Here is a 144179-nt window from a genome sequence, read left to right as displayed (position 1 = left end):
GAGGCCGTAGTCAGGGCCTGAAGGTCACTCACCCTCCTCAGAGAGGTGATAGCCAATAAGAAAATGGTCTTGATAGTGAGGAGTTTCTCAGTTATCTCCTGAATGGGCTCGAAAGGTGCATTGCACAGAGCCTCCAGAACCACAGCCAGATCCCACGTAGGGACGAGATCGTACCGGAGGCCTCAGCCTCAGCGCACCGCGGAGGAAACGTGTAACCAGGGGGTGTCTACCCACTGACTGGCCACCGGTAAGGGCGTGGTATGACGAAATAGCTGCCACGTAGACCTTAACAGTGTAATGGGTTACCCCTGCGGAGAAACGGGCCTGCACCAGTACTGCACCAACGGGGCAGTTGACTGGGTCGAGCTGGCGGTCCCCGCACCAAGAAGTGAAGAGCCTCCACTTCAAGGCGTACAGTTTCCTCGTAGAGGGAGCTCTGGATTGGAGGATGGTCTCGACAACCTCGGTTGACAGACCGGAAGCTATGAGCTGTGCCCCCTCAGGAGTCACACCAACAGCTTCCATCACTCCGGGCGAAGGTGCACCTCGGTGCCCCCGGCCTGTGAGAGGAGGTCCCTCCTGACGGGCACTTCCCACGGAGTGCCGTCGAGGAGAGATATCAGGTCCGAGAACCATACTCGGCCCTGCCAGAACGGTGCTACTAACAGTAGACTGACCTCGTCCCGGCGCACTCTCGCCAGAACTCCAGGGAGCAGAGCGATCGGGGGGAAGGCGTACAGACGGAGCCTCGGCCACGTCTGTACCATAGCGTCCAGTCCCAGAGGAGCTGGAGGGGTCAGCGAGAACCAGAAAGGACATTGTGCTGACTCTTGAGTCGCAAAGAGGTCCACCTGGGCCTGGCCGAAAATACCCCAAATCTGCTTCACCACCTCGGGGTGAAGCCTCCATTCCCCGGGCCTCAGCCCCTGCCTCGACAGGATGTCTGCTCCCACATTGAGATGCCCAGGTATGTGCATAGCTCTCAGAGATAAGAGCTTGCCCTGGGACCACACAAGGATCTGGTGTGCCAGCTTGTACAAGGGGCGCGACCGCAGACCTCCTTGGTGGTTGATGTAAGAGACCACTGCCGTGCTGTCGGTGCGCACCAGCACGTGGTGATCTCTCAGGTCTAGGAGGAAGTGCTTGAGTGCACGGAACACCGCTAACATCTCTAGCCGATTGATATGCCACGTCAGGTGGCAACCTCTCCACAGACCGCGGGCAGGGTGGCCACTCATGACCGCACCCCAACCGGTGAGGGAAGCGTCCGTCGCTAGCGAGACGCGGCGACAAGGAGCTCCCAACACCGGGCCCTGGGACAAGAACCAAGGATTCCTCCACATGTCGAAGGCACGGACACAACGGCGTGACACTTTGACAGCGCGGAGTGAGTTTCCCCTCAGGGAGAACCCCCTTGGTCTTGAGCCACCACTGTAGGGGTCTCATGTACAGCAGGCCAGAAGGTATCACGCTGGACGCAGCTGCCATGAGCCCCAGCAGTCTCTGAAACTGCTTGACAGTGAGTGACTGGCCTTCTCGCACTCTCCTGACTGTAGTAAGGATCGACTCGATCCGAGCAGGGGACAATTGTGCCTGCATCGTGGTCGAATCCCACACCACGCCTAGATAAGTGATTCTCAGAACCGGAGAAAGCACACTTTTCTTGACGTTCAGTCTCAACCCCAGTTCTTTCATGTGGGCGAGAACGACATCTCGATGCCAAACCGCCAACCGCTCTGATTGAGCGAGGATCAACCAATCGTCGATATAATTGAGTATGCGGATGCCCTGAAGCCGCAACGGGGCCAGTGCCGCATCCACACACTTGGTGAAAGTGCGGGGTGAAAGTGCTAGGCCGAAGGGAAGAACCCGATATTGGTACGCTTTGCCCCCAAAGGCGAACCTCAGGAACTTCCTGTGAGAAGGAAGGATGGAAACATGGAAATATGCGTCTTCGAGATCTATCGTGACAAACCAGTCCTCGGACCTGATTTGAGTCACGACCTGCTTGATAGTAGGCATCCTGAACTTCAGCTTTCTGACTGAGCGGTTCAGTAGACGCAGATCCAGTATGGGCCTCAGCCCTCCATCCTTCTTCGGAACAATGAAGTACCGGCTGTAGAAACCGGACTGGGTCTCGTGAGGAGGAACCAACTCGATGGCTTCCTTCCTCAGCAGAGTACCAACTTCCTGTTCTAAAACCAGAGCCTGCCCGGGGCGGACCGCAGTCATAACAACCCAGCAGAACGGCGGGGGTGGCCCGCTGAACTGAATACGATAGCCTCTCGCTACGGTCTGCAGGACCCAAGGAGACACATTCGGCAGCCGCTGCCAGGCTGTCAAATGCTCTACTAAGGGAATCAGTCTCTCGAGACTGACCTCTGGTGCAGCCAGACCGCTGTCTCGAAGCGGCGCACCGGAAGGAGGCACGTGGCCTGGCTGCTGGGGCGAGTTTCTCGGCTCCGCGCTGCCGGGCGGACAAACCTGAGAAATATACTCGCTGGGACCGGCTGTGCCCTGGAACAGCGGCAGGGTCAGCAGACAAGTCCCTGGAGGGCACCGAGGTGAAGTGATCACCGAGTGCCGCGGTGCAAGCCACTCCACCCCAGTAGGGGTCGCCCTCCGCGGTCCTGGGGCTCGCCCGTCAGGACCTTTTGCGCGAGGAGCTGGTATGCAGAGGAGGCTGCGCCCGCCCAGCAGCCACCTGAGTTTAGAGAGCGCGCATACCCTCTGCCCACCAAAGATGTTGTAAGCAGAGCAGGAGCCTTCAAAGGCGATGCCATAGAGGGAGACAGATAGCTCGCAAGCGTCTGTTCAACCCGCGGCATCGCCGCATACCCGCGCTCTTTCAGTTCCCGCGGGAACGAATGGCCGGGACGAAAAGATTTCACCCGCGATCTCGACACCTCGGTGAGGAGATCGGGGAAAACGGAAGGCTCCTGTGTAGAAGTAGCTCTCTGGGGCGAGAGAGGCGGCGAAACCTCGTCAACGCTCGTCACATCAACCTCCTCGGAGGACGCAGCGTCAAGCCCTCGTCTCGGGGGAAGAGACCGCTTCCGAACCGAGAGACGGGGCGCCAGATCAGGCGCGGGAGGAGATAGGGACATGCCCGTCTGACTCTCGCCAGCCAGATCAGCCTTTTTCTCTTTTTTTTTCTCTCTCCGCAAGCCCCGCGAGCGCAGCCGCCGCTCTGCCTTTTTTTTCTGATTTAAAGGCAGAAGCGGGACCGGCTTTATTCATTTTATGCTTGTGCAAACACTGCAGCTTACAAAGCTTTCATAGTTATATCATATTGGGGTGACAGAGGCGGCGAAGCCCTCGTCTCGGGGGAAGAGACAGCTTCCACACCGAGAGACGGGGCGCCAGATCTGGCTGATACGGGAGGAGATAGGGACATGCCCGTCTCACACTCGCCAGCCAGATCAGCCTGCGAGCCCCACGAGTGCAGCCGCCGCTCTGCCTCGGCAGCAGCGGGACCGGCACCGCGTGGGGAGCTCGCGAAGGCTCCCTTCTCGAAGAGAGCCCTCCGGGTGCGGAGACCGATTTTGCGTGCTCCGCACCCAGGCAGACCACGTGCAAATCGTGTGTGTCCTCGCTCATGATATAGCGAGGGCAAGGATGCACACACGACTCAAAACATGGTCTGAAAGCTTCACCCCTGAGCTTGCCCTTGGCTTTGGTATGATACTGAATGCTTTCCACTTAAAACTAGGACAAACAACAGTAAATAAGACTGACACACACAGAGCGCTTCGCTGAATGACAAAAAGCTAAAGCCGGCTCCGCCGCACGTGCTTATATGCTTCCTGGTCGTGACGTCACCCCGCCCGTGACGCCTCGCCCTTGTTTGACTGATTACACATTATATTCAGAGCCTGGTCACGCTGAAGGCGTTCCCATATGCGTTTTCGACGCAGCTCGAAGTTCCTGGAAGGAAACTGAATTGAGAAATAATTGAAATCTTGAATTTCTCTTTTCTTTTCATTTATATTTTCTTTAAAGTTTACAACAGCATCCTGAGGCTACACATCTTTATTTACCAAACATTTAGAGACAGTAATTTTGTGAATCAGTGTTTTCTCTTTCTGCAATATTTTAACCCTATAAAGCCTATTGTATCATATTTGATACACAAATATGATTTTAAAAAAAAAGCTGTTGTACACAATCTACTAAACGTCTTCTGTCATCTAATTGATTGAATCATTTTTTAGCAAGTAAAAGACTTTTCTGTGAAATCTTCACAGATTTTTATGAAGTAAACACAAGAATAACTTTTCGTGTTAGTAATAATTCAAGATGAACACTGGACTGACAAAACATAGATTTACTTGATTATCCATATTTTTTTCATGAGGAACATTTATTGGTCCCTCAAATTGATCTCTCATTCATCGTTGTATTGCATTACATGTTTTTCTGTTTTTCCTTTGATCAGAAATCTAAACATTTAGATATCATCTTAAGACATATAATTGGAAGATATGTACAGTGGGTACGGAAAGTATTCAGACCCCCTTAAATTTGTCACTCTCTGTTATATTGCAGCCATTTGCTAAAAGCATTTAAGTTCATTTTTTTTCCTCATAAATGTACACACAGCACCCCATATTGACAGAAAAACACAGAATTGTTGACATTTTTGCAGATTTATTAAAAAAGAAACACTGAAATATCACATGATCCTAAGTATTCAGACCCTTTGCTGTGACACTCATATATTTAACTCAGGCGCTGTCCATTTCTTCGGATCATCCTTGAGATGGTTCTACACCTTCATTTGAGTCCAGCTGTGTTTGATTATACTGACTGGACTTGATTAGGAAAGCCACACACCTGTCTATATAAGACCTTACAGCTCACAGTGCATATCAGAGCAAATGAGAATCATGAGGTCAAAGGAACTGCCTGAAGAGCTCAGAGACTGAATTGTGGCAAGGCAAAGATCTGGCCAAGGTTACAAAAAAAAATTCTGCTGCACTTAAGGTTCCTAAGAGCACAGTGGCCTCCATAATCCTTAAATGGATGACGTTTGGGACGACCAGAACCCTTCTTACAGCTGGCCGTCCGGCCAAACTAAGCTGTCGGGGGAGAAGAGCCCAAAGATCGCTGTGGCTGACCTCCAGAGATGCAGTCGGGAGATGGGAGAAAGTTGTAGAAAGTCAACCATCACTGCAGCCCTCCACCAGTCAGGGCTGTATGGCAGAGTGGCCCGATGGAAGCCTCTCCTCAGTGCAAGACACAAAAAAACACCTGAAGGACCACAAGATGGTGAGAAATAAGATTCTCTGGTCTGATGAGACCAAGATAGAACTTTTTGGCCTTAATTCTAAGCGGTATGTGTGGAGAAAACCAGGCACTGCTCATCACCTGTCCAATACAGTCCCAACAGTGAAGCATGGTGGTGGCAGCATCATGCTGTGGGGGTGTTTTTCAGCTGCAGGGACAGGACGACTGGTTGCAATCGAGGGAAAGATGAATGCGGCCAAGTACAGGGATATCCTGGACGAAAACCTTCTCCAGAGTGCTCAGGACCTCAGACTGGGCCGAAGGTTTACCTTCCAACAAGACAATGACCCTAAGCACACAGCTAAAATAACGAAGGAGTGGCTTCACAACAACTCCGTGACTGTTCTTGAATGGCCCAGCCAGAGCCCTGACTTAAACCCAATTGAGCATCTCTGGAGAGACCTAAAAATGGCTGTCCACCAACGTTTACCATCCAACCTGACAGAACTGGAGAGGATCTGCAAGGAGGAATGGCAGAGGATCCCCAAATCCAGGTGTGAAAAACTTGTTGCATCTTTCCCAAAAAGACTCATGGCTGTATTAGATTGAAAGGATGCTTCTACTAAATACTGAGCAAAGGGTCTGAATACTTAGGACCATGTGATATTTCAGTTTTTCTTTTTTAATAAATTTGCAAAAATGTCAACAATTCTGTGTTTTTCTGTCAATATGGGGTGCTGTGTGTACATTAATGAGGAAAAAAAAATGAACTTAAATGATTTTAGCAAATGGCTGCAATATCACAAAGAGTGAAAAATTGAAGGGGGTCTGAATACTTTCCGTACCCACTGTATATGCATTTACATTACAAGCTTTCATCTCAATTTCATTTTACTTTTTGACCATATAAACATCCCCGACTGCACCAAATTGCATATTTGCTCAGTTTGGGCCTCTGAATGTGAGTAGGAACTCCATATTCTCTTCTCCTATATTATACTATATGAGCCATAGATGTACCAAATATGACACTAAAAAAAATTTTATCTAAAAGTTCAATTAACTGTTCAATTTATAAAAAAAAAAAAAAAAAAAAAAAAGATTTTTCTGACTATAATTTTATATGTCAGGCTTTAGGGTTAAAACAATTGTTAAAACATTTTGCTGTTAAAACCACACATGCATGGTTTTCCTTTTTACTGTGGACATGAAAGACATAAATTTGTCACATTAAGCTGTCACAAGTATTTTAACATCCAGACAACTGCAAGCTTCTGTTTTAAAGTTGCATTCCTTAAAATAAAAATTAAAAAGGCATTGCAAACTGTATGCTATATATACTACAGGTCTATTTTTTGTTAAGATATTTTAAAAAATGGTCTTCCTTGCAACATTGTTGAGAGAAAGATGACTAAAGCGCCAGACCTGAATATATACAAATCACAACAGGTTTCCATATATTAATTTCTCTTCCTCACATTCTTTCTGTCCCGCTGTGTTTGCAGGTGTACGTATGTACGTACATGTAATCCAGGAGTCCTGTACAGTGCTGAGGTCCTGGGTGAGGAATGCTGGGAGAGTTCACATCACACTGAAGCCAGCCTGGACAGAGAGAGCCCAGCCTCGCCTCACTGCAGATCTGCAATGAGTTATAACCCGACTCTGGACAACACTGTGTTTCCTGGGTTCATGCAAATGACAAAAACATGTTCTCCGATCTCTCGCACTCACTCTCTCTCTATCTGTCTTTTTTCCCTCAAACAGGCATCAGGGATTTCAGAAAGAAGCTTGTCTCTGAGTACGAATATGATTTTTGGCATAGACTCGTGGAAAATTGTCAAATGCCTAACGAAAAAGACCCCCTTACTCAGGAAGTTCATCATGTTTAATGACAGACTGACAATGAGCAGTGCAGGAAGCAGGGCTTATTTAACCCTTCTCACACTTAAAATAGAGATTTACCTTTAACATAATTCCATATAACGTATATAAATATATAAATATAACATGGGAAGTTGTGGCCTAATGGTTAGAGAGTCGGACTTGTAATCCAAAGGTTGCGGGTTCGAGTCCCCGGCCGGCAGGAATTGTAGGTGGGGGAAGTGAATGTCCAGCGCTCTCTCCACCCTCAATACCACGACTGAGGTGCCCTTGAGCAAGGCACCGAACCCCCAACTGCTCCCCGGGCGCCGCAGCATAAATGGCTGTCCACTTCTCCGGGTGTGTGTTCACGGTGTGTGTGTGTTCACTGCTGTGTGTGTGCACGTTGGATGGGTTAAATGCAGAGCACGAATTCCGAGTATGGGTCACCATACTTGGCTGAATGTCACTTCACATCACATCACATAAATAAATAACCACACAAAAAACTACAGAAAAAAAAATGCATTCTTAAAAATAAAGGTTCTTTATTGGCATTGATGTTCCATAAAAAAACTTCATCTATGGAACATTTCAAAATCCACTAAAAATATAGTGGAAAAGGTTCTTTAGATTATTAAAGGGATAGTTCACCCAAAAATCAGAATACTGTTTACGCATCCTCAAGTTGCTCCAAACAGCTGTCAAACACAAAAGAAAATATTTTGAAAAATGTTGGAAACCAAACAGGTGACGATAGCCCTTGACTTCCATAGTACGGGGAAAATATTATGGAAGTCAATGTAAACTTTTTTTATTGGAATTGTTGATTTCATTAAGAAACTTTAGGTTCTTTATATTGCAAAAGGTTCTTAAGATTATTAAAATGTTGTTTTTTTTTTGTTATTATTTTCATTAGAGGGTTCTGTGGGGATCCCAAAATGGTTCTTCTACAACATTGCTTCAAAAACCTTCTTATTATTTTGAAGAGTGCAACACAATGTTTGTATTTACAGCATATGAACAACATGACAAACTCTCTGAGATGTTCGCACAGTGACATCCGGATGCATCTGGTGATGGATTGAATTCAAAGCGTTGCCTAGTGAGCAAATCAAACAACATTCGCAACAACAAGTAAATACACTAAACTAAAATTTCTCATAACTCAACGCACAGTGCTTTTGACAGACGATACCACAGTTATTCCATTCAAACTCATTCCCAACTGTGACAGTGACCTCAGATCCTTCTGTAAGTGGTTTCATGAGTGCAGTATTAATATGGCCATTGTAATATTTCTCATTTGTTGATTTTAGAGAAAGCTAACTGAAGGTGACAGCGTGCAGCCTTCACTCTCAATTGAATAATAACAGTAATGTGCTGTCTATATACATTACTCCATTAACACACTCCAACTCAAGTGGCCCAATTAAAAAGGACAGAGAGATGTAGATATTTATAATGCAATTTACCTTTAATAAACCTCTCATAGACCCTGAGCACTCATAGATGTAATGCAGTTCCTTTGGCAATTAACATTACATTGTAATGTCAGATGAGATCTAATCCAACTCAATTGTGTTCTTGTATCGAAAGTTCATCTGCTTCCCACTGAAAGCGTTATTGCTAAAAGATCTAAATATAATTTTATAATGGGAAGCAAGAGGGAATATCCACAATTTGACTTTGGCTGCAGCAAGGTCATGGGCAGGATTTCAAGTACAAAACTGCCTGCTTAATGTTTATTTAACCATTTCAAATGGAACATAATTGAGAGGAAACATTATGAGAAAAAACAGATACAGAGCTTAATGTGGGACTTTTATATCTGATCTTAAGAATAAATGAGATTAAATAAGCAAATGTGAAGGATTTATCTGGATATAATTAAATTGTATCAAAAAATATAAAGAACTGAAAAGATTTTGGCATCATATGTTAAACTGGTGCATTTAACATGAGAATTATATGAATTTGAGGTTAAGGCTTCACTCTAATTCACTTCATTATAAATGAAAGATCTGCTTGTTCTCCTTCCAGCTGACTTATTCAGATTTATGCACACAAAATGGCAAAACACACACCTGCACACACATCCAAACATATCAGTTTTAGTCTTCAGCCAGCAGAGGTTGCTGTGTTGCCCTATGTCGGACACACACTCACAAACACTGATTTGCATCAGGAATAAAACACATGCACAGTTTGAATTAGCAACTACCAAGCCTTTCTGTCAGAGCAAAGGCACTAAAATTGAAAAGAAAGCCTTTTTCAGTACCACAAAGACAAAATATGACATACGTTTTCATTTAGTCCAATTGCCCTTAACAACCCTGAATGAAAACAAAAGTTGTAATACTGCTAATATTGCTGAGCCATTAAAATAATCATTATTGTACATGCAAAGTCAAATGTTTAATATTTACACATTACATTCCAGTTTTACTAATGCATTTTAATGTGAAGGTAAAATATATAGCTGAACTTTAGTTAAGTTAATGTAATATTGAATATTTATTCAAAATCTATTATATTTTTGAATGAATATATCTATTCTTTATTCAAATTTGTTGGCACATTTATTTATATAGTGCTTTATACAAGACAGATTGTTTCAAAGCAGCTTCACAGTAAGTAAACAGGGAAAACAGTGTTAATGTTAATGTAAAATTAATTAATTGTGAAACAAATTCAATTTGAGGTATAAAACAGCTCTACAGAATATACAGTAATAGGATCCTTTTTAATTCAGTGTTGTTTTAATTCAGTTCAATAACTGTCAACACTAAAAAAATAATAATTTTCTGCCAGGACTTTGTTCATTTTATCAACATTTCAATTAACTCTAAAACACAATGCAATGCAGTGCAAAATTCAAAATACAGGTAAAATAACTGTAAAAACAATAATATTAATACAGTACATTATTCTCAAATTTTACAGATGTTTATGTTGCAAAATTCAGCAAATACAAGCTCAATTCAGTTTTAAGCAGCTCTACAGAAGATAACAGTGTCGTTAATCATCTTAAGTCTGTTCAGTGTTGATTCAATTCAATGCCGTGTCGATGTTGCCATGTTAGTGTTGTTATCCGGCTCAATTCAGTTCAAATTTTGTTCTCATTTGATAGTCTAAATGCAGTTAAATCAATAATATTTCTAAATATAAATTGTCTTTTAATCATTTAACAGCAAACAATAATTCCCTGCAGTACTGCTGCAGACCTCTTGTTGAAGACCCTAGCTTCAAACTAAATAAAACATACATCCCATATAGCTTTTGAGTGAATTATAAGTCTTCTTTCCTCAATCACATTGCCTAAACAAATTACAAAATCCTGTGTTTTTTTTTCTGTCTTAGAGGTTATTTTGATACAAGCCCATTCGCGCTAATGAAGAGCCATGGATTAGTTCTCTGCCACATTCTCAAGGTTTTGTAGCCTGGCGCTTGTAGGCTGGCAGGTGGCTGGTTGGTTCTGACAGGCCCCACAAGCATCCAGCAGTAAGCTCGGCTGTGCGTCTCATGGGCCGAGCGTCTGTATCTCTCTCGCTCATCGCTCCTCCATTCTGCAGCCATAATGCGAAGCGTGCCAGGCATTCCATCAGAACGAAGGACATGAAGAGGCGGGGCGATGGCCACGGTGGTACATTTTGGCAGGGCTCAGCCTCTCCCCCGAGCCCTTGTCTCTTTATTAGATGCTAACACAGCCACATAAACTTTCCTTTTGTTTAGTTCTTTGCTTGTTTTGTTCGTTTTGTTGTTTAGACAGAATTTAATTGCCCTCAGAGTAAGCTTGGGACAATTCTTTAAAGACCTGGATATATTTTTCTCATACATTAGCGCCTCTGTCTCTGTCGGTCTACCCACAGTGTGCATATTAGAGGAGTGTAATACGAGGATGCCATCAGAATTATAGTATATGACAATGTGCTCACTAAGACCTCTTTTAATCATGTTGATTTGGGACATTCAATTACTTTAGGTTAAACACACTCCTAACATACCAGAAAAGAAGAAAAAATAATTGGTCCCACTTTATATTAGGTGGCCTTAAGTACTATGTACTTACATTTAAATTAATCATTTAGTACAATGCAATGATTGTGTGCATACATGCTTTTACATTGTACTTATATTCTTAAAAATACCTATATGCAATTGCATCTGCAATTAATTTCTGTAATTACATTTATAATTACACTGTTGACCCCGTACACTTTAACCTACCCATACCACCAAACCCGTCCCTAACCTTACCCATATCCCACCTCAATAGCAGCAAAAGTGTTTTGCAATACAATATGAAAACAATAAGTACATTGTACTTATTTTTTGATGTAGGTACATAGTAGTTAAGGCCACCTAATATAAAGTGTGACCAAATAATTTTCTGGTCAAAAGCAAAATTGCAGGGCTCATCCAGGTGTCCGGCCTCCACCGACGATCAGGGCCACATACATCATCTCCCGGTGCCGATCCACCATCTGATCTGGACACGGACTGAGAAACAGAATAGAAACAGACAAATATTAGAGTAGATGCCATTCGTCTTATGATGTAACGAGTACATCATGTGTTATTTGGAGTGTTCCCGGTTACTAAATAATACTAAATACTAAAGTTATCTAAATACTTATTTCAGATAAATCTCGGATCCCATTCTAATATGTTCCTTTATAGAGTGCCAATCTAGTTTATTTTCTAAAGACATAAAGTTATAAAGACATAAAGACATAAAGTCAATCATAAAGTTATGATTTGATAGTACTTGGAGAGTGCAGAGACTACTTTGCCTCCAAAGTTTAGTGCCAAACAAACTGGAGGTGTCAAGGCATCTCATTTGAGTTCCAGTGAATATGTAACTAACTCTGATCTCTTGTGTTCTGCCCACCCAGGCTTGAACGACCGCCAGAGTACTGAACAGCCGTATTTAGAAAAGGTCACAGAACCAGCCTCGGCGTCTGTCTAACACACACATCTCTAATTCACTGAGGAAAATGCAAAATCTGTCAAATCTGACAGACGAGTACTTTGAGCTTCTCAACTCTCTCTGTTTCGTTTTCCTCACTGCGACACCTGTTTGAATAGATTCCTACACTCGAACACACATGCATGCGACGGCCATGAAGAGAAGTAGTACCAGAAAACCAAAACTTGGGTCGATCCTATCAATTAATACCAATAAAGACCTTAAGTGACAACACAGAGACACATTAGGCCCAACAAAGCACGGCAGCTTTGTTACAGCGAGGCGCCAGCTGCCGGCCACGGGCCCGGAGGAGCCAGCGGGGAGCCGGCGGTTCTGCACCAGCGGGCTGCGGGACCGGGAGGAGTGTGGGAGGGGGGCGGCGGTGGATGGCGGGTGCAGGCCGGCCCCGTTCCCTGTGCGAGTGCAGTATTAATGAGGCGACAGCACGGCCCTGCTTCCGTATTCATTAGGCATCTGGGCCAGCAGATGTGAAGTGCTGCCTCAAGACGAATAAAAAATGACTTCCCATCTGGACTCCCTAAACTGGAAAAGACAAGAGCGCGTGGTTCTCTTTTTCACTCTCGCTAACTCGCTTGCTCGCTCACTCCCCCTTCCCTGGCACCCTGTCTTTCAGTGCCGAGGCCTTCAGAGGTATGGCTTTTGTTGAAGTTGGGGGAACTGAGATCAGACACTGATCACGGTTTATAAACCAGAATAAAGGTCATTGTTTGACTAATGCACGCGGGCATTCTCGCTGCCAGATTAATGTGGGTGAACTTCAGAATATCACAGTTGATATTAAAACTTTCTGTGGATGCATTAGAATCCACACACGGCAATGTGCTTTTATTAAGGTTATAGAAAAGGGCTCATACTGTATGCAAAATACAGCAAATTCAGCTTGTAAGATGACACTGTCTGGCCGTGTTAGATCATTTACATAAAATCATGAAAACATCTTTCACATATCCAGTCACCTATACATAAGAATGATGTATATGACAGATGATGGATTTCATCAGCCTGTTTTAGTAGCACACTCTGTGACACTGTCAAAGTTATTAAAAACACCTATCACATTAAATTAAATTATGCACATTTAAAATAAATGTTTCTAAAAGTTTCCAGGTTCTTAATTTTATGCTAATTATTCAAGGACACTAAACGTGATTTATTTTATGGTAACACTTTACAATAAGCATTAACTACAAAATGAGCAGTACATTTGTTAAAATATTTATTCATGTTAGCTCAGGTCCATAAAATAATATTAATACAACTTTGGATTTTAATAATGTAAATTAACATTAACCAAGATTAAGAAATGCTTTTGAAATATTTTTTATTGTTAGTTCATATAAACTTAAAAGAGACCATATTGTAAAGTGTTTCCCATTTTATATATAAGCAATAAAGTATGAATAAATGAAAGTTTAAAATCATATACTTTATTGACCAATCAGCATCCTGGATCTGAAACCTCAATTTCAAACAATTTCTAAAATCCTTTGCATATTTTATTCTCTTCCATAACTTTATATTTATAACAGGCATACTGCAATTCAGCTCTGCTACAAACTATATTTCACACTTCTAATTTAAGCCACAGACGGGGTTTGAAATCCCACTAAACTCATCTAAATAAGACTTTGAGTGATTGAGTTTCTCTCACATTTTTTCCTGTTTTATAAGGCTCTCTATTAAAGGGCTCATTTCCCCTCATCTGCTTCCATTGTGTTTTTATCTGCTGAGTCTAAATGGACATCAAATGGACATGGTTCAAGCTCCCGGGCCGTATTGAGGGTTAGTGGCTGGAGTGTGTGTGACTGTGAAGGTCAATGACAGACGCCAACAAATGTTCACAGAAATTTGCCCGCACTGCTCTCTCTTTCTCTTACACATACATGTATAAACGTATGTAATATAATTTTTTAACAATGACAATAGAATTATCTCTTGAGATATTTACTCTTGAGAAATATTTCTTGAGCACTAAATCAGCATGTTAGAATTATTTCTATAGGATCATGTGGCACTGAAGACTGGAGTAATGATGCTGACAATTCAGCTTTGCATCACAGGAATAAATTAAAATTTTGAATATATTAAATTAGAAAATCGTTATTTTAAAACGTAATAATATTTCACAATATTACTATTTTTACTGTATTTTTTATCAAATAAGTGCAGCCTTGGTGAGCATAAGATGTGTAAAAAACATATTTAATAATCTTACCAACCCCAAAATATTGAATAAGGCAACATAATAAATACATGTCACATCAACTAAAAATGTAATTTGGGGAAAAAATACTAACTGACAAACCAAAAATATTATTTTTGTTAACACTTCAATCGTATACATCTTGAAAATATATTATTTGCATGTAGACACTATAACAGACCTCAACACTTCAAATAAAAATCACAATAATCCTAGCAACCAACGAGTTTTCAAAGCTCTAGCAAAGAAGTAACTGCATAATTTATTGATGCTGCAATGCTTGCTGGGAGCTTAACAAATTGCAACATTGCTCAATAGCTCAAATGAACAGTTTGTTCAGCTCTGTTAGGCTAGTATAGACACATTTGGGGGGAATTTAGTCGGTATAACTTGATTTTTAGTTTATCTTCGTCTCAGAAAGCTGGATAAAATGTAATTCCTTGTTTTATATTATAGCAAGAACCAGCTGAAGCGGCAAAGAGTCCCAATACACTAAACCTCACCAAATAATAAAAAAGATTGTGCAGGGTTATGTATCTTTTTCTGAAGAGATTTTGTTTCAAACACACACACACACACACACCAAAAAAAAAAAAAACATTCAAAGTATCTGTAAAATACATTTCAGTTTGAGACTGCACTAGATATACACCAACAAAACCCTTCAGTTTACAATAGCGGTCAGTCCTATTCAGCTATTCTGCTCAACATCCATCATCGCTGCATCCCCAGGAGGTGCAATTAAAAATAGAGGCCCGGCGATGGCTGAACAAAAACTTAATAATAGAGCAAATAAAAACAGACATCAGGGCTAATAATCGGCGTGGGTTGATTTGGGGTGTGTGCGTGGGGGTATCTGCACGGGGGCTTTAGAGCAGGTGTGAGATGGCCTGATTGGTGAGGACCCACGAAAACTATTTGTTTCACTCAGACGCCCAGTGTTGCATCTCCCCAGGCCGGACGAAACCTCAGGCATAGCGGCAGGCCTCCCAGCCGCTGTCATGCTCTTTATATGAAGAGTAATGGAGGAACGTGGTGGCCAAGCCTTACAGACAAGGGCCAAACCGAGGAGACATTGGCGTTTTCTGCTGTGTGAAGATTCAAAAGTGCCAAGTTATTGCATGGTGAAAGCTGATTCAGCATAATGGCTCACATGAGAAACTCAAGGAACATGTGTACTGTTAATATATACTTATATTTAATTGAGATGAGCAGCTGCAGAAGGCATACAAGTAAAACAGGCGAGGAAATATAATTGCTTAATTAATTAATTAAATTACAAATACACACAGCCACATATAAGCAATATTATTTTTTCACAGTTTTTTTTTAATAGTATTTTTATTAATATTTACATAATATTTCATCATGTCATGTTCATTAACTTTCCAGTTTTACTCTTTTTAATTAAAAAAAATGGTTGTGGAAAAAATTACTGTAAACCAAAAATTTTAAAATTTTACAAACATTAGGATTATATACAAAAATTCAATTATCATATTTTCTTCATGAGTATGGTTAAATCAGAATCGTTCAATTATTGTCATGATGTGCATTTTCGGATTTGACAGCACTGAGAAAAGCAAAACGCAAAACATTTTTGTCTATTATTAACACTGCTTGTAATTTGATATTAAAAATAAGATCATATGGATGAATGAATGGATAAACAAACAAACAAATGCATTTATTTATTTATTATTTATTTATTTATTAATGAAATAATTCACATTGCTAAATGCCGCTACCAATTAACAAAAATATGTTCTCAGAATGTTTTGCTAAGGTTCTGATTATGAAAATGTTATTTCTGAATGTTGTCTTCATGTTGTCTTCAAATGTTTAAAATGTCCCGTTTTAAAATGTGTGTGTGTGTGTGTGTGTGTGTGTGTGTGTGTGTGTGTGTGTGTGTGTGTGTGTTTTTAAATTGGATATGCAAACAGTAATGGAACATTCCATTTTTATCATTTTGAAAACATTATGACAATGTTACTTTAGAATGTTCTCTAAACATTCTGAAACAAGTAGCTGTCATTTAGAAAAGGTTAAATCCAACTAAACATCCAGCTAAAACGTTCCATGAACAATTTATAAATAATTTTTTGTGCTAACGTTTTAAGAACATTATTAATGACCAAATAACTCTGAACGAACATGCTATTAACGTCACTTGAATAACGTTTGTTCATAACATTGAGAGAACCTTGCCAAAACGTTATTCAAAGCTCTGAAATGTTCCCTGTTAGCTGGAGAGGCTTGGTCATTTTAAAAACTGATACAGTAACAGTTGTTGCATTGCTACATTTAGCTACTTTCCAACACTTTTTTTAAAGAAAGAAAATCACTGCAAAATGGCAAAGTTAGAGATTAAAACACATAGTGTACAGATGGACGGGAGCAATTTTTCCATTATCTATAACAAAACGCTGATCAAGAGGCGCTGGGCTCATAGAGGACTGACAGCGCCTGCAGTCACCACCTCTCATTAACCAGCAGGAGTTAAAGAACCCAAAGCCACATAAATCGGTGCGATATAAAGTTTCGCAGGGCATATAGAGGGACAGACAGAGGGGGAGAGAAGCCCTTTCACCGGGAACATCTGGAACTTTCCAGCCTCTCCAGATAGAGACACACCATTTTGAGGATATGAAAGCTGTCACATCTTTTATATGGTGGCACTCTCATTAAAGACTGGGAGGGCGTGCGCCACGGTAATTGTTTTAATTTATTTGTTTATGGCAAAGACAGAGGGGGACGGGCACATGGCACTCAGTTTTTTTTTTTTTTTTTTATTGGGAACATATGGAACGCATTTATCACCATTTGCAGTGATCGGCCTAAATGATTTTATTAACTAATTTGTAACTTTACACTTTTTTAATCAAACACATGCTGCGCACCGTAATGTTTTGATAATGCTCCCGGGCTTTGTAAAGGGAGCCGCGGCAGAAGCCAAAGGGAAATAAAAAGTGAGAGAGAGTGAAACGAAATGAAAATGCGGCGAGAGGTGAGGGCTGCCGGGGATGGGAGAGGCCTCTGTCTCGCTCCTCGCAGGCATTAGAAGGCGGCCTCGGTAATATATGGCGGTGATGATGAAGATTATTATGGCGTTCTGCATCGATGGGAAGTCGCAGAGGGCTCGAAGGTATTTAGGATGTCATAGAGCACGATTGTTTACCTAAACTAAGTGAAGCGATACAGGCGCTATGACAGAAAAAGCAGGTATTGTTCTCTAGTGAAGTGCAAAAGGCGCGACGCCGCTTCATTGCCTGGGTAATACGCGCTCCGTGGCTGGGTAATACGCGCTCCGTGGGGAGCCACAGCTACTGTGGGAAGTTATGTCGGGAGTTGGGGTAATGTTATTTGAGACTACACTCCGAGGGCATGGGTAATGCTAACTAGTTGCGGGGTCCTTCTATGAAGTGTGCAGGGGTCTCGAGAGATGTTAATAAGGCTGACAGCACAACTAAACCGGCTTACTTAGCAATGTATTAACGGGGTTCTACCATAGTAGAGAGAGAAAAGACATTGCCAGACATAACAATAAGTAGGCTAAGAAACAAAAACGTCTCACCCCATTAACAAATTGATTGTTCTGTTTCTAAGCATAAATGTAACAAAATATTGTGAGATTAATGTTTAAAAAATACTTACACTGACTATACCTCTTTGTGTTCAGAATCCTTTATTCAGCAAGGACACATACAATTGATGAAAGCGACAAATACATTTATAATGTTACAAAATATAATGTTATAATGTTATAATGTTCTATATTTCATATAAATGCTGTTCTTTTAAACTGTCTTTTATTCAAAGTCAACACAATAAGAAATGTTTCTTAAGCACAAAATCAGCGTATTAGAATGGTGTCTGAAGGATCATGTGACACTGCTGAAAATTTATATTTTCTGTCACAGAAATATATTGTGTATTAAAATACATTTAAAAAGCAGTTATTTTAAATTTTAAATGACTGCAGTCTTAACTAGAGACTTCTTTCAAAAACATTTAAAAAACATTCCAACCCCAAACGTTCGAACGGTAGTGTAATGCAAAATATAATCTCTAAAATAAGTCTTATCTTACACAGTTTTTCTTCTCAATTTATCTTGTTTTAATGATGTTTGACTATTTTCACCTGGAAGCAAGACAAAGATAGGCTACAAAGTTGCTGTTTTTGCCAAATGTATCTGCTCAAGCCATCACAGAATTTCATTTAGTCTGCCGATGATCATAATCTGATGAATTCTGGGACTGCAAAGCCAAAACGTTCCCAAAGGGCCTCCAAAAGCTCACAAGGGCCCTGTAGTGTGATACTGTAACTGCCTCTTACATCAGCTATGAACTTCACTCAATTTTAATAAATCAAAGTTTTATGAAGAGCCATTTCAAAGAGAAATTTCAAAGAAAACTTATTTTTGAAATTTGATCCAAAATTACTACATAAACAGCTAAGTTAACTTAGCCTGTTAGATAACACTATCATATTATTTGATTGGATGCATGCAAAGATCATATTTAATAGCAAAATAATCATGATTTGTTCTGATAAAATCAAAATGAATCATGCCACTAAAAAGCACAGCAGCTATCGCTTGGCTATAGCAACACACAGGAAGCATAACGCAGATGCCGTAACCCCAATCATTAAAAAAACATGTTCAAACTGGCTCGTAAAGGACCGGCGTGTTGTGTGGCACAAGCGTCACGTGCCAACAGCTCCATTATGAAGGTGGCAAAGTCAATTTTGCAGTTTCGCTGTGTTAGGATCCAACGCTTCCCAGCATTTAGACACAGAAGCGCAGAGGGTTGCTGAAGTGGGGGGCCAAGAAAACAATGTCAGCCTGGATGATGTCACCTGTCACCCATGGAAGCTTGACCAAAGGCGACTCAAACTACTCTGTCTCACTTTGTTCAACAATTAGAGCCAGGAGTCTGGCAGAGCGAGGAGAGAGAGACGGGGCTCTCGCACATACGCTACAGCTAGTGCCTGGGTAATTGAGCCCCATTTGTAGATCGACAGCTGGACAGAATTCACTATTGCAATTTGGGCACAAGACAACAGCAAAGAAGCCACATGTTCTATTAAAATATGATGATGTGTGGCCCTCCCGAGGTTGAGTCTGCTCCCCAGATTGTTTGATGTCCTCCTCTTTAGGGTTCTAATGGGAAGTGCTCCGTCCTGCCACTCCGCGGGCCACAGCTCTTTGCGGGCACGACACGTAATGGAGAGTGTCAGTTGGCACACTCCGGTGAGCCGTTGGGTGGGATTTGATGTACTTGTTTGGGGCCAGATGCTGGTGGAATTGAGAACATGTCAACGACAGCTTCTCTTCCGAGATCTGCAGGAAAGACGGGCGCTCCGAGTTGCTTGAGACATGGCATTACAGAGAAAATGTGAAGTGAAAGTATGTTTAGGTGCAAAGGATCAAAACTAATTAATTTCAAGACGTTTAGTGGTCCTAAAAGGAACTTTAACACGTTATGTATATGTATTCGCTCCACTTTTCTATAATGGAAGGAAGCGGAGACGCGTCGTCCATCTTTTTTTACAGTCTATGATCTAAACACTCATCATTACTACATGCAAAGTGTATAACGCGCAATATGCTTACATGTTCTCTTTTCCCTAATCAAAGAGAAAACAAACCATAAATCAAATACACAACCAAGTGTTAAACACATCACATCAAAGAATAAGATACAAAGACTTAATTTCAGCAAAACAAAGCGTGCACAGACGCACAGCACACCAATCAAGCACAAACGAGCTTCCTTCCCAAGTTCGCAGGAGGACCTTTAAACCAGCAGGGCGAAAGCAGATTGGACGAAGAGGACGACGTCACACTGATGATAAGCGGGCAACACGTCCAATCAGGAACCTAAGAGCAAGCAGCAGAGCAATAGCAAAAGAGGGAGGGACGAGAAAGAAAACACGCACACACACCTATGCGCATAGCACGTGACAATATATGTATATATATATATATATATATATATATATATATATATATATATATATGTATATGTATATTTTATTTTTTTTAAGGACAGCAAAAAATAAATAAATATATATATATATACATATATATATATGATATTGAGTGTGATGCGGATTATTTAAATGAAATAAAATAAATAAAATTTTACATGGAAATATAAAGTGCACAGTTATAATAATTAACTATTATTTAAAATAAATATTTAATCAATTATTAAAAATATTTTAAAGTAACCCAATTTTAAAATTTCATCCCTCTATCTGATGTGAGCATAAGTATTGGAACAGTTGCCTCACAGGTCTTTCTAAGTGATCAGCTGTGTCCTGTTGCATTATTTCTTCAGGTATTAAAAGCAGGGAATGTGTCGTATCAGTTATATCCATTACTTCTGTATTCTGAATCTTGCATTCGATGATGAAACACACAAACCAGGATGAAGATGAGGGAGCTGACTCTGAGAGAAAAGCAAGCAATTTGGACGCTAAAAGAAAAGAGGAAGTCAATTAGAGCTCTAGCAAAAACAAAGGGCATGGAGAAATCAAGAGTTTGGAAACCACCAGCAACCAACAATGGCCTGATCGACTGAGAAAACAACAGTAGTTGATGACAGACAAATCATAAAAGCTGTGAAAATGAACCCTAAAAGAAGTGTCTGTAAAATCTCCAACAACTTCCAGAAAGCTGGGGTGATGCTCTGACAATCTACTGTCCTCAGGAGACTTTGACACAGAATTACAGATGCTACACAGCAAGATGCAAACCTCTGACCAGCACCAAAAATAGAAAGGCAAGATTAGAGTTTCCAAAAAAGCACAAAAGTGAGCCAGAAGAGTTTTGGAACTGTGTTTATGGACCGATGAGACAAACATGAACCTTTAATAACCTTTAAGTGATGGGAAAGCAAAAATGTGGAGAAAAAAAGGGAACTGCAATGATCCCAAGCATACAGCCTCATCTGTAAAGCATGGTGGAGGTGGTGTCATGGCATGGGCATGCATGGCTGCCTCTGGAACAGGCTCTCTCAACTTTACTGATGACAATGTATGATGACAGTAGCAGAATGAATTTAGAAGGATAAAAAACCATCTAGCCTACCAATATTCAAGATAATGACACCAGATTCATTGGGAAGTGCTTCATATTGCATCAGGACAATGACCCAAAACACCCTGCCAGTTCAGTCAAGGAATTTATAAGGGCAAAGAAATGGAAAGTCTTAGATTACGCATGTCAATCTCCAGATTTATATCCGATTGAACATGAATTTCACCAGCTGAAGAGGAGAGTAAAGGCAGAAACTCCCCAAAACAAGCAACAATTGGGATTGGCTGCATTAAAGGCTGGGAAAAGTATTTCAAAGGATGAGACCAAGAGTCTGGTGATGTCTATGGGTCACAGACTCACTGCTGTTATTTTTATTTGGTAAAACATATGTGTTGAAACGGCTAATAATAAAATGTGACATTCTGTAGATTTGTCTCATATTCATCTTTTAATCATATTTGTAAATGTCTTGACTCCACAGCCAACAGAGCAAATTTGTCTTTACTGTTCCAATACTTATGGAGGGGACTGTATATTTAAATTTAAAAACCTAAAAAAAATGTGTACCTTTAATGCAATGTCACTTTGGTTAAGTGCATAAAAATGTAAATGTTAAAAAAAAATCTGTTACATAGAAATACAAATGAAGTTAATACAAGTGTGCAGTTAAAATTATTTAAATCAATAAAATGAATGAGGACAAATTCAATAAAAGAAGATTTTGTTCATCATATTTTGTCATTTAATTTTTAATCTTAGTTTCCTACCTTTACTCTAATCAAGTCTATTAATTGTGAAGGCTGTGTTATGTTGAAGACTAAGTGTGTAGTCTGCGTGTTATTGGCTGCTCCTCCTCTCCCTGAGCACAGGTCCCAGGCGCCTGGTCCTGAGACGGTTTCCTGGGCGACACCTGGCCGTGGTGTTGTGATGAGAGAGCCCATGTGTTAATTAAAGCCCCATCTGCGAGGGGGAGTCCATCTTCACAGACTAAGACACAAGGGACAAGAGCACACACACACAACACAACACAGCACAATACACATCACTCACACTCTCTGATACCTGCGGTGCCATGAGAGAAACACACACACACACACACAGCCCCAAGCCCTCTGTGTTTTTCCCATTACATATAACGAGTGAGTGGATGGTGAGAAAGAGAGGAAGGATCCATCTCTGTTTGTTTTCTCATCAGTCTGATGTGTGAGAAATTGTGGTCACCAGATAAAAACACCCCGATGGACATGATGGCAAAACATACAGAGTCACCCTCACTGTGACCACAGGCACAGCAACACCCTGCCATTCATCCATGTCAAAGCTAAATTCATAATTGTGTAACAAAGAACTATTTAACTTATTCTAAAATATTTGTTTTGTATTTCCGATTTTGGTTTTCTTACAGAAATTCTCTGGATCCAGTACTACAATTTATTTACTTCTGATAACAAAGAGTAATAAAACCTATAATTTTATTAATAAAGAAAATAATAAAAATTGAATAAGAAATAAAAAAGACAAATAAATCATAAAAAATAAATAATGGTTACAGAATACATACAATAAAACAGGGAAATAATGGATTTATTTGAGCTGTAAAATAATCTTCACAAATGTATATATTTTTAAGCCTAAATGTTATCAATATTATCAATAAAAATATGTTAGACACCTAAGGCTAACATGCGCAAGTTATGTCCTCATCAAAACACTGAATTTTGTGCAGTACACTCTAAAAAATAAAACTGTAAAAATAGGGCACAATATACTGTATAATTTGAAGGAATTTTTCCGTGTTTATTTTTTACAGGTGTTTTACCATTATTTTGAATTTCACAGTTAACAGAAATGTCCGTATAATTAATGGATAATGTTGTGTGTATGAGCTGCCAGTACTTTTTCTGTTATTTTACGAATGTATTTTTTTACAGTGTAATGTTAAAATGGCTATGGATGTTTGTAAAGTTATTTTCTATTCAAACACTGACAATGTTCAAAAACAAGTCAAAATGATTTTCTTTGGTAGTCGACATCACACAACTAATGCTGTCAGTAGAGCCTCAGTTCCGTCAAACCTAGAACATTCCTTTAAAACAAGTTAGCTGCATTTTAAATACTCTTTCCAAACACCTGCCTACAGTATCTTAATGGATAAACAGCAGGTTTTCCACATCACTCAAACAAATACATAACATTTCAGAATTAAGAGTGCTTTAAATCCATTTCATAGCAGCGGTAACAGCCTGAGTACATGAAAATACGATTATCTGACAGGAGGCCAAACAAACATTTCTATACAGGCTTTGGCAGGAAGCAGACAGAACACCTCTCTCCAGCCTGCCAGAAACTCCAGCACTGAGTAATTGGAGTTTCTCCCGTAATGAATGGCTCTCCGCAGGAGAACGGCTGTGACTCGCTTTAAAACTCTCCTACATGTTCTTGGACAAGGCCTCTGCGTCTTTTGACAGCTCGCTATTGTGCTGCAGGAGTTATGCCTCTAAACATATGACGGTTCATTTGGTCCCAGTTGATTGTGCAATCAAATCTAATTACATGTGAGAGCACTGGTGCAGTGCCAGCGGTGGGTAATATGTTAGTTTTTAATAGTGCACGTCAAAAGAACTATATATGAACGGTCCTAAAAGTCACCATATGGAGTAAGGTACACCAATTTATTTCCTTATTTCCAGAAAAATGGAGCAACTCATTTCATCATGGAGAGTCTTTCAGCAAGAACTCGGTCTCATGGTTTCCCAAGAAATTTGACATTAGGGATTCTCATTCAGGGGTTTGGTAGAGGTTTTTTTTTTTTTTTTTAGGGGGAACTAGTGACACAACATTAACCAAAGGAAAAAACTTTTAAAAACTAATAGGCTACATAATAATTATTAAATAATACATTTATATTTATTAATTTATTTATAATAGTAGTAATAATAAAGTATTTAATAATTATATTTATTTATTAATAATAATAAAAAAATGTAATAATAAAATATATACAGTATATATAATGTATATACAGTTAAGTCCATACATATTTGGACATTGACACAATTTTCATAATTTCGGCTCTATATACCACCAGAATAGAATTAAAATGAAACAATCAAGATTAAATTTTGGTGCAGACTTTGAGTTTTAATTCAAGGGGTTGAACAAAAATATAACAAAAAAAGCTTAGAAATTACATCCATTTTTATATACAGTCCCCCATTATCAGGGTCTCAAATGTAATTGGACAAATAATGAAATGATGATAATTAAAATGCTCATTTTTAATGTCTTGTTGAGAATCCTTTGCAGGAAATGACTGCCTTAATTTTGACTGATCTTAATTTCAGCTGTACAAATAATGCTTTTCCAGAAGTGGTCTGGCTTTTTTTAGATGATTTTTGGCAAAGTCTAATCTGTCCTTGTTTGCACCTAGTGGTGAACCCTCTGTATTTGATCTTGAGAAGTCTTCTCTTGATTGTAGACTTGACAGTGACACGCTTATCTCCTGGGGAGTGTTCTTCACTTGGCTGGATGTTGTGAAAGGGTTTTTCTTTACCATTGAGATGATTCTCTGATCATCCACCACTGTTGTCCTCTGTGGACGTCCAGGCCTTTTTATGTTGCTGAGCTCACTAGTGTAATTTCTTTCTCAGAATGAACCAAACTGTTGATTTGATCACACCTAATGTTCCTGCTATCTCTCTGATGGGTTTGTTTTGGGTTTTTGTTTTGATGGGTTTTTGGTTCACTTGTATGGAGAGATCCTTTGACAGCATGATGTGGGTTCATAGCAACAGCTTCCAAATGCAAATGGCACACTTAGAATTAACTCCAGAACTTTTTCCTGCTTAATTGATGTAGAAATAACACAAGAATACCCCACGTCTGTATTTGAAAGAGCTTTTGAGTCAATTGTCCAATTACTTATGGTCCCTTGAAAAAGGGGTGAGATGCATATTAAAGAGCTGTAATTCCTTAACCTTTCCTCCAATTTTGATGAGAATATGCTCAAGTTAAAGCCCAGAGTGTGCACTTTAAGCCCATATTCATTTTATAACTGTAACCTGAATATGTTTTGGTCAGCAGCTAAAATAATAAAAAATTGTGCCTGTGTCCAAATATATATGGACCTGACTGTATGTATGCATAAAAAACTATGTCAATGTATGTATATGGTATTGAATGGATAGGCTGTGACCTCTAGGTGTGTAAAGGTTGACCTGTTGTCTTAACCATCTGTTTCCTATTATCATTCTTGCTACTTTCTCTTCTGTCTATCCCTGTTTTAAATGGGAGAGTTAATCGCTGTTCATATGGTATGCATTTAAGAAGCCACAAAATGAGTGAATGGTTGCTATGGATGCTGGTCCTGTGGGATTGGGTCAGGAGTTGAAGCAAGAGTCAGACTCTCGTTGGGCCCAGATGGAGGGCTGAAACACTTCCTCTCCTTCTCACTCGTCCTCTCTATTTCTCTCTCCCACCCTTCTAGGACGTACGGTCCACTCCCACATTCCTCTGACAGATGGGAGATTCACCCCAGGGACTGGCCATTACAAGTTTTAACATCTGAGGTTTGGGTTTTCATTAGTGCACTTGTCTGTGCATGTTTCCACATAGCAATGCATGCTTATATGCATATGTTCATTAACCAAAACAAAATAAAAAATTGAAATCTGAAACCGTTGCTACCTAACGGATAGTAAAAAACAAAAAAAAAACCTTTAATATATAATATATTTTAACTACAATAATTTACAAAAATCACAGTTAATTTTTCAACTCACAGTTAAAAAGTAAAGATATACAGTCACATTTTGAATGAATGAATGATGCATTTATATAGCGCTTTATTGTGTATTGCTGTACACCCAAAGCGCTTTACAATCATGTGGGGGGGAGGTCTTTCCTCAAGATATTTTGAGATACAATGTTGCAACTTTAAGAGATAATGTCACTTTGTGAGATACACAAAGTCACAATTATGAGAAATAAAGTTGCAATTATGAGATACAATTGCGAGATATAAAGTCACATTGTGAGATATGGAATCATAATTACAGGAAAAAAGTCACAATTATGAAAAATAAAGACAGATTGTAAGATATAAAGTAACAATTACGAGGAATAAAGCTGCAATTGTTAGATATTAAGTCATATTGTAATATATAAAGTCACAATTGTGCAAAATAAAGTGTAATTATAACAAAGATGCAATTGTGCAATATAAAGTCATAATTATGAGAAACAGTCACCATCATAATTGGAAATAAAATCACAACTTTGAATTGTAAAATAGCAATTTCTACAAATACAGAATAATTGTGAAATACAAGCATAATTGTGATATATAAGAATGTTTTTTTCTTATATGTAGAATTGCTGGTGCACAATGGTGTACTTGTTACATGTACTCACTATTATTGTAAAAATTATGCATAATTACACGCAAGTAACCCTAATCCATACCATATAGTAAGTACATGTATTTCATTAGTTACTCAGTACTTAAATGTATAATTACACTGTAATAATGATGATTTATGATGTTTATCATATATTTTTTCTCACACTGATTGTGGATATGAGGCGGCTTTTTATCAGTCATTTTGGGGCTTGTAAAGAATGGGTTGTGATGTGCTATCATTAAGAAGATAAACAGAACACTCGCAGATATAAAATGCTAGCGTACTTGTTCTCCTAATTTAGTTGTCCATCACCTTGAACAGACAACATGATTACTTCAACAGGAGAATTAGTTTAATATTATATTCCTCTCCTCTGGGGAAATGACAGCTAATCGCTGTTCTGCTATCATTTGCTTTGCCACGCAGCAGTTATGGTTGCATCTAGACGCCCCCAACACAAATTAATCATGGCAAAATAATGTGAGATGTCACTAATTCTGTGAAAACCATGTGCGGCGATGACAGAGGAAATAATGTGCGCGAATTAGCGCCATGATTATGTTTAGCATGATTCCGCTGCTTTCGCTCGTGGTCATTCACCATGCAAACTTCATTTCGACGGTCTGACAAGATTTTTCAAAATAGCACTCATGAGATTTAGGTGTAACAAAACATGATGAAAAATAAAGGCCTTTTGGTAGAACTGCGCACGTTCCACACATTCAAGCCGCCATGTGCGTTTACACATTAATGTATTGATTAATTTTTACTATGTTACTGTTTACACTGCTTCAAAGATATTTCCCGAGCGTGAGAGTGGGTTTTTGTGTTTGTTTTTGGGGTCATCTCCTCATATTGATCACTTGTATCACCAGCACTGGGAGCCACCTGACTAATTTCTATTCAGCAGAGCTTCCGAGCTCCACAACAGCGTGTTTGGTCCGATACGGCATCCGCAATCCCTATATCTCAACAAGCAAGCACATATAACAAGCATGCATGACTCTAGGACAAAAAAAAACTGCATTGTGGGGCACAGATTCAGACTTTCAAGTGCTTCGGGGAGTTCAAATGAAAACAAATGTGTGACGGGGAATCAGGCTAATTAATTTTGAACAATGCCAGCGACTGTCTGACCTGCACTTGTAATAAGTGGCTACATTTCAGTGTAGCACAGCTATGCAAATGAAACCTCGTTCTTCTCTTCTTTCCTATATGCACCTACCCTTCTAGCCGCGATATCAAAAAACAATGACCCCAGGCTAATTATTAGCGAGCAAGTGCCAGGCGCGGGGGAAGGAGCCTTTGTTTGTGGCTTGATTTGGACATTAATGATGGACTGGAGAACAAACAGAGAGTGTGTGCGTGCGTGCGTGTGTGTGTGTGTGTGTGTGTGTGTGTGTGTAAATGAGTGACTCGCTGTGGTGATATGGGACACGGCCTCTAACCACCAGTCTAGCAGAAATAAACACGCTCAGCCTGGACTGAACAAACAGGCCCTTCAGCACTCTATAGTAGAGAGAAGTACTGAAGTACATTGTTAAAAGTCAAATATAGGCAATTCAGCTGTCATATGAATAGACCAAAGTCTACAATGTGTTGCCCATAAGGAAATTGGATATGTAATTACAACAATATTTAATTGCATGTAAAACAGGTTTTTTCAAAAGAAGTAATACTTTTATTTGGCAAGGACACATTAAATTGAACAAAATTGATAGTCAAGACATTTATAATGTTACAAAATGGTTTTCTTTTGAATGTTCTATTCATCGAAGAATGGGTTTCCACAAAAATATTAAGTGGCACAACTGTTTCTTGGCCATCAAATCAGCATATTAGAATGATTTCTGAAGGATCATGTGACACTGAATGCTGAAAATTCAGCTTTGCATCACAGGAATAAATTACATTTGAAAATATATTAAAATAGAAAATAGTTATTTTAAATTGTAATAATATTTACTCAATATTACTGTTTTTAAATGCTGTTTTAAGAATCTTACCAAATCCATGTTTTGAATGGTACAGTGTATTTTCTTTTTCTTATAGCAGTAGCCTAATGTACAAAATATAGTAATATTATATACAGTATTTTGTACTTGTTAAGTGAACAATGGAATCATCTTGCATAATGGAATCTACCAATATAACAATTATGAAACACAGCATGAAAGCATGAAAAAATGTTTACTGTATATAATATAAATCTTGCCTGAGAAATATTCTCTGGAGTAAAATTGTGGCAACTAACCCTGTGCAAGTAGATATAATAACGATTGCAAAAGCAATTTTTAAATCACAGGACCTTACAAATTTCAGTCGCTATCACAAAGTGACTTTCCATTGAGAAGTGATCATATTTTAATGTCAATTAACTGTATAGTTTCTAATAACTTACTGAATTGAGTCAAGTGATTCACAAATTTGTGAATCAATTCAAGTCAATGTTTTAAAAGAATGTCTCTCAAAAACAAACTATTTGTGAAACAGACATCACAAGAAAGAAAGTGAGAGAAAAAGCATAAAAAGTGAGCCAAAGAAGGTTGTGAAGAGGAACAGAGGAAAAGAAATTCAAGTTTGAAGGTCTCCAGCAGGTTACAGCAGAAGGGCAGAGAGCATGAAATCATATGTTATGCTGATAGGGCTCAGATTCTCTCTCAGGCCAGGCCACACAGCTCAGCTGGGACACTAGAGGAAAAAACACAATCAAAATAATTGAGCCTGAGACCTCAGGTCGGCAAAAGATTATTTACATGCTCATTAATAATAAATAGGATAGACTGGCATGAAATATGGAGCTGTGTGAGGGGGTGTGTGGTGTCTAAAATCATACTGATGATATGTGTGTTAACCTCTAAGCCCCACTTATGTGTGTGTGTTTGTTAACAGCAGGTGTTTACTCAGACTGACAGACAAGTGTGTGTTAAAGTGTCATCTAAATATATAAAGGTTTTTGCAGATTGTCAGACACAAAAGCTGATTTCTAGTTACTGTTTGTAGAAAGCTCATTTGCATATGCAATTCTCAGTCGTTGATACTTTTAAATAATAAAATATGCTGTTGAAACATTTGACACTTTTGATTAATAAATAAATATATATACAAGAGTGTTTCTTCAACTATTTTTTTTTTTGTCTTTTTTTTAGTATCGCATTGTATAGTTTCATAGTTTTAAATGTAATTAATATTTTTACAATGGATTTAAAACTGAGGTCTGAAGGTCTGAGAGAAGCGTGAAGCAATTTTATAAGTATGAATGCATGATGAAAGTTTTACATTTGATCTTCATTTAACTAAAAAAAAATCAGTATGTCTATTTCAATTATAATCGACCCCTGGGACAAGAAACTGAAGAAACACCCGTAAATATACATATTAAAAACATATCACATCAACATACGAAAACAACTAATTATCATTGAAAATGGCTATATTTCAATAGCTTATTGTATCTCGTTACTCAGCCACATGTTTTGTCAAAGTTATTCTCTATCACTTTAAAACCTAATGTAATTATGGACATATAATCTAATAAAAAACCCTGGACTCATTTAAGTTGTCTGATGCAAATTCTGTTTAGCCCTGCTCCTCCCCTAATTTAGTTGGACATCGTGGGCAAACATCGACAGAGTATTTTTAGATCCTGTCTGGACCCTTTTGACAGATTAAGAAGGAAAAGCTGCCCTGATGCTTATCTGATGGAGAAACATATCCCAGAGACGTTAGAGCGAAACTGGCAAGGCCGTCTGGGCAGCGTTCAGAGGAACCCTTTGGTTAGCGGTAGGGCAGCCCTCTCTCCATCTCCCCTTGACCCAATAAAGCAGCTTTATCAGACATCAGCGGTGACCGTGTGAAAGTTGGCCTGGATAAAGCAAAGGAACGAAACCCTGGAGCCCCTGATTGATGGACTGGACGCTTGTCAACGCTTGAGATTATAGAAACCCTGGCTCTCATCACGGGACGCCCCTTTTGGGCCGCAAACAGAAACATCTAGAAGCCTCTATGCCAATCCTCCTTCTCCTGTGAATTCCCCCCCGCTCCACACAGGAATTCCAGACTGTGGGGAAATTAATGTTCGGATTTGGCGTAGAGGAGGGTAAGGCAAAGCACTGCCAAGTCATCTGAGATCTGCCTTTTTTTTATTTTGTTTGCTCCGTCCGTGAAATGGACGATTCCCAGCTTCGCGTTTTCGGCTCCCAGTCAAATCCCCGCCGTCTTTATGGATTCTCCAGATCTCATTACAGTCAATGAGCCTGCAAAGACTTTCAGATCAAAGTGAAAGACTTTTAGCACTGGTGAGAGAGAGTGAGAGTAAGCCAAATCAAGTAATTATAACCAAGGAAAAGCATATCAGGAATACCTGATAAATAAATACTGGTCAACAAAGTTTAGCCAAGGGAAAAAAACAGCGCCATGCAAACAATTTCAGGGTCCTAAATCTATAGAGGCTTCATCTGAACAACATTTATTATTCACAGCCAGACACAAATTTCCAAGTTGCAGAAGCCTGCGAGCCATTATACGATAAGATAAACGAACATGCGGGCCTGACCTTGAATAAATCGGTAGGGCTGGAGGAGCTTTGGGCGAGCGTTCGCCGCACGAGTGTCACATCTCGGTGTCGGAATTGAAATGAGGGTTTGTTTATAGACTGAAGCTGTCGGGGTTACAGATGAACCCGAGGAGTCATCCGTCAGATTGCATGTGCAAGGCCGAGCAGGAAGAACTGTAGCTTTTTACTGATTCATTGCATTTTACCATGGGCTTAATCCTCTGATCTAAAATGTATGGCTCGTATCTGTTGGAGATTAGCCCGACGGGACGTGTTTCGAGATGCAAAGCAGAGCGTAGGTCAGAAGGGATCTTGTAAAGCAGAGGGCACAGCCAAACGCACAGATACGTTGAGCACCTGAAAGAAAAAAAAAGAGCCAAATCTACCTTGTTTATCTCAACAGCCTGATAAAATGTACTTACATGGATCCGCTGGCGTTGTTCCTGAGAGCAGAGATGTTAGTCAGCGTCAAAACCCAGACCTTCCGCCGTGTTGCCGTCAAATATTTGGATGCGAGAATGAAAAGCATTCTCTCATTACGTGTCAAGCACCTTGTAAATTTGTTTAAAAAGGTCTGCCAGACTGTTCTAGTGATTTTACCGAGCCAAGACAAACTCGAAATGTTCTGTGTAGACTGTTGAGTGATCGCTGAAAATAATAGACGTTTGGCTCGAAGGTCCAGAGATATATTTTCCTTAAGCTATAGAGCATTTCCTCCTTTCAAAACAGATGAGTTAACGTTACGTGTCGAAGTGTGTATTTTAGTGCTATTAAAGTTGGATCTCTACCTTTGGATTCAAGATGCACTTTAGGGTCACAACACAGTGCTGTCATTCCTGTTATGCAGTACATTTTCATGCTCTGGCTTTATATTGTGGATAAAATATTCAACTCATATTAGTTTGTTTTATTTTAAATTATTTTACTAATTTGGTTTGAGCAAACATTAACATGAAAAAATGCCTATTTATTTGGAAAGTGTTTCTTTATTTCTCTAATCAAATTGATGTTTTATTGGTAATTTTGTTTTAATTAATTCACTTTTTTTTTCTTTTTTTTCTGTTACCTCAATATCACTATAACCTGTTACCTCAATATTTAAACTATAACCAATCTCAACCTCACCTACTAACTCAAACGTAACAGCAATTACCTTGCAACAGTCCTGGAAAGAGTCTTGTAAACTAAGCATGGGTAGTAAAGCCCATAGGTGACCAATCACAAGTTACACACACAACCTCATGGGCAGAATTACTGTACTGCACAAGCTCATCTCATTGCTTTGTTTGGGCCTTTTCTTGCGGAGAAAAATAAAATAAAACAAAATTTCTGCACCAGCACACTAATAACAACCCACACACATACTGCAGTCCTCTCCCTCACTGCCTTCATCTCTCAGATCCCCTTGCTTGCTTCATCTCCAAGTCCCTCCATCCAAACCCCCAATGCACTCAGCATCTGCTTGCAGGATGAATAAATCATTGCTTCTTCCTGGCTGCGGTTCCCTGACTGACAGAGGCCCGTCTTAATTGTAGCTGAAAGCCGGCTTTCTCTGTGCTAATTAGCAGAATGCACTGCTAAATGATTTAAAAACTCGGGGCTTATACGAGCCCTGCCGATCATCACTTATTCACATGGAGCGCAGCACTTTGTGAGAACATGGCGCCCGAGGTAAATTAATTTACTCCAATTAGGAGGCCCTGTCAGCGCGCATCACTGTCTCATACTAGACATGCCTCTGAAAAAATAATAACTTGTTTTGTCCTCTGCTTTGGTTACATCTGGTGTGCAGTGGAGGGGAATCGGTTGAAGCAACCGCAGGAAAACAGACAGCCCTCGTCTCGGACGACTAAATACCTCCATACTGCTGTCCGAGATGAAGCGGAACAGGAAGTGGTCACTCTAGAGGTGGGACGTTTAATCACATGCATGAGGAAAACAGAACAAATTTGAATTTTATTACCTGTAAAAATGGGCAGAAAGCAAATTGAGTCTTTGAGACATCTTCAAAATTAGTTCAGTTAGGGGTCGTTCACACAGAACGGGCTCTTGCATAGATGGGGTGCAACAGAACTGAAAGCAGGGGTGTCAAGATGCAAATCGGAAAACATGACATAACATGTAAAAGCTAAAAATTTAGGAGGAGAGGAAAATTAACAAACATACACAGCTACAGCAACTAGCACCCATCTATTATTATTTTTCTGATTATGATTGTATTGTGTTTGGGCACGTATACAACTTACATTTGCGGTAACACTTTAGTAGTGACCAATTCTCACTATTAACTAGTTGCTTATTAGCATGCCTTTTATTAGCCTAATGGTTGTTTATTAGTACTTACAAAGCATATCTTCTGCATGACCATATTCTACATCCCTAATCCTACCCATATTAATAATCAGCTAATTAGGAGTTTGAGGCAAAAGTCGTAGTTAATGGTTTGTTTATAGCCTTAAAATAAAGTGTGGCCACATTTTCATATATAATCATTCTAAAACATTCTTAAGTTATTTATTAAAAAATAAATAAATAAAAAATGTAGATGGTATAAAATTGATAGAAAATAACAGGATATATTTCATATAAAATGTGTATATTTATAATATTAGTAATAATAATAACAAAAACATTTTCTCTTAGCTTTACTGGGAAAGATCCTGGGGGAAAAAATCATGGTTTCAGCCAAAAACACAACAATTAAAAAAAACAATGTTTATACTGAAAATAATTTGAAATGTTTTGAGCATCAAATCAGCATAGTAAAATGATTTCTGAAGGATCATGTGATACTGAAGGCTGGAGTAATAACTGCTGAAAATTCAGATCTGTATCACAGGAATAAATTACATTTTATATTACATTAAATTATAACCAGCTATTTTAAATAGTATTATGGTATTATGTATTTTTCATCCTTGGCGTGTCTTCTTTCAAAAACAGGGGTAAGTAAAAAAAAAAAAAAAAAAGTCCTGACCCTAAACTTATGAACATTAGTGTACATATATACAGCAACCCTAAATAAGATGTGCAGTTTTGAAAATGGATGGATATACTGTATATAGAATCTTTTTAATTGGAATTCAATAAGGCAGGAAAAATATTCAAAGTATCGTGTCTATTATGTAATAATAATTGTATTGAACTGGAAGACAAAGAATAAAAAAAAGCATTATGTAACAGCCCAAAAAAAGAAAAGAAAGTAAAAAATAGCACAGACAAAACATAAGTCCTGTGTGATTGCCCCCTTTGCCAACAGTTGTTCTGCCAACAGTTGAAGAGTTACAAAAAGTACTGCCACACAGAATTTGTACTAACTTATTGCTGTTATTACATAAAATACTCAAAAGGCAAAAAAAAAAAACTTTCCATAACCATTTATCATGAGGAAAAGAATAAGATTTGTTCCTTTTTTTTTTTTTTGCCTGGCAGCATACAATCCTTATATCCCAGTTACAGTCTAGTCTCAAGAGACCATAATGCTGCTCACTTCCTGTACCTATTTTAATTTCTGCAAATGCATTGCGTAGGGCAAATTCCTCTTCCTTACACATGGATTTGACATGTCACTGACAGCTGAAGCAGCAGAGATTAATCTAGAACAAGCAGACTGTTGAAAGCTGCCTTTGCCTGCTAATGATCGAACCGACTACAGGTAAGGAGAAGGAGATGGAAAACACTACAAGGGCTCATCTTTCTCTTGTCCTCCACTACTACTGAAAGAAAGTTGATGTTCTGATCCATCTTCTGCTCTTAAGAGAGAAGCCAGTGTGCAACACAGAGGCAAGAGCCAAAAAACGGCTTCATCCGGCAGGATTCAGGCAAATGCAACGACACGGGACAGGTTTGCTTGGAATGCCTTCCAGATGATGTCAGACTTGAGCACAGGCAAACGAACAAATCCAGCCCAGGCGTTTTAGAGTTATTTATGATTTCACTACGATGAATCTTGCAAGTGGTGATTCTTTACGTGGCCCCAGGGATCTCAAAGCATTGTGGGAAGCCCACATTATATATTGCATCCTTGTTTTACGTGAAAATTATGTTTCAACAAATGTGGCGCCTGGCCCTATATGAATAAGGACCCAGTTGTATAGGCACAGTGTGTCTCAAATTGTTTTTCTACAGTAAAGTACAGAAGTAGTAAGAACACAGCAGTCAGAAGAACACAGCTGAAGGAGATATAAGGGAGGAATCACTTTTAAATTAGGCTGATATTTCACACCCCACTAGCTTCCTGATCCTGCTGCTAGGTGTGGATGGTGTGAATAAAACTGACATTGATCATATGTTCTCTTCAAATAGGAGTGACTGCATCTTTAAAATGATTTTTTGAAGTTGTAAATAAAACAAAAAAAAATGTAAGTACAATTTACAAGAAAATACTATTTCAAATGTTCTACTTCAAAGTTCAGTGTTTAATTCAGTGTGTTACTTGCTATTTCTATGTAATTGTTTGTGAAATTTACTAGCAATTTCTAAATTAAAATTGTTTCTATACCAAATATTAATATCGGATATCATTATTAAATTTCAGATAGATAAAATAGCACTAAAAACAAGCACCAAAAGCATAGTCATACAGCAAGTGTGTAACGACACAAAACAGTTCAAAATCTACTGTGTAACACCAAACAAAAGCTTGAATTAAATGAATATTTCTCAAATTAATTGATGTATTTATATACTTGGAACTAAAAACTTAAGTTGAGTGAAGGACTATCATGGGTTCTTTATTATTATTTATGCTTACAACAATATTTGAACGCATAAAAACTGGTTTTAAACCTTCTTCACTGCTGTCATTTCTTCTTGCTTTTTCCATAGAAAATTCCCAGGAATATTTTTGTCTGGAGAAACAAATGATAATTGGGTTATTTGTGCGTAAATGCAAATATATCATGACAAACACCTCCAAATAAATTGATAAATGGGTAACACTTTACAAGTTTAATTTGATCGCATTAATTAACTAGTTGAAATGAACAATAATAATAGCATTTATTAATGTTATTTAATGTTAAATTCAAAACTTACTAATGCATTATTAAAATGTAAAGTTGTATCTGGGAACTGACATGAACACAAACACTTTTATTAACTAACATTAACAAAGATTAATAATTGCTGTCAAAATATACATTGTTCATTGTCAGTTCATGTTAGTTAATGCATTAACTAATGTTAACAAATGAGACCTTACTGTAAACCGTGTTACCGATAAATGTACTAATATAGCTTATCTAATATAATCTGTTAGGTGAGGTTGATCAGTTGACAGCAATGTCTAATTGAGCTATCAACAACAATCATGATGCAGAAAAAACATACTGTTTAGAAATTTGTGGAGCAGTTTTGAAGAGAACATCATGTATCTTAAAAACAGCAAATCATTGGTTACTTTAAAGACTGTCCTTTCATTAACAACAATTTAGAAGGTGCAACAATCTGGTACCACTGTACTCTAACCTTTGCTCAAAATGTCAATGTCCTAAATGCAAAATCATCTTTTGCTGATGCATCTTCCACAGAAATGGTGGCTGACTCTTAGTTTTGATGATCATCTGAGCAGAGATTAAATCATAGCTTGCTTTTGGCCAGCTAATCTCTGAGAAAATAAGGATCCAAACATCTGCATTAGCATTTGGCAACCGTGGAGTCACTGTTTTGTAACCATGATCCTCTTCTGGCCCAGGTGTCTTTGTTGTTAAGAAGTTTTGGCTTTATTCTGAGGGCTACACCTTTCGTATGCTCTCATCTTCAACATGTTTGCAGATTTAGGGGTCTTTGGAGGAGCTGGTTGATGCGGTTAGCAGCATGTGTGTCCGTCTGAGCGCTCGTTGAATATTGATGGAGGAAGAGATATGACACACTGACAGAGGAGGACAAACGTATTAGTTGAGGGTGGGAAAACTGACTTATGACCTCCAAAATTAAATTATACGAATCAAAAAGACATAAAACATTATGAGGCACAGTCCAGTCCACAGCCCAGATTCTTTGTTCTAGTGCCACCCAAACGGAGTTGGCTAGACAGACTTTATTTCCCATTTACAATAGCAAGTCTAAAATGGTTGTGCAAAATTTAGAATATAAAAATGATTTTCCGTTTCTAATTTCAGTTAGAATTGATTAGTCACACCCCATAGAATGTTGAATTGGAATTTTAAATATAAGAACAGTAAGAGGAATTTACTACATTGTAATTCAACACTACTGTTTTTCAACACCTTAAATTCTGCAACAAATTACCAAAACAAAATTATAATTTGGAATAATTACTATTTATTCCCTGATATATACAAGTCACATTCAGGTCATATTATAAGCATTTTGGGAAATTATGTGTTCTTGATTAAAGTGTTGCACCATAATACATAATTTTTTAATAAAATTATATATATTATTTTTCATTTTATGTATACAGTACATTTGATTAATTAAATAAATGCAGCCTTGGTATAAGAAACTTCATTTGAACAACTTTTGAATGGTAGTGCATGTACTCATTTATGAAGTACTCAAAGTAAAATTATAACATATCAAATTTATAAAAAAAACTGCAGTCAAACTTACCTATACAGACAAACTATAAGATATTTAAAAAATCATAATTGTGAGAAATAAATACACAATTGTGAAACATTAAGTCATAATTATTCTGAAAAAAAAATATTTTTATTTCCCAAAATGCTCTAATTTACCGCAAATGTTGGTGATGATACAACTATTATTGATATGATATGATATGATATGATACTATTATTGAAATGTTGATATGATATTACTGAGATACAACTATTTGAAAATATGGAATCTGAGGGAGCAAAAAAATATATATATATTGAGAAAATCAAGTTATCCAAATTAAGTTCTTAGCAATGCATATTGCTGATCAAAAACAAAGTTTTGATACATTAGAAAATTTACAAAATATCTTCATGGAACATGATCTTTATTTAATATCCTAATGATTTTTGGCATGAAAGAATAATCAATCATTGTTGTTGGCTATTGTTACAAACATACCACACATATAATGTTTCTGGAAATGGCTTCTGGTACCTTCTGAAAACTATGCTTAAAATTCAAATTCGAATTACAATTCTGCATGTTAGTTCAAACTGTTCAAGCTCCAAATTCAGGAGCTCAACTGAAACTCAACTGAATGCATTCTCAACTGGATTCTGAATGCGGCACAACTCTGATGTGTCCAGCATAACCATCACTCACGGCCTTCATCAAAGCTGCAGTGGTTTCAAGAGCTCTCCAAGGTGCTGAAAAAGCCACTTCCTTTTACCTGCGAGGCTCACTGACTCCTTGTCAGGCCGTCACAGCACTGCAGAACTTTGAGCTGCCTCTTTTGCACTCACTCTTCGTCTCCTCCATCCTGAGCAGAGGACGAGCGGAGGGAGTCGCGAAAGACTCCGGGGTGTCTTTGTTTAGATTAATGACTTTTGAAAATGCAGCAGTCTCATGGATTCATGGCCAGTGCCCTACGTTGAGCTCTTGAGGGGCTGCTGCAGGAAGAGGCAGACTGACAGTTGGGCTGTCAGCATCATTATCTGGCTTGAGTCCTGCCATTAAGGTGGCAAAGAGCTGAAGGGTGTCACCCTCCGGAGCAGAGATTTAGCCTAAAGCTCTCATCTGTGCAGACAGCAGGCGAAGAGGACCCTCCCAGGTGAGAGCACAGAGGTGAACCCTGTTTCATTACCTTTCTGCACTAGTACATCGACCTGTTAGTAACCTTACCATGACAGGGAAAGAGACTCTGTTAATGCCTCTCAGCTCTTTTGTCTCTGTCTGACAGGTTAAACTGAAATGAATATGGGACAGTCTGTTCACAAGTGTCCAAACACGCGCTTAAATTATGGTTTCTAGCTGTATTAAAGGAAACTTTTCATGGCAACGGACAAATAGCTATAAATGAAGAGAATGTCTCCGTTTCCCTTATAACATGCATTATATAAATATACTCTGCTCAGATCATCCAGCTGCAATCTAATTGTATCTACAACAACAAAATTTGTGAATCAGCCTTTAGTCACCGTTTCCATGCTGTCGATCATTTCAAATAGCACATATCTTTCAATATTTGATCACTTTACTCTGGCAATTTTATTTATTTACTCATTACTTAGTTTTTTATTTTACTATTACTTTGCACAACCGTTCAAAAGTTTGGAGTCAGTAAAACAAGAAATGACTTAGGGCTTTTTAAAAATTAAATTTAAAAAGAAATTATAAAAATATTTTTATAATGGTGCAAAATATATTTCCATTTCAAATAAATTGTTCTTTGAACCTTTCCATGGTATCATGCTTCAAAAAAAATATTAAGCAGCCTAACTGTTTTGATCATTGATAATAAGAAACGTTTCTTGAGCAGAAAATATTAGCAAGATTTCTGCAGGATCATGACACTGAAAATTCAGCTTTCAGGAATAAATTACATTTTAAAATATATCACAATAGATAGAGATGATAGTTTAATACAGACAATGTTTCACACTATTACTGTTTTTATTGTATTTTGATTAAATAAATCAGGCCTTTGTCAGTACAAATTACACAAAACATTAAAGAACAGAAGTTTTATGTACTCATTTATGAATTTCCATCTCAAATAAAAAAAAAATGTATACAGATCAATTTTATAAAGTACACAAATGGTTACATAACTTTTTTTTGAAGATATAAAGAAGTTGCATCTGTGAGAAATAAATTCACAACTATGAAACATTACATATTGGTAGCTATGAAGCCAACAGTTATTTTTAATTCTAAGGTTGAACTGGACTTATATACTTCAAGTGGCATTGTAACAAATGCAGTCGCAACTCAGACAATTGTAATTGTAAACTATGCAGTCAGATTATTAAATATCATGTTGCAATTACAGGACATAAAGGTTTAGTGTTGAAACATTGTAAGCCTACTATGGTCAAACCATAAGTTCCTTGTTAGTATGACATGTGGACTTGAGTAGATAATGCTCTTTAACAAAATAAGTAAGCTAAAATGCAGTGCATTTTGTATCTTTCAATCAAACCGTAAATCACGTGAACTGTGGTTTGTTGTTTTATATATCAGTCAGACAGTCTCTTATTCTGGGTGGTTCTTGGCCAGAACAAAATGCAATATGGATTAGAAATGTGTATGGATTAGTCTTTATGGGCTTTTTTGTATTTTGTTTTAAATTTTGTCAAATAAAACAAAACAAAAAAACTTACTTTTACAGGTGTACTGTTATTGTAAACAAAACTTTTTAATAAGTTTTGGGTGAATCCAGAGTGGCAAGTTTCTTTGTTGAGAGAATGCAAATCTGTAAAAGAACGAAAGAGACAGTGCAGTGGTCTAACAGATATTGCACATAATCACATAATGAGAGATCAAATCCAGTTTGTGGAATTTCCAGACCCACTTCCCATTTCTAAGCATAATTTCTAGTCAACTCATTTGTTGATTAAAAAGAGGAAGCGATATGAAAGGTTTAGGTTGTGGAGAAAGCTACTTTCCAATCTTATTGACAAACACAAAATTAAGCATGCTCAAATGTATCAATGTTTTCGATTTGACAATTAAAATGAGTTCACAAGAGCAGCCAAACTATAATTTCAGTCCATTCTCGTAAATGATCTTTCCAACTTGCACAGTCTTCTTGTCAGAGAAAAGCAGAGCTGATGTTTGCCACAAGTCACGACTGTGTTGAAAATCAACACATTGTCATACACTCCATAAACAAGTCATTTCTGATTAATCATCTCCCTGTAATACACAAACACATTTATGGTAAGACTTTAAATGGTTCGGCTCAGCTCTACCGCCCAAAGCAGTTTGAGGTGGTTGGTGGTGGGAGTCACAGCTATGTAAATCAGTGGCTCTGTGGTTTATTTTTTTTGGCGAGACCTCAGGGAGGAACGGCGTATCCGAGTGGGGCTTTACAGTTGGAAGCGGTCTCGATGAAGGCCTCTGTGAAAACCTACTCACCAGGAGTGGTCAGAATTAAGTGAAGAAAATGACACAAGCTAGTTAGCTTTTCCACAGCCACATATGGCAGCTGTTCAGATGTGAGACCGCCGCCACTGCCACCGCCGCTCAGGAACGGCCGATCCAGAGCAGCTGGGCCACACTGTTTAGATTAATAAGCTCAACGTGGAAGACATTAAGCACTAAGCGCTGACCATGCCAACTCCGGAGAGGACCGTAATGGCTTCAGTATTACTGGGGCATGTATGAAAGAAACCTTACATTAATTCATTTAAACGGCCATTTACATCCTGTGGAGAGGGAGGTGGGTGCGAGTGCAGGCCACGAGAGGGATCTAGTCTCGCTGTCATTGTAATAGGGTCACTTTAATGCACTGGCCCAGGTCCAGTTTCTCTGATAGCAGTCGCAGGATGAAAGCATGGAGCGGACTGCGCCTGGAAAACTTAACAACAATCAAAAGTGACATAAGAGCGAGTAGCACAAACTAAAAAGTGTTTTTCATAAAACCACACCTTCTGAATATTCAGTAGCACCTGCTTTTCCTTGGACAGAAGAACTTTAGAAGCCAAAAATCTGGCTGCGTGAGACACCAATGAGAAAGCAGTGGCGAACGTAACAGGTTGCAAGACTAAACTCTTTGTAGACTAATTTTCTTTGTAGCCGCCACCAAAAAACACGCATTGTGTCGCAGTCGGCTTTGCACCGTTCTCTTGAAGGCGTCCCTTGCGTAATTGTCAAGATGTCCTTCAGCAGCGATCAATGGGGCACCCAGGCATAAATGGAAGGCAGTTTCGGAGTTTTGCGATGATATGAATTCTCCTCAACGTCCCATCTATCAAGATAAAACAAATGCTGCTCATTACTGGGAAAAAATACACCAGCGTTCCAGCAAGGGCAATTTTGCCTCCCCAAAAACGTGTGGGAGTTTTTAATATTGTGGAGTGGAGCGTGTGTCACCCAGGGACCCACTTCAGCTCTTCATCAATCTGCCGTTTCCCCCCCATCCCTCTTCCTCCCACCCCCACGGACCTCGCCGGAGATCTACAGACGAATCTGTGCCTTATCGTTTTAGAACAATGCTCCTTACTGCTCACCAGAGAAATGTCCTATTTGATTTCAGGAGAAGTAAATGATCTTTCATCTGCGGTATAAAATTGGAAAGTTTTAGTGCCAATTGACTACTCTTGAAGAAAGAGAAAAAGAACATCTCAGATTTTAAAAAGACTATGATTTTGAGAGTTTGATTGATGTTTCCATCAAACAAAACCCACCGTTTTCATTTTAGATGCGCAGGGTGTTACTGTATTTATCAAAGGTAGCACAGAATGCAAAGTGGGTAACCAAAAAATGAGCATGTGAGAGCATTAAAATGAATAATTTCACCTCTTATATTACCTAGGCCTAGACTATCAAAACCCACCACTGAAACAGAAAAAAATGTCTTTGGTGCATTTTGATTGTATACAATTGTTCTTTCTGTTTTGATATTTTCAATATCTTCGTTTTCTCAGAATCTGAGCATAGTTGAGCAAAACCCTTTTGTCAAGATCACAGACTAAAACGGCTTTTCAAGAGTGTCCACAAGGGGTGCTAGAGAGGCTGTGTAAAAGTTCAGAAAATAGTTATAAATTAAATTTATAGAGCATGCATATATATCAAATTAAATATAAACAAAACTATTTTATAATAATAGTAATGTTTTTCAATTACTCTTATGTAAAATTTTATTGTATAAAAACAAATAAAATTTACTGAATTTATATTATTGCTGTTCATTTAGTTTTCAAACACTGGTCAGAAATCATGAAAAATAATGAAAAGAAATCAATTTTAAAAAATTATTATTATTAGTGCATAAAAATAAAAGTGTTACCTCAATAGAAAGTAAAAACAGAAAAGTAAACAGAAAAAAATACAATTTTACACATTTATATGAATCAGCATTTTTTAACAGTATAAAACGGATCTTTATAAATGCCTTTATATTATAGACAAGGGTGCCTCACAAAAGAAGGATCATATTTTGGAGTCTGTGATGTCATCAGAAAGTTTGAAAATCCCTCGTCTCAGAAACCTCATTTAAGTCATTGCTCAAAAAGTGCTAGTTACTGCATTTCACAGAGTACCTGAACTCAATTTGATTAATTAAAATTAGTTCCTTTAACCACCCCAATCCCTTATTATTTTGCTCAGACAGTTTCCTTATTACGTGTATCTGCTGCTGAAGTCTAGGTACACTGATTTAGCTTAGTCCGGAACTATGCCTCACTCCCCTGGGGTTTTGGGATCTAAGCCATCTGGTTAGCGTTCTCACAGTCCATTTCCCCATGCTGCGCTCTCCACAACACTGGCTGAGAGGAACTAATGTGAAAGTGAGGGAGAACCATTGAGCACAAAAGCTCATTATACATCTACACCAGGCCGAGTGGCTTTCGCTGGGTCACACACCAAGAAAAAAAAAAAAAAAAGAAGATGCACATAGTTTTTATTTAACAACCAGAGGAAGGGATTGTTTCCCGATGACAAGACTTGGCCTTAACCCTGCACCTTTCTCTTCGGCTCGTCGTAAGTTTCCTATCATAATGTGGTGGAAAATAGCCCAGGAAAGAAAAGGATTAGAAAGCCTTACAAAAAAAAATAAAAAATCATTTCCATCTGGACAAAGAGAGGTGGGGGTGGTGGGAGGGAAGCATTGGGAGGGGTGGGGGATTTCTTCCCAAAAAAACATCTGGAGAAGCAATCTGGTGTAAATAAGGAGACAGCGACTCACTGCCCACCCAATAAATAACACACCGGGAAGAAGCTAGTTCACAATCTGGGCTTCCCCGGAACATGACACTGAATTAGACTCAGCCAGCAAGTAAGGAAAGCTGGGAACGGGGTGGATGCAAGTGCGCATAGGGCGTTTGCTTGCATGCATGTGTCTGATTTGCCCCATCCTGGTTTCGTCTTTTGGCTGCGCGACAGTCACTGGCAGGTAACGCACAATCTCCTGTCCACACGGAAAAGTATCCTGCCTTCTTGGGTGACTGCGTTTGCCAACACTCTCGAGCAGAGTTTGGTGCAGAGGTACGGTGCTGGAGAGAACACAGCTCCAGTCTGCGCCCATGGGACTTTCACAGCCTCTCTCAACTAGAAATATTTGTTTTCTCTGCTCAGATAGTGGTTTAGGTAAACAGCATATTGCCTGCTCGAGTTGGCACAAACATGGTTTGTTAATTACATTTTCCATGCCAGACAAACATTCAAAGTAAGGCGCACATTTTGTGTACTATTTGTGAACAAAAACAAATATTTTTGTATCACAACAGCCGTTTTTAATAATTTATTACTGCTAAATGTTAAAATACTTCCTAGTGTACTAGTGTAATATGCAAGACAACTATACATAAGCCATCTGTAAGTTGTTTTACCTGAAAAGTATTTGTGCTGCTGTTAAAACATGTTTGCTTTCCGACCAGCAGGACAAAGCAACACTGGCTCAACCAATGGTGCGGGTTGGGGGCGTTGCTATTTGTTCATCCAACCAATGGTAGATTTAGTTTAGAAAGCCTGGGGAAATTCAGCTTTATATTGTTAATTTTCACATATTAAAAAATTTATATATATATATTCTAATGTGCTGATTTGCTGTTCAAGAAACATTTCTTATGATCAATGTTGAAAAATTTGAACTGCTTAATATTTTAGTGTATACTGTGATATTTTTTTACTTCAGAATTATTTGATGAATAGAAAGTTCAAAACTTATGGACTGAACAAACATGGCACACTTTATTCCTTCACTGTCAATTCTGGAATGTTTTTTGACTCAAGATTATATGGCCTATAATTGTTTTTTTTTTTTGTTGTTTTTGTTGTTGTTGTTTTTTTTATGCCGTGAAAAAAATACTGAAAAAAATAGTTCAAAAGAGCAGAATTTATTTAAAACATCTTATATAACAATGCACTTTTGGTCAATTTAATCCATCATCTGTGAATAAGAGTATTATTTTTTATTTAAAAATAAAAAATCTTGCTGACCCCAAACTTTTAAATGATAGTGTATATTTACATATAGTAGCTAATAAAACAATCACAGTACAGAACGAAAAAAATTCAGTATGGACTAAACTGCACAAAAAAACATACCAGAGAGACAAAAAATATTTAAATTCATGCCTCTCCTGTTTAAACTTAATATTGTTTAATAAAACTTTTAGTCACATAAAAGTAAACTTCCAGTATACCTACCAGCTGAAAAGCTGCAGCAGCCACAGCATGTGTTGATTTCTTGCAGCAGAAGAGGGCTGCCTCATGCACACTGACTCCCAGTGCCAAGCGGTGGCAGTGACAGAGGCAGATGGCACAGGCCCTGGTCTAAGGAGAGGAACACAGGGTGCCAGGGCTGCACGGGACAGCCGGAAGAGCCTCTCAAGGAGCAGTAGGCCACTTCTCTACATCTATCAGGGCCAGGGTGTTAATGAGAACGATGGAAGGAGGAACGCAAAGGAGGGAGGAGAAGAAGGACGCATTGATAAAAATGACAAAAGAACAGATGCAGGTCAACAGGTAGAGGGAGCGTAGGAGGAGGAGAAGAAGAAAAGTTGAATGACATTAATGATGGTTGTGAGATTACTCAAAGTGCAGGGGTGGGGAACGTCAGGTGTACAATGGAGGAAAAAAATTCCAGACTTGGAACTGAAATCAGGGAAAACCTGTATTGTTTTTTAAGCTTAGAAAACTCAGAGCTGGTTTTAGCACAGGAGATCATGCTTACATATCCCATCATTCTTTGCTCCTGCAGCTAGGTGTGTGTTTTTGTGCGAGCGGCCCAGCAGAACATCACCCATGCATTATGGGATGCTGAGGGGGCGGGTGCAGGAAGGGGACAAGGATCATGAATATTTTATAGAACATGAGAGGGACCAAACTGGGGTCGTCAGGAGATCATCAGCTGAGCCCATCAATATTACATGACACTTCCACATTTATTGTTCATGGAACAGGGAATGTCTCGGGAGGGGGTTTCATCCATGTATTCTTTTCGGATGAATCAGTAGAAGTCAAGGGAGGAAAGTTTTATGGAAGGATAAACTTTTTTTCTTGTGGAATTTTACACATACATGGCTGACATTTAGCAGAAAAGCTCTGCTATAAGAATACAACTTTTTAATTCTCAAAGCTGAAACTGAAGCATGTTGATGCTATTACGGGATGTCTTGGGAAGCTTTTGCCACCTGCTGATCACAGTTTCCGTTTCACTAAAACACACCAGATGTATTTCCTCTATTAATCTCCATTGCGCAATACAAAATCTAGCAAGATTTTACTTCAAATGCTTTACATGGGAATTACACCAAATATAAAATTAGCATAAATACACACATGCACAATCCTGCAATATTTTGTCTGAGAAATATCTATCTATCAATCTATCTATCTATAAATCAATATATAAAACAGCATAAAAAAAATTTAATATTAGATTGTTAATATTATAGAATTGTTATAATAAAATAATTTTAAATAACCACTGTAAATTATGGTAATTATGGTGATATTGTAATTCAAATACAAGACATTTTATAGAATTTACTCACCAGTTGTTCTCCAAATTCTTCTGAACAATCCAGAGTTTCGATACTTTTATAAGCCTGCTGGAAATCAATAATTGAGCAGTGAGGTATAGCATGCTGTTAGATTTTCGAGTGAGGGGAAGAATGAATATTTATAATTCTGAAGTCCTGTAGTGTTCAGGTAGTACACCTTGGTAATGAGAGGACACACCGAGCGGAGCTCAAAAAAAATAATCAAGCTGTACAAGAACATGAAAGAAACATCCGAAGGCACTTTACTCACAGAGTATATCCTGTGTTTTATTTGCTGTTGTTCACATCTCTGGTTTTAGCTCAGGACATTGCGGTTTTCATTGGGAGGCTAAGTTTCTCAGGCTGTGGAGGGCTATGACGAACTCCTGTGAATTGATGCAGCTCTCCTGCTGTATGAGCGATATTGTGGTTTATTTGAGTGAGCTTAAAACAAGAGCACAGAGTCAGTGTGTTACCTTAAAATCTCTTTCTCTTCATTTACAGTGTGTAGTTTTATTAGACAAAACACAGAATTTTCCATTCACATGTAACTATGTTTAGAAACATTAAGCACACAGAAATTAATAGGACGTCTTTGGGAAACAAACCCACATATAGTGAATCATAAAATGTACAAGAACTGATTAAAGAGTAGCATACCAAGCTATCAATAATTCAAACAACTATCGTGCCATAAAACTCCCCATACACACACACACTCAAAGTCTTGTCCCCAGCTCTCTCTCTCTCTGTCTCGCAGAAGTGTGGGCCCCTCACCTGGCTTAGATCAACAGAAGTTGCTCAGCAGGTTCTCAGGTTCCCCGTGTATGGCCTGGGTCCACAGCTCTCATAGGTCATTAAAGGAGCGGCATGCTGCTAGCTCTCATAGCACTGCTGCTGGGTCACTGTACAGGACACACACACACACACACACACACACTACTTAGACCTGCTCCTAATGAAACTCTCATGACTTCAGAACTTACAAAACAGACCAGCTGAAGAATGCAGGGAACCAGACATCATTTTGAAAATTATGTGTGTGTGTGTGTGTGTGTGTGTGTGTGTGTGTGTGTGTGTGTGTGTGTGTGTGTAGTGGCTGACAGAAAGACTAAATCTAATTCTATATTCTAGATAAATTACATAACATATTGTAAACAAACGCACACACACAGTCATATTATATACACACACATATATACATACATATTTTTAAACTGATATATATTAAAGTTGATATATATTAAAGCATTTTACATTAAATGTATATGTACCTATTCTATCAAATAATTTTTATCATTTTTATTTAACTATCATTATTTAATCATTTAAGTCATTTTATTAAGTAATAATGTTACATGTATGAAAGTATCTATATATTATTTATTTCTCTATAAAGTGCAATAATATTATCTCTATTATTTATTTATTATTTATAGTTATATATATTTCTGTATTTATTTATTTATTTAATGGGTCCCACTGTGTGCAGTGTGAGAACCAAACCAAATCTCCAGGTTCTCTTATGAGAACCAGGCTGAAAGACTTATGTGCACCTCTGTCTATAACACATGCACAAAGGAGCCACATGTTCAACCTTTTCATTGAACACAAAGAAATTAAGTTCACTGAACTTAATTGCAATGCTTTAAGTAACAGAAAGTAATAAAAATCACATGCATAATTTTTTCAGTATACATATAGTTTTTATAAATTAATCAATAATAAATAATTTTAACACCTGTTGTCTTTTTCCTTGCCATATGTACACTTGTAAGAATATATGTATATGAATATAATATTTTACAGTTTGTTTATATACAGAAAGGGAGCTCTGAATAATTGCTTAGACCCCTAAACTTGTTTACAATCTGATATAAAAATCAAGAGGCTATATTTAATTGATCTGTACAATCAAAGTCTAATTAGTTACTCAATTTATAGAGCTATAATCATAACAACTATTATGCCCAAGCAGACCGCTGGGAGCAATAAGCATGTTTTCTTCTAGTTTCATTGCAGTTCCTAGCACCAGTCCCAACAATTTCATATGCTATATGACAGCATCAGCCACCTGACAAATTATTCACTTATGGTTTGACATGCATAGTCAGTAGTCATTTAGTACTCCAGGAAAGATGACCGTAGACGGTGTACAATAAAGTCATGCTAACACCTATACAGACAACGGTGCAACAGTCTCTATATAGTACATAAATAGAGCAGGTTATGAATATTTTGCAGTGTTAAGTTTCCTATTAAGCGTTGACATTTCACTCCTCACTGTAGGTGGTACTGGGAGAAGCTGACAGGTTGAGGAAAGGAATTTCCATGCAAACTTCATGATTTTTTTTCTCGCATCCGGTGTGTGCATGTGTTAGAAAGAGAAAGAGAGGGGGGCGAGAGAAAGGAGTAAATTGAATTTTTCAGGAAACTACACCCTCCAGCACAAAGATCTTAAATATTAAGTTTACTTCACTTAGCTTTGTTCTTATACAGACGCTAATAAATGTGTTCAGAATTAAAAAGACTTACAAGCACCCTTGTATCATTTAAATAATCAAATAATACACCTGAGGTTTACCTGCATTAACATTCAATGCATAATGGCACTAAACTAATTTATGATGTCAAAAGACACTCTGAAATATGTATACGAGAAAGAGAAACTAGACCAAACATTACTTAAGAACAATAAGAAGAAGAAAACACCACTCATTCAATAATTGATAGTACATAAATTGATAAATCGCTTTAAATGCTCAGAATTGTTTGTCTGTTTTTCACATTTCTGAAATGGTTGTATGAAGTTTATTGATGCGCGTAATGCATTAATAATTGATGTTGATGTGGTCTCTAACCTCCTTACTATAGTAAAGCTCAGCAGGAGCTCAGATTGGACATGAAAGACAGTCAGCAGTGCAAAAAAACAACATTTCAAGTCCATCTTTCCACACATAAACAATATCTTATTTAATTTATTTGATCAGAACTGTCTGAGCGTTTTAGTCTACTACTAATAATGAACTCATCCACAGGAGCCTTTGTGTTTGAAACGCTCAAACTTCTATATGCTACCAAATTATATCATATTAAAAAATACACAGTGTTTTGTCGCCATCTAGTGGAATGTTCTTATTAACAAATGATAAGTGTGGATTCAAAGTTGGATTTGGATTTGCTTCTCATTGCTTTTATACTCATGATAAACACACACACACGACGACAACACTGTTCTCATTCCTGACAATGAATTTTCTATATGGAAGTTTTCATATGGGGGTTTGCAGCAAAACATCAAAATATATAAATGTATATTAAAATAATATAATTCCCTCCTGCTACAAAAAGGGTTCAAGTGATGTTATTCTTTGATGTTTTAAAATCACTCTTTAACAAGGTGGTATGCAAAATGTGGGTTGCAGCCACATACTACGTTGTTGGTAATGAAAATTAGCTAATTAAAAATAGTTACTAGAATAAACTGAATATTAATGCAATGGATTATGGTTATTAATGATAATTTTGTCAATGTGATTTTGTTGAAGACAACCAAGAAAGTCAGAAGATTGGTAAGAACCAACTTGAACAGCAACAAACAATAAGAGAGAAATAATAAATTAACTGCGATGATCTAGCCCTTTATTAAACATTAAAAAAAATATTTCATCATACCTTTAGCTTACTCAATAGAGCTGCATTCTTAGTTGCCCAGGAAGTTTGTGTGTCACTGTGAAATGTAACAATTAAAATGTGACTTTGTGAAAAGGACTGTCCTAAATTGTTTCTATAGAAGCATAATATTAATACTAAAAAGCCTATGCACTTGACACCGGCCCTGGAGTTAGAATAGGCCAAAACAACCATTTAAGCAGGATTTGAGCAGACATTTAAACAGACATATGTTGTACTTTAAATATACTAGATTAATTGTATGTTAGATAATAGCACTTAATATACCTAACAGGTCTTAAACAACAAATCGCATGAGTTTTGCCCATTGTTAATCAACTATTCCAGTCTGGCCTGTTATCGCCACTAGATGGCGCGCTAATCCTATTAATTGGGACTAAAAATATTCAACTTTTTTGAGAGGAAAATAATTAATATCATGATGCTCAAAATAGTGTATTTTTAACAAAAACACAGGAACAGAAAACCCAAGAAGAAAAAATTAGAAATGTGCAAAGAAAAGTGTATGGCACTCATTTTCCCCTCAAACTCTCTCTCCCTCTATTCACAGTAATATGGTCTCACATTCGCTTTGCAACACTAGTGGCGCGTGATTTTGCAACATTACGGGGTTTATGTGTTCAGACAGAGCTAAATATCTGGGCTCAGATTTATAGTAGGCACTAAATAGGGAACCATGGCACCAAGCGTTATACTTTTATCTTTGCTAACTATTATTGTTGTTTTAGTTGGAGGAGTAACTACTTCACCTTCTCTTAAAAAATCAGCAATAACTGCATCATATAATTTTAATTACACTCAAACATCATCTGCAACTGGAAGCGGGAGAGCCCGTATTAAATACAGGACCACCAGCACTTATGGAAACATCTCACCTACTAAGGTAAGCACCAAACCTCAGAGAGCCACGACATTTAAACCCACTCCGGCCACCAGAGCTCCCAAACGCACAACAGTGAAGCCATTCGAGTCAACTAAGGGTACCTCAAAAACTCTGAAGCCCACTGTGAAATGGACTGAGGCGAGCACCTTGAAACCAACAAGGCCAGTAAAGCCAACACTACCAGCCACAAAAACGACGACCACCCCAGTGCGCTTCAACACAGAGGACCTGAATGAGAACATGGATAAAAACGTGGATCGGAGAGTTTGGAACACAAAAGAAAGTGAAGAACCACCGGTATTTGGTAAGTAAATGTGACACTCTTGTTTCCATTTTTGTAAATGAACGGATAAAATTATACTTTTAAATAAAATATTATAATATAGAAACTATTACTTTATAATGATGATATTTATACAATTACAGTTGCATTACATTGTGAATGCATTTGTATTTTAAAAAATTACTGCAATAAAATGGACAGTTAGAATTCTAACAATTTACAAATAAATCATTTTTAAGAGTCGAATGAAGAGTTTAGAAGACAAAGTGAAGAACCACAGGTTTTGGTAGTAATGCTATTAATGTAACATATAATTGTACTAATATAATATAATGTCTGTCTATACGTGTATCTATACTTCCATTCATCTATATATTTTTGCATGCATCATCTGTCCATCCATCCATGCTAAAAAGAAAACTGCATAAATATGCAAGCAAGCATTGTTACATAATTCCAGCCATATTCAAACACTGCACTTAATAGTCCACTTCCTGTTTCAAAGGCCAATTGGGTCACATGTCAGTGAACTAGTTTTCTCCACTAACCAAACAAACCACAGAGCTGAAAAGCATGATTTTCCATAGATTATATTCAACTGCAGGAATTCTATGGTCAGGATTATGGGAACTTTTTTTTGTTTCCGTCATGTATCTTGTAGCAAGTGAACTAAAATAAGGACATATACAGGAGATTTGCTAGGATTATAAAGCTAGTTGACGTCTTCATTATGAAAGAACCCATTCAAGAACCCACTTTAAACAAAGCAGTCGTCGGAATGAAACTTCACAAGCAACAGCTCTTGTTCTCTTCAACTTCTCTGTTAAGCTCAGAAATCGGGGTGTTTTAGCAGATTTATAGGGGGTGGTGATTGCATAACAAGCCCAATTACATCCAGACCTCTCCAAACACCTCTTAAAGACGAGCCCAGCGGCATCTCAGCCCTGCTGTCTATCAACTTGGAGCATAAAACAGTTTAAAGGACAGCAAGACAATAGTCCTGGTCACAGTAATTGGGTCATCTAAACATCAGCATTGCCAGGAAATCTCCTCATTTTCAGATGAATTGGTGAGGAATGCTGACTCCACAAACCATCAGACTTACTCACCCACAAGAGCCAGATGTGCTCGTCTCTCACTGAGTCTCATCACTTTTACATGATGTCCATATACAAAAGTTCAAAAGCAATAGGCTCTGTCAGCTACAATAATGCTAACCAGTAACAAACAAGATATTTCTGATAAGATGAAATGTTTTGTTTATCTGCATATCATGCAACCATTAACTGACATCAGAAAAAATTGAAAATGTGAAAGTGTTGTTAATTTATTGAAAAATTCACTTGAAGTAACTATTTTAGGTCAAATGGGTTCAGCTGACAGAAAACGTTTGGGTGTTCCTGCAATAGTGAATAGGAGTTTTTCCACAGTGGTATCTGTGTTTCCAGAATGGATCCTGAAGGCTTCAAAAACAGGAACACTACAAAACAGCCTGGTAGAGAAGGGAGAAAGTATTTGAAAAGCGGATGCGCCACACTGGACTCCTCAAACAACAGTTTCCTGTCTGTGCTGCAGCTGCACCGAATGTGAAATCTTATGCACTGATTACTAAACAGTTCTTTTAGAAATAGCATTCAAAATTCACTTGGCTCAAAACTCTAAGGAGCACACAATGTTTCTTTTTCTCTATTTCCCTCCTCCACTTTAAATCATCTCTTTTGTTTTCTCAGAGTGTCCTCCTTTGGGTCTGGAGTCTCTGAAAGTTAAAGACTCGCAGATTCAGGCCTCTTCTTACAAGCGTATGGGCTTGGGGCCACACAGGGGCCGACTCAACATACAGGTGGGCCACACTACAGAATAAACCTTAAATATATGTATACACACTGACGTCCTATAAAGTTCTGGGTCAGGAAGTCATTATTTAGCAATGAGTCAGGTACACATTAAATTGAACAAAAGTGAAAGTAAACACATTTATAATGTTAAGATTTCTATTTCAAATAAATTCTGTTCTTTTCACTGTTTCAGTGTGTATGTCTCCATAAATATAGTATCCATTATCATCAGCATATTTGCCCATTTGTGGTTTTCAGATAAACATAAACCACTGTTTCATTGTTTTTTGTTTTGTTTCTGCAGTCTGGTGTGGAGGATGGCGATATCTATGATGGAGCTTGGTGTGCCCAGTATAAAGACCAGAACCAGTGGTTACAGATAGATGCCAAGAAGCTCACACGGTTCACAGCAGTTATACTACAGGGTCGCAGCTCTATATGGAGGTACTTCATATTATAATATATTTCTTTACCATAATGCCATAATTAAAACAAATAGTAAATTCCAATTAATAACAATATGCCCCTTTTATTCTGCAGCCTGGACTTTGTAGAAACCTTTAAGGTTCAAATTAGCAATGACACCATTAAATGGAAGCCATGCATGAATGGAACAGAAGAGGTGGTATGTTGGTCTCTGTTATCAAGTGTAAAAAGAAATTGTCTTTTTTGTACTTTCCACACGACCAGTAAAAAGTAATAAATGTGAAATAATAAAGATTTTTTTATGTTTTGGAAAGAGATCTCACCAATGCTTTATTTGATGAAAAATACTGTAAAACAGTAATATTATGAAATATTATTCCAATTTAGTAATATTTAACTGTTATTTTAATATATTTCAAAATGTATTTTTTTTTCCTGTAATGCAGTTGAATTGTCAAAAGCCCTTCTCCAGTCTTCAGAAATCTTCAAAAATTTTAATTGTTACTTTTTTTTTTAACCAGTATACTTAAACAGTAAGTTTATAAGTAAAATGACGTAGAAATCACTTTTTAAGGTAACAATTGCAGGTTGCCAAGTTCTTTTGTCAAAAAAAAAGAATCATGAATAACAGTATTTCTCATTATATGACCCTACTCAGCATAATTTTGAGGCTGAATTACAGTTTTCCTTCCATTTAACAGAGATAATCTAAAATAAGCTCTGTTTTCCAGACAGTAGGTTGTGCCATTGACTGCTGCTGGTGTATATTAGCCTCAGTATCTTTGTGACATCATTATATCCATTCAGCGTTTCCAGCTGGCACAGGGTGGTTTGTACTAACAGAGGTTGGAGGCAGGCGCTGGCAGTAGTTGGCAGGGTTAAGCGGCTCTTTTGAAAAGAATAGCCTGCCCACTGCGGACTGCGCTGTGCCAGCCTCTCGTGTGCCCTCCTTGGGCATAGACTAGAATGTGGTGCAGTGCCAGCTGCCACTGGCAAATGTCATTTGGATCGTATCAATAGGATCAGGATCACTCACCAGAAGTGCTATTTTATGCTAACAGGTGTTTGAGGGGAACAAGGACAGTGAAACACCAGTCTTGGCCATTTTGCCCGAGCCGGCAGTGGCACAATACATACGGATTAACCCTCAGACCTGGTTTAAGAATGGGACCATCTGTCTGAGAGCAGAAATTATGGGCTGTGAGCTGCCAGGTATGCCAAACACAAACCTTTCATTCATCTCACATATGGAAGATCTTTCTTTGACATATCATGGAGATCACAGGTCTAAGGAAAACAATGCATTATTCAAACTGATAAGAACATAAGTAACAATATACTACTGTGAATTAAATGTGGGCACAGTAATATTTATGAACTGTGCAATGTGTTTTAAGATCCAAACAATATCTACCCATGGCAAGCTGAGGAAGGCACCAAGGACAAACTGGACTTCAGACATCATAACTACAAAGAGATGAAGAAGGTGAGAAAGACGGAACATTTTCTTACCTTGTTTTGTTGTTGCTTTTGTCAATCTGAAATGATGAAACCCACTGACATACTGCAGATTAAAAATGATATATCAGGCTCTATAGAATTCCCACATATGTATAATGGAGTATATTGTTTTGCTTATTGAAGATAGGTGAATCATAAAAAAAAACAATTGCTACTTAAAGCCAGCAGCCCTACATGCTAGTACATTGCACTTCAGATTGATAGAGATGGTCTTTCAGTCAGACCGCATGATCTAATAACCAACCCTGGCGAGAAAACCAACAATTTTCCAGATTGTCACGTCAGGATGTAAGCACTGCCTTGCGGATCACTTGTGGTCAATCTGACCACTATTATGCAACAGTGTCTACATTAACACATCCCTGCGGGCAGGTAACAAAAACCACATTTATATACACATACAGAAAGATAATCTGAAGGAAAATATGCACTTTGTCATACACTACTGTCCAAAAGTTTGGGGTCAGTATGATTTTTAAAGTGTTTTAAATAAATGTCTTATGCTCACCAAGGCTGCTTTTATTTAATCAAAAATACAGTGAAAACAGTAATATTGTGAGAAACTATTACAATTTAAAGTAAACATTTTCTATTTTAATATAGTTCGAAATGTAAATTATCATTATGACATGCTGCTCAAGAAACATTTGTTATTATTATCATCTCATTACTATAAAACTGTTGTGTTGCTTCATTTTTTTTAAAGAAACCATGTTTGATCAATTCACTTTTGTCACTTTTACTGTCACTTTAATGTGATGTGTCCTTAGAGTACATTAAGTGAGAATAAGTTATTAAAAAAAAGAGCATAATCATTTGTCTTTCAGCTCATGAAGTCTGTGAACGAGATGTGTCCTGATATCACCCGCATTTACAGCATTGGCAAAAGCTACATGGGCCTTAAACTGTACGTGATGGAAATCTCAGACAATCCAGGAAAACATGAGCTGGGTGAGTTTGAGTCCCAACACAAGTTAACCCACCACTAACAATATTCTGTGTAATCATGTATAAACCTGACAAATATAATTTTATGCAAGCACAATTTTAGACCAAAAAGTGTTTCTTTAACTTGCTTTCAACATGTGTTTGAATTATACGCCAAGTCTTACTGATATATAAACACTCAGTAAATTTGTTTATTTGAATTTGATTTTGAATTTGTTTAAATTTAAGGCCAAGCTATAGGATATTGATGTGGCAAATCTCTGTGACTAAAGATAACCAGGCAGAATATGAAGACCTTTGAATTTTCAACGCAAATTTTGGAGAGAAAATGTGTGGAACTTTGAAATTCAAACAGGGTAAATTGTGTTAATCTAAAGAAACATAAGGACCAAGGGTGTGTAGAATTTTGTAAATAACTGGAGTTCAAATTCTGTGGAAATCAGTAGAGTTTTCTGGCACAAATTCCATGTGAGTGCAGTTATAAGTTTTTATGCTGGAATGAGAACAATTGGAACATAGCCCAAAAACCCTCTGCCCCTCTCTCTCACTCGCTCTCATTCACTCTGATTTGCCCTGTCCATTTACACTGGGCAACTCTAGTGTTTACATTGGCCTGTGGGTTAGAGATTGGTTTCTCAGTGAGAGAGGTTGCCAGCTCTGGCAGTGGTTTTCTCATCTCCTGCCAGCTCTCATAATGCAAGCTGGAGCCAGGGATGCAATCGCAGAAAGCCATGGTGGCAGACCTCAGAAAGTGTCTAGAGAATGAAAGTGGGAAGAAATAGCCTCACCCGGTGTGTTAGAAAATCATAGAGCATTTCACAAGTGGATCAAAGCATGTGGCAATTCTGTTTAGGAGGAAATTTGACCCAATTAATGTGAGAAATACCAGGCACAGTGGAGAAATGCCAGCCTACAAGACTCCACAAGTTATGGCCTCTTTGGAAATAGATTAGCTTTATGTCAGCTGTGTTCATGAAATGAAAAGAGTATGAAAGTACATTTATGTGTTCTAGCATTACAAGTCACATGCATCATGTCTGAGGCCAAATAGCATACCTAAACATCATTATTGCCTAAACCGCTTTTTCTTAACACATAAACAGTCCTTTCATATTCAGTTTCTACTTCCAGAACACTGGATATAAAAATCCCACACTGCTGCGCTCTACACAGGAGAGTATTTCGTGGCCTGTCTGATGGGTATATCATAGGGCTATAACAGTACACTTATTCGTACTGAAAATTTTCGGTACGGGTCTTTCAGTTTGGTACGCATGTGTACCGCACAAATACATCATTGTTTTAACCACTGAGTGGAACTTAATTGGAAATTTCCAGTTTTATATATTGTTACTTTTGATCAGAAACAAAGTCTCTTCTTTCAAATTATGTCAATTTTTTCAGGAAATTCAAACAATAAATGACCGCTGTATAAACGCCTCATTTCAAACGCCTCAGCTTCCTCTTTACTATTAGTTTTAACGTGAAATAAACATGAATGAACATCCCATGCCTCATGTAATCGGTTAATCAGTGTTTCAACCGTGGAAAGATGTCAATAAAACAGCTTGTAAACAAAATGTTTAACAAAAGCATTTCATTTACCTCAGACAAGTCTTCAGTGTCAACATCACATTAGTTCGCTAGAGAAATTAAGTCTAGAGAAGAGCATTTTGTAAAATATTAGACTATATACTTATATTTTACTTTACCTGTTAGTGATATCTTATTTAATGTATGTTTAAATAAATCTGTTATGAAACAAGTTATGCCAGCCGCTGTCAGTGGGGGAAAAAATACAGTGGGGAAAAAAATAATTTGATCCCCTGCTGATTTTGTACATTTTCCCACTGACAAAGAAATGATCAGTCTATAATTTTAATGTTAGGTTTATTTGAACAGTGATAGACAGAATAACAACAACAAAAATCGAGAAAAATGCATTTTAAAAAAGTTAGAAATTGTTTTTCATTTTAATGAGTGATATAATTATTTGACCCTTTCGCAAAACATGACTTAGTACTTGGTGGAAAAACCCTTGTTGGCAATCACAGAGGTCAGATGTTTCTTGTAGTTGGCCACCAGGTTTGCACACATCTCAGGAGGGATTTTGTCGCACTCCTCTTTGCAGATCCTCTCCAAGTCAGTAAGGTTTCGAGGCTGACGTTTGGCAACTCAAACCTTCAGCTCCCTCCACAGATTTTCTATGGGATTAAGGTCTGGAGACTGGCTAGGCCAGTCCAGGACCTTAATGTGCTTCTTGAGCCACTCCTTTGCTGCCATGGCTGTGTTTTGGGTCATTGTCATGCTGCAATACCCATCCACGACCCATTTTCAATGCCCTGGCCCTGACGGTACATGGCCCCGTCCATCATCCCTTTGATGCGGTGCAGTTGTCCTGTCCTCTTAGCAGAAAAATACCCCCAAAGCATAATGTTTCCACCTCCATGTTTGAAGGTGGGGATGGTGATCTTGGGGTCATGGGCAGCATTCCTCCTCCAAACACGGAGAGTTGAGTTGATGCCAAAGAGCTGGATTTTGATCTCTACTGACCACAACACTTTCACCCAGTTCTCCTCTGAATCATTGGCAAACTTCAGATGGGCCTGTACATGTGCTTTCTTGAGCAGGGGGACCTTGCGGGTGCTGCAGGATTTCAGTCCTTCACGGCGTGGTGTGTTACCAATTGTTTTCTTGGTGACTATGGTCCCAGCTGCCTTGAGATCATTGACAAGATCCTCCCATGTAGTTCTGGGCTGATTCCTCACCGTTCTCATGATCATTGAAACTCCACGAGGTGAGATCTTGCATGGAGCCTCAGTCCGAGGGAGATTGACAGTTATTTTGTGTTTCTTTCATTTGCGAATAATTGCATCAACTGTTGTCACCTTCTCACCAAGCTGCTTGGCAATGGTCTTTGTGCCCATTCCAGTCTTGTGTAGGTCTACAATCTTGTCCCTGACATCCTCGGACAGCTCTTTGGTCTTGGCCATGGTGGAGAGTTTGGAATCTGATTGATTGGTTGCTTCTGTGGACAGGTGTCTTTTATACAGGTAACAAACTGAGATTAGGAGCACTCCCTTTAAGAGAGTGCTCCTAAACTCAGCTCCTTACCTGTGTAAAAGACACCTGGGAGCCAGAAATCTTGCTGATTGATAGGGGATCAAATACTTATTTCACTCATTAAAATACAAATCAATTTATAACTTTTTTTAAATGCGTTTTTATGGATTTTTGTTGTTATTCTGTCTCTCACTGTTCAAATAAACCGATCATTAAAATTATAGACTGATCATTTCAGTGGGCAAACATACAAAATCAGCAGGGGATCTAATTATTTTTCCCCCACTGTATTTCAACAACAAACTGAAATTTTATCATTTAATAGTTAAATTAAAAACTGCATTATGTGCAATTTACTTGTTTGTGTACAATTTTTTTTGAGTGTTGATTATTATACTCAAATAATAATTTAAAGTTTGGACTCTCTTGTTAATTGTAACCTTATAGTAATATAAAAGGGCTCGCTATAGTTTAGAGCTTAAGCTGAGGTAGATTTTTAAGAAAGTTTTAATAATAATTGAATGTATTTAAATAAAGAGAAATTTCTTAAGTAAAGATCACTTCTTCGCTGTTTAAAAAAAAATATATATATATATATATATATATATATATATATATATATGCATACAGTGGTGTGAAAAAGTGTTGGCCCTTTTTTTGCATGTTTGTCACACTTTAACGTTTCAGATCAAACAAATTGAAATATTAATCAAAGATAACACAAGTAAACACAACATGCAGTTTTTGAATGAAGTTTTTTATTATGAAGGGAAAACAAAATCCAAACCCACATGGCCCTGTGTGAAAAAGTGCTTGCCCCCTAAACCTAATAACTGGTTGGGCCACCCTTAGCAGCAACAACTGCAATCAAGCGTTTGCGATAACTTGCAATGAGTCTGTTACAGCGCTGTGGAGGAAGTTTGGCCCACTCATCTTGGCAGAATTGTTGTAATTCAGCCACACTGGAGGGTTTTCGAGCCTGAACCGCCTTTTAAGGTCATGCCACAGCATCTCAATAGGATTCAGGTCAGGACTTTGACTAGGCCACTCCAAAGTCTTCATTTTGTTTTTCTTCAGCCATTATCATTGATTATTACGCCGGAATGAGAGTATAGTTCCTAGCCATATCGGACTAGAAAATCAAAGCTTTTCATTTTCCGTCGGTCTTAGTACACAATGTAACTACAGGAGAGTCAAGCTTTAAATAGGAAAAATATCGAAACTCTTTGGTCATTTTTTAGCGAGATGCTAATGGACTAATACGATTCAATGATCTATGCTAAGCTACGCTAAAAGTGCTACCGCCAGACCCGGAAATCGGCTGAATGGATTCAAAAACGGTAAAACTCAACTGTTTAACTCTAGGGGAGTTTTAAAATGAGCCTATTTCCAAATAAGTGGAGTGTTCCTTTAAAAATAAATTCAATATTGGCTTCTATGGTTCCATGAATAACCTTTAACATCCACAGCACCTTTCTATTGCACAAAAGGTTCATTACAATGGAAAAATGATATTTAGATCATTAAATCGTCTTCACACTAAAAAAATAAATAAATGTCTCTTTTGAGAACTGTTTACTGAAAGGTTCTTTGGGGAACCAAATATGGTTCATCGCTGCAAAAACCACCTTTTGGAACCTTAACTTTTAAGAGCGTTGTTGTTTCAGGGATTTTCCAGACTCATGCATTTCCTGTCTGCATTTAAATCAATGGCATATCAGTTATGTGGTCTGCATGTGGGGGTCAAAGTTCAGTTAGTTACTCCTCTGGAAATTCCTCCTCTCTGGTGGGGTGGATGATGTTTTTTCAGCAAGGCTAACGAGAGCCAGATTGCTGAGACTGAATAAGTCAACTGTTAGCCAAATAGTGCAGAAAGAGAGGAGGGGGAATTTAACCTTGCACAGGACCTGAACCTAATGACGCCCAGTTTCACTGTCAAAACAGACGCAACTTGGCTGATAAAGAGGCAGCAAGCTGCAAGCCGAATCAATATTTATAGAAATAAATCAGCCAAGCTTGGTCAGATATGCACAGATGCAGCTCAGTTGCACATATTTCCTGTTTTTGCTTAAAAATTCAGAGCCAATATTAAATGTACCTGTTTTTATTGGGAATAAATCATTGTATTCTAAATTTCATGATATTATAATGGGAAAAGGCCATTTTATATAATGGATGAATGGCGTTTCTGAGACAGAAACTGTCAACTACAGATGAATTTAAATATAATAAATAATTTTTTTATTAACCTTCTAATTTATTAACATTCTCCAAAATATATACACAACATAATGTTTTACAGCATTTTCCCCTCATTTCCAATTTTACACTAAAAATAAATTGATACAAATGTTTATTATAGTGGTCTAAACCCACATGAGATCAGGATTCCAGTCATATTAATGATTTTAAAAAGTTGTTTTAATTTTACACAATGGTGGCCATGTTGAGATCACATGAATGAATCAGTTGCAACAAGGGTATTTCTACAATATGATCCGAAACTGTAAACATCCATGCCAACTGGACAAAAGTCCAAGACAACTACCAATAAAGAAAATACAAAAGTGCACCTGCAATCACAAGCTAAAAGAGTACAATTTAATGTCTATTGGTTGCACTTATGTAAAGGGCAATATTTAAATCTTGACACTTTCCTAACATTTAAGATGTTCTTCATTGTGCCTATTTTGTTTTTCCCACCAGAGAGCACTAATTTAAAAAAAGGCCCACATTAGGGATTAAATTATGATTAAAAAAAACTTTGAACTTCAAAACAAAACAGACAAGCAGCTTCTGAACATTTCAGACTTCTCTGTTAGCACACTCTATAGGAGAGGTGGAGAGGCATTTGTGCAAAGCATGGAGTCACTTCTCAAAACAGAGCCCCCAATCTGTACATCTGTATACCATAACACTTCTAAAAGCTGCACACACTTAATCTATTTTCTGTGAAGGAGCATGACAATCTAAAGGCATTTTGTCTCCCCCTGCAGGTGAACCTGAGTTTCGCTATGTGGCCGGAATGCATGGAAACGAAGTGCTCGGGAGGGAACTACTGCTCAACCTGATGGAGTACATATGCCAGGAGTACAAACGTGGAAATCAGCGCATTGTTCACCTAGTCAAAGAGACACGCATCCATCTACTGCCATCGATGAACCCTGATGGCTATGAAATGGCTTACAAGAAGGTAGAGTGGAGAAAGCCATGGATATTCAGATGTTTCCAAAATTATTCTCCACTAACACATTACCGTTTAAAGGTTTTTTAAATGTTTTTGAAGGAACCATTCTCTTATGCTCACCAAGGCTGCATTTATTTGATCTTAATCTTGTGTTTTACATTTTATACCAAGCACAAACAAGCTAACACCTGTGTTTTGTGAACATGCTGTGTTTTACAGGGTTCAGAGCTATCTGGGTGGGCACTGGGTCGCTATAGTTATGAGGGCATTGACATGAATCACAACTTTGCAGATCTGAACACAGTGATGTGGGATGCCATCGAGCTGGAAACAGACAAATCTAAACTAATTAATCACTACTTTCCCATTCCAGAGCACTATACTTCAGAAGATGCTATGGTATGAGGTCTCACTGATTAAAACAAGCACCCCTCTCATCTTTAAATGACTTCAAATGATCATTCTCCTAAGATTTTAAATACACCATTATTTTGGTCTTATATTTAAGGTGGCTCCAGAAACGAGAGCCGTCATCAGTTGGATGCAAACTATACCTTTTGTTCTCAGCGCTAACCTCCATGGAGGAGAGCTGGTTGTCACATACCCGTTTGATATGACCAAAGACTGGGCTCCCAAAGAGCACACTCCCACCCCCGATGAAAGCTTCTTCCGCTGGCTGGCCACGGTTTATGCAAGCACCAACCATGTGATGTCCAACCCAGACCGAAGGCCCTGTCACAATGAGGACTTCCTTCGTTACAATAACATTATCAACGGAGCAAACTGGCATACGGTGCCAGGCAGTAAGTGTTTTAAAGGTCTTAAACTCTTATATATGTATACAGGTCCTTTTCAAAAAAATTGCATATTGTGATAAAGTTCATTATTTTCTGTAATGTACTGATAAACATTAGACTTTCATATATTTTAGATTCATTACAACACAACTGAAGTAGTTCAAGCCTTTTATTGTTTTAATATTGATGATTTTGGCATACAGCTCATGAAAACCCAAAATTCCTATCTCAAAAAATTAGCATATCATGAAAAGGTTCTCTAAACGAGCTATTAACCTAATCATCTGAATCAACTAATTAACTCTAAACACCTGAAAAAGATTCCTGAGGCTTTTAAAAACTCCCAGCCTGGTTCATTACTCAAAACCGCAATCATGGGTAAGACTGCCGACCTGACTGCTGTCCAGAAGGCCATCATTGACACCCTCAAGCAAGAGGCTAAGACACAGAAAGAAATTTCTGAACGAATAGGCTGTTCCCAGAGTGCTGTATCAAGGCACCTCAGTGGGAAGTCTGTGGGAAGGAAAAAGTGTGGCAGAAAACGCAGCACAACGAGAAGAGGTGACCGGACCCTGAGGAAGATTGTGGAGAAGGACCGATTCCAGACCTTGGGGGACCTGCGGAAGCAGTGGACTGAGTCTGGAGTAGAAACATCCAGAGCCACCGTGTACAGGCGTGTGCAGGAAATGGGCTACAGGTGCCGCATTCCCCAGGTCAAGCCACTTTTGAACCAGAAACAGCGGCAGAAGCGCCTGACCTGGGCTACAGAGAAGCAGCACTGGACTGTTGCTCAGTGGTCCAAAGTACTTTTTTCGGATGAAAGCAAATTTTGCATGTCATTCGGAAATCAAGGTGCCAGAGTCTGGAGGAAGACTGGGGAGAGGGAAATGCCAAAATGCCTGAAGTCCAGTGTCAAGTACCCACAGTCAGTGATGCTGGTGTTGGTCCACTGTGTTTTATCAAGGGCAGGGTCAATGCAGCTAGCTATCAGGAGATTTTGGAGCACTTCATGCTTCCATCTGCTGAAAAGCTTTATGGAGATGAAGATTTCATTTTTCAGCACGACCTGGCACCTGCTCACAGTGCCAAAACCACTGGTAAATGGTTTACTGACTATGGTATTACTGTGCTCAATTGGCCTGCCAACTCTCCTGACCTGAAGCCCATAGAGAATCTGTGGGATATTGTGAAGAGAAAGTTGAGAGACGCAAGACCCAACACTCTGGATGAGCTTAAGGCCGCTATCGAAGCATCCTGGGCCTCCATAACACCTCAGCAGTGCCACAGGCTGATTGCCTCCATGCCACGCCGCATTGAAGCAGTCATTTCTGCAAAAGGATTCCCGACCAAGTATTGAGTGCATAACTGAACATAATTATTTGAAGGTTGACTTTTTTTGTATTAAAAACACTTTTCTTTTATTGGTCGGATGAAATATGCTAATTTTTTGAGATAGGAATTTTGGGTTTTCATGAGCTGTATGCCAAAATCATCAATATTAAAACAATAAAAGGCTTGAACTACTTCAGTTGTGTTGTAATGAATCTAAAATATATGAAAGTCTAATGTTTATCAGTACATTACAGAAAATAATGAACTTTATCACAATATGCTAATTTTTTGAAAAGGACCTGTATATACAGTGCCCTCCAAAAGTATTGGAACAGTAAAGACAAAATTGCTCTGTTTGCTGTGGAGTCAAGACATTTACAAATATGATTAAAAGATGAATATGAGACAAAATTACAGAATGTCACATTTTATTATTGGGTGATTCAACACATAGATGTTTTACCAGCTAAGAAGATCAGCAAGTTTCATCCCTCTATCATATTCAGATTAATTGGGAAGTGCTTCATATTGCATCAGGACAATGACCCAAAACACTCTGCCAGTTCAGTTAAGGAATTTATAAGGGCAAAGAAATGGAAAGTCTTAGATTTCCCAAGTCAATCTCCTGATTTAAATCTGATTGAACATGAATTTCACCAGCTGGAGAGGAGAGTAAACTCCCCAAAACAAGCAACAATTGGGATTGGCTGCATTAAAGGCTGGGAAAGTATTTCAAAGGATGAGACCAAGAGTCTGGTGATGTCTACGGGTCTCAGACTCACTGCTGTGATTGTGCGCAAGGGATCTGCAACTAAATAATAGCTTTTAATCTTTTATATCTGCCTTATGTTCAACTGTCCCAATACTTATGCTCACATCAATGAGTGGGATGAACTCTAAAAGTGCTGTTCTTTTTATTTGGTAAAACATGTATGCGTTGAAACGGCTAATAATAAAATGTGACATTCTGTAGTTTTGTCTCATATTCATCTTTTAATCATATTTGCAAATGTCTTGACTCCACAGCCAACAGAGCAATTTTGTCTTTACTGTTCCAATACTTATGGAGGGCACTGTGTGAGTGTATATATATATATATATATACACACACACACACACACATATATATATATATGGGATAAAAGCGTCTGCTAAATGACTAAATATATATATATATATATACACACACACACACACACATATATATATATATATGGGATAAAAGCGTCTGCTAAATGACTAAATATATATATATATATATATATACACACACACACATATATATATATGGGATAAAAGCGTCTGCTAAATGACTATATATATATATATATATATATATATATATATATATATATATATATATATATTAGTGCTGTCAAATGATTAATCGCATCCAAAATAAAAGATTTGTTTACATTATATATGTGTGTGAACTGTGTATATTTATTATGTACATATAAATACAAGAAAATGCATGGATATATTTAAGAAAAATTTTATATTTGTATATTAAATGTATCTATATATATAATATAAATTATATAAATATATACATGTAAATATTTTAAAAATATATACTGTATTTGTGTGTTTTTTATATATGTGACCATGGACCACAAAACCAGTCTTAAATGTCAATTTTTTTAAATTGAGATTTCTGCATCATCTGAAAGCTGTATAAAAATTCAGGGTTCAAAATATATATAAATATTTTCACCAATACACACTACCAAAGATTTAGGGTCAGTAAGGTTTCTTAAAATGCATCAAATGTGACAGTAAAGACATACATAATGTTACAAAATAATTTGGTTTCAGATAAATGTTATTCTTTTGAACATTCTAACAATCTTGAAAAAAAATTGGCATCACAGTTTAAAAAAATATTGAACAGCACACCTTTTTTCAACATTGATAAAAATTAGAAATGTTTCTTGAGGACTAAATCAGCATATTAGAAAGATTTCTGAAGGATCATATGTCACCAAAGACTGGAGTAATGATGCTGAAAATTCAGCTTTGCATCACAGGAATAAATCACATTTTAAAATATAATAAAACAGAAAACAGTTACTTCAGTTTGTAATAATAGTTCACAATATTACTGCTTTCATTGTGTTAATATAAATGCAGCATAGATCACAGATACTTCTTTGAAACATTTAAAAATCTTACCGACTCCAAACTTTTGAAAGGTAGTGTCTGAGAATATTAACCCTGATTGCTTCACTCTGCCTGTGACTTCATCTGTAGGTATGAATGACTTTAGTTACCTGCACACCAACTGTTTTGAGGTGACGGTGGAGCTGTCCTGTGATAAGTTCCCTCATGCCAGTGAACTGCCCATAGAATGGGAGAGCAATAAAGAATCTCTCCTTGTCTATATGGAACAGGTACAACATATTACATACAAAATGTCATTAACCACGTCTAAACACCTGAATGTGTCAGATGCAATGCAAACACTGATTTGTCCATATGACAGGTGCACAGAGGAATCAAAGGAGTGGTTAAGGACAAAGACACTGAAGCCGGCATCGCTGATGCCATCATCAAAGTAGACGACATCGACCACCACATAAGATCAGGTAACGCTATTCAGAATGATTAAAACAATCATTCAAATACTTTCAGGCAGCTACAAAATAAGCAAAAATGTTCTCCTATCCTATTTCAGCTTTTGATGGGGATTTCTGGCGTCTGTTGAACCCAGGCGACTATGATATCACAGTGACCGCAGAGGGATATCTCCCAACTACACGAAGTTGCAGGGTCGAGTACGAGCATTACCCAACTATATGTGACTTCCACCTCACCAAGACACCAAAACAGCGTCTGAGAGAGATCCTGGCCAAGGGAGGCAAGATTCCCAAAGACCTACAGCTCCGACTGAGGCAGCTGCGCATACGGAAACTGCGTGCCAGCACTAAGCTTATTAATCAACGCAGGGCGTCACAGCAGCGCAGGGCTAGGGAGGCCCGCAACTAGACTGACCTTTAACCTTTGACCTGTTTTGCCGGCCAAGTACAGGATTAATCTATCAATGTCACAGGCAAATGCAGTTTAGAGGGCCTGTAAGTTGCCCTTTCCTGTGGTAACATACATTGTGCATTATACATTTACAGCAGATACATTTTGCAGTGTACTGTAAATTTTACACAAAAAATGTTTCAAACTAAACGTTTATTGATAAAATGGACTATTAAAAATAACCCCATCGTTGGAAATGTGCTCATATTTGTGCATAGAAGAGCAAATACAACATCTCAGTCTGGAACTGATGTTTTGTCAAATGGTTTCATTAAATGTTTATATATTGTCTGCTATATTTCCAACTGTGAAAAGAGCTCATATCTATGGAAGCCCGTTTCCGCCAATGAATAAAAAATAAAACAAGGTAATTGCGACTTTTTATCTCACAATTCGGACTTTTTTTCTCGCAATTCTGACTTTATAACTCGCAATTCTGACTTTATAACTCGCAATTCTGAGATATAAACTCGCAATTCGGAGATATAAACTCGCAATTCTGACTTTATAACTCGCAATTCGGAGATATAAACTCGCAATTCTGACTTTATAACTCGCAATTCTGAGATATAAACTCGCAATTCGGAGATATAAACTCGCAATTCTGACTTTATAACTCGCAATTCTGACTTTATAACTCGCAATTCTGAGATATAAACTCGCAATTCGGAGATATAAACTCGCAATTCTGACTTTATAACTCGCAATTCGGAGATATAAACTCGCAATTCTGACTTTATAACTCGCAATTCTGAGATATAAACTCGCAATTCTGAGATATAAACTCGCAATTCGGAGATATAAACTCGCAATTCTGACTTTATAACTCGCAATTCTGACTTTATAACTCGCAATTCTGAGATATAAACTCGCAATTCTGACTTTATAACTCGCAATTCTGAGATATAAACTCGCAATTCGGAGATATAAACTCGCAATTCTGACTTTATAACTCGCAATTCTGAGATATAAACTCGCAATTCGGAGATATAAACTCGCAATTCTGACTTTATAACTCGCAATTCTGAGATATAAACTCGCAATTCTGACTTTATAACTCGCAATTCTGACTTTATAACTCGCAATTCTGAGATATAAACTCGCAATTCTGACTTTATAACTCGCAATTCTGAGATATAAACTCGCAATTCGGAGATATAAACTCGCAATTCTGACTTTTTTTCTCAGAATTCTGACTTTTTTTCTCGCAATTGCGAGTTTATATCTCACAACTCTGACTTTCTCGCACCATAGCAAACCACTCTCCGTGTAAGGCTTTGCAGTACTTTGTTCAATTAGCTGAACTATATATTGAACTAGATGAATGTTGCGTCCGAATATGATTTTTGAACAAACATAAAAATTACTCATTATTCTTTATTTCTGTGTTTTGCGCTCACGGTTTGGACAGTACCATTACCGCCGGGCTTTCAGACACAACATTCTTCATTTCTTTATAGTTCTGAGTTTGAGGCAGCTTCTATCGCGTTATTTTAATAACAGCTGTCAAGTAAAGCGCGTATTATTGTAACACGAGAGTGGATATATATGAATGCACGCAGGTGGATTTCCTTCACTCTCGCATAAAGCGCGCTTTCATCTCTATGTTCTTGCTATAGAATTATCTTATCTCCTGTATTTAATGTTGTAAGATATCGACCAAGCAAGACATCCCCAATGAAAATTATAAATAAAGGATTCATTAATTTTATTATTATTATTTAGTCAATGAAGAGTTCAGATGCAAAAGCCATAAGTGCCATCTGAAATGTTATTCTAAAATGAGCATTTTTCTCAGGAACAGGTTCTTTTCATTGTCATTAAAGTAAAATAACTGAATATAAACGAAAAATACTAATTTTAGAAGAAAATTTCAGATGGCATTTAAGCTTTTGCATCTGAATTCTTCATATATAATTGACTAAATAATTTTCATTTATTTATAATTTATTTATAATTTTCATTGGGGATGTCTTGATTGGTCGATATCTTACAACATTAAATACAGGAGATAAGATAATTCTAGCAAGAACATAGAGATGAAAGCGCGCTTTATGCGAGAGTGAAGGAAATCCACCTGCGTGCATTCATATATATATCCACTCTCGTGTTACAATAATACGCGCTTTACTTGACAGCTGTTATTAAAATAACGCAATAGAAGCTGCCTCAAACTCAGAACTATAAAGAAATGAAGAATGTTTTGTCTGAAAGCCCGGCGGTAATGGTAGGCTACTGTCCAACCGCGTCCAAAAGCCTTACACGGAGAGTGGTTTGCTATGGTGCGAGAAAGTCAGAGTTGTGAGATATAAACTCGCAATTGTGAGAAAAAAAGTCAGAATTGCGAGTTTATATCTCAGAATTGCGAGTTATAAAGTCAGAATTGCGAGTTTATATCTCAGAATTGCGAGTTATAAAGTCAGAATTGCGAGTTTATATCTCCGAATTGCGAGTTATAAAGTCAGAATTGCGAGTTTATATCTCCGAATTGCGAGTTATAAAGTCAGAATTGCGAGTTTATATCTCCGAATTGCGAGTTATAAAGTCAGAATTGCGAGTTTATATCTCCGAATTGCGAGTTATAAAGTCAGAATTGCGAGTTATAAAGTCAGAATTGCGAGTTTATATCTCAGAATTGCGAGTTATAAAGTCAGAATTGCGAGTTTATATCTCCGAATTGCGAGTTATAAAGTCAGAATTGCGAGTTTATATCTCCGAATTGCGAGTTATAAAGTCAGAATTGCGAGTTTATATCTCAGAATTGCGAGTTATAAAGTCAGAATTGCGAGTTATAAAGTCAGAATTGCGAGTTTATATCTCCGAATTGCGAGTTTATATCTCAGAATTGCGAGTTATAAAGTCAGAATTGCGAGTTTATATCTCAGAATTGCGAGTTATAAAGTCAGAATTGCGAGTTTATATCTCAGAATTGCGAGTTATAAAGTCAGAATTGCGAGTTTATATCTCAGAATTGCGAGTTTATATCTCAGAATTGCGAGTTATAAAGTCAGAATTGCGAGTTTATATCTCAGAATTGCGAGTTATAAAGTCAGAATTGCGAGTTATAAAGTCAGAATTGCGAGTTTATATCTCAGAATTGCGAGTTATAAAGTCAGAATTGCGAGTTATAAAGTCAGAATTGCGAGTTATAAAGTCAGAATTGCGAGAAAAAAAGTCCGAATTGTGAGATAAAAAGTCGCAATTACCTTGTTTTATTTTTTATTCATTGGCGGAAACGGGCTTCCATACATATCAGATTAAATATTTGCTGAAGAGTTATTTATAACGCTAGCAATTCCCTGAAATGAAGTATGTATGATATTGATACTGTATGATTTAGCACTTGGGTGTTTTGCTTTTGAAGGAGACTGTTGTCACAAAAACTAGCAACACATGTGTCAAGATAAGCAATACAAAGATCAACATGCCTCATATAACAAGCATTCGTATTATCCAAATACGAGTAGTTACAGAGATCCAGATGAAACGGGAATCATTAGTAAATAAACTTTTGTAATAACTAAGCATGATGAATGAACCTGGCCCGTTATTATCCCTCTCTGTTGATGGCGCTGAGGTGCTTTGGGAGATTTCAACAATGGACAAAATTATAGAAAAATAATTAAATACGCTTTTAGAATACATTGAATCTACTCTTTATTTTGTAATGCGTGTCATACGTTCGTAATGATTTATTTTAAATATAAAACGAGCGATTCAGTGACACAAATGTTTTGCGACATACACGACGTCATATTCAAGCGACTTGCCATGCTCATTTTGACATTCCGAATGAAAAGGGTACATATACTGGGAAAAATAAAATGTTTTAATACATATTCAACGCGCAAATGATGTGATAAACAACTTGCTTATCTTAAGTTTGGAACCGCAAACGAAAGTAAGGATTTTGTTACGTTTTGTAACAGTCTGACCAGGTTAAACGTGTTAACTTTGACTGATTTTTTATTTTATTTTTAATTACTGTTTATTAGAGTTCGATAAGCATTTTAAATTGATCATTTTGAACAATAATAGCCATTTTTGTATCTTATTAGAATAGTTTGTTTTGGTACGATATTATTTTAAAGAGATTTGCAAGATCTCTTTACCATATCCAGAACATAAAATATGAAATGTATCGTACATGGCATTTAATTTGTGTGTCAAGAGAGAGGTAAAGTGTATGAAACATAGCAGGTTATGATGTATGCCAACCAATAAATTATAAAGGACACAATAAACTAATCTTTAATCATAAACAACCAATGAGCAATGAATATTTGCATGTTAATATCATGCCATGGTGTACATATGCCATACTTACAACAATTGCTTTAGTTCTAGACATGCAAAAACAAATGCAGGATGCTTTTGAAGGGAAAAAAAACAGGATGTGTGGTTTAGAATAGCTGGATAATTAATGTCCGCAAAACTGGAAAAAAGGATTTTGCTTTTGTGTGCAGACATTGCTGAGACACTTCCTTGATCCTTCACTATTGTTGTTTTTTTTTTCTTCAAAGGTTCACCCATAATGATATGGATCAAGTTTACCAGGTCGATGACCTTTGTGACTCTACGGATGTGTCACTATGGAAGCCTAGCAAAACTGAGGCCTCACATCAGAAGCGTATCTCAGGGCTCCTCCTATCTGGACTCAAGGACTCACAGTATCCGGCCTCTCTGCTGCAGGTCACCCCTCTTAGCTGGCCATGCCTCCATCACACTGACCGTGGGGCTTCAGCCCAGAAGAACTATAACCACAGACCGACCGAGCTGGTATGAGAGCGTTGCAGACTCTACCCCCGTATACCTCACGGAGCAGCTCCTCGTGTCCACTCAACAGATGACAGGACTGCCGTGGTGGGCCAGCATCATGTGCACGACACTGGCCCTGCGTACTGCTATCACTCTCCCCCTGGGAATCTATCAGTCCATCATCATTGCAAAGGTCTTGCTAGAAACTGCAATTATTGTACATGTATGGATATTTGGTTGTGTAAAATCATGTTAGCTTTGATGTTGTTGTTGTTTGTAGCCATATACAACCATTCAAAAGTTTGGGGTCAGAAAGATTTTTTTTTATGTTTTTGAAAGAAGTCTCCTATGCTCACCAAGGCAGCAATTATTTAATCAAAAATACAGTTATATTGTTAAATATTTTTACAATTTAAAAAAGTTTTCTAGCTAAATATCTTTAAAATGTAATTTATTCCTATGATGGCGAAGCTAAATTTTTAGCAGCTGTTACTGCAGTCTTTAGTGTCACATGATCCTTCTGAAATAGTTCTTATATCTTGATTTGCTGCTCAAGAAACATTTCTTATTATTATCAATGTTGTTATTTTTGTGAATACATTTTTTCAAGGTTCTTTAATGAATAAAAAGTTCAAAAGAACAGCATTTATTTGAAATAGATATCTTTAAAGATTAGAAGTTTTGAACTGACATTTTTAATCATTTTAATGTATTGTTGGTGAATTAAAGTATTCCTTTACTGCCCACAAACTTATGAACGGTAGTCGAAGTTGTGATGATCGTATCACTGTACTTTTTTCATGGGCCAATTTTTGTCTTTTTTAAAAAAAGGATGTATTCTTTTTAGAATATCATTATTTCTCTTTTTGTTTTCATTTTTCATTTCCCATTTCCCATTATTCCTACAATTGGCATCTCTTCAGTGTTATTTGAGTTCCAGCTTTGGAATTACTGGCACATCAAAGTCAGGTTTCAAAAGTACAAGAAACATTTTTTCCACGATTTATCCCTTTCAATAAGGTTGCAAAATGAGAGAGTTGGTTTCTGACTAGGTTTAATGTGAATAAACAGCCCTTTCTCATATGAATTTATTTGTTTATCTGCACATTGTACAGTATGTAAGGCACATCTTGGAGGTCAGCAGATATCACAGAGTAAACACTGGAGAGCATGTGCCTTATTAAGAGTCTCTCTCTCGCCCACTGTCTCCCAGCTGTGGTATGTTGCTCTTGCCAAGAAGGAGGATTGAAACAGAAAAAGAATGTGACTCCCCTCCTTTTTCCTCCCCTACTGATGTCCCACAGTGTGAGAACATTAGCTGTAGTGTGTCAGACCATCTCTTTAAACTGATGTTTTGATATCTAAACACAAGCAGAGATGCCAAATCAGTTGTCCTTTTAATATATGAAATGCAAATGCACATGAGAATATGCATGTGGCTGTCTGTATTTGAAGAATTTAGTAATTTGTTAAACTGAGTCAAAACACTGGTCCATCCAGGCCGTATTTAGGATTTGAGTCCCAGTGGCAGTGGACAGTGAATTAATGCATTCATAGGCCAGGGACTTTGACTCTATTGGAAAGACTTAAAAAAGACTTCTGGCTGGAAAAGAGTAACCTTGTGCCCTTTTGCCCCAGCTAGGTTGAAGCTCTGCAGAAGGAGATAGCTGTGTTGGCCCGCCAGTTACGCTTTGAGATCTCTGTAAAAGCCAAAGAGAAGGGTTGGTCAGAGAAAACGTGCAGGTAGGAAAGAATTATTCTAATGCCATCTGCTGTGTCTTGGGTTAAAGTTCTGAAAAGTCCATACTAACAGTCTCAGAAAGTAAGGAATCCAATTTATCTGCAAAAAAAAAAAAAAAAAGGACATTGTTTTAATTTACTTTAAGCAAATTGGTTTTGGAAAATAGATATTTATTAAAGAGATGTTTTTCACCTTTTTTTTTTTTTCTTTTTTTTTTTTTTTTACAAGTAATCAAGATTTTTTTTTATTAAAACAAAATTTTATTTACCATTGGGGTAAGAACATTCTAAACATTAGTAAATATTTAATATATACTGTAAAACTTAAAACTATTTTTAAACCTAAACATAATCAAATTTATAATTAAATATTAAACGTATATGCAATATTAAAAACAGTTCTAATATCTAATGCAATTGTGCTTCTCTAGTATTTTTTTTTATATATGTTTAGATATTTTTAATATGTTTGTCAGTTACACCAAATCTTAGTTAGCCACTGAATTATTACTATAAATGCATCCACAGGTTTCATTTCAAGAAGAATCTGAAACGAATCGTGTCTGAGCTTTATGTTCGAGATAACTGCCACCCATTCAAGGCCAGTTTGCTGATCTGGGTCCAGCTGCCCATGTGGGTTTGTCTGTCTCTGGCCTTGCGTAATCTCAGCCTTGGAATGGGACATGTTCCCCTCGGTGAGTCACATCCATCTGTCAGTTGTTCCATGTGTTTTATTGTTGTTTGAATTTAGCAGTGCATCCCTATGCTTTTAATATACTAATGTATATATTTCTGTACATTCATCAGCATCAGAAGCAGGTTTGGCAACAGGTGGCGCTCTGTGGTTCCCTGACCTCACTCTCCCAGACTCTACCTGGATCATGCCAGTTTCTCTTGGTCTTATCAACTTGCTCATCACAGAGGTGAGGCGGTTCTCCAGATTAGGACTTGCTACATCATTTTAATGTCATTTAAAATCAATCTAACATTAATTTTTATGTTTAATTACTCCTAGCACTTGAAACTTGACTATGACAGCAATGTGCTCTTTATAGTCAGAAATGAATATACAGTGGGGTTCAGATATTTGAGACCACTAAAATTCTATTCAAATGTTTTAATTTAATTAATAACAAATGTTATTCTCAGCATACCAATTTAAGTACATTTTATAATTTATTGTATTTATTTGTTTTTGTTTATTTTGATTAATTGCTTAATAACAATCTAAGTTATAAAATCCATAATAATATGATATAAGTTACATTTAAATGTGTATTTGGCAGACACTTTATCTAAAGCAACTTACATTGCATTCAAGGTCAATATTTAATCAGTTCTTGCATTCCTTGGGAATTGAACCCTTGCCCTTAGCATTGCTAGTGTCTACTGTTTGAGCAACATTATTAATATAATATCAAATAATTTGTCTAAGTCTAATCTATTATAATGTTATATTTATTTATTTTCATTTTAAAATTGGGGTAAAAATATTACTTGTCCTTGATAGGTTTTATGAGATTCTGTTATTCACCAATGAATGTTTTTCTTAATTTTTTTTCCCCTCCAAACTGTTTTCCAGATATTCGCCCTCAGACAGCTAGAGCCTTCAAAGTTCCAAAAGTATGTGACTAACTTCATCAGAGGAATATCTCTGGTGATGATTCCTATAGCTGCCACAGTCCCGTCAGTAAGTCCCCTCAGCAACACCATTCAAACATCATCTGCTGTCTCTGTGTACAGTAACTTTACGTTAAGCGAGGGTCTGGACAGGTTTCAACTTGTATGACATGAATAAATATCACTCACGTTTTCAAGTGATGTTGTTTTTTCAAAAGAAAAGACGGCAGTGATACATGATCTCTATTGTCCCTGCACAGATATACCCTTTTACCCAGAGCTCTGAGGTATTTGATCTTGCGACAAAAGGGGGCACACTGAGGGTTGTTTTTGAAGCCCACCTGAGAATAGTTAAAAAGGGCTGAGATGTTGTACAACTTTGCTGTGATATCTTCAGTAGATGTACAAATCGATGTCTTGTGCTTATCTGGCCGTCATAGACATATTTGTGTTGTGTCTCCTTCCTACGTAGGAGCAGTAGATGGGAAGTTTCTCAAGTTGAGAATGCTTTACAAAAACAGCTCTCTGAATTCAAAAAGTCAAATAGAAATTTGAAATTTAAATGACTCCTGATGATTTTTATTCTTTCTTTTTCCTTAATTCGCAGTCCATGTCTCTGTACTGGCTCAGCTCCAGTTGTGTTGGCCTGGCACATAACCTGCTCCTGAGATCCCCTCGCTTCCGGGCCTTCTGTCGGATCCCTCCAACGCGTTCAGACTCTGAAACACCATATAAGGACATTGCAGCTGCATTTGTAGCCAAATACATCAAATAGATGGATGTGGATGTTGTACATTAGAGCATCAGCTACTGAAAATGTGAACTGAGCATGTAGATGCTTGTGTATGTAGTGGTGGATTCATCCATCAGATATGTTAATAAAAAACAGCTTTAGGAAAGAGACTCTGAGTTGTATAATTTTAAGCTGATGTTAAAAGTTATTTGTGAAAAAAGGATAATGTCTCCATTTTTGCTAAAGCCAGCATCACTTGCTCACACTTTGGCTTACGATTTTGGCCTATCAGAAACAAATGACACATTTTTTTAAAGAAAAAAAGTGTAAGGGTTGTAGTTCGGTTACGTACAGTATACACTACTGTTCAAAAGTTTTGGGTTGGTAAGATTTTTTAATGTTTTTGAAATGTCTCTTAGTGAGGCTGCATTTATTTAATCAAAAATATAGTGAAAACAGTAATATTTTGAAAAAATATTGCAATTTAAAATAGTTGCAATGCTGAATTTTCAGCATCCTTACTCCACTCTTCAGTGTCAAAAGAACAGCATTTATTTGACAACTAAAATGTAAAAAAATTTTGAATGGTTGTGTACATATGCTTAAAACTTTTTTGTATTTATACACACAAGTGATTCTCTTCATGTTTGTACATCTAATATTCTACTCTAACAGCATAAGAAAAAATATATATTTTCCAAATTATATTTGAACCACTTGAAGCCAAAAATAGCGAAGTTGTTTAATTTTGCAAACAGTATGTTCAGTATAAATGTATCTCTGCCCTTATAAATTATGAAAGGGGATCATCATCAAATTTGGAAATCATTGGTTTAAAAAAGTTTGGGAATCCCTGTCACATGAGACTTAAGAGACCTGGGCTCTTTTGAATTGGGACACCCTTGCAACCATTCAGAATACCCTTGTATCCATCAGTGAACATGTTGGTATTCCATGGTATCATAAATTATACCAATAACAACAGAACTATGAACTATATTTTTTTGTAGCCTAAGTTTATGGTCGTGCTGGGCGGGGTCTAGTTCCTCCATCCCAAAGCAGAAAGCAGCAGTAGACTCTGAACCAAACTGAGACCCTTCACACCTCACCATGATCTGCGTCCTGCTATTAACATTGTTCGCTGTGGTGTCAGCGGACCGGCTGCCCCGCAGCTGCGGCACCTGCGACCCGAGTAAGTGCGCTCCGCTGCCAGCCGAGGGCTGCTCCTCCGGGACGCTGCTGGACGCGTGCGGCTGCTGCGAGCTCTGCGCGTCGGGAGCTGGAGAGCCGTGCGGGGGACGCGGAGCCTCAGCCAAGCGCTGCGCGTCTGGACTCGAGTGCGTCAAGAGCGACAAAGACAAAAGGAGTAAATCAGGGGTCTGTGTCTGCAAGAACAACTATCCCGTGTGCGGCACTGACGGCGTGAACTACAACAGCGGCTGTGAGCTGAAAGCAGCCAGTGTGAAAGCGGTGAAGGACAAAAAACCCGAGATTAAGATTCGAAACAAGGGCAAATGCGCTCAAGGTGAGATGCCTAAACACATCTGTAATTTAGCAGTCAACACTTTAATAACTTTAACAAGTAAAATATTTAGATTAGGCCTAAATAATGCTGATTAATAGTGCATGTGGGCTACAATATTTCATGAACGTTTGATTTATATATTATTATTATTATTATATTTATATATAGCCTATATATAGATAGAGAGAGAGAGAGAGAGAGAGAGAGAGAGATTTGTTTTTGTATAGGCATATAGACAGGCCAAATAACTAACATTTTCAAATTGCCTAGAAAAAAATGTTAAAATGTTTTGTGACAACATGCCCCAATAGCTGTCATACTAAGGGATAAATTTGTCACAATGCAGCCTGTCACTAGGAATTCAAGGCATTATGTATTTGCATAATACAATGGAATTCATACATTTTTGAGCGTGATTTAAGCGTCCAAAAACCTTTTAATATTATACGCCAATGTATTAATATTGTAAGCACAATATGTGGGTTCATCTTTAACAAATGAAAAGCTTTGGCCTAATTATAGTTCTGTACCTAAAGGGCTCCAAACCAGGAGCAAAACATCATGTGCCTGCAGTTTTAATATTTATAATGGTTCACTGACTATGTTTTGAAGTATTCCTAACCAGCCACAGCTATTTAAAGGTCAGTTTTTTATTTAATCCAATGTAGAATTTGACCGTGAGGATCACATGGATCTGAGTGTATGTGCAAAGAAATGAAACGCTGGCTTTTATCCACAGCTGCGTCAACAACTACTTTTCTACTTTAGATTATTTTTTTGCTTTGTTAATGTCCTACATGATAAGCTGTCATGTGCTTGTGTTCGAGTTTCTTTTCTCCCAGGAGCGTTTGACCCGTCCTGTACTTTGTCACCGGGACAAATTAACTGTACACACACACACAGATACATTGACAGTGTGTTAAGGCAACAACGGAACAGGCCAGAGGCCATTGTTTTCATACAGGGTGGTAACGCTCCGCTATCCCTGAACAGACATGTCTGAAATTCCAGCCTCTTGGGTGGATTTTCAATTCTGAAAAGAGAGATCAGGCCTGATCAAATAGCAATGTCTTGTTTAGCTAAACACACAGGCATACTGTTGTTTTAAAGCAAAGTCAGACCACTTGAATCAGTGAACCTGCCTATAATTCATTAGAACAGCATTCTGGCGTGGGATTAAAAGAGCCAGAGGATCCTGTATATGGAAAAGCCCCTCCAGTAGAGCTTTCTCTGACCTCTGCCTTCTCCTAATCAACCCAACAAGCTGACAATATGACAGAACTCAGAAGGAGTGCACAGTGATTTGTTTTACCTTACTCCTCAACTACAAGGTATCAATTCGCAGGTTGTAAAAACATATTTTCTTACCTTTATCTTTGCTAAAATAACCTAAGTGCATGTGGGCATCAACAATAGGGATGAATTCAGGTAAACTGGGGCACTTTTTTGCCACTGAGATGACTAGAAAGAAATGGCCCAATTAACCTGAATAAACATCTATATCTGAGTTGTGTATCATACTTGGAGAATTTGCATTTTAGTTTTAATGGTATATAAATATACATGTGATTAGATAAGAAATTTTGTCCCAGAATTCCTTACTCAACCAGGCACGAGGGAAAGCCATATGCTGATAACATCAGCATGGCATGCTCATAATATGCAACTAGAATGCAACTTCTAAATCATTTGGTTTCTTTTGTGTCCTCTGCAGAACCAGTTATTGTAACAGCTCCAGGAGAGGTCTGGAACGTGACTGGCTCGCAGGTCTTCCTGAGCTGTGAAGCCATCGGGATACCAACACCTGTGCTCACCTGGAGAAAAGTAAAAACAGATTTTTTTATTTATTTTTTTTATTTAAAAAAATCAGTTAATCTATGGATATTGCTTTTGCAAGTAGGTAACGTTTGAGCTGGTACATTTTCATGTATCAGATTCTATGGCACAAACACAAAACTCATATGGAAAAGAGGAAGGATGTGCTTGTGCGTACACTACAGCTCCAGCTATGTCAAAGGATGTCCACTTCTATGAATAACACAGCACAGAAACAATAGCACCACAAACAAGGGAGAGATCAGAGGCGGGAAGCACTTTATCAAGCATGTCACATTTCACATTTTTCCAATTTAGAACCAAAGGAGACAGTCTTTCTCCTTCAAGATAAGATCAAAGAATTCCATGGCACTGGGCATTGCTTTGTACTGGCTTTAGAGAACGTCACTAATATAAAAAGCCACAGCGGATGACTGGATACAAAAATGACTAATGGTGATTTCCCATGACAACCCCCCACGTCCCATATTAACCTCTCTCAGGAAATCTAAAACCCTGGGAAATATTAGTCTTTAAAAATATGTCTGTGCTCTAACTCAGTTTTCTATCTGTAAATCAGTTTAAGACTTATTTTACCGTGAGGTAATATGGGTTTTATTTTCTTATGCGGTTTTTGTTTATCAGGTTAGTCATGCTTCATAAGTGGTGGAAACTAGATTATGTCCTGGATGCAGAATTTCACCCTTGCCTCAGTTTGAGGGGCCCTGCGGGATATTTTTATTACAGAGATGCAGACCCAGAGTCGCTCAATAACAACTTTTAGCGTCTCTTGAGATTTGGGGAGGAGATTAAAAAGTTTAAGCAATAAAATGAAAGACGGGAAGACGGGCTTGAGAAACAGTGAGGGGAGTATTTTGAAAAGTCAGAGAAATTGCCATTTCTTTTACTTAAGTTAATACGTACCATTACATGAAATAATAATAACAACAGCAACAACAATAAAAAAAGTACGAAAATGATAAATATCATTAATAAATTAAAAAATAATTATTCAATAAAAATATTATTATTGTTCATATAATTGGTTATTATTATTTTTTTATTGATTAAAATAAAAAGGTTTCACTCAAATTGATACTCAGCTCTAGAAAAAAGTGCAACACTCACTCTACAAACATAAATTTAACATTTCTTTAAAAACAATGGCATTTCCGCCAAATTCAAAGTGTTTCTCAAATTGATATGCAGATACAATATCCAATGAAAATGTGTATTTCCTTAGAAAAATGCAAAAAAGCAGCATTTTCATAGCCTTACTGTAACCTCAGTAATATGCTTATGTTTATCTCTGTTCACCTCACACTTTACAAGAACATACATGTGAAAACAGAAAATGTACTGGTCATTCTCTGCCAGGACATTTTATGGGCATTTCTTTTAACTCCAAAACACGGAATAAATTCAAAATACAGGGAAATACCTGATAAAATCAATACAGAAAATTCCTTCATACTAACCCTATTTTTACAAATAATTTTTTGTTAAACATTTCCAAACCTAAATGCTCATAAACTCAAAGGACTTCAGATGGCTGTTTATCAAACTGCATACAAAACTGCAATACATTAATTACTAGTTTAAGATCTCTTGTGTCTGATTCCACATATGGTTATAGTTAGAAAAACTCAAAAAAAAAACTTTGCTAATCTGTGTGAATGAAATGGTTCTTCCTGTAGAGTCTGGTGAAACTTAATCATGCATAACCAAAATCACCACAGAACAAACAAGCTGTAGTGTGCTGCAATATCATGTGCTTAGTAATTTATATGTTGAAATTTGTTTTGAATTAACCCATAGAGTGCCAAAATTAAATATCTTTATGGCTGTTGTGATTCTCGTAGGTATCTATTAGCAAAGTCAAGACTCTTCCACTCCCTGGAGACAAAGACAACCTGGCCGTCCAGACCCGCGGAGGCCCGGAGAAGCATGAGGTTACTGGCTGGGTGCTAGTAAGTGTGTTTTAACTAAACTCTTTTGTTTGTTTATCTCTTCGTGCATAACTACTACAAGCGTTCTGCTACAAGTTACGAGTGTTATTTATTGTGCAACGCAAAACCGTTACAGGATTTTTTGTTGGCATCGCTGCTCTAAAAGCACTCTAGGCCCATCTCAGGTTACATTTGTTTAGAGTTCTCTGCACTTATCGAAACATTGAGAACAGATTGGGTGAAAACTAGCTGATGGCCATCTGTTGCAGATATCTCCACTTACCAAGGATGAGGACGGCTCCTACGAGTGTCACGCCAGCAACATCCAGGGCGACGCATCTGCCGTGGGCACCATTCACGTGGTGGATTCCATCAATGACATTCCTCCCAAGAAGGGTGAGTGAGTGCAGTTGAACAGAGGTTGACTGATGTACAATAAATCCATCCATTCGCACCTACTTCATGCTTCAGGATACATAAATGACATGCATTAGTAGATAAAGTTATGTGTGCAGCACATGATGTATAGAACTTGTCCCATCATGCCAAGCTGTTTTCTTGGCCCACATCACCTGCCAGTTCCCTGTGAGCAAGATGGTTGCAGTGTCAAGAGTTTCTACTGTTGCATTTTGACAGCCCATAAAACAAAATTCCAGATTAGATTGAATGATTTCTAAAGAAAATGCCCGCTAGCTAATCATGATTTACTCACCATTGATGTTTCAAACCTGTGACTTTCCTTTTTCTATGTAATAGCAGAATGTCCAAGCTGCTGTTTTCCAAACATTCAAATCATTCTGTGATGACAGTGCTTCCAGAATTCCAAAAAAGTACCATACGACTGAAGTCATACAATAAGCATGGATAACTAAATCTAAAATTATTAAAAATCACTCATTTCATTAATTGAAATGAAGCTGAAATAAAATTAAATATAAACATTCTATGAAAAATAAAATATAAGCAAAAATTAGAAACGTTTCCTTGGGAACGAACTGAAAAAAACAAGGTGAAGATTTAATAAGATGCAAAAACTAGTACTGAAAAAAACTTTAAAATGTTAGTTCTTTTAGGGACAGAAAAGGCTAAATAGTAATACAATAATTAAAAATGTTTCTTTGAGGACTAACTGAAATAAAATATGTTTAAGTAGTAAAATGACTAACACTATAAGAAAAAAGCTAAAGAAAATGTGTTCTTTTAGGAACTGAAAAAAGCTGAACAGAAATATATTTAAAAAATTAAATTTATAAAAACACAAACATTTCTCAAATTAAAATGAAAACTGAAAATATAAAAATATAGCTAATTCTAAATATTATTTTATACTATTTTTCACTATACTGTTGTAGTATTAATATAGTAATATAGTATTATACTATTATTATATAAATAATAATAGTAATATATAAATAAATAATACTAAATTAACAGGATAGTTTAAAAGGATAGTTTACCCAAAAATAAAAATTGTGTCATTTACTCACCCTTAAGTTGTTCCAAACCTGTATCTTTCAACAGAAATCTCTTTCATCAAACTATGGCAGTGAATGGCTACCGTTAACTGTTTGGTTACCAACATTATTCAAAATATCTTATTTTGTGCTCAACAACTTGACTGAGTAAACAATGACAGAATATTCATTATTGGGTGAACTATCCCTTTAAATCTCAATCTGTTCCTCACACACAAGATTTGGAATACAGCAAACAAGTTATTTGAACTGCTTTTATTGTGATCTTGAAGCAGAATTAGTGTTTTTTTGGCAAGTTCTATATGTAATGCCAAATTCTTACCTCTGTTTGGCTGTATAACAGTGTTCCCTTTTTTCAGCCAACTAGAAAACGATAAGCCTTCGTTGTCATTGGTGCCTCTTGTCTGTTTGTATGCAGGGAAAGATGATGAGCTGTAAGAGGATGTGGCCTCTGACTGAGATGTTGAAACACTACGCCGGTGCACTGACGACAAGCAACTAGCCCAATCACCGCTCACGCACTCCGCCTGAACCACAAACAGCAGCTCGCATATGGACACTTTATTCTATAGAAGTTGTTCAGAGATACTCACAAAAACCCAGACCCCAACATTTCTCCATTCCTACACTTTACCTCACTCTACAATGTGTCTGCCAGCAGAACAACTTCGATACTGTAAAGCACCAACCGAGACCGCCATCGTATTGATTTTTGAAGAGATACACCGATTCACATTCAGGCACGCACACTTCATATGGCACACATAGCATTCACACTCGCATGCATGTGAAGGCACTCAAATATCTCGTCTCCATTTATCATATGCATGTTTTGCTTGAAGATGTTTTTGATGATACAAATTGTACTCATTCCTTTAGTTTTCTTTTGGCTGACATCTATGGTGCTGAAAAACAATTATTTTAAGCATCAGCTATTTGTGCACAATCTTTTAGATGCTGTTCCTCCAAGGTTCAGTTAAAACTTTAAGACTACATCTAAATCAGGGTTTCTCAAATGTTTTAGTATGATGGACCAAAAATCATATTTAATTGAGAACCATGGGCCATGAGTAAATGTTACATTATATCCAACTAGATTTTATTAATTTATAAATATTTTAAAAATCAGATTTTTTTTTACCCCTTTTTTTAAATTAAGATTAAGTTTTGTTTTGCTTTTTCAACTTTGTGTATTGCCATGTGAAAGCAAGCCAACAAAAATACTTTTTAATGCCATGACAAGTCACAACTGTAGTTCAGAGGTGGTTTAGTTTAATTTTCTGGGTGTTAAGAATTAATACCTTTCTGTTGGTTCCCAAATTACAGTAGAATTAAGTGTTGTCCTCTAAAAGTCTGTGCATCTAATGCATCTGTTTATATGTTTTGATATTTGTATAACACTAATGAATAAAGATGTACTTGAAGAGGCATGTAGTGTGTCTTCATGATCACATTTCATTTTTTTTTTTTTTTTAAAAGAAACTTTATTTTATTCTAGGTTGAACAGCCAAAATATCTGTTCCAGAACAACAACACATGAAAAACAACACAAGTTCACAAGCCCAGCAGTTACCGCAGGAAGTGCTGTTGGGATCCATTCAAAATCATTTTCCCTATGATTTTTTCCATTATTCTGTATATCCTGTTTTCCGTCATTCATTTGTGTGTTGTTTAGCTGGTCATCATCCGTGGGGCAATGCTCATAGACATCAGCTCCTGGAATAAGAGCTTACAGGCATACGGCATCCTCACCAAAGAGATCTGAAAGAGCAGAGCACATGATGGAAAGAGTCACGAAAGAGCCCATTTTATCATCTTATATAATCCAAAGCAAGTTCTATAAAATGCTCAATAGACCCTTTAAGGTAATAGGTCATTGCTTGCTCCTTGTGGGAACTGAACCAACAACCCCTATTGCATCCATGCACTGGATGAATCGATTATAAGATCAATAACAAGCATTTAGAAAACTGATAGTGTGAAATTTCATGTCATGCTGTCTTTAATGACTACCTGATCCAGTCAGGATATCAGTGCTTGCTCACCTGTGTCTTGTTGCGGCAGCCCCTGCACTCATAGGTGTGTGTGCGGGTGTTTGCGATGGCCATGAGGCCACATAGATTGCAGACGTGGACCTGGTATGGGTCAGAAGCCTCAAAAAGCCTCTCTTTTAGGAACTGAGCGGCACCGTGAGCAATCTGACAGTCACGTTCCATCTCTCCAAAACGCAGCCCACCATCACTGAATAAAAAAAATATAAAAATATGTATTCAGGCATGTAATCAGCTAGAGACAAAAAAAAGAAGGAATCTGACCACACCCACAAGCCACGCCCCCAGCACTTATGATTAAAAATATATATTTTAGCACATTAAAAGACTTCTTATATTGTAATACATACTATTGTCCTGTAACAAATGAAAAGCCGCATTTAATAATCATGACAACAATATAATAAAGTACTATAATGTATTATAGTAAAGTATATAGAATTGCTATTATTATTAAAGTACCTGCCAAATGTTTGGAAACATTAGTTATTAATGATTTTGAAATAAATATCTTCTGCTCATCAAGGTTGAATTTATTTGATAAAGTAAATAAAAACAAAAAACAGCAATATTGTGAAATATTACAAATAATAATAAAAAAGTTTTAAATTTTAATATATTATAAAATGTAATGTTATTCATGTGATGCAAAGCAGAATTTTCTTCATTACTCCAGTTTTCAGAGTCACACGATCTTACAGAAATTATTACAATTTATTTGACTCAAGAAACGTCATGAAAAGTCACATCCCTGCAACAAACATTCCACGTTCAAAGTCACTCAAATCCCCTTTCTTCCCTATTCTGATGCTCGGTTTGAACTTCAGCAAGTCGTCTTCACCACATCTAGATGCCTAAATGCATTGAGTTGCTGCCATGTGATTGGCTGATTAGCAATTTGTGTTACCAAGAAATTGAACCGGTGTACCTAATAAAGTGGCCCATGAGTGTATATGCCTGAAAAAACTGCAAGTATAATAGTGCTATCTCACCGTGATCTACCCTCCATGGGCTGTCTGTTGAGGATCTGGACCGGACCACGGGCTCTGGAGTGGATCTTATCATCCACCATGTGCTTCAGACGCTGGTAGTATGTGGGTCCAATGAAGATCTGAGAGGTGAGCTTACGGCCAGTGAAGCCATTATACAGAACCTGCAAAAAACATTATCATTAGAAACATGCTTCAACATATTTAAATGCATTCTTAAAGGGACAGTCCATTCAAAATTCAAAAATTTTAACTTTTACTCATCCTCACGTTGTTCAACCCTGTATGACACTCTTCTGCAGAACACTAATGAAAATATTATTTTTGATAACCAAACTGTTTTGCTCCCACTGGAATCAACTGAATGTGTGTCAATAGCTGCATTTCCATTAGCCATCAAACTGCGCAAATTAAAAACTGCGAATTGAACATTTGGCCAATGGAAACAAGTAAAAACAAAAACTCCCATTTAATTGCAAAGACTTCTTTACGCTTGCATAAGGTGGTTTTTCAGGCAATTTGAAAAATTTATATTTCACAAAAGTTTTGCACAAATCTGTAATGGAAATGCAGCTAATGGGAACCAGAGCTGTTTGGTTACCATCATTCTTCAAAATATCTTATTTTATGTTCCACAGAAGACAGAAACGAATACAGGTTTGGAACAACTTCGGGATGCTTAAATTATAAAAATGTTCATTTTTGGCTGGACTATCCCTTTAATAGTGCTGCCACATTGGCAGGAAGAAGCTCTTCACCTCATTGCCTCTCAGATGGTAACCGTATTCTGACAGCAGGTTGGAAACTTTTTGTACGTTCACAGCATCATTGAATGGCGTGGCATCACCAATCTCCCCTTTGTTAGCAGACACCTGAACAGAAGAGAAAATAAAAAGAAGAATATATTTATTTAATATACAATAGAAGCTCATGAGTTAAATCAGTGTAATTACTAACTGGCTGCTCATATTACAATGTGTAGTTAAACATTAACTACATATTAATAACATTTTTTTAAAGTGCATAAATGTGCACATTAGAATGTATAATCATTACAAAAAAGGAATAAAAAAAAAAAAAAAAAAAAAAAGGCTCTGGAAGCAGAATCATTAAATTCTGTAAAATATCCTTCCTTACAAAGTACCAAACATGCCAACATGACTTAGCTGGAGAATCTTTTGCAGTGCATGTGTGTAAACACACGTTCCCAGAACAAACATCTGTTGCCAATGTAGACAACGAGATGAAAGACAAGCATGATATGCAGGATTAGGAGCAGAGAACCAAAGTACCTTCCCCTGCAGGCACTCGATCAAATGGCCAACTGTCATTCTGGAGGGGATGGCGTGAGGGTTGATGATGATATCTGGAGTAATTCCTTCACATGTGAATGGCATGTCCTAATGAGAGAAATTCACAGCTCAGGTCAGATGCACACTTTATCTGCATTTGAGCTTTTGGGTGACTGTTTACAAGGCCTTCATCTGTGAGTCTCTCTGCTATCATGAACTGCTTAAGAGTCACATCCTGTATACAGACCTTCAACTACAGGCTAGTCTAAACAAAGCTGGCATACACATTCAGTCACACTGACATTAAAAATGAGCACTACAACATTACAGCCTCCATTACACACTTCCATTCAGAAGTTTGAGGTCAGTAAAGTTTTGTTTTTCCTATTAAATTAATACTTCTATCCAACAAAGATGTATTACACCGATTAAAAGGTGGCAGTAAAGAAATTTGTCACAAAATATATATATTTTTAAATAAATGGTGTTCTTTTTCTACAAAATTACTAATTAGCACAACCATTTTCTAATGCTGATAAAAAAAAAGTTTTTTAAAGCAGCAAATCAACTAACTAGAATGATTTCTGAAGGATCATGTGACACTGAATATTGGAGTAACGATGCTGAAAATTCAAAAATTTTAAAATGTATTAAAATAGAAAAGTTATTTTAAATTGTACTATATTATTTCACAATACTACTTTCTTTACTATATTTCTCAAATAAATGCAGCCTTGATGAGCATAAAATACTTTTTTCGAAAACATAAAATAATTGTACCAGCCTCCAAACTTTTGTACACACTTACCTCTTGTCTGTACTGGATACCGCAGGTACCCTTCTGACCATGACGACTGGCAAACTTGTCTCCAATTTGTGGTATACGAACTGAACGGACCTGCACAAAGTTTGCAAAATTACATTTATGCATTTGGCACTAACAGTGTTTTAAAGATTGGCAAAATAAACCTCAAGAGTCAATACATACCCTAATTTTACAGAACTTGTAGCCCTCTTGGTTTAGCGTGACCATGACTTGGTCAACAATTCCGGTTTCGCTGGTGCGCAGGAATGTGCTGCAGTCTCTCTTAGTGTAGCGACGGTTGGTGCTATCCAGCTCATCGTCATTCTCAGGAAGCGTTACGGTTTTACCAATGATAACATCCTCGCCAGACACACGTACACCAGGAGCAATCAAACCATCGTCATCCAACTTATCATAGATGGCATGTCGCATTCCTTTAGAGAAAAAAAGAAACAGCAATGATAATGCGCCTTATGCCTCTGTAACACCATGTTCTAGCCAAGTGCGATATGATAAAGCGTCAGGCAATGCTTCCCATCATCCATGATTATCTTAAGGTTTACTGCGAATCTCAATAATACTAAACATTCAAACTAAAAATGCATTGGGGACCACACAAAAAGTAGACAAATTTTGACTTTTTTTTCCTCAGTAATGCATATGAATGAATTTCATGGTTTATCAATGTTTTTCATTTCACTAGGGTTTCTAAGAGGCTTTTCAATAATTATGGCCTATATGACCCCTCATATTTTTTTTCTCCATGCCATAGTAAGGACAGAATAATTATATGATGCTGCAAACATACTGTTTTGTGACTGGTTAGGATAAGAGTAGAAACACTAGAATTGCACCTTGACAGGTCTCTCTGGTGGGTTTCTCAAAGATCTCTTCCTGGTCAAAACCTTTCTTAGATTCCTGTTCCTTGTACGAGCGGTAGAACACAGACCTGAGATCATAGACATTTTAATCAAAACAGGAACTTTGTGAAAAGGGAGATTTTTAAGTGATGTTTCACATAATTTCACCAGCTAAAACCTAGAATCCAATACCTGAAGAATCCACGATCCACAGCTGAACGGTTCATGATGACAGAATCTTCCTGGTTGTATCCAGTATATGATGCAATAGCCACAATGGAATTGATACCTTTTAAGAAAAATTTATTACAGTTTTAAAATTAAAATGATTAGATCATTTACACACTAATGTTCAAAAGTTCAATGTAGTTCAGGGCAGCCTTTATTTGATGAAAAATACAGTAAACAGTAACGTTATGAAAAACTACCATTTAAAATAAGCATTTTCAATTTCATTATATTTTAAAACCAATTTATTTCTGTGATGCAAAGCTGAATTTTCAGCAGCCATTAATCCAGTCTTCAGTGTCATAAGAGCCTTCAGAAATCATTTGAATATGATGATTTAATGCTCAAGAAACATTTATCATCAGTGTTGAAAACAGTTGTGCTTAATATTGTAGAAACAATGTAACTTCAGTATTTTTTGATGAATAAAAAAAATAAGTTTTTTTGAAGTGGAAATATTTTTGTAACATTTTAAAATGTCTTTACTGCCACTTTTGATAAATTTAACAAATTCCTCTTGAATAATTCATTTCTTAAAAAAAAAAAAAAAAAAAAAAAAAAAAAAAAAAACTCACTCACTGAGCCCAAACCTTTGAACGGTAGTGTAAAAACAGATGCAGTACTACTGTTCAATGTAAGAAATTGATTACCTGCCGGCAGCTCTCTAAAGCGCAGGTACTCCATGGAACGAGTCGTGACTAGGGGTTTCTGGGGGTAGTAGAGCACATGTGCCAGGGTATCCATACGCACATGGAAGTTGGTGATGTAAACTCCCATGGCTTGTTTACCCATAGCAGACTGGTACGTGTTTCTGGGAGACTGTATACGGAAGAGTGTATCATTTAGACGCTATATTATGAAAGTTCTTTAGTTACAAATGGTTATTCTAGAGAACCGTCAAATTAAATATCATATTTGGGTTTGCAGATGTTAAAATACTCTAAAATGTTAATAAATCCACAATAGCATACAGGTAATATGTAGGTACCTGGTTGTGGTCAGGGAAGGGAATGATAGATGCACAGACGCCCAAAATCATTGACGGGTGGATCTCACAGTGTGTGTAGGTGGAGCAATAAGCCACTCCCTTCTCCTGAAGGTCATCTGGGGTCATGGCCAACATCACAGTCTCCTCCTCTAGTGTGTCAATATATTCAACCACACCACTGGCTACCAGGTCCTGCCAACTACACAAGAGAAAGATGCTCTGTTACTGAGGAACAGGCAGATTCCGGAACCTGATATTTTTCACAAAGGTATGTACCTGTAGTTGTTGTACTCTCTCTCTTTGAGCTGGTCGATATGTCGTCTCTTTAGAAGAAGTTTCTGTTTTTCTACAATAAGCAGCGGACGGCAGATCCTTCCAGCATCTGTGTAGATCCTGATCTCCCTCTCACGAATATCTCTGATCATTGACACCTGGACCACAATGAAAACAAGATCACAGTTAGGTGCTGTACACTGAATAAAACGTTAAACTGGAGTGGTGCACAAGTGATGTCACACCTCAGAAACAATGATGTCCATCTGTCTCCTCAGTTTACGCAGTGTGTTCATCAGTTGCTCTGGATCTTTATGAATACCCACCCAGCAACCGTTCACAAAAATCTTAGTTGCACTGAAGGAAGAAACACAATTATTCAGTATTATTATATAAAAATCTAAGTCGATTAAATAACTGACTATGATTTTATAAACAAAGAAAGTCAATTAAAACACTAGGAGCATCATTGTGAAATCAAAATGTTTATCTTGTGAAGCTTGTCGATTTCAGCGGTGTGCTGCTGCCCCCTATAGAACAGGATGACACTCACTCTGCAATGGCAGCAGGTGAGATTTCCTCCAGGTTCTCCATGCTCCACTCTTCCAAGAACTCCAGGATGGGGGACGGCTGAGATCCCACAGAAATATAAGCCATGAGTGCTAGATTCTTCACCAAACCTACAGCATGGCCCTGCAACAAAATTTCACTCCATCTTAATCACTTCATTGAAAGCTTAGGTTAGGGTTGAAGGTCACATACATACTAGTGTTACGGTATCCTACCTCTGGGGTCTCAGCAGGGCACACCATACCCCACAGTGTGTTATGAAGCTGCCTGGGTTTGGCCAGCTTGCCATCTCGTCCTATAGGCGAGTTTACACGGCGCAAGTGGGAAAGAGTGGAAGCGAAGGTCAACCTGTTCAACACCTTTGCATATAAAAAGTCAACGAGGAAACAAATGAGCACCTTGAAATTCTATTAACAGTGAGTGAACTGTTAGTAAAAATGATACAGCAATGGAAGAAACATTTGTAAACAAAAGAAAGCATATCTGAGCTCACCTGCGATACTCCAGCTCTGGCCTGATGTGCTTTCTTTACATCCCCCCAGTTTCCTGTGGCCAGAGAGTACTTGAGTCCGTCAGAAATGATGCGAGTCTTAATGGCCAGCTCAAGATTAAAGTCTTTCCCCCTGTCAATAAACTTCTGTGCGTAGATTCTGATCTCCTTCAGCAAATTCTTGAACATTCTGGAAAAATTTCAATTCTGGATCTCATTTCCATCTTGAACTATACACAATGAATGCGTATAGTAGTTCAAGTTGAATGTTTTTAATGAATGATTCTTACCCTCTGAAAAGGAACGCAAGCAGGGGTCCAGCGAGATCAAGCCTCTTGTTGCCATAATGATCTCTGTCATCCAGTTCTCGTCTGCCCAGAGCAGCCAACAATAGTCTGTGAACCATGTAACTAAACAAAGAAAGCACACAGTATTTAATTATATTACACTATTTCTGAAGGATTATATGACACCGTAATGGCTGGTGAAATTTCAGCTTTGTCATCAGATGAATAAATTACATCTTAAAATAGATTAAAAGAGTTAAATTTATTTTTATTTATTTATTTATTTATAAATAAATAAAAATAAAAGTTAAATTGTAAAAATTAAATTGTAATAATACTTAGCAATATCATTTTTTTTATAAATGAAAAAGCTGCAGCCAACAGGATAAATTCATAATGCTATTTTACCCAAGAAAATATGCTTTCTTGGTCTCACAGAAATCTGATACACCAACATGTGGCAGCACCTCCTTCTGCAAAACCTCTTTAGCATATTTGATTCTTCTCTCTTTGGTGACACCAGGTTTGGCCCCTCTGGAGCCAATGAAGTTCAGAGCCACATTCTGTTCTTGAATCACAAAGGCCTCATCCAAAGATGGCTTCACCTGTGGAAAAAAGCAGAGAATGTTGTTACCAGTCTGGAGCTGAACCAAATGAAAAGGTGCTTAATGCTGCTTTTGAAATGGGACATACCATTTCCATCATCTCAGGATCATCAAAGTCATAGATGATGTGTTCCAGAATGTCTCTATCAGACACAAATCCCAAAGCACGGAATACAATGATGATGGGTACTTCCTGCCGGATATACGGCAAAGTGGAAACAATCCTCTGGCCGATGGCACTTTTCTTTACTCCCTGGATGCAGAAGAAATATTTGCATAAGATTGTTTGCCAAAAAATTAATGAATCCAAAAAAACACTCAACTTGGCTCAATCTGCAAGCAGAATACTAGCTTACAGTCTACAGATTCTGACCTGTCCTCCACGGGCCATCATGCTGACCCAGATGGTGCTGGTGGGTCTGGAGGAGTTCTCCAGACATGACCTGCACTCTCCTGTGTAAGCATACTTGGAGTCTTTCTTGGAAAACACATACACTGTGTTAGTGGCCATCTTCTCTTGAGCAATCAGGACCTGGAGAAATAACAGAACTCATTACATGTAATTTAGTAAATCTCATTTCATGTAAATCATACTTTTGAAAGAAAATTCAATTGACGCAAAATGTCAACAAACTATGTCATTCAATTTCACTAACAAAATAATTCTATGATGTCTTTAATACTGTATTATGAAGAAAAAAAAAAAACAGACCTTCTCTGAGCCATTGATGATGAAGTAGCCTCCAGGGTCCAGTGGGCACTCGTTCAACTCACAAAGATCACGATCCGTCAGGCCGCTAAGGAGACAGTACGTGGAACGGAGCATGATGGGAATTTTGCCGATGAAGGTTTTCTGATGCTGTGTCTGCTGTTGCTCTTCCCCATCTTTTATGATAGTCTTTGTGATATCCACATACAGAGGGGCAGAATACCTGCAAGTCACAACACGCATTCAGATACAACATGTGATAAAAGCTCTGCCTGCCTCTGTCAAATATGTAGGACAAATATGAGGTTCACACTAAATCATGCAACTTAATACTCTTTAACCTTTTACGCAAATTTGTAAGGTCTGTAAATTATCAAAATGATCTCAACTTTGCTGAAAAGTCTGTCATCTGTTTGATAGTTTATACTTTTTTAGTATGTAAATGCCTTTTAGAATAATTCTAAAAACGGTGAAATCTAGAGTATACTGATTTTTTTTAAAAACAACTTTTATATCGTTAGTGACATTTCAAGATGAAGACATACAAGACTAAAACAACTTGGGTTTACTTTATTCATACAACATAAAAAAAAAAAAAAAAAAAGTTAAAATGGGAGTATTAAATATGATGCATCAGCCTTTCAAGGAACATTTATTTCTTCATCTCTCAATCGTCATTGTATTGTACCATCACATTGTAGGTTTTGCCCAATAAAAACTGCAGAGCTTTGCTCATAACACTAAGGGCTAAAATATTAAGTGCAAGTAAACAACTTGGTAAGACATTGCAACATTTTTTTGGAGATATAGAGTGACAAATGATATTTATATGCGTTTTATGTAGGTCGTCTATTATACTGTTATAAAGGTCTCAATCATTCACACTACACGCTATTAGAATTTCATCTTATATGTCTATATTTTTGCTCAGTTTGGGCCTCAAAATTTTAATTTTGTCCTCCTCAAATATGAGTTCTATATTCTCCTATATCATACTACATGAGCCGTAAAAGCTTAATGTATCAAATACAATAATCAAAAACATATGCAAACTTTTTTTTTTTTTTTTTTTTTTAATATTTTGTGTAAAGGTTCAAAACTCACGTAAGATTTCGGAGTCTGGCTTCGTTTGGCATCATAGGTGATGGAGCGCCATCTCTTTCCCAGTGAGTGGGTTTGGACAGGTAGATTTGCTCAAACTTCAGGAGGTACCGAGGCTGCAGAAAAACATAAATCAAATGAGTAACAGTCTAGTCTATTTATTTTAGGACCATAACCGCATATGATAAAAGGGCACGGATTCCACTCACCGGTTCCTCCACCTCTCCAGATGTGTGCTGGGCCTCAGCCTGCAGATCAATGGGTGGAGCATCCTCCACAATTCTCTGCACAGACATTTGGATGAACTCATCGAATGAGTCCAGCTGCTGTCGCACCAAACCTTTTTCATCAAAGTATGAGCTGGAAAGAGAGGTAAAAGTTCACTCTTACTAATTAGATGCATCATCATAGTTTTTATATATATATACATATATTATAACTCATATATAGTGCTGTCAAACGATTATATATACATATATACACACACATACATTCATATACAGGTGCATCTAAAAAAAATTTGAATATTGTGGAAGTTTATTTTCTGTAACTTATTTTGAAAACTGAAACTTTCATATATTCTAGATTCATTACATGTAAAGTAAAACACTTCAAAAGTTTGTGTTTTAATTTTGATGATTAGAGCTTACAGCTCATGAAAGTCAAAAATCCAGTATCTAAAAATATTAGAATATTTCCTAAGATCAAGCAAAAAAAGGATTTGCAAAACAGAAAAGTTCAAGTTCTTTAAACTATGTTCTTTTATGCACTCAATACTTGGTCAGGGCTCCTTTAGCACAAACTCCAGCATCAGTGAGGTGTGGCATGGAAGCAATCAGCCTGAGGCACTGCTGAGCCACTACTGATCCTTCAGCTTGTCTGGATTGTTGGATCGACTGTTTCTCATCTTTCTCTTTAAAATATCCCATAGATTCCATATAGGGTTGAGGTCAGGCATGTTGGCTGGCCAATCAAGCACAGTAATATCATGGTCAGCAAAGCACTTGGAAGTGGTTTTGGCACTGTGGGCAGGTGCTAAAGTCCTGCTAGAAAAAGAAATCAGCATCTCCATAAAGCTTGTCAGCAGATGGAAGCATAAAGTGCTCCAAAATCTCCTGGTAGACGGCTGCATTGACTTTGGACTTGATAAAACACAATAGACCAACACCAGCAGTGTTGGTCTATTGTTGGTCTACCAGCAGTCATCACTGACTTCAGAAACTTCCCACTGGACTTCAAGCAGATTGGATTCTGTGCCTCTCCACTTTTCCTCCAGACTCCAGACCTTGATTTCCAAATGAAATGCAAAATTTACTTTTATCTGAAAAGAGGACTTTGGGCCACTGAGCAACAGTCCAGTTCTTTTTCTCCCTAGCCCAGGTAAGATGCCTCTGACGTTGTTTCTGTTTCAGAAGTGGCTTGGTAGCCCTTTTCCTGAAGACATCTGAGCGTGGTGACTCTTGATGCACTGACTCCAGCTTCACTTCACTTCTTGTGAAGCTCTCCCCAATGTTTGAATCGGCTTTGCTTGACAGTATTCTCAAGCTTGCGGTCATCCCTGTTGTTTGTGCACCTTTTCCTACCCTATTTCTTCCTTCCAGTCAACTTGAGGACCATTGCCAAGTCAGCAGTCTTTCCCATTATTGTGGTTTCAAAGAACTAAAGATGCCCGGAATTTATACTGTAGGGATTGCCATTTAATGAAACGCATATTATTATAATAATTTAAAATATTATAAATTTAAATAAATTTAAATATTATAATATTTTGAGAAACTGGATTTTTGACTTTCATGAGCTATAAGCTCTAATCATCACAGTTAAAACAAAAAAAACTTCTGAAATGTTTTACTTTACATGTAATGAATCTAGAATATATGAAAGTTTCACTTTTTGAAATAAGTTACAGAAGAAAAAAAAACTTTTTCACGATATTCAAATTTTTTTAGATGCACCTGTACATACACATATATATACACATATACAGTCATGGCCAAAAATATCAGCACCCTTGGTAAATATGATCAAAGGTGGCTGTGAAAATTAATCTGCATTGTTAATCCTTTTGATCTTTTATTTAAAAAAATAAATAATAAAAAAACACATATACATATATATACATATATATAATATATTTATTTTATTTATTTATTTATTTAGTCATTTAGCAGACGCTTTTATCCAAAGCGACTTACAAATGAGGACATAAGAAGCAATCAAAACCAACAAAAGAGCAACAATGTGCAAGTGCTATTACAAGTCTTGGTTAGCCTAACGCAGTACAGATAATTATTATTATTATTGTTATTTTTTAATAAAAAGACATAGATAAAATACAATTAGAATAGATAGTGCTAGAGTTAGAGGGTCAAGTAAAGATGAAACAGATGAGTTTTTAGCCGTTTCTTGAAGATGGGTAAGGATTCGGCTGCTCGGATTGAATTGGGCAGGTCATTCCACCAGATGGGAACAGTTAATGAAAAAGTCCTTGAAAGTGTTTTTCTGTGTCTTTGGGATGGTACAATAATTTGTTGTTCACTTGAAGAACGCAAGCTTCTAGAGGGCACATAAGTCTGAAGTAAAGAATTTAGGTAAAGGGGTGCAGAGCCAGTGGTGGTTCTGTAGGCAAACATTAATGCCTTGAATTTAATGCGAGCAGCTATTGGTAGCCAGTGCAAATTGATGAACAGAGGCGTGACGTGCGTTCTTTTCGGCTCATTAAAGATTAATCTTGCAGCGGCATTATATATAATATTATATATATTATATATATATATTATATATAATATATAACCTTTCATTGGATAATAAGAATTTAAAATAGCAGAGTCAAACAGCACCTACATCACCACATGTTGTTTGGAAGGGTTTAAAGAAAAATTCTCCTAGCCCATCCAAAAACAATCTCCAGCATATTCAGTTATCAGACACGACTGGAACTTCAAATGGGACTGGCTTCTATGGTCAGATGAAACTAAAAAAAAAATGCTTTTTAGCAGCAAACACTCAAGATGGGTTCGGTGAACACAGGGATAAAAAGTACCCCATGTGTACAATGAAATATACTGCTGTATTTTTGATGTTGTGGGCCTATATTTCTGCTGGAGGTCCTGGACATCTCATTTAGACACATGTCATCATGGTTTCTATCAAATACCAAAAAATCAATTAGTGACTGACTCTGTTAGAAATCTTATAATGGGCCATGTTTGGATCTTCCAACTGTACAATAATCCGAGCACAAACCTCAAAAACAGGTCACTGGGCACAAAACCATGCTTCTGCTATGGCCATTCCAGTCCTCTAGACCTGAACCCTATAGAAAATGAGTGACGTGAACTGAAGAGAAGCAGCACCGTCATGGAGCTGGGAATCTAAAGGGTCTGGAGTTATTCTGGATGAAGGAATGGTCTCTGATGTCTTGTCAGGTGTTCACTAACCTCATCAGGCATTATAGGAGAAAATTTAGAGCGGTTAAACTGGCAAATGGAGGCTTCAAAAGGTATTGAATAAAAGGTTGCCGTTAATTGTGGCCAATGTGCATTAGAGAAAAAACCTTTCATAATGATATTTTCCCCCCATTTTAAATTCTTATTATCCAATGAAAGGTTCGATTTTTGTGAATTTTCTGTCTTTTTAAATAAAAGATCAAAAGGATTAACAACGCAGATTAATTTTCACAGCCTTTCATCATATTTAACAAGGGTGCCAATATTTTTGGCCATGACTCTATATATATATATATATATATATATATATATATATATATATATATATATATGAAGTGAAGTGAAGTGACATTCAGCCAAGTATGGTGACCCATACTCGGAATTCGTGCTCTGCATTTAACCCATCCAACGTGCACACACACAGCAGTGAACACACACACACCGTGAACACACACCCGGAGCAGTGGGCAGCCATTTATGCTGCGGCGCCCGGGGAGCAGTTGGGGATTCGGTGCCTTGCTCAAGGGCACCTCAGTCGTGGTATTGAGGGTGGAGAGAGCGCTGGACATTCACTCCCCCCACCTACAATTCCTGCCGGCCGGAGACTCGAACCCGCAACCTTTGGATCACGAGTCCAACTCTCTAACCATTAGGCCACGACTTCCCCTTTTTGTATGTATATATATATATATATATATATATATATATATATATATATATATATATATATATATATATATGTGTGTGTGTGTGTGTGTGTATGTATGTGTGTGTGTATGTATGCGTGTGTGTGTGTGTGTATGTATATGTGTGTGTATGTGTATGTATGCGTATACACACATATTTATATAACTGCTGTAATTAAAGTTACACAAATTCCAGCACAACTGCAATGACTATTTATTTATTTATTTCCATTTATTTATTGATTACCTGATAACAATCCAACAGGCCTCCTGCCACAGATCAGGGGTGATTTCATCATCATCTTCATCATACTGAATATCTACAATAATTACGAAAGTTAATTACTCGTAGAATGAGTTTATCTGGGGCAAATATTGTAACAACACTGTAGCTAACAATTCATGCTTACTATCAGATTCATTACTTTAGACTTCTCTCTATCAGTTTTAAAACGGAGGACACATTAAATACTTGCATTAGATATAAACTCTAGACTTATTATAATAAAAGTTGGTTGGTTTGTCATAAGTTTATTTGCGACAAAGCTAGCTTTAGCCTGTTAGCCGGTTACGTTGTGTTGACGCTTGAAACTACAGGATATAACGACACATTTCACTGCAATACAACATAAAGAAACACATATCACGCTTATAATTCCACTCACATACCTTCGTCTTGATCGTACATGATATTTGCTGGTGAATAACTTTATTTCTGATTAAATAAAAAGAGGCTATCAGCGCGACTCACTCTGAGCCACTATGAACTACACAAACGGCTACGGAATTAGACGTCACTTCCGAAGCAAGTGATATTATTATCTTTATTCACATTAATTTAAACATTTATGATATAGTAATTCATGGTATGGATGTTATATAACATACGTTAAATAACTAAATATCTAAATAACTAAAATGTTTTTACATATTATTCTTTGTCCAAAATAATGTTTCCGGTGACGAATAAATGTAGCAATGTTACTGTTCTTTTAACATATTTTGCGATTTTGCTATAATAATGTACAAGTTTTTAGAAGCATCTGCATTACAATTCTACACGTGTACGTGCTTAAAACATATTTCAAGACCGCAGCTGTCAAGGGCACATGAAGGGGTGTTGCTGCTTCGACGGTCAGTTGTTTCCAGCTTAATATCAAAGACTGGGCAACACATTTGGTCACAAATCAGAGGTGCAGATCATCCAGAAGTCTGAGATGTTACAGCTCTCAAAAACAAGCTGGAGAACCAGCATCAAATCCACGTCAGGAATTATACCCTTTAGTGGAGCCACAGAAACAAGAACAATTTGTGTTCCCAGACTTTGATGAATCGGTGGACAATAAAGATGATGAACTGCCAGATCATCTTCTTTTGCATGATCTCACAAGTAATGCAGAAGCAAAGCCAGTGCATGAAAAGAATGGCAATTACATGCACCGTAGGACTGGAAATGCAAATGAAACATTTAAAGGGCTCTGCAAAGTCTGAAGTGGAGAAAAACTCTTTGATTGACTTCCACGATGAAGGATTCCCACTGGACAAGCGCACCAAATCAAAGAAGGTTAAAAAGCAATACAAGATCTATGGCACTCCTGATGTGGACGTGGCAGTCAATGATACCTGTTGCTCTGGCTGCTGGGCCCTCATGCACTGTACGGACCCTGAAACCCCAGGTTTCCTGCCTAGTGAGAAATTCAAAGTGTTAGTTGAAGAGGACCAACTGAAGAAGGCAATATGTCAGAGATGCTTTTTAATCAATCACCACCAGAAAGCTTTGAACGTCACCATGTCCAAAGAGGAGTATTGAGCGATTGTCAAGAGAATTAAATCAGAGAAGGCTTTGGTGCTGCTGATAGTGGATCTCCTCTCCCTGACGCCATCATCCCAGACCTTCCAGAGCTTGTTGGAAAGAATAAGCACATTGTGATTTTAGGAAATAAAATAGACTTGCTGCCCGGAGATGCTGAGAATTACCTGCAGCGTATCAAACGTCAACTTAAGGCATACTGTGAAAGCATGGGCATTTCTACCATTGATAACAAAGACATCCACCTCATCAGTGCCAAAACAGGATATGGTATAGAAAACCTAATAACGAGGCTGCAGTCGACCTGGAAGTACAAGGGAGATGTGTATTTGGTCGGCACGTTCTTGTAAAAACCATGATGCACGATAATTCAAAATTTGGGGTAAATAGATTTTTAAAAATAAAAAATACATATTACTACAAATAAATAATACTTTTATTTAGAGAGGATGCATTATTTATCCAAAATTACAGCAAAAACATTCCTGAAAAAAGTGTTTTTTCCAAAAAATATTAAGCTGCAAAACTGCATTCAACATCGATGATAAAATGTTTCTTAAACAGAAAATCAGCAAATTAAGAATGGCGTCTGAAGAATCATGTGACAATGACGAGTGGAGCTATGTCTGCTGAAAATTCAGCTTTGCGTCGGAAATAAATTACATTTTGCAATATATTCAAATGAAAAAGTGTTGTTTTAAATTGTAATAATATTTCAAAGTATTATTATTACTGTATTTTTGAGCAAATGAGCACATACTTTGTGAGCATAAGAGACTTCTTCCAAAAACTTTTGACCAGTAGTGTGTATAAGAGAGGAATGTTTCAAGTACTAAAACAAGAACAAAGAGCTTTTTATTTAGCATGCTTGACCCTTTTAGTCATTTAGAAGTGTATGCATTTCTAAATAATTAAGCTGTTAAGATATGATATTGATATGACTAAATCTGCTGGGCCTTAACAATTCCCTGTGTAATTGGATCCTGGACTTTCTAACCGGAAGACCTCAGTGAGTCCGTGTCGGCCACAACACCTCGAGCTCTATCACACTGAGCACAGGTGCCCCACAAGGCTGTGTGCTCAGCCCGCTGCTCTTCACACTGCTGACCCACGACTGCACTGCCAAGTTCAGCTCCAACCACATCATCAAGTTTGCTGATGACACAACAGTGGTAGGTCTCATCAGCAACAACGATGAAACGCACTACAGAGAGGAAGTGGCACAGCTGGCTGAATGGTGTGGCACTAACAATCTGTCCCTCAATGTGGAGAAGACAAAGGAGGTTGTGATGGACTTCAGAAGAAACTCCGTTGACTGACCTTCGACAGACATCACAGAGGATCTCACCTGGACCACCAACACCATGTCACTCTCCAAAAAGGCACAACAGCGCCTACACTTTCTCCGCAAGCTGAAAAGAGCAAGTCTCCCTCCACCCATCCTCACCACATTCTGCAGAGGCACCATTGAGAGTGTGCTGACCAGCTGCATCACTGTCTGGTACGGGAACTGCAGTGCTGCTGACCGCAAGACCCTCCAGCGGACCGTGAACACAGCTGCAAAGATCATCGGTGCCCCTCTCCTCTCCATCCTGGACATTTCCCTTACACGATGTTCCAGCAAAACCAACAGCATCGTGAAGGACTCCACCCATCCCTCCCAGTCTCTTCCAGCTCCTATCATCAGGAAGACGGTACCGGAGCATCAGAGCCCGCTCCGATGCTCCGGTACCAGACTGCTCAACAGCTTTTTCCCCCAGGCTGTGAGAGCCCTGAACTCAAATCACCCCGCCCCCCTCAGAAACCCCTACCTCCTGAAACATGCTCCTTCCATTTTTACATTTAGATTTTCTTTGCTGTCTTCTAATGCTCACTTAATGTTAACGTAATTTAGTAACACCAATAAATCTTTTATTATTGCTATTATTATTTTTCATACTGTACATTATAATGTTGTGATGCCTAAATGCACTTTTAGCATTTATAATGACTGATTTATTTTTTTAATGCGTTAAATGTATCATAGACAAATTCATATAAATTATAGATGGTTTATTTGTCATTACATTTTATGCTGTGAAGGAAAGGAAAAGAGTGTGTACATACAATGATCAATTGTAATGATTGTATATATAAATAAATGAATATATAACCATTTTTAGCTGGTGAAAATACTAGTGTTCTAATAATTTTGACCACCACTATATATGCATTTAAATACACTATATATGTGTGTGTGTGATTCTTGATACAATTTTCTCACATTTTCTTTTATTCCTTATGTGTAAAGGCCAGTCAATTGTTTGCAATAATTCTGTTTTTTTAATGTTGTTGAAAGGAGTCTCTTATGCTCACAAATGCGATCAATAATACAGCAAAAACAGTAGTATTGTCCATTTTTTTGCAATATATGATAACTGTTTTTTATTTTAATATATTTTCAAATGTAATTTACGCCTGTGATGGCAAAGCTGAATTTTCAACAGCAATTTCCCATGATCTTTCACAAATTATTTATAATATTTGTTAATAATAATAATAGTAATTAATTATTAATCATTAATGTGTTACAATTTTACTGAATTGTTCTTTTTTAAAATCGGAGGCAACGTTCTAAATTTGGATTATTATTATTATTTAATTAAATAGGCTAATTTCTTTTTTTTTTTAGGTCACATATTGGGAGTACATTCCTAGCAAATCAGCCACCCAAGAAAACTCTTGTGGAATTTGATCCAGAGTCTGAGCTTTGGAGAAGAGGTTAAAAAGAATCCATCCTTGGAATCCTCCACAGATGCAGAGCTCAGCTACCATGAAATCAAAGATGCACACTGGTTCTATGACACCCCAGGCATCATGAAAGAACATGACGTAAGTCTCCCTATTCAACCTGTACTCACATAATGTGATATAATTATGTTCATAATTACAGTCATTTCTATATACTCATATTTTAAAAAGTCTATCATTATGAATCATGTGCCACAAAGGATTTTGATCAAAATGTAACTTTTCAGGTTCTCAACCTGTTGAATGAGCAGGATGTAAAGCTGCTGGTTCCTACACAGGCCATTACGCCAAGAACGTTTATAATGAAGCCTGGTATGGTTTTATTTTGGGGGGCTTTGGCTCGCATTGATTATTTGGAGGTAAGATTCTATTTTACATATGAAAACTGAATCTTTTGCTGTATCTACCCCACACTATGGCTCTTTTACTCTCTCTAGGGGAAAAGCTCATGCTGGTTAACAGTTGTTGCTTCTAATCGCATCCCGGTTCATATCACCAGTATGGACAAGGCTGATGCAATCTACCAGAAACATGCTGGGAATACCCTTCTTGCAGTATGTATACATAAATACATTTGTATTTTTAACATCAGTTATTACTATAGTCTTCAGTATCACCTGGCCCTTCAGAAATCAAACTAATATGCTAATTTGGTGCTCAAGAAACATTTCTTATTATCATCGTTGAAAACATTGTTCTACATTGTTTTGTGGCAAAGTCCCATCTGGTGGTGAGGAGCGCATAACTTTTCCACCACTTGTTGCTCAAGACTTTGAACTCCAGGGGCAGGGCTGTAACTCTGTAATCACTGACATCAAGATCTCATCAGCAGGTAATTTTTTGGGGTGCCTTTCCAGGTTTTTCCAGTTGTCTACCTTTAATTATCCGTTTAGATTGTGTAAGGTTTTATAATAAATCTCACGACCATGTCTTAAAAATGTGGCCAGCTAAACCTCATTGTATAAAAATGTTAAATATATTGAGAGAAACTTAAATTTATGATGATTTTTCTTGATTTTCAGGCTGGGTTGCTGTGACAGCAGCCGAAGGAGATCAGCTGGGCTGAAGCAGCAGGACTGTGTTTGCGCACCCCGCCTTTACTGCCCCACGTCTTGAATCTGAAAGGACAGAGAATCAACAAAACTCCCGCCTCCAAGACAAGAAAGCCACAGGCGCTGGTAGACACCGGTCTGTCTGTGAAAGCTGCTGAGAGACTCAAAGTGAGAAGGAAAAATTGAAGTGTTGTGGCTGAGATCTCTTAAGGTTTTGGTCTTCAAAATGTTGTTCTGATTCAACTGAATGTACTGCTTGTATGCTACAAGTACAATTGTTATTAATGTATTGTTTTTTATACTAAAACGTCTAAATGATTATGAATTTACCTGATACATTTTTTTTATATACATTCTAACATTTTAAATGCCTTTCAAATAAAAAAGAAAATCTGTGGCGAGATTTTTTTTATTGAAACATCTAGAGCTAAACATACAGGTCACATAGTAAACCATTTTTCAGATTATTCATAAAAAGCCATATCAAGGGGACAACATTATAACATTTCAACTGATATAATTTGACTACTTTTACTAGGAAATGACAGTCACACACTTGATTACAAAAGATGGATAAATGGCACAATCTGAGTTGTGAATTGGCAACATGCTATTCTAAAGAAGAAAAGCAAAAAAGCAGTGCTTAACACAAAAAAAGTGATAAAGTACAAATTTACAGTGATAAAGTATCCAACCGTCTAAGAGCGCAGTTTTTCAGGTACACTGGAGTATCTGTGGATAGTGTATTTTCTAGTTTTTCATCTAAGGCCTGTGGTTTTGCTCCTACAAACTTTACCAACTACATCTTGCTTTGGTAATAAACCCAAAAATTCAATATTGCACTTAATGCACTAAAGGCAAATTATTTCTGTAACTTTTCTCTTTTTTTTTGACAAAATAACAAGGCAACTTTACTGATATACAAGGGTTATGGCAGCAACACATTCACACTCATACAAACAACAAAAAGGTCAGTTCAATATGATTAGTTAAACTTTGGATAAACAGATTTTCAATGCAGATAATCAATTTGATATGTGTAAGGGAATGCTGCTTGGGTAAAATACACAAAAAAGACAAGCCATTCTTTCATTTGAAGGTAAATCAGTTCTAAATATCTGAGACACTGATTAAAATGCTCAAATTGATTGTCCGAGGCATTGAAGAGCAAATAAGAAAGAAAAATATGTACAGTTTATACACAGAGAAAAGCAACAAAATCTTTGGACTGAGCATGAAATTGAAGTATTACCAGAAAATTGACAGATAAAATAATCTACAAACTCAAGAAGTGAGAGTTACAATGCAAAGTGTAAAAAATAAGCAGCAAAATTACACTGAAATAAAAAACCTACTATTCCACAAACATGACAAACTACATGTTACTTTCCTTGAAAGGCAAAGCAAGTGTAATCAAAGAAAGAACTCTAGGAAGTGTACATGAATCTTTTTGTGTTAAAATGAAATGTTTAGCTTATGTGAAACAGCGCCTCAAAGGTAAGATTATGGTTAGTTGTCAAGAGCTTTCTAAATTGTAAAAGGGAACAAAGAAACAGTTGAATACAATTACATTAGCCAGCTTTAAACACACACTCCATCTCTTGCTGACCAGAGATGGAGGCGCTTCAGTGGAGTGGAACAGCACAAAGGCACTGAAAGCCTCATTATCTTCAGGGCTATTCAGCGCTGGACCACCTGGGCCTGGCTAATCTGAGCTCTCCGCAGGGACGGAGGGAGAAAGTGTACTTGCTTTCAGGGCAGTTCTCCTTTTTGTTGCTTTCGAGTAGTGTAACAATAAACACAAGAAAACCCCAAAGATCATTTCGTCATGGAGCAAGACTAAGCAAAGATTCAGTTAGTTTGGGTTGAACAATAGGATCCTACCACAAGCTGACAATGGATTTAATTCCTGAACTGAAAGAATACTGTATTATTTTAATGCATCACGTTGCGCCATTGCAAACTAAAAACAGGCATAGATGCAGTCATCTGCCATGAGCTATAAAGCCATCAAGAACAACAAGAACCTTATTTTTATTACATCTTGAACAAGTTTTGTTCAGTCTGAAGTCTAGGACATTATTAACCGTTTTGGACACAAAAATGCTGCCCTTTTCCATACGAGACACCCCTCACTTGTCACCCTGAGCCGCCCCTTTTAGGTAATACACATTTACTAAATGCCGGTTCAAGTGGCGACGGTAGTCCATCTCCAAAGTGAAGGTACGGTCACAGAAGATACATGTGTGACTGAGCAGTTTGGTTGGAGAAGGAAGCTCTTCTGTCGGATTCACTGGAAGTTTCTCTCCACCCTCTGTTGCAGCAGCTAGTCCATTAAGACCAGAGTCGTAGCTTCCTTCAGAGGCACTATCGCTGATGTCACTTCCCCCATCGTTACTGTGGATACCTTCGTCATCCTCTGCGTCGGTAGATTTGTGACCAGGCAGACCAGGAAGTTCGAGAGTTGGGCTGAGCCCCGGAGAGGTCTCGCTGTCAGTAGGTGATGGCATCTCACTTCCGCTGTCTACATCTGGAATTTCTTTTGGTTCATGCGAGACCTGGTTCTCAGTTTCTTTAGGTTGTTCAGAGTCTGGAACTTGGGGTTGGCATGGAACTGTGAGTTCCTCCACAACAGAATCAGTCTCTTTGTGATTTCTCTCATCTTGGCAGGTCACTACTCTAGGTATCTGCTCACCTGGTTGGTCAAGTAACTTTAGTGTTTCTGTGGTGGACTGTTTTTCAGCTTCTAGAGTGTTTAGCTTCTCTGGGACTTTGTTGGTCTTCTCAGGTTCAATGTCACAAGTCTCAGGTTTGTTCACACTAGCCTCAGCGTTCTTGGTTTTGCTCCTCATAGCCTGTAGAACCTCAGGTATGGTGCGATTTCTCTCTGGAGCACCAGAACTTGTTGATGGCTTGGCTGTATCTTTTGCTGTGCGCTTGACCCGCTTTGAAGGACAATTAGTTTCAGTCGCTGGTACTTTCATGTTCTCTGCTTTTCTTTTGACAGGTTTAGTCCTGACTTCTTGTGTTGCTTCTGTACTCTGGGTATCTTTTTCACTGTTGACCTTTGACAATTTTTTCTGCCTCTTGCATGGTTTCTTGGGTTGAGATTTCTTGCAATCTTTTGCGCTTACTTTCTTTTCAGTCTCCTTCACTTTCACATTAAGCAAACTGTTTTCCTTTTCTAGGCGCTCTCTTTCCTTTTTCTCATTTTGCTGCTGCTGTTTATCTAGAAGGTCTTTCTCTGGTCTTTCTTTAACCAAATCTAATCTTTGCTCCTCCACAATGGGCTGATGTTTCGCAATAACTTCATTGGCGGTCTCCTTCAATGGCTTCTCTTTCTTAGAACGACCTTTTGTTACTTTCTCAACAGATTTGAGGGATTTCTCTACCTTCTTCATTTCTTTTTTATTAGCTTGTTTGTCATTGCAGCGTTCTGTTTGTGCCACTGCAACGTCCACAGCTTTCACCAAAGTCTTTCCTTTAACCTTCTTACTGTTTTTCTCTTTCCCCTCATTTTTAGGCATGGTCTTTTTCTCTGCGTTTTTTTCATTGAGATGCTGGGCTGACTTTCCAGATTTTTCTTTCACAATGACATCTGGGTTTTTCTTTGCGGTCTTGTCAGTCAGCTCAGTCTCCACAGCAAGGGGGGGTTTAGTGGGTTTCTTAATAGAGAGGTTGATGGGACCTGATTCAACATCATCCAATTCTCCCAACTGCTTGTCCTCACTTCGCCTTGATCCAGACTGGTCTGTCGCAAGCTTATTTGGCGAAATGTCATCGGTGTCAGTCCTCTTCACACGAAGCCTTACCTTTGATACATCCATCGAGATATCAGTGCATCCTGGGTGTCTGGACTTGATGTGATACTGCAAGTTACACTTCTTGGATGCAGCGTATTTGCAAACCGGGCAAAGAAACTGGCGAGGGTTGACATGGAGCTCAACGTGCTTTTTAAAGTTGCTGCGGTCAGCTGTCTTGTATTGGCAGTAGGGGCAGCTTAGGGGCTTGGGTCCATTGTGGACCTGTCTGGCATGGCGGGTCACCTCGTGCTGGTTGGCTGCCAGGTAGCTGCAGTTGTCACATTTGAAAGGCCTCTCACCTATTCCAGACAGACCATAAGGAGAAGGTCAAGCCTGAACAATGAATCTTTTATTTCAACATTTTGAGAGAAACACAGGCGCAAGTCTCATGCGGGGGATAAAGATAAAAGACACATACAATACAGAAACACGTTCTAATTCACTCTGTATACCACAAACTGTGTACCATTTTATCCAAAGCCATCTGGCTCCACGGAGTGCAACAAAAGAGAGAAACATCATTGACAAGATGAAAACAGAGGCCTTGAACACATTTGCTCTGTCCCAAAACCCAGAGAGCTCACTTACAGAGTCAAAATAGTTGCCTTGAAAAATCAGCATTCACTTTATAAACTTGTATAACTTTTAGATTGAATTAATTCCTATGACTTTTCCCAAACTTCGAACAAACTACTTTAAAGGGATAGTTCACCCAAAAATGAAAATTCTGTCATTAATTACTCGCCCTCATTTCGTTCCAAACCCGTAAGACCTTCAGTCATCTTTATAACACAAATTAAGATGATTATTTTGTTTTGATGAAATCCAAGAGCTTTCTAACCCTACATAGACAGCAACGATACTACCACATTCAAGACCCAGAAAGGTAGTAAGGGCATCATTAAAATAGTCCATGTAATATCTATGATGCAACCATTATGTTATAAAGTGAAAATACTTTGTGTGTGCAATAAATCAAAAATAACTTCATTCAACAATTTCTTCTCTTCCATGTCAGTCCAATACGCATGAATTAAGTCAATATTTTTGTTTTCTTTGCACACAGAAAGCATTCTCGTAGCTTCTTAATATTATGGTTGAACCACTGATGTCACATGGACTATTTTAATGATTTTCTTACTACCTTTCTGAGCCATGAAACATTTCATTTGCATTGCTGTCTGCACAGGGTCACAAAAGTCTTGGATTTCATCAAAAATATCTTTATTTATGTTCTGAAGATGAACAAAGTTCTTACGGGTTTGGAATGACATAAGGGCGAGTAATTAATAATAATTTTCATTTTTGGGTGAACTATATCTTTAAACGTGATGCATCATCACAGGAATTTTACAGAGAATATATCCCAGAGTACATTGCAACTAAAAAATTAAATCCTTACATACCATGTATTTTTATTCTTTATAAAATATCATATAATTATCTTAGCTATTATTAACTAAACTTATTAAAGTTTTGCAAGTTTTGGAACAAGGCAGCTCAGTAGGATTCGGAACAGATTAAATCAAAATTATATTAAATTATAACTATATATACTAATCAATTTCAGCATAAGAATATTTCAACAGATGGACTAGAGACTCACCTGAATGGGTTCGCATGTGTCTGGTGAGATGAGTTTTTTGGGAACTGGAGTAGTCACAATATACGCACTGGAACGGACGCTCACCTAAAAGAAGTATCAAATAAAATGGTTTTAATTTTCACATATATTTCTGATCATATAAACGCAAACTTAAATCAATGTGATTTTATAATGAACCGAGACTTAATGGAAAATTTTGATGTACCAGTGTGGGTCCGGATGTGCTGTATGTAGTTATTTTTGCGGTCAGAAAAATACGAACACTGGTTGCAAGTAAAAAGCTTGCTGGGAAAATGATTCCTTAGATGTTTCTTCCAGTGATACTGACTGATGGTGGTATAAGCACAAATGGTGCACTTGAAAACTCTCTGGTCTTCACCCTCCTTAGTATGATGTTTAAGGTGTGCCATGTAGTGGTCGTAGCGGTTGGTGTTGTATCCACAGCGCTCACAGCGGATCACGCCTTTGGAGTTACTCAAACTTTCACTGTTCTCTGGGTTTGGCATTTGAGATTGGCCTGACTCACTGGCCAGATCGTCATCAGAGTCAGCCACGCCATTTACCACCGTCATTTTCTTGGCACCGTGAACGCGGATATGGTGAATGAAGTCCTCCTCATTTTCAGCCTGATACTGGCAGGGTTTACAAAAGAAAGGCTTCTTCTTCTTTTTGTTGGATTCGAAGAAAACAACCGGGGTGCGCTTACGTTTTTCTGCTGGTGAGGTTTCAGATGGGGTCTTTTCAGATGGGTTTGAGAGGTCTTCTGCTCGCTCCATTTCAACCTGCTCTATCACTCTTTCTGTCACCTCTGGCTCAACCCGAGTGGCATGTTCAGCGTACATGCTCTCAGACATCTCCGAACTGTCAAGGCTGTATCTGATAACACCCTCTTCCTCGCTGTCAGAGTAGTTGTTGCATCCAACGGTCTTGAGTTCGACCATTTGTTTTTCTTCTGCATTGTAGTCTGAGGAAGACGCCTCTGATGACACCACCACATTAGCGAGCATCACTAGCTGAGGGGCCGCCACATCATTGCGAGGCAGCTCGGGAAGGTCATGGCCCACCTCTGGTAGTGGGATCCCTACAGGCATGAAGATACCAGCAGCAGCTGGATACACAGTCTGAGCAGACATGCTCAACCAGCTGAAATGCAAAAAGAAACACTGGTTTTAATGTCACTGAAAATAGAACTGCCCATTTAAGTTGTAAACTGTATTAAAGTTTATAAAAATGTGTCTGTGAAATGAAAGCAGAAGACTGAAAGGATGTGAGAACTGTGACATCTTCTCAGAGCAAGTCATCTGACTATGACAAAACAAACAGTTCCATGTAAATGAATGACTAAATCAAAACTCATAATTTTCTGAGATAAGGAGTCTTTGCTGAGCCAAACTCTGATTGCTTAACCCTACAAGGATAAAGCAGCAGATTTCAAATTCCCACTTCCACATACATTTTAAATAAAAAACAAACAAAGCCTAAACCAACACATCTTTACAGAGCCAATACATTACCCTGTTCTTTCTTGTATGAAGTCCATTAAAGCAATCAGAAGCTTTAACTTATTTTAGGGAATTACAGCAAACAAGCGTCTATATTCAACGGTTCAGAACACCCAACCATGTATGGCAATGTTCCTCAAAAGTAATGATTCAATACTTAAGGCATGACTTGTTTAAGATGCAATCTACCCAAGAAAAGCATGAAATATATTCAGAGCAACAATAACAAAACATAGTCGATGTTTGAGTTGCATTATTTCAAACAGAACTTTGTGGAGCACTTTTTTTTTCCTGTGCACTGAGAAAACAATCATCATTTCCTCCCTATAACTTTACTTTGTACGTTTGTACTCATTAAAGATAAACAACACAATTTATTAAAATCTATGCAATTCAGATTAAACCTTTTGGCATTTCAGCTCAAAATACTATAAATACTAGGCCTAGGCCTATTTGTACTATACATATTCCTTAAAGTTTTGTATTATTTCTGAATACTATGATATATAACATTTAGTGACAATAAATAAATTTTAGTTTAAAATAATATAACTAAAATGTATCATACAATAGCATAATATATCTAAATACTATATGGAATACTAATGAAATAAATGGGTCTTTTGTGTGTTTTGCTTGTACTGAGAAAAAGTAATAAAGTTGAATTAAATCTGTTCTAGTGTAAGAAGTACGATCATGGCAAACAGAGCCATGCATGTGTGTGATGTGTGTGTAACGAGGGTATAAGGCCTGCGAGTTTGCATGCTCTGAAATGTGTGTTCGGCCATTTTAAAACAGCACCACCGACTTCTACCAGTGGAGGAAAAAATACAGCCGATGTGTGAACTCAAGCAGCATGACATCAACGTTTATTTAGATTAACTCATTCCACCGGCAAAGCACTAACGTTTTGTGCTAAAAAACTCAAACGGGCTTTGCGTGAAAATATGAATGCGTTAAATCAAAGTTGTCAAAATAAGGAGTGAAAAACTTTGACCTTGTTGGACAGCTCCAAACACGACCCATCTGCATCAGACGAAGAGCGAGCTACACTTTGCACGAAATATTAAAAGACATATAAAAAATCACTCCTTTTAATTTCACTACATGGAGTTTAACTTGACTAAAAACATGAATGCGTCCAACTGGCATATTATAGAGCTGGGTGATTTCCGAATAAGCAAAAGCTCAAAACACACCAAAAAAGGGATGCGATTTTTTCTTAAAGCGAATGTAAAGTAGCGCTAATTGTCCAGCTTGAGTAATCGCATAAACCCCCAAATCTAGTGAATATGACAGCAAAAGCTGGGTTACGAACCTTAGGTTTCACTAAGATGAAAAAAACTACTTTTCCGGAAACTCCATGCGTGCAACAACACACTACGCACGACAACCCAACAAAGTTACACTTTTTATTCGACACAGTCGATCGAAGATCATGGTGAGGATTTCATGTTTAATTTCTCATCAATTTTATGCACTTTTAATTTGGTCAGCGTGTGTGTGTTAGCCGTGGTCCTGATCTGATCTCTCTCCGTGCTGAAATCAGCCCTGGACAGCGGCAACCCTCCATTTTCACTCCACTTACTCAAAGTTAGTTGGGCTCGTGCGCGACACAAAACAACACAAACCACACCCTAATCAGCTCAAAACCCCACGCAACCAAACCCATGAACTCACCAGCGGTGTTCGCTCGTTGTTTGGCGATGTTGTCGTAGAAACAAGTTTCGGAAGAAGTTATTTGCAAACTCTTAGATCGGTCGAGGAAGTGCGCGAGACTCACGCATTCCAACACATAGCTCTCGCGCAGCAAGCCCTCGCTGGGCAGGCGTGACGTCAGCGCGCACGCTCGCGCGCTCTGAAAGTTTACTATTGTGTGTTTTGTTTTAGTGTGGAGAGTGACACAGTCTGATATTAACTAATAAGCGAAAATATCTCGACGATATTTCGAGTGGGCTATGGAAGCAGAATAATGACAATAGTTTTTGAAACATAAAGCATGCTGAATTCCACAAATCGAAAAAAAAAGATGCATTGCAATTAACAGTGCTTGCATTTTAATGCCTTGTATTTCCAGGACTTGCATTTTTAGGTCCTGAAGTTACATAGTTGTTTATTTAAGCTGTGAATATTTCACTTCAAAAGATTTCACACACATTTTCATAATTAAAAATTCAATAATTCATATTCACCTTCCAGAATTCACTTCCAAAATATTCAGTCTGTTTAAAAATACGATGTATGATATTCGACAGGCAAATTTCGGTCATTTTATTTCAATTTCCAAATTCTCCAGCTGATGTCAGCCGCTCACCAGCTGTTGATGAAGGCCAAATGTGGATCAAGTATTTTCCATTACATGGTGTCTGTTTTTCCCCATTTTTTTTAAATTTACAGTTAGTTGAACAATATCTTACAGCTATGCAATTTTATTTTCATTTAATCCTAACCTTGTGTAGTCTTCAGTCAGATCATAGTGAAAGTGACGTGACATATGGCCAAGTATGGTGACCCATGCTCAGAATTTGTGCTCTGCATTCAACCCACCCAGGTGCACACACACGGAGCAGTGGGCAGCCATTTATGCTGCAGCGCTCAGGGAGCAGTTGGGGGCTCGGTGCCTTGCTCAAGGGCACCTCAGTTGTGATATTGAAGGTGGAAGAGAGCTTCCACCTTCACTCCCCCCACCTACAATCCCTGCCGGACCTGAGACTCGAGCTCACAACCTTTGGGTTACGAATCTGACTCTCTAACCATTAGGCCACAACTTCCCCAAAGTATGCATGAGAGACTAAATCTTTGAAAATATGAAATATTTTTGGACCAATTTTGATATATAGCTTTACAAAAAATGTATAAAATCAATAAACACCTAATGTGAATTGTTTTTGTTAAATACAATGACATTTTTAGGCTAAATTATTTAATGCCTTTAAAAAAAAATGAAACAATTTCATTAATAAATGGAAATGAGCTTTTTTAAGGTTAAAAGAAGGTGCACTTTTTATGGTGCTTGCAGATTTTTTTTTTTTTAAGGTTGTAATGGTGTGTAGGCATCTTGAGTTCGAAGGCATCTCTCTTTCCCGCTTCACTTCCTGTCTATTCTGTCCTTTAAAGGCAAGATGCTAAAAATAATCCTTTAAAAAAAAACTTTTTTTTAAGTGGAGTTGAGCATTATTGCGCTAAGCAAATGATCTACCAAGTCAATAATGATGTTCTGTTTTGGCTTTTAACATGCTAAATCCCACTTAAGTAATCATGCTCAGCAGGGGTGGATAGCAACGGTTTGTTTGTCATTCTTTAAGAAAGGACACTCTTTTCATGGCCTGAAGTTCACATAATTTAAAGGATGGATGCTTCAGAGGTGTGTTTAAACAGAAAGGGAACCTGACCATGTAATACAAGAAAATGTCCCTTCTGTATTTTGCTCATTTAAGTTCTTTTTACACTAAGATATTGTGGCGGGCTGAAGAATCACACGACAGGTTGCAGTGAAAGTTAAAGCCCCGGAGGGTGTGTTTATTTATAAACAGAAGGAACCGTGAAGGTGCTAGAGGTGTCTGGTGTTCGTCCTCGGTGCTGCGTGAACCTGTTCGCCGGCCGGCTGAGTGCAAGGGGATTTGGTGTCCGGTGCTCGGGTGGCGGGCTGGTCGGTCAGTCGCTTTCTGGAGGGACAAGAGACACAACATTAGCGGCCTGTCGTCTGGAGATCTTTCTCACCCGTGTATTCTCGGGTGCAGCTTTTGTAGTCCTCTCCTCATCCGCTTCAGCTGGGACCGATCAGCCCTTGGTGATTGCGTGCAGGTGGATCTCCTTCGTTGCCAGGGCGACGCTGATAGGTGCCCGGGACACGGCTCACACTCCCCCCCCCTAAGCGTCGTCCTGGTCCTCTGGGCAAGGGGGGAGGTGGGGGCTGGGGGAGGAACAACACCTGACAGACCTGCGAAAGCTGTCCACAGGCGGGAGAGTCCATCCGCATTGGCGTTGGCGGTTCCAGCTCGATGTCGCACGTCAAAGTGGAAGTCCTGGAGCGCTAGGAACCACCGTGTCACCCGGGCATTGGTATCTTTGGCCCGGGCCATCCATTGTAAAGGGGCATGATCGGTGACGAGGGTGAATTTCCGTCCCAGTAGATAGTATTTCAGCTCCAGGACTGCCCACTTGACGGCCAGCGCCTCCTTCTCTACCGCCGCGTACCGTTGTTCCGTTGTGGACAGCTTTCGGCTGATGTAGACCACCGGGTGTTCCTCACCGTCTTGTACCTGGGATAGTACGGCTCCCAACCCGGTGTCGGATGCGTCCGTCTGTAATAAGAAGGGACAGTTAAAGTCGGGAGCGCGCAATACTGGCTCAGACGTGAGCGCCGCTTTTACCCTTTTGAATGCTTCTTCTTCCTGGGTTCCCCACCTCACCTTCTCTGGCTGTCCCTTCTTGGTGAGGTCTGTCAGGGCTGTCGCTAAGGAGGAGAAGTTAGGTATAAAGCATCTGTAGTAACCGGCCAACCCCAAAAAGGCCCGTACCTGTTTTTTGGAGGTGGGCCTCGGGGCCGAGAGAATGGCTGCCACTTTCCCCTCCTGCGGCCGGATCAGGCCCCGGCCCACCCGAAAACCGAGGTATTTTGCTTCAGGTAGGGCAAGGTGGCATTTCTTGGGGTTGGCGGTGAGCCCTGCCCGCCGCAGTTCGAGAAGCACCCTCCGGAGCCGCTCCAGGTGGTCCTCCCAGGTCTCCGAGTGGATGACGACATCGATGTAGGCTGCTGCATAAGCCTGATGGGGTCTCAGCACGATGTCCATCATCCGTTGGAAGGTAGCCGGAGCCCCGTGCAGCCCGAAGGGGAGAACCCGGTACTGCCAGTGGCCACTGGGGGTGGAGAAGGCGGTCTTCGGTTTGGTGGATTCCGTTAACGGCACCTGCCAGTAGCCTTTGGTGAGGTCGAGCGTGGATATGAACCGGGCTCTCCCCAGTCGCTCCAGCAGCTCGTCGACACGGGGCATCGGGTATCCATCGAACTCGGAGACCTCGTTTAGGCGGCAAAAGTCGTTACAGAACCGGAGGGTGCCGTCCGGTTTTGGGACCATGACTATGGGACTGGACCAGGGACTGCGGGAGGGCTCGATGATTCCTAACTTCAGCATCTCCCGAACCTCCCCTTCAACTGCGTGTCGCCGGGCCTCCGGGATTCGGTAGGGCCTCTGTCGCACAATGGTCCCTGGAGGTGTGCGTACGTCATGCTGAAGTATGCGGGTCCGCCCGGGACGTGGGGAGAACACATCAGAGAATTGACCGACCAGATGTTGGAGCTCCGTCTTCTGGGCGGCCGACAGGTGGGGGCTGATGTCAACAACCACGGGAGAGGTGGTGGCTAGGGCAGCAACCTGAGTCCTCGTTCCCTCCCAGCGCTTCAGGAGATTGACGTGGTACAGTTGACTTTCCTTCCTACGTCCAGGCTGGCGTACTCTGGAAGTCACGGGCCCCACTTTCTCCGTGATGATATACGGGCCTTGCCACTTGGCGAGAAATTTACATGCTGCTGTTGGAACGAGGACTAAGACGTAATCACCTGGCTGGAATTCCCGTGGCTGGGCCGCCCGGTCGTACCGACGACGTTGTGCTTCTTGGGCTGCAGCCAGGTGTTCCCGGACGAGTGGCATGACGCGGTCGATCCTTTCCCTCATCTCTCTCACGTGCTCGATCGTGGTCCGATGGGTGGTCGGCTGCTGCTCCCAGGCCTCTTTGGCGACATCGAGCAGGCCACGGGGCTGCCGCCCGAACAGAAGTTCGAAAGGTGTAAATCCTGTGGAGGCCTGGGGGACTTCCCGGATGCCGAAGAGGACGTACGGCAGCATTTGGTCCCAATCCCGTCGGTCGTCCGCAGCCACGCGACGGAGCATCTGCTTCAACGTCTGATTGAATCTTTCGACCAACCCATCGGTCTGAGGGTGGTAGACGGTGGTACGAAGCTGCTTTACCTTGAGGAGGCGGCAGAGGTCAGCCATCATCCGGGACATGAAGGGGGTGCCCTGGTCGGTCAATATCTCTCGGGGTATGCCGACCCGGCTGCACAGCAGGAAGAGTTCCTGGGCGATGGCCTTGGACGTGGCTTTGCGCAATGGAATGGCTTCGGGGTACCGGGTCGCATAATCCATGATGACTAATATGTGTTCGTGTCCCCGGGCGGATTTTGGCAGCGGCCCTACTAAATCCATTCCTATCCGCTCAAAGGGCACCTCGATGATGGGCAGCGGAATTAGCGGAGCTGGGGGAGGGGTTTGTGGTGACGTCCGTTGGCAGTCCGGGCAAGCCTGACAAAACCGCTTGATCTCCGCCTCCATCCCGGGCCAATGGAATCTGTCTCGGATCCGTTGTGTAGTGTTTTGAGCCCCTAGGTGGCCAGCCATAGGATGGGAATGGGCGAGCTCGATGATCGTCTGTGTTCTCGTACGTGGGACGACCAGCAGTTTTACCTCCTCCCCTCTCCGCTGTGCGACACAGTACAGCAGGCCATTCTGGACAACGAAGTGTGGGGATGGGTGTGGTGGTGGTTGGACCTCTTTTCCCTCAACCACCCTTACTTGCTTCCAGCAGTGCTTCAGCCGATCGTCCCCGAGCTGCTCCTTTACAAAATTTCCCCCACCCCTAACCTGCTGGAACACATCATAAAAAAGGTTAGAACTTTGGGGGGGGGACTCACCATCTCTGGCGCTGTCCGATGCCAGGAGGGCAGGGCGCCGTCGGGGACCTCGGCTGAGCTTCTTCCTCTTCTGGCGGTTCCCGGCAGGGCTGGCAGGCTGGGTGACTTTGGCGAGCAGTTGTTCAAAGCCTGGCCAGTCTCTCCCCAGCAGTACGGGTACGGGCAAATCTTTGACCACGCCTACTTCCAGAGGCCATGTGCCTGTCCTCGCGGAGATGGTCACCTGTCAGGTAGGTACGCTCTGGGTGTCACCGTGGACACATGTGATGGATAGGCGGGCTTTGGTTCCCAACCTCGGGGGAAACATAGAAGACTGGACCAGGCTTACCGCGCTACCAGAGTCCAACAGAGCTGTATACGGATGGCCATTGATGAAAACCTCGGTCTGGGTTTTCATCAATGAAAACCCAGCGGTGGAAAACCCAACGGCGGTGCTCGCTCCCCAGCCTCTCGTCGCAGCGTCGTCTCTGCTAGCTCAACGGCCTCGACGAGATCTCCCACGGTCTGCGGGTTCCGCATTCCGGCCGCCTGCCGAAGGGGCCGTGGCAGGGCATGCAAATACCGGTCCACGACGACGCGTTCGGCCACTTGGGCAGCGCTGGGGTTCCCGGCGAGCAACCAGTGATGGGCGAGGCGGTTGAGTTCGGCGGCTTGGGCGCGGACTGGCAACCGACTGTTGTACTCCCATGATCGAAATAATTGGGCCGCGGCGATGGGAGACAGGCCTACGCGGGCCAGGATTTCCTTACGTAGCTCGTCGTATGATTCTTTTTGGCCCGCTGACATGGAAAAATAGGCCTGCTGGGGTTCCCCGGTCAGCAACGGTGCCAGTATCCGCGCCCAATCTTCGCGGGGCCAGTCCTCTCGAGTGGCTATGGACTCGAACATGCTCAAATAATGTTCCACGTCGTCGTGGACGGTCATTTTCGGCAGGAGCTGGGTGGCTTGAGTGCGGGGGTCCGGTAGCGGAACCCGCTGGGCAGCCGCGAAGCGGAGAGCGGCGACTTCGCGCTCCGTCTCTCCTTGCCGAGTGGCCATATGCTCGACAATTTGCTGCTGCCGAATGCTTATCTCCGTCTGGTGTTTTAGGAGTTCTTCCATGGCTGGGGAAGGAGTCACCGCCTGACGAAAAAACAGAGGGGGAAAAAAGCACAAAAAAAAAAAACAAGTTGGTGATTCAGTATGATCGTGGGTGTCTGTGATTCTTCAGCAATCTGCCCGCATTCTCCACCAGTGTGGCGGGCTGAAGAATCACACGACAGGTTGCAGTGAAAGTTAAAGCCCCGGAGGGTGTGTTTATTTATAAACAGAAGGAACCGTGAAGGTGTCTGGTGTTCGTCCTCGGTGCTGCGTGAACCTGTTCGCCGGCCGGCTGAGTGCAAGGGGATTTGGTGTCCGGTGCTCGGGTGGCGGGCTGGTCGGTCAGTCGCTTTCTGGAGGGACAAGAGACACAACATTAGCGGCCTGTCGTCTGGAGATCTTTCTCACCCGTGTATTCTCGGGTGCAGCTTTTGTAGTCCTCTCCTCATCCGCTTCAGCTGGGACCGATCAGCCCTTGGTGATTGCGTGCAGGTGGATCTCCTTCGTTGCCAGGGCGACGCTGATAGGTGCCCGGGACACGGCTCACAATATAAAGAGCTCATAACATGAAGTTAGTCAAATTCAGTTACATTGGAACAGGGTTTACATTTCTAAAGTTAGACCCGTGATGCCAAAACCCTTTGAGGACATGCATGTTGGAGTCAATGTGAACTTGTGAAAATTATCCTGCTTTGCTGGATATTGATATTATAATGATATTATGAGGATTTGAAAAGCAATGTTTTTTTAATATAAAAATCTGCTTTCTTTTTCTGAAACCATCAAGACAGCTTCATTTAAGAATAGCCACTTTATTTTACAAACATTGTCATATTTCTTTGTAGGCACAAGGCAGCGCTGAACATCTATGGGAGAAGAGAAGGCCATTCTGTATGAAAGAAAGAGAGAAAGAATGAATCTAAGTAACAAACTTAGACTGTAAAATTTAAATTTAGTTTTATTTATTAGGTCTACTAGTTTATTCGTTTGTTTGTTTTTAATAGCCAATTTAATCCCACTGGTAATATTTGTGACCAAATTTTACTTTCGAGTTTGATGTTTTAAAGACAGTTACATTTTATGTCCAGAGTGAACATTTTATTTTACTTTTACTTTTTCGTGGCTGGCGTAAATAGTGAGGCGGACAAAGTACACAACCCCATTACTTGAGTGAAAGTACAGATACTGCTGGTCAAATATTACTCCATTACAAGTAAAAGTTGTAAAGACAGATTTTTACTTAAGTAAAAGTCCAGAAGTACTTGGTTTTAAAAGTACTTAAGTACCAAAAGTAAATTTCCTTTTTTATGCCAATGCACTGTTTTATTATTGTTGTATGTAATACTTGCAATACCTCTGAGGCAACTTACAATACATTGCACCTACTGAATAAACTGACTAGCTTGTAGTATCTTTGGAATAATGAGCTTTTAGAATGTTAAAAACCTATGGGGAAAATATATATATTTATTTAACACCCCCACAAAAGCAGGATGGCAGTCAATGTGTGCACACATCTATCAATTCATCCACATTTGAACAGAGCGGACAATGAAATCATCTAAATACAGAGTGATAAGGAAGAAAAAAATAAAATCTGCTTTAAAACCTAGCAACACATCTGTAGCTTGTATAACTTTACAACAGCAGCACTGCTTTAACTGGAGTGAAAAGTACAATTTTTGTCTTTCAAATGAAGCATTAATGTTTCCAGAAAAAAATAATACTCAAGTAAATTACAGATACTCAAAAAGAATACTTAAGTACAATAATCAAGCAAATGTACTTAGTTACTGTCCGCCTCTGAAATAGTCACATGACCAGAGCTGTTAAATGCAAGTTTGTCTTTCTGAAAGATAATGTCTGTGTCTATTAAGGAAAGCATATTTTAGTCTATATGTAAAATTTAAAGGGTCTATTAGGCTAATAGTTATGAAAATTGTCTCATATTATAAATTGTGATCCCAGTAGCCTATATGTGCAGTAGGCAGGGCTATTATAGTTAACTAAATCTGAAACCCTGAAATAAAAAAATAAAAAGCTTAAATTTATTTTATTTAATATTATTTTTCTAGCTGCAAAGCAGCATTTCTAGTTTTGTGTAATTTGATGTAGGCCTACTAAAATAGCTAAAACGGGAATAAAAATATAACCAAAAATAAAATGAAAAGTGGGAATTAATTCAGTGACAGTATAAAATAGTAGGCCTAGATATCAAGTATTGCTATATAAACAAAACCAAACGTATATGCTAAGTAAAAGTAAAACATATACATTTATTAATAATTAATCATTAATTAATTTAGCGGGACTTTTTCAGAAACCAAGCAATTTTCAGCTGGTTTCACTATCCGAAGAGTAAAATGTGTTGGAATCAAATGACACAAGCACCCATTTCTAAACGCAACAGAAACGCCCAGAAACTCTTATATCATTTGAACTTGTTTTTGTTGATTGAATGAGACCCACTCCCTTCTTTCTTTAATTTAATTTACTATTTTTTTTTCATGTTTTTATTTTTCAAATTACTGTATCAACACGAATAACTTGTGTTTAGTTGTTGAAATGTGCCGTTAAAGTTTGTATTTGAATTGTATGCCTTAATAAAGTAAGTCTTTTTTTTTTAAAGTCGTGACGTATTGTCAAGTATGGTGACCCATACTCGAAATTGGTGCTCTGCGTTTAACCCATCCAAGTGCACACACACAGCAGTGAGTAGTGAACAAATGCACACACACACACACACACACACACACCGTGAACACACACCCGGAGCAGTGGGCAGCCATGCTGCAGCGCCCGGGGAGCAGTTGGGGGTTCGGTGCCTTGCTCAAGGGCACCTCAGTCGTGGTATTGAGGGTGGAGAGAGCGCTGGACATTCACTCCCCCAACCTACAATTCCTGCCGGCCGGGGACTCGAACCCGCAACCTTTCGATTACGAGTCCGACTCTCTAACCATTAGGCCACGACTTCCCACAAATTATTTAGGTTGTAAATTTAAAAAAAAAAAAAAAAAAAAAAAAAAACTTTTCTATAGTTGAAGGGGAAAAAAAAACTTTTCTATAGTTGAAGGGAAAAAAAAATTATAATAAAAAAAAATTCTAAACGCAACACTGAGAGAAACTTTTATTGTGAAGCTAAATTCCTCATATCCTCTCACTGTAGCTGGCTTCATATGGACCAACCCATCAGCCTATCTACAAGTAATACAGCAAATCCGCCAGCAGAGTGTTTAGAGATCAGACTTTCACAAACAGCTCAACTCTCCCCAGCGCATATCTGAAAGCCAAACGCGTTAAAGGCTGGTTTGGAGTCTATCCGGAAACTTATCGCCATCTCCCTTCCGATCGCGGGTCGCTCTGGCACGGAAATGTATTATATAAAACCTCTGGGAAAGAAGATTATTTCGACTGACTTTTAACTTCATCTGGATCTGAAAGAAAGTTTTACTTCTGATTTCGTGCCGTCAAGTTACTCCTATAAACTTTATAACGGATTTAATTGCGTTCATACGCGTCGGTCATGATCGGGATTGAGGTTCAAGTCTCTGTTTTTCGATAGTTTCACTTTAATAAAGGTGTAGTTTCAGTTCGAGGAAGTAAGCCAGATGTAGTTGATCGCCTGTTATTAGCTGAGAAGCTGTTAAATTAATTAAGATTTAGCGGAATTGTCTGAGACGTTTATATAAGACATATACAATTAAAACAGTATTTGACCGGGTTTTTAAGCTGTAAATTAATGTATAAATATTAGATGTTACCCAAAAGCCCAGGAAGAAAAAAGTACATGGGAAGTGATTGATTTGGTTAGGTTGTAAATAACAACTTTTATTTTTTATTTATTTTTTTTTTTTATAAAAAAATATAGCAATCTCCATGGTTTCTACAATGCGGGATGGGCCTGGAAATTTTAATCTTCTACACAGGACTTGCTCTTTAGTGGTGCTGCTATGTTTCCTTCACATCTCTGTCACTGTCATATACTATATGAGAAATTCAGATTCAAGGCAAGCCTTCGCACAAAATCAGCAAGGCCCTCAGATCCACAGGAAACTGGCCGAACAGAGAGTCACAACAGAGAAGTCACAACAGAAACTGCCATCTGTGTCTAATGTCACAGAAACTGAGAGAAAGCTGGAAACATGCCCTGACAATCCACCTCGATTGGGTGAGCTGCTGTTTTATTTGAGTTGATCTCTGGGAACTTGCTCAAAGAGAGAGAGCGTATAATTATATAGAAATCTATAATTTAATAATTGTGTCATTTTACAGTAACATGCAATAAGTATGTATTTATTTAAATGTATCCACTCAGTAACACAACTATATATAAATATATAATTTTTTTTAATGATTTAAAAACCAAGGCTGCATTTAATTTGGTGCTCAGGAAACATTTCCTTTGAAACAGTTTTTGCTGCTTAATATATTTGTGAAAACCATGATGCAGTACCATTCAAAAGTTTGGAATAAGATGGAAAAAAGTACTTTTAATCAACAAGCTTGCATTAAAAGTGACAGACATTTGTAATGTTACATACATTTCTGTTTCAAAAGAACGTTGTTCTTTCAAGCTGTTCTCATCGAAGAACTGAAAAAAGCATTAAGCGTAAGAGAAAAGTTTAATGACTGGTGGTATGCACAAAGTTTAGTGTCTAATTTTTTAATGTTCTTTTAACTTAAGATCAATTAAACATACAGATTTTTTTTTCGCATTTTATGTGCTTGTCTATTTAGTTGGCAAGTATCACAAAAGTAAAGACATTTTGCATAAATAAAACAAAGACTATGTAAAGGGCCATTAGTTGTTTTTGTATTGTGAGACGATGACTACAAATGAAAAACAGGCTTTATTCAAAATATACATATTTTTCCAATCAGAGCCCATTCAAAGTGATGATTTCAGATTTTTGAGCCAAGTGAATTTTGAATGCAGCTTCCAAAAGACAAAAAATAGGCAATTAATATTTTCTATATTTAATACAATCACACCAGATCTTTCATCGCTTGCTCGCTGACTGAATACCTTTTTCTGGCGAATTCTCTCGTTCGAAATAATGAAGTACAGATGTGTGTATGAATCTGTAAAATATTAATTTCACAGTGTAAACCGCTTCAGTGATTTTAATGGCAGTTTTTGAGAGTGCTTGAACTCGAGACTGTCAGTGAAAATGTTCTTTGCTGTCTTTCTGTACAATGAAAGTGTTATGATAAGTAGTTAGGGTTAGGCTCAATGTTAATTCATATTAAATATAAAGCCAGTCATATTAAAACTATGTTATGGCATGACGCCCATATGTGTTACTTAAGTAAACAGACAGGCTTTTATACATGGGCTAGTTAATAGATTACATTATTAGGCTACTTTAACCATCGCCCACTATAGATCAACTAACATATAAAGGTGAGAATCGAGATATTTCATGATATAGTTAATGCATTTGAGAATGTTTCGAATAAAAAGGAAAAAAATGAAATAAAACATAAGTAAATATTGTGGCTGCTGTGTGTCACATGATGAACCCCCCTCCTCCACCCACTTGTGTCCGCTCAAAAATAATTGATTTTGGGGTTAAATATTCCTGGCCATGTTTTGGACCGTATTAAATTCACCCATTTTTGTCCATCTTGGCTTGTTTTTAAATAAAAATCTTTGTATAACGAATCCACATACGAGTTTACATTTGTGATTCAACACAGTGTAGTATTTCTGAGAAATTTGGGGTTGTTATAAATGATGTGACCTGTCACTTTGTTCCCTCTGTCTAGATTCCAAAAACAAAAGCATGTTTTTACAGCTGCCATGACTCTAGATGTTAACATTTACCCCTGTCTGTAACTTTCTGTTGAAAATACAGCGAATTCATCTCTCTTGCATGAGCGTTATATGGTAGTTTTCACGTTATCTACTGACGCTTATTGATTAGCTTCACTGAAGCCCTGTGTCGTAATGGAAAAATTGGCCGAGAAGCTTTGTGTTACACAGTTATTTTGTCTCAGCTATCTTTCTCTTTTTTCAGACAGCATTGACACTGCTGCTTGTAGCAACAGTAGTATGATAATGTAATTGGATACACCTGAGTGCGCTGAATAATAATGAGTTCTCAAAGGAGAGATGGTTTACTTTAAGACACAAAGTAGCACTTGGTTGGTTTTTAATAGTGTGGATTCTTTAATAGCAATTTTGCTTTTTTAAAAATATGTTTTATGTCTCTATAATAAAGCATGTAATTTGTGTTTTGGTTCTTCTAGTGGGTCCGCTTCGGGTTGAGTTTTCTGACCCGGTCACCTTAGACCTGGTGAGGTCAGAGAACCCAGGGTTGCAGCCCGGTGGACGGTATAAACCCACAGAATGCATCGCCCAGCAGAAGGTGGCCCTCATCATCCCCTTCAGGCATCGCGAAGAGCACCTGAAATACTGGCTGTATTATCTACACCCCATCCTACAGCGACAGCAACTGGACTATGGCATCTATGTCATCAACCAGGTTTGTCAGTGCAATAAAATGCTTGGAAACTTTGACCTGCGAGTTCTTAATCTGCAATTGCAAAAGGGTTCAAAGGCCTGTGGTGCAGTTTGATGTTATCATTGAGTTGGAGGTTAAATGTGCTTGTTTGTTGAAATAGGCATTTGTTTCCTCTTAAATTGAAGCCTGATCAGATGCAAGTGTATAATGTGGCTTTACCCACTGTTTTCTTGAAAACTGTCCGAAGTAGATGGGATAATGTAACTATGTGAAGAGCTTTGTTTAGAAATGTAATTTGATGGTTCAGATAAAGCAAGGCAAACACCAGCAGCTGCTTGACTTCATTTAAATGCTCTTTAAGCTCAGTGTTTGCTATCAGTGATGATTAGTTCCTCTTAAAAGCTGTGTTTTGTAATATTCTTCTTTTAATCTACAGTGTCTACTCCCTTTTGTTTTCTGGAATGTAAACTCTCTCTGTTACATGAAGTTTGGCATGTTTTGCTAAGTGAGCTCTTTTCTCTTTCATTAGCCGTTTTGAGTGATGTAGCTTTAATACTTGTAATTTATACTGGTTAACACATACTATACGGAAGTACCAGTATTTTTGACATCTCTACATTGAGAAAGATGTGCCATTTACATTTACTATTGTGGCAGACACTTTTATAAGTGACGTGACATGTGACCAAGTATGGTAACCCATACTCGGAATTAGTGCTCTGCATTAACCCATCCTAAGTGCACACACACACCGGGAACGCACACCCGGAGCAGTGGGCAGCCATTTTTGCTGCGGCGCCCGGGGAGCAGTTGGGGGTTCGGTGCCTTGCTCAAGGGCACCTCAGTCGTGGTATTGAGGGTGGAGATGGCGCTGGACATTCACTCCCTCCACCTACAATCCCTGCCGGTACCGAGACTCGAACCCGTGATCTTTGGGTTACGAGTTGGACTACGCTCTAACCATTAGGCCACGACATCCCCAAAGCAACTTCCAAATGAGGAACATTATGCGGTACACCGCACCAAACGTCTAGAACGTCTGAGGAGTCTCAGTATGCAGATTAGTGAATATGAATGAATAGTGTTATTTCTGTGGACTCACACATTTGCATTTGATCAGCGTAGTCTTTCCACATCAAAACAAAAATCCATATGAACACCTTACATTCCTGAATTATTAGTATTGTTTAAAATTTTGTAAATGTAATTTTGTAAACTTTATTTAGATGTTTTTTCATAGGTAATTCTAGAAATCCATTTAGCTATTACAGCAAAAAACTAATATCCAAATGAATACTTTTTGAATTTTCTTAATTACTTTCTTTACATTAAATAAATGTATTTAAATGAACATATTTCCATAGATGATTCTCAACATCAGTTTCACTCCTACAGCAAATACTAATATCCTATAATGGAATGCATATTTCCTCCATTATTTTATTCCTTTTTTTTTTTCATTTTTAATTTAGTAAATACATTTTATTTACATGTAAACTTCCATTATCTGTTTGGTAAATAAATTTCCATTAATTGTTTAAAATAATTCACTCATTTTATTTGGTAACCCTTTACAATAAAGTTCCATTTGTTAACATTAGTTAACTACATTAGTTAACTAACAATGAAAAATACTTCTAAAGCATTTATTAATTTGGTATGTTGATTCCAACATAAACTAATACATTATTCAAATCTTTAATGGACCTGAGCTAACATGAACTAACAATGACAAACGTTAAAATATTATTAACAAATGGAATCGTATAGTAAAGTGTTTCCTTTTAATTGATATAATGCATGAATACTGATTTGATGCTGTGTACGTTTGACAATTACAAGCATGCTTGCAAGGAAAATTGATACCGGTTAACTGATACTATATAAAAGTACCAGTACTTTTGACATCTCTACATAGAGGAATACATGCCATGCCATGTACCTTTACATTTAGTTTTTTCAATAGGCTCAAACATTTACCATAATCTTAAATATCTTGTTGCATCCTTCGGTTTGGGAATTCTTCAGCTATTCCTCGCCAGCTGAAAAAAGTACAGCTAATCAGTGCTAAACCGAGGCACATTACACAGTAGTTTCCCCAGACTGTGGTAGAGACAGCTGCTATTTGAGGCTGGGCGTCCTTTCAAAAAAAGTTGAGCGGCCTGTTGTCGTCATTCAGTAAATGCCCATGACATTACAGACTGGAACGAGGTGAGACGCAGTGCTGCAGTTCTTGTCTCTCCTTTATTTGAGACTCTCAGAGAACAGATGTCTTCATCGAATCCATTTCAAACAGCCAGTTATCAGTGGTTTGGGAATTTTCCAAGTAAACCAAAAGACTAATGTGTATCATTCTGTGCGGCTTTGCACTAAAAGCATCCCAATGTGCTCACCAAGAATGTCTTGGACCTGTCAGCAGTCTTCTTTGATTGTGTCTTCTCTAAAGTGGTTCTTTATCGTTCTTACTAATTATTCTCTTGCTCTCTTTGCCACCCCCTTCTTTTCTCTGCACCTTGCATTTATTTTTTCACCCTTCCATCCTACATTCCTTCCCTTCTTCCTGTTCAAACCAACCCCCTTTTAAGCGCATCAGAGGCCCTTGCGCTTAGGAAAAGGTGAGACGTCTGCTTGCTCTTTCTCTGGCCAATCACACTACACTTCACTGGCTGCGTCTGACGAATGGTAATGTTGGCTTCTTGATTATCTGTTTTCTCTTTATCCGTTTCTATTTCCTTCCTTATTTTCTCTCTTGCTCTGTCCTCTGTCTCTCACTCTCTCCTCATTTTCCCATGGATGGCAGTTATGTGCCAAAAATAGCTATGTTTTGTTTTGCAGAAGTGTAATTTGATCACTTCATATAATCTTTTTAAAAGACTTGTGACTTTTTAAAAGTTATCTATTTATTTACTGGTGAAAAGTAATCCACCCTTTACTCACCCTTACAACATATTCTGCTAATTTTTTGTGATCAAGACAAAAGGAAATAATTGAATGAAGTTAAATATAATGAGGGTGAGTCTTTTTTTTTAGTTGATTAGCGTTTATTTATTTTCTCTACTGTCCTATTTTCTGAAGTTTGCATCTATCTGTGCTATTACGTCTGTCCTATATGAACAATGAAACTCTTCTTCACTTTCAGTTCTTTGTGTTTTGATTCCTCAAGGGTCTTAATCCTTTTGTCTGTGTTTTTTTTTAACTCCCTAAAATGTGAATGAATCCTCCAGTGACACATTGCAGGCTGACAATCAGATCTGGTTGTTGACATGTGAGAACTCAGCTTTGTCAACTCAAACGATGGTCGTAGAACAGGACTATCTGGCTCTTCAAAGCCAAGTCTTGCTCTGAATGCGCAGGCCACATCTTCTGAATCGATCATGGATGTCGTATGCTCCACTAGAACAAGCACATCTCAGTTCTTTCAGGGCAGCTCATTTGAGTGCTGTGTGTTATAAAAGAGAGGATTGCTACTCTCAGTCGGGTGCAAGGTTGTTAACAGATAGCTCTGGGCTCCTGAGGCTCCGCCGTCATTAAATTTCATTACACAAGCTCAAGTGCTCTTCAGAGGGAGAAAAGGTGGGCTCCAGACAGGGAGCGCATCCATTAATCATGAGCCAAAGGCCCAAAGCCAGCGGAAAGATTTGAAAAATCTTTTGACCACAAATATTTATATGAAGTACCCTTGAGTTAATATTTCAATAATTTGATATATTTGCAAAGTCACAGTTCTCACGGTTCTTTTATTTTAATTTTACATTTTACAATATAATTAAATTATTTTTGTCATCAATTTGTAAACCTCAGTTTAGGAAACCCTGCTGTAAAATGAATATATATAATTAGCCTTAGATCTTCTACGGCCACAGAGGAAGAAGCTCAAAGTTGTCTTCCTTCCTTCCTTCCTTCCTTACTAAAAAAAGTAGTTTTTATATAGTAAAAAAAGTTTTTATTGTTATTGAACTAATAGGATTTTTGTTATAAATGAGGCAAATATAGATAATAAAAAAGACAAATATAATACTTTCTGACCAAATACTAATAATGGGCAATTATGTTGTTTAAAGCTGCTGTCCATAACGTTTTTGCTGATCAAAAATTTATATTATAAGCGAGTACACCATGAATCAATTTTCAAAACCGTGTTTTTGGCTTGTCCTGAATCAGTACGGTACACCTATAATATGTTTATATTCGGATTATTTTAGACTGCGGAGTAGCCCAGTACCTATGTGATTCGTCATAGACATAAACAGTCTTCCACAAGATGCACGCAGTTCTGTTTATTAAATTATTTTTTTAAGGATCATTTGCTTGAAATTTCCAATTTGATTTGTATTTGATTTCCAGTAGAAAGGATGGCTTCTTGTTTTACTATTTTTAATTAATGGATAACTTTTAAAACCATAAGGATGTGTATATTGTAATAAATAATTTTCTCTGATATCGTTTCCTTTCAATATAAGCCCAATCTGAATGTTACAGATCAGGTATTCGTGCCCTAGGAAAAGAGGCTTTTTGTGAAAGTGTGTGTTACTGATGTTCTGTGCTTGTCTGTTGTCTCATTCATGTCTCCTGCCACCTGCCAACCATGCTTTGAAAGATTGAACAGGTAGCGGTGCTCATATACAGCAAGCACAAGTGCTTTGATTTGATCAGTTTAAACAAACAAATCTGCTCTAGCAAAGACTTTTTTAATTTTTATGGCACACAATGTCATGCTACTTTAGAGACATTTTAACATTTATCACACTGATTTAGAGACATTTTAACACGTCTTCCACCATCCTTTCATACATTTCCATTTCATTCATAAAACGTGCATTTTTCAGCTTTATCATCTTCTCATCCTCTCTTTTCTTAATGATAGGATGGCGAGGATACATTCAACCGTGCCAAACTCCTCAACATTGGTTACGCTGAGGCTCTGAAGGAGTATGACTACAATTGTTTTGTCTTCAGCGACGTGGACCTCATTCCAATGGATGACCGCAACATCTACAAGTGCTATAATCAGCCCAGGCATCTGTCTGTGTCTATGGACAAGTTTGGATTCAGGTATTTCTGGTCTTTGTTGACTGTTGTCTCATGTCGTGGTTTAATGTTGTATTTTCAGCCACCAGCCAGAATATATTTCTATTTCTATGGATAACAAATACACAGGCTAGTATGGAACAAACATGGTTTGTTTGGACATGGTATCAAGGTATTCTCTGATTTGCCTTGGTGCATCATGTTGGCTTTATTTGCAAATGTATACACTGCGGTGTATATATTTACAAGAATATCAGCGTGCAGAACTGCATTACAGTATTTACATGAGATTTGCATGTTATTAAAGGGCCTTTTGGGACTGACTGTAGCTCATCTGTTTAGATCTTAGAGTCTCATGTACTGTTTACACCTGGTCATGCGTTTTCTCTGAAAAGACCAGGGCCCGTATTCCTAAAGATTCTAATCTTTTTAGAGAGCTCCTAATTTAGCTTAAAAATGTCTAACTAGGAGTCTTCGCTTAAAAGTGATTCAGGACCAATCTGAGAGCAACTCTAAGCGAGGAAAAGACAAAAACTTTTATCTTAGTGACACATTCTTTTGAAGACTGTGATTGGTTGGTTGTCAAGAAGGAAATAAAAGAGCAGGGTATTTTAAGAGTACGGTATATTATAAGCCTTCACTTTGAAATTACAGGCATAATTTTTCCTGTTTTACCGTTCTCTCTCTCTCTCTCTCTCACTCACTCACTCACTCACTCACTCACTCACTCACTCACTCACACACACACACACACACACACACACTCACACACAAACACACATATTATATATGTATATATATTCTTTATTTTTTATTTACCATGCTGTCATACTTACCGTATTTTATAGGAAATGAACAGAGACATATAAGCCTAATAAGTGCTGTAACAGACCCAAATCATCACTGCTGCATAGTTGCATTTTTCCAGTTGCCAAATATGTTAATGTCGTGATTACGTCCATTTCTGGCGCTATGGCATTTCTGCACGGTGTCGGAGATGTTAGCATGTCTTTCATAAGATCGGTCACAAACATGATCCCTGCACCATCTAATGTGTAGCGTCTTATTAACTCACTGTCATGCATTGTGTGCAACACTTTTCTTCTACCTCTTCATGTTTCGTCCATTTTCTCCACTCTTAAGCCCCTTGAAAGTCCTTGTCCGTACTCCTAACAATTTTGGACATTAAGACCTCTTTTAAGGGTTAAGATGCTTTCTGAATGACTTTTTTCTATACTAGGATCTTTTCTTTAAATTTAAGCGGAAACACCCACATTTCTAAGAATTTTGTTACTAGGAGCAACTCTTAGCACTAAAATTTTTCATGAATACGGGCACAGGTGTGAACGCTTTCTTGGCGGACTGCTCAAATCACTTCAGGAGGTGGTCTGGAACACCTTCCAGACAAAAGTGGACGAGGGTAAATGCATCTGGTTGTTGAAACCACATATGTAAATTTTACTCCTCCAAAAGTGTTAAAAAAATACATGCATGACAGCGTTGCTTTTGTTGATGTGAGCTCTTGTTATATTTGCACATAGTGTCAGCATTGAACATAGGATTTTGCAGAGACACATTTATGTGGCCAGGTGTTTTAACAAATCCGATAAATAACTGATCAGAGAAAATGCATGAAGTGACCAGGTGTACACAGGCCCTCAGTAAAGCCATTTAGGTTTGTACTGATGCTAAGCATCCAGATTCACATCAAAAGATAATAATCCAGTTAGATCAAGTATTTTTATTTTAATTCAGTGAAGTTTTAAAAAATTAGCATAGACTTTAATATATAATAATTTTCTTTTTCTGGCAAAAATTATTTTATTTTCTTACACTATGGTTTTAAACCTTTTTTATTCATCACATAATACTTAAAGTGTAGCATGGTTTTCACAAAAATGTTATGCCGGACAACTGTTTTCAACATTGATTATAATGATAAATGTTTCTTGAGCAGCAAATCAACATATTAGAATGATTTCTGAAGGATCATGTGACTGAAGACTGGGGTAATGGCTGCTGAAAATGATAAATAAATTACATTTAAAAATATATTATAAACAGAAAACAGTTATTTTAAATTGTAATGAAATTGTAATGAAAAAAAAACATATTTTTGATCAAATAAATGCAGCCTTTGTGCTCATAAGAGACTTCTTTTAAAAAAAACATTACTGACAGAAAACAACTTTCTATTCTAAATACTGTATATGAATATAGTAATCTTTAATTTCCATATCAAATAACACCTATATCTTCCATGGTACCACCACAGTGCTTTAAGTCTAAGATATCTGTAAAATGTTGTAGGATCAGACCCTCAGTGGTTGGTCTATGACCATTGTGTAATAATATTCTGGGTTAAATTGCTGTAAGTGTGTTTTTTTATTAATGTTTACGGACTGAACAAGTAAACTTTATTTTCACAACAGGCTTCAGATGCTGTTGATTTAACCCGGTCATATTTAATCCAGAATATCCTTAAACCTCAGGTTACTCCAGGAGGGAGTTTGAACTGTAATAAATGAGTCAGCATTTGGATGGGAATATTCTAGCAACGTCACACATGATTCCCATTAGAGCCTATTAAGAGCTACACTGTAGGTCTGAAATGAAACTATAGCTTATTGGAGCGGCTTGTACCAGTGACCTCCAGCACAAGCTCCGTGTAACATGAGTATGATGTACAGGAAGTGTCATGTGTGTCCTTTTGTATTTACAGTTTGTAATGAAAAAAGGTTAGGTTTTAAACTCCCACACATTGAAGCAGTTGTGTTGCTCTTTTGTAAGTCTTTTATAAGGTATTTACGCCGTACTGTTAGCATGGGCCGCAGAAGCTGGGCGGCTTTTTTCCCACCGAACTTCAAAAGCATCTGTTTGCAATTTGTAAATTTCAAGAGTTACCGTGCGGAAGAACGTCAGACGAGAGCGGGCCAGAACCTGATGTAGGATAGTGTTTGCTCATTAATTTCAAACAGAGACACCTTTGTGTAGAGACAATTATGTAGAAATTGAAATGTATGTTGTAAGAAAAATAGCAATAAAATGATAATGTGTATTGTGATGATTGGACAAACCTTTGGTTTGAAAAAAATGTTTTTGCATGCTTTTCTCTATAATTATACATAATTTATTGATTCTTCTGTTTTCTTTTTTCAGATTTTCCTTTCTAAAAAATTCTAATGTGTGTCTTTTCGTTTAGCTTTGAATATTCCCAATATAGAATGGCCATGTAAATTAATTTGTGATCCATGCTTCAGAACTTGGGGACAAAAGCACCTCTCAGTCAGTTATACAGTATAGACGTATTTGCATGTTTACAGTTCTCTAATGTTGGTTAATGGTCACATTGACATGCAGGTTAACATAAATTTTCAAATGTAAAATTGTCATTTTAATTGGACGTTTTTATCATTTAATGAAATATTATCTTTTTGTCAATTGATAAACCCTCTGCATCTCTTGCATTGAAATAGTGTAGTGATTTACAGTAGGATTTAACAGCAAATCTATGCATCCCTTTTAGTATTATAAGAGTTGCCAGAGAAACAAATAATAGCAACTCAAGTGGTAGAAGCTTCAAGTTGTCTTATTGTTATATGCTGATGTTCAGGTTTGGTAAAATATTTTTCAAAAGGCAGTGAGGGGATGTGTCTAATGCTGTGTTCATGTGATGTCGAAATTTCTGAAACTGCTGAATGACCATTTCAAGTCAGACTGAAAAGTTGTCAAGTCGGACCCGCAAAAATGTTTCTCCTCATCGCCAGCACCAAAATGGATTTAACTGTAGATTAGTTACAATTAGTAACAACAGCTAAGTTGATTTAATTTCAACATTAATATTGTAGCTTCTCACAGTTCTGGAAAACCTTCAAATATCAGGAAATTTTGAAGCTTTAGAAAGTCAACATTTCAGATTCTAGTATTTCTTTGACTAGAAACAACTCTTCTTGAGTGTGGTCTCTAGTATAAAATAATACAAAATAAATAGAAAATATAGTCTAAAATATTGAAACCGTATTTCCTATTTAATTTGAAATGGTGCTGATGTTTAACAAAATAATTTTTAGAAGTACAATACATTTTGGTATTTATTTTATTATGTAAAACAAAACACTGCAATTTATTATGAATTGTTTCATTACTAATAAATTAATTAATTTTCATACATAATAATGGATAAAAATCTTTTATGTCCTTAGTTTGTTAAAAAATATCTCACACCAAATGGGTTAAACTGCTATCCATGTTTCCAGATGGCCAACTATTGCTATAGTTATTATCACTGTCAACCATCTGCACATTTGGGTTAGTCGGAGTGGCACCACCTGATAATTTACAAGACCAACTGGCTTACAGCAAAACACAGAGGCAGCAGATGTTTATGGGCTCAAGTTCAGCCCCCTGCCAGTTCTCATTGATGCACGTCATTGAAACAGTCATTTCCCTGCAGAGAAAATCAAGCTATATGCTGCACTTCCTCTGCACCTGACGTAGCAACTGCCACCCAGCACGCAACTGTTCCTCAGTGTTTCTATCTCTCTCTGTCCGTTTCTAACAGGTTGCCATATACACAGTACTTTGGAGGCGTGTCATCCCTGAGCAAGGAACAGTATATGAAGATCAATGGCTTTCCAAACAACTACTGGGGCTGGGGAGGAGAAGACGATGACATATTTAACAGGTCAGATAACTTTTAAAAGAATGTTTCACCCAAAAATGACAATTCTGTCATTATTTACCCTCCCTCATTTTGTACTAGACGTATCTGCTGAGTGTTTGTTTGTTTTTCTGTGGCATACATAATGAGTACACTAAAAAATCTTCACAGATTTATAGCATACAATAGCAGTTTATAGTTCTTATAAACCATTTCTGACATGGGTAAAAAAAAAAAAGTAGAACGGTAATGGTGACTTTATATCTCACAATTCAGACTTTTTTTCCTTATATAAACTCTGAACTGAAAAAAAAAGTCAAAATTGTGAGAGAGAGAGAGGCTTTTTTTCTGGCAGCAATCTCACTTACTGAAAATAATGGCAGCAAATCACAATGTGAAATGTCTTCCCTTGTATTTACATTTGTGCAACCCACATACGTATGTGAAGTCTAGTGTGAATGCTCCTTTACATTGAAAAACACAGTTTAATGTGTTTTCATCCTAGAGCTCAGCTCTTGTCTTCTAGTGCAGTTAACCAAGGAAACCTCTGATCCAGCAAAAACCGGAAACGTAAATTCAACTGAAGGTTCCATTCTAAGCTTCACACATCCTGTTGCTGTGCTGTCAGCATGGCACTGTAAAATCAGAAAGCTTAAGCATGTGATATACAACACACACACATTTAAAAGTTTGGGGTATGTACGATTTTGTTCTTTTTGAAAGAAATTAATACTTTTATGTATCTAGGATTTTTACTATGGCTGTCAAATGATTAATCGCAATTAAATGCATCCAAATTCAATGTTCATATGTACTGCGTATATTTATGTATATATAAACAAACATGCAAATATATTTAAGGAAAATTTTATATTTATACATAAAATATTTAGATTTATTTATATAAATTATACATGAATATAAAAATATACAAACATAAATATTTTTTAAATATATATGTGTGTGCAATAATCAAGGAAAATGTTAAATATATATAATATAAATTTATTATATTTCATTTTTCTTTCTATTGATCAAAGAAACCTGTAAAAAAAATCATGGTTTCCACAAAAAGAACAATGTTTTCAATGTTAATAATAAGAAGAACTCTTTCTTCTTTATCAGAATGAATAAAGATTAGGATGATTATTAAAATGATTTCTGAAGGATCATGTGATTCTGGAGTAATGATGATGAAAATTCATAGCAATAAATTACATTTTAATATATTAAGCTAAAATAGAAATTTCTGTTTTTAATGTATTCTTAAATAAATGCAGACTTTGTTAAAAAAAAAAAAAAAAAATCTAAAATCATTTGAACTGTAATGTAGTTGAATTTAATAGTACAGTATTACTGAAATGCCCTGGTTCTATGTTCATAACAGTTGGGAGATAAAGAGTATTCTGCCAACAGCAGGACATGGCAGATAAAACCTCTTATCACCTTGTCAGGAAGACGATAGCTGTTTAACGTCTTAATTGCATGTCGCAGTGTACTTTTCCACAGCTGTCTTTATTCTCGTGTTTGTTTGCTTTTTGGGACTTTCAGGACTGTTATTAAAAGGATAGTGGAGAGTTACACTGGATTGGGAAATATTGTAAACTTGCATCATCTGCATGAACACCTGCATCTTTCAGCTGCTCAGCTACAGTATTGTTTTTTCAGTCGAACATTCAGGAAACAAAAAATACTTGCAGAGCTGTAAATTTTTGAAATGCCAAAGAATACTGGTTGTGCTGTCTGAACAAACCCCCTACACTTAAATGATGCTGTTTGTGCTACAGACGTTATCCCTTATTGACAGAATTTTTGTTTTTGGATGAACTGTCGCTTTAAGACTTTTCCCTGGAAGTTAAAACAACAGGCGAAAGAATGCATTAGCAACCACCCACAACACTATGGCAACTGCAGAACAATGTGCTGAATAGAGTGTAACGGGTGCCTATCCCCCTTTTTCAGCTACTCTGGTTCCGGAAGTATTTTTTCCATTCATTTTTCCAGTATGCATTTTTTTTTTTTTTAAGTCTTTAAGGCACTATAAGCCATGAAACAGGCCAACCAGTAATGAGGTGTATTACAAACACACTATGCTCTTAAAACACTTAAAATATGTATACAGTCCCCTCCATAAGTATTGGAACAGTAAAGACAAGATTGCTCTGTTGGCTGTGGAGTCAAGACATTTGCAAATATGATTAAAATACGACAGCGTGTTCCAGTTCCTGCCAATATCCAGCAACTTTGCACAGCCATTGAAGAGGAGTGGACAACCTGATCAACTCTATGCGAAGGAGATGTGTTGCACTGCTTGAGGAAAATGGTGGTCACACCAGATACTGACTGGTTTTCGGACCCCCCAATACAGTAAAACTGCACATTTTAGAGTGGCCTTTTATTGTGGCCAGCCTAAGGCACACCTGTGCAATAATCATGCTTCTTGATATGCCACACCTGTGAGGTGGATGGATTATCTCGACAAAGGAGAAGTGATCACTAACACAGATTTGTGAACAAAATTTGAGAGAAATAGGCCATTTGTGTACATAGAAAAAGTCTTAGATCTTTGAGTTCAGCTCATGAAAATGGGGGCAAAAACAAAAGTGTTGCATTTTTATAATTTTGTTCAGTGTATGTGTATATATATATACATATAGTGTGTGTGCATGTTTATGTGGTTTATGAGAACACAAATTTGTATAATGACATGGGTATGACAGAGGTATTACAATATGAAGGTGGTTTATGAGGACACTGCCTATGTCCCCGTAATTCAAAAGGCTTAAAAAAACATACTAAATGGTGTTTTTTTGAAAATCTAAAAATGCACAGTCTCCTGTGAGGGCTAAGTTTAGGTGTAGGGTCGGCGTAGGGCAATAGCACACACAGTTTGTTCAGTATAAAAACCATTACGCCTATGGAGAGTCCCCATAAACCAAAAAAACCAACGTGTGTGTGTGTGTGTATCTCGATTACGCCATTTGCAGTGCTTCATGGGAGAGGGCGGTGATCTGGGTTTGTTTGGCACGATTTGATCGCTGCAACTCACTGATTGGTGGAATTTTCTATACAGTATCATGGGTAATGTAGTTTTTCAGCAGGGATTATTTAAAACATTAATGCCTATACCATCATCTTAGAACTTGCAGTAAGTCTGTCTTTTAAAGGGTTTATTCGTTAAAGTTTCTCTATGGAGAAGATGAATGGCATTTTAATTTCCGGAACCCGACAGTCACACTCTAGAAACTCAGAAGACCTTAGCAAGTCAAGCAAGAACATTTCCAATTAAACAAGTTCAGCTTGTATCTACATGAAAGATCTGTATCTATCATGTTTATTGCCTCTTTTAAAGGTACAGTTCACCAAAAAATGAAATGTCTCAATGTCTCAGTTTTTTTTCAGTGGCGTCTAATGTTGTTCTCTTCCACTTATAATTTGTCTATACTAGACCAATATACAGGGTGGGCCATTTATATGGATACACCGTAATAACATGGGAATGGTTGGTGATATTAAAGTCCTGTTTGTGGCACATTAGTATATGTGAGGGGGCAAACTCCTCAAGATGGGTGGTGACCATGGTGGCCATTTAGAAGTCGGCCATCTTGGATACAACTTTTGTTTTTTCAATAGGAAGAGGGCCATGTGACACATCAAACTTATTGGTAATGTCACAAGATAAACAATGGTGTGCTTGGTTTCAACGTAACTTTATTTGTTCATGAGTTATTTACAAGTTTCTGACCACTTATAAAATGTGTTCAATGTGCTGCCCATTGTGTTGGATTGTCAATGCAACCCTCTTCTCCCACTCTTCACACACTGATAGCAACACCGCAGGAGAAATGCCAGCACAGGCATCCAGTATCCGTAGTTTCAGGTGCTGCACATCTCGTATCTTCACACCATAGACAATTGCCTTCAGGTGACCCCAAAGATAAAAGTCTAAGGGGGTCAGATCGGGAGACCTTGGGGGCCATTCAATGTGGGTTAGTGTCAGACCAATAGCGGTGGTTTTGTTTGTTAACTTCACCATTCACATAAAAGTTTGCCTCATCACTGAACAAAATCTTCTGCGTGAACTGAGGGTCCTGTTCCAATTTTTGTTTTGCCCATTCTGCAAATTCTGTGCGCCGATCTGGGTCATCCTCGTTGAGATGCTGCAGTAGCTGGAGTTTGTAAGGGTGCCATTTGTGAGTAGCTAATATCCGCCGAAGGGATGTTCGACTAATGCCACTCTCCAGTGACATGCGGCGAGTGCTACGCTGTGGGCTCTTGCTGAATGAAGCTAGGACAGCCACTGATGTTTCTTCATTAGTGACAGTTTTCTTGCGTCCACATTTTGGCAAATCCAACACTGAACCAGTTTCACGAAACTTAGCAAGCAGTTTGCTGACTGTAGCATGGGAGATGGGTGGTCTCGTAGGGTGTCTTACATTGAAATCTGCTGCAATGACCCGGTTACTGCGTTCACCAGCTATCAACATGATTTCAATCCGCTCCTCACGTGTTAACCTCTTCGACATGTCAATGGCTGTGAACAAAGAGAAACTTGTAAATAACTCATTAACGAATACAGTTACATTGAAACCAAGCACACCATTGTTTTTCTTGTGACATTACCAATAAGTTTGATGTGTCACATGGCCCTCTTCCTATTGAAAAAACAAAAGTTGTATCCAAGATGGCCGACTTCTAAATGGCCACCATGGTCACCACCCATCTTGAGGAGTTTGCCCCCTCACATATACTAATGTGCCACAAACAGGACTTTAATATCACCAACCATTCCCATGTTATTACGGTGTATCCATATAAATGGCCCACCCTGTACTTTGAATCATATGTATTAATTAAGGACTGAAAAGAGACTGATACAAGCTGTATGTTTTCACAGGGTTGCCTCCAAAGGGATGTCTATATCAAGGCCTGACGGGGTCATTGGAAAATGTAGGATGATCCGCCACGACCGAGACAAACAAAACGACCCCAATCCACAGAGGTACTTTAGGGCTGCTTTAAAAGTTTAACCACTCTTATAATCTCAATTCGTTGCCTTATTTAAAAGATGAAATTGTGTGGATGAAAAAGTAAATTTGTTACATACTGTACACTGAATTGAAAGTGATAGATAACCACTGGTGTTAGATTAATGCCAGATTTGCCAGAAAAATCAAAGTTAGTTTACCATATGTACAAGGTTATAAACAGTCCTGCTTTGAGTAATGTTAATGATGTCATTTCCTGTCACAGGTTTGACCGAATAGCTCACACAAGGGAAACAATGGCAATCGATGGGATCAATTCATTAACGTATAACGTTATTAAAATTGAAAAAGACCTGCTATTCACCCAAATCACAGTGGATGTAGGAAAACCATGATTCCAGCATAGAGACCAACAAAAAAACTATATGAAGCAGCAGCGATGGCTGTGGAGAAACCAAATGTGCCTTGATATGTCAAGTCAAATGGCTAATTTTCAAAGTGGATTCTGTATTTTAAAAAAAAGACTTGTGAAATGTTTTGCCATCTTTGCACATGTGATGGTGAACACAGGGGTCTGGACTCCTTTTACCCAGTGAATCAGAACTGTTCGGCTGCTAAAGGAGACACACAAGGGTTTCAGGTTGTCCTCAAGGTGACAGGGCAAACTTGTTCTATCTCAGACACTCCTGCTGAGGAAAAAAGACTATATTTTGAGCCATTCGATGGAAGCAGCATATTAAAGTGATCTAAATTGCTAATGAAAATGTCCTTGTGGTGGGACAAAGTATGTGAGTTGCTGTGTATGGGATTATTTAGTTTGTGTGTTTGAAAGCGAATATTTAAAGGATCGATTTTGTTAATCAGCAAGCTAAACGATGCAAACAATCGGGGATTTACCAATCAAGGGCTGTGGATACTCCATAATCATATAGCAGCAAACTGGCATTTTTGGGCTGTCATATATTTGTTTATTTTTATTACGAATTGCTTCTCATTATCTTGTTGCTGTACCAAGTTATTTGTGCTTTACAGAGCCTTATAAATGATATCCCTCTTTGTTAGGGGTGAGATGTCTGAATGTATTGGCCTGCATGATTTTTATTTTAAAGTGCTTGATGTGTATCGGACCATTATTATCTTTGCTGGAACACCAAAGGGGTAGCCTTTCATCTTAAAAGACATTCATTTCCTCCCTTCTGTTTGGTGCATTATCTTTGCTGTATTTGTTTTTTTTTTATTGCTGAATTATCCAGTCAAATGCAACATTATCAGGTCAAGCTTTCGGATTTGCTCGATCCTTTATTGCATTGTGAATTTCTCAGATCTATGCTGGTTATTAAGGGCACAAGAATATTCAAGCTCTCTACTGTATTGAAAACATGAAGCCATTGAGAACTTTGCTGAATTGACCTGTTGATACTTGTTTTTTTTTTCTCTCTCTCATATGTGCTGGTCTCCTCTTAAATTCTTTTGAACAAAGAAAACGGTGTTTTATTTTAAAACCTGTCATTTTGGAAACCAAAAATGCCTTTCAACTCTGTCAGGGGACGAAGCAAATGAATGTATGTCAGCTGTTTTGCTCAAGTGCTTTTCAAGATGGCGACTAACAGCCCATACATAATGTACAGAATGTTTAAGTTGCACTGCCAAATTTTTTCCTCTGTGCCGACCCATAGATTTTCTTTTCAGCTTAAAAACTCTCCAATGCCTTATGTAAAGTCTTTTGCACCAGGAAAGAAAACTACCTCTCCACACGGCACAGCACTTGCAAGCAGAAAGGATAAGCGGCTAACGCTGTCTCTCAAACCAAATGCCTTTTTTTCCCCTCTTAGGTCAGTTAAAGCTAGGTTTAAATCTGTTTAGACAATGGTCTTTTTTTGAGAGCCTGCACATAATTCAATTTATTTTTTTAAGTTTTCATTTTCTTGTTTTAATTCTTTGTTTGATTTCTCTGTTTTCAACACAACTTATTTGTTTTCTATTTTGGGTGTTCCTCTGACTTAAGTGGAATGCAGTGAACAATGAACGCAATTTTGGAATTATGGAAATTCAATTGTTTCATTTAACTCTGCTTTTGTGTTGCGACTTGAAATAAAAGACAGTAACATGACGTTTTTGGCCAGAAGCGTTTCCTTTTCAGCACAATATAACTTTCCATGAGCGCAAACCAGTAAATCTTGCCTAACCACCTATGTGATCTTACCTCAGAGCTCATGTTTATGTCTCTAGGTATATAACTTAAAATGATAAAAGGAAGGAGAGATGGACTCTGTCTTATGTTAAAAATAAAATTTTTATGATTTTCCTCTCTGAATCAGATAACCCACCGAATTGCTGTGTATTGACATATGTGACCCTGGATCACAAGACCAGTCTTAAGTCGCTGGGGTATATTTGTAGTAGGATATTAAGTAAAGATCATGTTCCATGAAGATATTTTGTAAATTTCCTACTGTAAATATATCAAAACTTAATTTTTGATTAGCATTATGCATTGCTAAGAACTGAATTTGGACAACTTTAAAGGCAATTTTCTCAATATTTTGATTATTTTGCACCCTCAGATTCCATATTTTCAAATGGTTGTATCTCGGCCATATATTGGCCTATTCTAACAAACCATACATCAATGGAAAGCTTATTTATTCAGCTTTCAGATGATGTATAAATCTCAATTTAGAGAAATTGACATTTATGACTGGTTTTGTGGTCCAGGGTCACATATTGTTTATAACTGACATTGAAGCAGTGCTAGAAAAAACATTATCAAGAAGTCAAGATAAACAATAGGCCATGCTTTGGTTTTCTCAGGTGGTATGTGAAGTTGAGCTATACCAATGAGAAAGTCATTAGCTTCCACTGTAGTTAATGTTCGGTTCAATGTTTTTTTTTTTTTTTTTGCGTGGAGTGCATCTATGGGATTCCATTGCTGTTTGCATGATGTACAACGCTAGGCACTATACACATTTTTACATGAAGCATCTTTAGGTGTTTGTTACAATAATAGTCTATTCTAACAGTGAATTTGACGTTAAAAGCTGTCCCTAGGGTGTTTAATTCTAGATTGTTCTAACTAAACGAATTCCACATGAAATCCACAGCTGATCTGGCTAACTATTCAAGGCAAATTAACTGGGGGATTCTAGAGAGTGAAGTGGTAATTAGAACACTGTTTGCACAAGGTCTGCCCTGCCCTGGAGGGACAAACTGGCCAGAGACTCTGTTCACCTCAGTGCACAGAAACCAGCAAGACAAGATAAACGACCCATGTTTTTAACCGCCTCAGCATGACCTGCGGCTCCACTTGTCGAGTACACATGTGGCTCATTTCACCCTAAAATCGAAAGAATTAAAAAAAAAAAAAAAACACCTAATGCAAAAAGACAATTAAGCACATTTCCCCAAAAATTCTCATTACTGTTGTGCTGAGAAATAAACAAAGCTATTTAAATGGAAGTACTTTTTACATGGTGTTTTTTGTACCGCTTTAAATTTAGGTTAATTTAATTTCAAATATATTGTATTATATTAATAATAAAAATGCTGAGAACACATTGATTATACACATTTTATTACATTTCATTAACATTTGTGGAGAACATTTGCTTAATTGTACTTGTACTATTATGTATTATTGCATCTAATTGCAAACATTTACAAGAAATTTTGAATGATACTTTACATGGCACGTGTCACATGGCACTTTTACAGCTCACTTGGTGGAGTGTTTTTTTTGTAAGATTAACAAATAAGCCGTTTTATATGTGTGTGTGGATGACACTGTTGACATTTCTATTTGTAAAGTTATGGTTAAATATTTATCTACAAGTTTCTTCAAATTTGTTTTAGATCCTT

The 144179-nt window shown here is 38.1% G+C and overlaps 6 protein-coding genes and 1 pseudogene across 9 annotated transcripts; 5 read left to right on the top strand and 2 right to left on the bottom strand.

Annotated features, from left to right (window-relative positions):
• The first annotated feature begins 51086 nt into the window (after positions 1 to 51086).
• On the top strand, positions 51087 to 68159 carry LOC306853730 (putative carboxypeptidase X1). Its single transcript, XM_079391361.1, has 13 exons — positions 51087 to 51731; positions 53441 to 53550; positions 53850 to 53989; positions 54086 to 54170; positions 55033 to 55183; positions 55369 to 55457; positions 56320 to 56443; positions 62500 to 62696; positions 62910 to 63089; positions 63199 to 63493; positions 67073 to 67212; positions 67305 to 67407; positions 67497 to 68159. The coding sequence occupies exons 1-13, from the start codon at positions 51221 to 51223 to the stop codon at positions 67805 to 67807; spliced, it is 2436 nt and encodes an 811-aa protein (XP_079247487.1). The 5' UTR covers positions 51087 to 51220; the 3' UTR covers positions 67808 to 68159.
• Positions 68160 to 71532: 3373 nt separating this feature from the next.
• Positions 71533 to 76863, top strand: cox18 (cytochrome c oxidase assembly factor COX18). Of its 2 annotated transcripts, none has more exons than XM_079391359.1 (7): positions 71533 to 71750; positions 72373 to 72800; positions 74250 to 74350; positions 74876 to 75042; positions 75155 to 75270; positions 75930 to 76037; positions 76575 to 76863. In XM_079391359.1, exons 2-7 carry the CDS (start codon positions 72384 to 72386, stop codon positions 76740 to 76742), a joined length of 1077 nt encoding a protein of 358 aa, XP_079247485.1. In that variant the 5' UTR covers positions 71533 to 71750; positions 72373 to 72383; the 3' UTR covers positions 76743 to 76863. The 2 variants fall into 2 exon arrangements, with proteins under 2 accessions (XP_079247485.1, XP_079247486.1); XM_079391360.1 differs by having other exon boundaries at positions 71609 to 71650.
• A 724-nt stretch (positions 76864 to 77587) lies between these two features.
• On the top strand, positions 77588 to 84894 carry LOC306853728 (insulin-like growth factor-binding protein 7). Its single transcript, XM_079391358.1, has 5 exons — positions 77588 to 78225; positions 79940 to 80049; positions 81903 to 82010; positions 82259 to 82385; positions 83883 to 84894. The coding sequence occupies exons 1-5, from the start codon at positions 77811 to 77813 to the stop codon at positions 83900 to 83902; spliced, it is 780 nt and encodes a 259-aa protein (XP_079247484.1). The 5' UTR covers positions 77588 to 77810; the 3' UTR covers positions 83903 to 84894.
• Positions 84895 to 84938: 44 nt separating this feature from the next.
• On the bottom strand, positions 84939 to 99630 carry LOC306853727 (DNA-directed RNA polymerase II subunit RPB2). 2 transcript variants are annotated; one of them, XM_079391356.1, is made up of 25 exons: positions 99517 to 99630; positions 99095 to 99167; positions 94922 to 95072; positions 94716 to 94828; positions 93615 to 93834; positions 93276 to 93434; positions 92991 to 93155; positions 92706 to 92902; positions 92301 to 92420; positions 92014 to 92200; positions 91736 to 91879; positions 91504 to 91643; positions 91196 to 91307; positions 90954 to 91108; positions 90678 to 90876; positions 90340 to 90508; positions 89654 to 89750; positions 89456 to 89550; positions 88785 to 89035; positions 88605 to 88694; positions 87797 to 87904; positions 87263 to 87376; positions 86508 to 86668; positions 85510 to 85705; positions 84939 to 85225 (listed from the first exon to the last, which is right to left on the bottom strand). In XM_079391356.1, exons 1-25 carry the CDS (start codon positions 99533 to 99535, stop codon positions 85136 to 85138), a joined length of 3525 nt encoding a protein of 1174 aa, XP_079247482.1. In that variant the 5' UTR covers positions 99536 to 99630; the 3' UTR covers positions 84939 to 85135. The 2 variants fall into 2 exon arrangements, with proteins under 2 accessions (XP_079247482.1, XP_079247483.1); XM_079391357.1 differs by lacking the exons at positions 99095 to 99167; positions 99517 to 99630 and adding an exon at positions 97557 to 97622.
• A 326-nt stretch (positions 99631 to 99956) lies between these two features.
• LOC306853318 (nitric oxide-associated protein 1-like) lies at positions 99957 to 104685 on the top strand (annotated as a pseudogene). Its single transcript has 7 exons — positions 99957 to 99981; positions 100088 to 101003; positions 103329 to 103528; positions 103675 to 103806; positions 103885 to 104005; positions 104166 to 104279; positions 104470 to 104685. The product of its transcript is annotated as a nitric oxide-associated protein 1-like (transcript).
• A 206-nt stretch (positions 104686 to 104891) lies between these two features.
• On the bottom strand, positions 104892 to 113270 carry LOC306853519 (RE1-silencing transcription factor-like). The gene is made up of 4 exons (XM_079391001.1): positions 113091 to 113270; positions 110114 to 111051; positions 109909 to 109992; positions 104892 to 108601 (listed from the first exon to the last, which is right to left on the bottom strand). The coding sequence occupies exons 2-4, from the start codon at positions 111039 to 111041 to the stop codon at positions 106632 to 106634; spliced, it is 2982 nt and encodes a 993-aa protein (XP_079247127.1). The 5' UTR covers positions 111042 to 111051; positions 113091 to 113270; the 3' UTR covers positions 104892 to 106631.
• A 9216-nt stretch (positions 113271 to 122486) lies between these two features.
• LOC306853305 (beta-1,4-galactosyltransferase 1-like) lies at positions 122487 to 142433 on the top strand. The gene is made up of 7 exons (XM_079390622.1): positions 122487 to 122719; positions 123050 to 123349; positions 125434 to 125669; positions 130513 to 130700; positions 135238 to 135360; positions 140234 to 140338; positions 140590 to 142433. The coding sequence occupies exons 2-7, from the start codon at positions 123058 to 123060 to the stop codon at positions 140717 to 140719; spliced, it is 1074 nt and encodes a 357-aa protein (XP_079246748.1). The 5' UTR covers positions 122487 to 122719; positions 123050 to 123057; the 3' UTR covers positions 140720 to 142433.
• Positions 142434 to 144179: the final 1746 nt, after the last annotated feature.

Source organism: Barbus barbus (assembly GCF_936440315.1).
Source record: "Barbus barbus genome assembly, chromosome: 33".
Classification (NCBI taxonomy): Eukaryota; Metazoa; Chordata; class Actinopteri; order Cypriniformes; family Cyprinidae; genus Barbus; species Barbus barbus.
Note: the sequence above shows the minus strand (reverse complement) of the source record. Positions and strands in the feature narration are given on the sequence as shown.

Bases quoted from the DNA above. Each gene is read 5' to 3' on its own strand.
- LOC306853727 (XM_079391356.1), bottom strand. The intron at 89,551-89,653 runs GTATTGGATTCT...CTATGATCTCAG, and splicing joins GTGGATCGTGGATTCTTCAG to GTCTGTGTTCTACCGCTCGT. The intron at 86,669-87,262 runs GTGAAGAGCTTC...TGTTTTTTGCAG, and splicing joins ACCATCTGAGAGGCAATGAG to GTTCTGTATAATGGCTTCAC.
- LOC306853730 (XM_079391361.1), top strand. From the start codon at position 51,221: ATGGCACCAAGCGTTATACTTTTATCTTTGCTAACTATTATTGTTGTT. The intron at 53,551-53,849 runs GTGGGCCACACT...TTGTTTCTGCAG, and splicing joins GGGGCCGACTCAACATACAG to TCTGGTGTGGAGGATGGCGA. The intron at 67,408-67,496 runs GTAACGCTATTC...ATCCTATTTCAG, and splicing joins CGACCACCACATAAGATCAG to CTTTTGATGGGGATTTCTGG.
- cox18 (XM_079391359.1), top strand. From the start codon at position 72,384: ATGATATGGATCAAGTTTACCAGGTCGATGACCTTTGTGACTCTACGG. The intron at 74,351-74,875 runs GTAGGAAAGAAT...ATGCATCCACAG, and splicing joins TGGTCAGAGAAAACGTGCAG to GTTTCATTTCAAGAAGAATC. The intron at 76,038-76,574 runs GTAAGTCCCCTC...CTTAATTCGCAG, and splicing joins TAGCTGCCACAGTCCCGTCA to TCCATGTCTCTGTACTGGCT.
- LOC306853519 (XM_079391001.1), bottom strand. From the start codon at position 111,041: ATGTCTGCTCAGACTGTGTATCCAGCTGCTGCTGGTATCTTCATGCCT. The intron at 109,993-110,113 runs GTACATCAAAAT...TACTTCTTTTAG, and splicing joins GCACATCCGGACCCACACTG to GTGAGCGTCCGTTCCAGTGC. The intron at 108,602-109,908 runs GTGAGTCTCTAG...TGTCTGGAATAG, and splicing joins ACACATGCGAACCCATTCAG to GTGAGAGGCCTTTCAAATGT.
- LOC306853728 (XM_079391358.1), top strand. From the start codon at position 77,811: ATGATCTGCGTCCTGCTATTAACATTGTTCGCTGTGGTGTCAGCGGAC. The intron at 78,226-79,939 runs GTGAGATGCCTA...TGTCCTCTGCAG, and splicing joins CAAGGGCAAATGCGCTCAAG to AACCAGTTATTGTAACAGCT. The intron at 82,011-82,258 runs GTAAGTGTGTTT...CATCTGTTGCAG, and splicing joins AGGTTACTGGCTGGGTGCTA to ATATCTCCACTTACCAAGGA.
- LOC306853305 (XM_079390622.1), top strand. From the start codon at position 123,058: ATGGTTTCTACAATGCGGGATGGGCCTGGAAATTTTAATCTTCTACAC. The intron at 123,350-125,433 runs GTGAGCTGCTGT...TGGTTCTTCTAG, and splicing joins TGACAATCCACCTCGATTGG to TGGGTCCGCTTCGGGTTGAG. The intron at 135,361-140,233 runs GTCAGATAACTT...ATGTTTTCACAG, and splicing joins GACGATGACATATTTAACAG to GGTTGCCTCCAAAGGGATGT.